The sequence below is a fragment of the Camelus bactrianus genome, chromosome 12 (genome assembly GCF_048773025.1).
Source record: "Camelus bactrianus isolate YW-2024 breed Bactrian camel chromosome 12, ASM4877302v1, whole genome shotgun sequence".
Classification (NCBI taxonomy): Eukaryota; Metazoa; Chordata; class Mammalia; order Artiodactyla; family Camelidae; genus Camelus; species Camelus bactrianus.
The window spans coordinates 56353242-56475137 of NC_133550.1; the positions used below are offsets into that span (position 1 = coordinate 56353242).

The following is a 121896-nucleotide window of genomic DNA, read 5'->3' on the forward strand; positions in this document are numbered from 1 at the left end:
ACTCATGATAGAATCCAGTCTCATCAGCTTTGTCATCAGAATTGTGATAGTATCATTGAAGGTTTGAAATTTCAAATGATTATCTTTCCGACCTCCACGTATATGGTTTCATAATCCTGTGAACTGTGAACACTGTGGAAAGGGAACTTTTTGCATTTAACATAGTTTAGATAGAGTTCAGGCATGTTGATGAGAAATACAAAATACTTGAAATGATTGTGCACTTAAGAGCTTACCAACTTAACAGACACACATTATATAATATAGATAAACAATAGGGACCTACTATATAGCACAGGGAACTATATTCAATTTCTCATAGTGAGCCATAATGGAAAAGAAACTGAAAAAAAAATGTAAGTATATGTGTAACTGAATCGTTTTGTTGTACACCTGAAACTAACATTGTAAATTGACTACACTTCAATAAAAAATAAGAATTTATAAATAAGAGCTTACCAACCAAAGATAGGCAAGACAAAAATCCTTTTCTTCAATGAATGTTAACCAGAATTCTGGATCCCAAGAGAAGGGATCTTTGGGTTATGTGAAGAAGGATGAAAAAGGTTTTTTTCCTATTTTTGGATTAGCAAAACAAAATTTTGAAACATATAATATTTAATTTTGGCATTGCCTCACCTTACTTTCTATAGTTCTTTCCTTCCATCAAACCTCAGTCCTTAGAACTTCTAAGTTACCATCAGTGCCCCACTGCAACATGCTATTAATATCTAACCCCTTGCCTCCAACCAATGACTCCATATGCCATGGTTATCTGCCTTCCTTAATCCATTCAAAACTCCCAGTCCTGAGTGCAGTTCACTCAACACATCATTAAGTGGAAAGCAATTGGGTCAAGCAAATCATTCTTAAAACGTAATAGGGAAATAGTCACATAACTTTCCAAATGCTATTTACATTTTAAAGAGAAGATGCTTTTCTAACCTAGATGAATCTAGGATTAATGTTGTTCTGACGAGGAAAACAGTTAGGGTCAGCTCCCCTAAGCTGGTTGTATTTAGTTTTTTCTCTTCCTTTTTCCTGTAAAGTGTTTAGAAGACACAATTTTTTTTTTCATAATGGCTGCCAAAGTAATAGGAGAGGGGGAATCTGGTTCAAAAGGTAGGATATGTGTGGGACAGTCATTTCTATGCATGGGTGGAGTATATGGTATGTGTTTGTAAGTATGAAGACTATCTGATCATAACAGAGTAACGAGGAAAGCTGTTTACCAAATCTGAAACCCCTACAAAGAGGTTTAAGTTTAACAGATTTTTTATGTAAGTTCTTTATGTACTACAGCATGCTTATAGAGTAATAAAACATGCTGCATTTGATTAAAGCTCAACATAAAAGCTGGCTCTTTAAAATTGTGTGTGCGATTCGTCCATCCGGTTTCAGTGGGGGAGAGGGTGCCAAGATTCTTTCTTCTACCCCTGTTTCTTCTCCACTGAAAACTGGATCATATTTATTTAATCATCTTTCAGTTACTTTGAATGACCCAAATGTAATGTCACGCCACATCCCAAGAACCCCCAAGTCAGTAAATACTACCTTAAGATCAAAGAATTAGTTTAACAACAAGGAAACACACTGACCCTGACACCAGCTTCAGTTGTGCATGGGAGCAATACAGCAAACTCAACCTTGTGGGTATAAATTAGGAGAAAGTTTCTCCAAGGAGAAAGACTGGAAATCAAGAGCTGTGATGGATAGTTATAGAAGAATTGGCTAGAAACTACATTTCTCTCTATAAAAATTCCCATAATATGCAGGTTTTTCTTGGCTGGAAGAAAGAGACTTTGCAAGCAGTAGCACCCAATGCTTTTCAGTAACGATAATGGGAAAATCATAAGATTCAAATTCATTTTAAAAGCTTTTCTGGGAGTGTTTAAGATTGCTAACATTTTTTTTCTCCTATGAAAAAAATAAAGTGAATGTATATTGAGTTCCCTATATAACAGCCTTATTCATAGGTAATGTAGGAAGTTAAATGTTTCCCACCAAAAACGTTTTTCCTCTGGCTTCCCCAGAGCTGGAAAATCCACTATTAAAGATTTATAGTTTTGGCTTAAGCTTCCTGGTTATTCCTGTTGTCTTCTTTCAAAGACAAAATGTATCCAAGTAGGAAAATTTGTGAAGGGTCATGGTTTTAAGGAGCACATCTAAATTCATTTATTTATTAAGTCAGCAACAAGCTATTAAATGACTCTTGTGTGTCAGGGACACCACTAGCACTGAGGATGAAAGAAAAAGGTAAGGTTCCTGCCCTCAAGGTGCAAATAGTCTTTTTTTTTTTCTTTTCAAATTTTTTATTATATCGGTGCGAATAATCTTTTAATCCTTAGCTTTAGCTGCACTAGAATCATGCATTTTAGCAGCACATAGAATCAACCAGTGTCATTGGTATGAACTTTTGGTCCATCAGTCTCTCTAGCTCAATATATTGGTGATGAAACTTACCTTTTCTTACAAATTGGCCACACTTTTCACCTTTTCTTAATTTCACTGATGTACCACCTTTCCCAGGCAATGGAACTTTTCCTGACAACTCAACTCCACATTAATCTTTCCCTTCTCAAAACTTCACTGCATTAAACTCAAAATCACACAGATTAATACTCAACTGTTCTCTAATTATTCAATGCATGATCCATTTGCTTCCCAGCTATGTTATAAAATGCTTAAAGGCAAAGATCACTTTTATATCCTCTAAACCAGAGGTTCTTCAAATGTAGATCCTATAACAAACCGCTCAGATAATGTGATTAAGCCAAAATTTGAGAACCACTGCTCTAGACCATTGTGTCTCAAATTCTAATGTGTTTACAAGTCACTTGGGGATTATGTTAAAATGCAGATTCCAATTTAGTTGGTCTGAGATTCTTCATTTCTAATAGCTCACAGATAATGCTGATGCTTTGGGGATAGTCTGGAGAGCAAAGAAAGACAGCTTTTGGTTCCAGGAAAAGAGTTTGGGCCATGGGGAGATGTTCAACAAATATTTAGTGATTTCAATCAAAACTACCTTAATGTGAACTAGTCTATACAACTGATTGAATAAATGCATCTACAACTGAGAGAAAGAGCATTAAGAAAGATGAGGGGAGCAAAGGAAGATAAAATTTACCTATGTAACAATTTTACCCAAAGATTACCTGAACGCCCAATCTGACACATTTAAAAAGTCTAATTTTGTTTTCTAATCTCTTGTATATATTTGTTTCTAAATATCCGTGTACTCACATGCAAATATGCTAATCTTATCCTTGGAAAAAAGCATATCTATAGGATTTGTCACAGTGCCAGCCACTTAATTTGACATAAACTCATTAAACTGAGTTCCCCTAAGCAGACCCTTCCTTTTAGGTACAGAAAAAAAAGTTATCTTTCTCTGATAATTTTTAAAGCATAGCACTGAGATTATACAATATCTGAAACAGCTGATGGGTATTCTAAATACTGCCCTTAAAGGAATGTAGTAGTTCAATGGCAAATGGAAGAGAAGAAAGTACATACTGTAAAAGAACCAGCTGGTGCAGAGACGTACATGATTAATCATTAAGCCTTTTCAGGGATACATGAATGAAATAATGAACATCAGTGTTCTGGCCCCGATGAGTTTTGTATTAAATATGACAACAGTAGCATTGTTTTTCTGCTATTTCAGAACTACACTTTCTTAACACAAAACACTGTCATGCCTGGTACATGGTGCACTCACCAAGCAGTCAAAAGCAATTAAGTGAATGGTTTGGACCAAGTCAATTTTTATACATTCCATGCACATTGAAAACACAAGTTCAAATAAACCTCAAACAAGACTTAAATTTAATAATGAATGGGTTTTATATTTCGTGAGACTCAAGTACAGGCAAGTAACACCTACAGCACGTTACTCTACATCTGTGGCAAAGTTGGAATAAATAGTTAGTTACTTAAATGATCCACTTCTGCCAAGATCCATCAATGTTATGAACTTCTTTGAAATTATGGCAAAAACAGTGCTTTTATTACAATATTTTTTAATCACGAAGAGGAAGAAAGGACAAAAGTAACACGATTTCCCTTTGGTGACTCAGATTTGTGGAAGCCTGTCCAATATTTTCACCTCTGACTATGGTGGAACTTGTTCACAAGGGCATGATGAGCATTCAGTTCAGGAACCAGCTGTATGATTCAGAGCAAAAAATAAGTGGACCAACTCACACCCCACATCAAACCAGAACTGAAAGCTTTCCAGGGTTTTAAAGCATCTGGAAAAAACCTTTTTAATATTGTCCCTTCATTTGGTCCTATCTTTTTACTTATTTCTATCCAAGATGGGAAGCGGGGGTAGGCTGAAATGTCATGAGAAAGTTACATTCAGCTGAAGTTTATGTAAGAAGAACCAATGCTTTTTCCTACTTGACTTCCATTCCAATGTCGCATACTTAAGGGCTGGTCTTCTAAGGGTGCCAGCATTCCCCTGAACCAAAATAAGCAAACATCCAAGTACTCTGAATTCTCTTCCTCAAAATTATGTTTCATTATCCTGGGATCTTGACAGAATAAAAGAACACTGCTGAATTCTAAAAGGTTTTCACAATTATCTGGATATGCTGTAATATGGAGGAATTTATGCACTGGATTTACCTTTTCCCATTTGAATCCTACCCTGCAAAATTTTTGACAAAATCTGAATTATCTTCTGTAAAAAGAAGCAGCAATCATAGGAAATGTTTCTTCTATTCTTCCAGAATCCCCCCACCCATAGCCTAGTCCAGAAGCTTATTGAGGCTTAGTTGATGGAGTTCAGCTACAAGACATTGTCCCTGCTGACATGGTCATGTTGTTAGAAATCACTTTGAATGAAGGCATTGAAGGCCCCTGTGAAAACAAGTTGTACTGCTTTTGTGTGTAAGAGACCCCAAACAGCTTGAGACTGGAGAACTTTCCACTATGGCCTTTACAAATCTTTGTATCTCCACTCTCACCCCACAGCTGTCCCTTCCCATCCCCTCTTGCATGTGACTTTAACCCCTAAATCTTCCTCTTCACCTCACTCAATAAAATCCAGACTGCCCAAACAATGACTTATTCCACAGGAGCAATCCCTCTATTCCCATTTCTGAAACTATCTGGACTTCAGCCAACCTCTATCCTGCTAAATCTAGCTGAACTTCTGCCAACCCCCTCCTGCTAAAGCCATGCAAAATTTTCCGCTGTCCTTCTCCAAGTAGAATGCTCCTTTGGAGCCTTCCTTCAGAGCCTTATGCTGATGGCTCTCTAGGTGATTTTCTTCCACAGTTTTGCTGCTGAGATTCATGCAGGATTGGCCTCTTTGCTGCTCAACCAAGACGAGAGGAACCAGTCCCTCTATGGACCAGACCAGTGTCCAGCTGTCTTGGTCTCAAAGTACTGCCTAAGCCTTTATTCTTCCTCTTTATTATCTTTGGTACATGTCTCTTGGTTTGATTTACTCTACTAACAGAGGTTCTCATAGTCATGGTGGGACCATAGTGCCAAGGAGATTTTGTTAGTTCTTTCAGACCACCTGAATATAGGTTGAACATTATAAAGACAACAGCACTAAACATTTGAAGCTTTGGGAGTATTTTAGAACTTCAGTGGCCCTGGGGAACTTGGGATATGAGTAAGACAATGACTTTGCCTGGCACCTTAGCATCAAAAGATTCAAAGATTTCGAATATTCAGTGGTCAACAACTTTTTAACTTGTATGAAGAGGCCTCTTAAAGACAAAAACCCTCTAAAAGACAGCAAAATTATAAAATCACTTCTCTTAAGGACTCCTTAGGAAAAGCCAATAAAAATGTGGAGGATCTAAAAATCCAGCCTTGAGCTCTCTTTGTCCACTTCTGCTCCATCTTTGGATTGGCTGTCCTCCTGGTCCCCTGTATCGCCACTTCCTCCTTTCCCCCCATGCTCCTTCTTCTCCCCCTCCTCCTCCCACAACTCCTCACAACCCCCTTCCCTATCCTCCAATGCCCATTCCTAAATATAGCCCTCTTATTAGAAACTAGCCCCTCATAATATCTTCTGGTGTAGATGGGAATGATTCTACAGCTTTCAACCATGGTGAAGAGCAAATTTTCATAACATAGCAAAGGACTTTCTGATCCCTCCCAGAGGAAAACAGAAGTTAGTCAAAAGATTTTAAGCATCGTCTTAGGAAGTGATAGCCTGGCCCTGCCTGATCTCTATCATTTAGTTCATTTCTTTGTGGGAACCAGTTATGTTAGAACTTGGTTTGAAAGGCAGGATGAATTGTTTACCAAAATGATCTAAAAACTAGGACAAAATTTAACTATAGGTGGATATAAAAACATAAAAGTAGGATAAGATCTCTTAGCAGCTATTCCTGAGGTCTTTCCTGTCAAAATTCATTGGTCAAAAATCCAATCCTGTAAGGAAGGGAAAAGAATTGTTCCGTCCTTGATTTCAGGAACAGCGTAATGACCACCTTCCAGGATATTCTTTTCTCAGTCGGAATGAAGATACCACAAGTGCCCTAACTACCTTCCTTCTTGATGGTTTTAAGCCTGACGTGACAGGTTTATCAGAAAACCGAACATAGGACGGTAGACTGCTTTCTCTCTAAATTACAAGAGACTGATGAGCACTTTGAAGATTCTTTGGCTCAGAAAAACAAGATTACAGATTAAATTGATAACTTTTCAAATTCAGCAGTTAGATAAACCCAGGAACAAAACACCCTATGGCTAGTCTAGACAAAGTTAGCTGTGAACATTAGAAAGAAAAAGGACAGTGGAAAATCCTTGCTCTGCCTTAACTTGGAAGACAGAATCTAAAATGATAAAGGACCAACTTTGTCTGACAGAATGACTCCCCTTTGAATAAGCAGATCCTCTGGTTTTCCAAAATTGCCCTTAAAACAAAAAGGAGAAATTTCCAAGCAGTTGCAAAAAAAAATCTAGGGTCTTCCTTTTTTGATACCAGACCTATACATTCTACCAAAAGCCCAGCTGTCCATCATTCCCTGGCATAACCCAAACATCTCAATGGCAGGAATCTCAGATACTCCTCTCACTAATCAACATGCTCTTCTGAGTAATAATTCCACTTTGGTGAATCTGTTGCAGTGAGGGCTACTTTGCAAATGAGGCACCACTCTTAAATGTGGCTGGGACTGGAACTTTATGGAAGAGAAGGATTATTTGATGTTGGTACACATTGATTTTTCCAGTACCACCTGAGCCCCTGCCCGGGACAGACTCATCTAGAATCTTGTGTAACTCTAAAAATGCCTTTCAATGTCTGTGAGTCTGTCTCTGTTTTGTAAATAAATTCATTTGTGTCCCCTCCTTTTTTTTTACAGACTCACAGACATGGAAAACAAACTTATGGTTACCCAGGGGAAAAGAGGGGTGGGGGGGGACAAATTGGGAGTTTGGGATTTGCAGATACTAACTACCATATATAAAATAAATAAATAGCAAGGTCCTACTGTATAGCACAGCAAACTATACTCAAAGACTTGTAATGGCCTATAATGAAAAAGAATATGAAAAGGAATATATACATATACATGAATCACTATATTGTACACCAGAAATTAACACATTATAAATCAACTGTATGTCAGTGAAAAAAATTCGAAAATAAAATAAAAAATATTAAACATTAAAAAATGCCTTTCAAAATCTCCTATGCCTCCAATTGCCGTAGACCTTTCTTTCTGTTTGTATACTAAAGATCCAAGGACAGACTTTGAGTGTTCTGACTCAACAGTCCGATGGGCTTCAGACACCTGGCACTTTTAACAGCCTCTCACTTTACCCTACAGCAGAAGCCTACCATATTTGTTGTGTTCAGTGGCAACAGCAGCGAAGTTAATGGAGGCTTCTGCTGTCTTAGTCTTACGATCTCCACTTAACCTCATGTCATTCAGATTTTACTCTTCACTGAAAACACTCATTGCTTTTCTGCTTCTCGACTGACCTTCTAGGAAGTCCTTCTCTTCTCACTCACACATATTTCTATCCATTGCTGCAGTCCCCAAAGCCCTCCAACTTCCTTCCTCTCCCAAAGGAAGGAAAACCTTCTGATTGTAAGGGACTGATTCAGGAGTTTTCCTTGCTCCACTCTGATGTCCTCAAAACTCTTTTAGACAACTCAGATTTAGAACTGTTTATGGAAAGAGCCTACTTGAGAACTGAACAAGGAAGGTATCAAGCTTAGCATGTGATTGCAAGTCACTCAGACTTACTTGAATGTTATCTTTTCCCAGAGGCAAAATCTATACAAGTTGCTGAAATTGGAGCATTTACTATAGCCTGCCAGTTACATAGAGATAAGAGAGCAAATATCTATATGTATAACAAATATGCTTTTGGGGTAATTCATAATTTTGATATGCTGGGGAAGCAATGTGGCTTCTTAACTGCATCTGGTTTTCCAATTAAACGTAACAGTCACATAAAAGTCTTATTATGTGCCTTGTTTTTTTCCAAAGGAATTGGCTATATTATGGTTGAGCCCCACAGTAAAAAGCAGACTCAAGGAGCAAAGGGTAATACTTTAGCAGATTACTATGCTAAATGAGCTGCTTTAACACTTCCAGATTGTCCAATAAGTCCAAGAGTCAAAGCCAAAACTAACTTCTAACTATTGGCATCAGATCTTGAGTTAATTCCAGTATCAAGCATTTGATTCTGAAGAAGTGTTTTGGAAAAGAAAATCAAGTTGTTCTCTTCTCCCAGAAACCTCTGGTAGCACCAAGATGATCTCTTGGTCTGTCCCAAGATGGATCTTCTCAAAAAGTGTTACTTGCTATGACCCACTATGGAAAGGAAAATTTTAAAACCATCAGAAATAGGTATTGGTGGGAACACTTCAATAAGATTTCAGAGGATATCTCTGGTGTACTTCCCATCTGTCAAAACTGCCATCTTGAGAAAATTGTAAAGCTGGGGCATAACCACAAGCCAAAACCTTTAGGACCTTTTGAACATCTATCTACAAGTGGTACAAATGGATTTCATTCAATTACTTATTTCATGTGGTTATGAATATGTCCTTACAAATGTGTTTGTTTCCTGGTCTTCTGAAAGCCTTTCATTGCCATAAAGTGACCCCTTTTGTAGTAGCAAAGAAACTTTCAGACGTTGCGGTTTCCACTTGGCAATACCCACCTATCTGTCTAGTTACAGAGGTACTGACTGAGACTTGTAAAACTATCTGAAGAACTTTATTTGCCAAGGCCAAAGGCTTTGCCTTTAGTTCTGGCCATGAGGGCCAGTCCAACAGGAACTCATTGACTATACCCATATGAACGTGTCACTGGATGCCCTTTTGCATGTAGGGGTCTTACTCTTGACTGCTTTTTTACAGTTCAACATGGCAAAATACTGTAGGGGATGAATCCAGCATAATCAAGTTCATAATCAACAGGTCCGAGCAGCTCCTCCCAATAATAAAGCACAGGAACTCCCGCATGACGTTCAGCCTCAAGTCTTGGGTTAAGGAAAGAATAACATAAGGCTCTTCTCAAACTTCACTGGAAAGGACCACATCAGACATGGTTAACCATAACCACTATAGTAAAACTCCAGGGAATCAGCCCTGGGGTCATGCATTTATATCCTGTACTTCTATATCAACAGGAGATCCAAAACTGAGAATCCCTTGGAATCTTCCAGAAGATGACAACATGAAGGTGATGCGTTTCCAAGATCTTTGGACCAAGTAGCAGGCCAGGATGCTAGATGTGGATAGCCTATCCAAGACCTTTAGTTCAAGACTGCCTGTACCCTCAGACTAACTGGCTACTACATCCTTTTCATCTCTTCCTTCTCTTTTTCAGAGCCATCTTTGAGATTCTTAAGGTTGTTCCTTTCCATAGTTGAACAAGAATTATACAAATCTACTGAGGTCAAATCTTCCTTCTTTATAGACTCAGAATGGGGATGGAATTTGTTTTCTGGGATAATCCCAGATAGGGCAGGATCTTGGTTAAGAGGCATTGTCCAAGGCCTTCTGATCATTCTTATGTAAGTACTTGCCATATTCTCTCTAGAATCTTAAATGTTTCAGTCGCTCACTTGACAAATGATTAAAATTCAATTAGAAAGGCAAAACTGACCAGGAGGGTAGGAAAAGAAGAACAATTTTAAGAAAAGCCCCAATGTCATCATCATCATAAATGAGTCTGTGACTATAAATGCTTCAAGTGATGTAGACCTAGAGAACCAAACAAATCAAGATTTGGGTAAATAAGAGTAGGTCTCCCCACTGACCTAGAAGGACTGTGAGAATTTTCCACTGTGGGCTTCTCATGTCCTTGTCTCCTTTAACTGTCCCTCCATACCTTTCTTGCGCATGACTTTAACTCCTAACTTTTATCTTCATCCTTCTTGAGAACATCCAGATTGCCCAAAGAATAGCTTCTAATCCACAGGAATAATCTCTTCTTTTCCCTTCTGAACTCTGGACGGCGAAGTGAGAAGGATGAATCAGTGCTCGGAAAAGGGAGACAATCCTGGGAAAATGAAAGTGACAAGTAAACAAGGCAGCAAAAATTCAACCACTGACTTTGGGGAGCCTGGGAAAATATCACAAATCAACCCAGGCCCAACTTTGCATGAGGTAGTCACCAACCTGGAGAATCATATTTGCATCAGAAGCTATATGAGGTTGTAACATAGTAGTTAATAGAACAAAGAAGTCCTTATCTCTTTCTCGTAACAGTCTTGGACTTAACAGTCCAGATCTGGCCATGTCTCTATCCATGAAAACATTTAGAGATATGCCATCTTGTTGGTCCATTACCCTCTAGAACATAGCGGAAGCTGGTCACAGGCTTTAGCCTGTAGAAAGGGGGAGAAGCTGCATAGGAACACATGTCCTATGCCTCAAGGCCTAGACACAAGGGGCAGACACCTCTTCTGCTCACCTTCATTTGGTGAGAAGATGGTCAAACATTCATATCTAGTTGCAAGAACATCTAAGAAATGTGTATTAGCTGACCATTCATGTGCTCAACTTTATATCTATATTTTCTTTCTTTCTTTCTTTCTTTCTTTCTTTCTTTCTTTCTTTCTTTCTTTCTTTCTTTCTTTCTTTCTTTCTTCCTTTCTTTCTTTCTTTCTTTCTTTCTTTCTTTCTTTCTTTCTTTCTTTCTTTCTTTCTTTCTTTCTTTCTTTCTTTCTTTCTTTCTTTCTTCCTATCTATCTATCTATCTATCTATCTATCTTTGTTTTTTTCACCTAGACTTGGGAGAGGAGAGAAGAGAGGAGGAGTGATGAAAGCATAGATATCAGCAAGCCTATGATGGATATTTTCCTTTTACCCTACAGATCCATTTCCCACCCTTTATCCCGCCTGGTGCCTTGGGTGGCTCTGCACATGGACTGCATCAACAGTTTCCTCTCCCTCCATTCTTCCATTGGGTTTGGCTAGTAGAAGGCATTGGCAGGAGATCTGGAGATCAGGAGGAAAGTAAGGTCAGGATATTTATTCCCTTGCCCTCCCAGCTGTGCTTCTCAACCAAAGACCTCAGCTCCTCTCAGATGGCCCTCTCTGCACAGCTCAGTTTCTTGGTTCCTATAACCACTTCCTTTTCCTATCCATTCAGGCTGAGGTGTAGGGTGGTGGTGGATCCATGCCCCATCCTTTATTGCTTTTCTTAAACTCTGCCCACATTTTTGTAAACAGTTCTTTTATAAGATCTCCTTAAATTATTCAATTTCAAAGTGCTGTTTGATTTCTGCCCAGAGCCTGGCGGATCCATTTCTGGAGAGTGGAATTAGAGCCCTGCTTCCAGGATTAGAGTCATATGGAAGCAGCAAGTCCTAGAGGTAGAGACAGCCTCATAGAATGTCCCACGCACCAAAGCAGCTCAGTTATGTCATGTAGTGGTAGGATGAGAAGGACCAGGAAGACAGGGGAGAGGTATAATGCAGCAGTTAGAGCACAGAATCTGTAGCCAGATGGCCTGGGTCAGAATCCTGGCTCTACTCTGTCCAGCAGCAGGCAGATGCCATTACCCCTGTGCTTTACTTTCCTCATCTGTAAGATGGGATATTAATAGTACCTGTCTCATGAGAGTGCGGTCAGAATTAAATGAAATATGCAGTTCCTGGGAGTTTTACATTAACCAATAAATATAACTGTAATAATAATTATTCTTAAATATCAAGGATCAGACAAAGTGCTGTTTGCTTCAGAGGATTTCTGTGTGGACAAATGAAATCAAAGACAAATGCCCTTCAAATGAAGAATCTGACTTCATATTTTGCTGTTTGACTGCTGACAGCATCTAAGCCTCACTTCTTCATCTTCCCCTTTTGCTCCACATCTGAACAAGCTGACAGGAAAGCCTGGGTGCTCACCATTTTGATGCCCCCAAACCATAAGTCCTTGCTGTGGGGGACTGTCATGCCCAACGCCAACCCCTAACCACAACAAAACCCCAGGCTAGTCTCTTCTCCTTGGTTTTTCATCTCAGACTTGCTTGAGAAGCCTGCTCTGCTATCCCCAGATGCCTCAGTTATGTAAGTAATATAATGAGCCTTTTTGTACCATTTGGTGGGTGGCTCGGTACCAATATCATAACCAAACTTTGAGTGGGGATCTGTCTGCCTCTACAGGAAACCTAATAACCTTCCATTTGAAACACATTGGCACTAAAGCCACCACTCCACCACCCTACTCCAGACCCACCTTGGGACAAGAGAAGGAAAATCTTGAACGGACTAACCTTATTTTTCCTTCCTACAGTGAATGGGCATCTCAAAAATAGAAAATAAGTTGAATCACAGAAAAATAAAGTTCTTTTTCTTTCCCACCTTGGGTTGTAGACTGAGATTCATAACTGCTCAATCAGTTTACCTGACAACTTAGTCACCAAGCAGGGCACCACCTTGCCCAACCTTACAAGTATCTCCCAACCAGCAAAGTAGAGCAAAGGTCACACAAAAGAAAAGACCCCATAGTGCCTAAGGTTTGAGAACGTAGATTCTAAACAGGGAAGCTTCACTTCCACTGCCTTCTCTTGATCTCGAATTGATGACCACTGCCTGCTCAATTCTTCCGTCTTTCCCAGGCCCTTCCTGTTGGCACACCTATCTACTTTTTCTTGGCCACCAGCAGTTTCCTTTTTTCCTTAATAGCCTATTTCTCTTTTTGGGTAAGTTCAAGTTATAAAAGTATTCTTTGCCCCTGAGTGGGCAGCCCCCTTCGGGATATAGCTTAGCCCAGAAGATTCCTATGGATAGACATAAGACTTACTAGACGGACTTTAAAAAACTTAGCAGGTGCTGGGAGCCTATCTCAGATCTATGAAGTGAGAGTTTCCTGACCTGGGACAGATAGGGATGGAAGAGGTAGATTAGGAAACTGTATTTAAAAGAAGTTCAGCTGGTTTCAAAGGTGAATCAGGTGTAGAACACGTGGAACAGATTAATTTTGTGATGCTGGATTTTTTTTTTTTTAGCTCCTAGAATATCTTGATTCAGGGCCATTTGACAGGATATTATAATCCCACCATTTGCTCATTGCTCTGCTATCAGCATGAGTGGTTAGTACCTAATACACAACTTGACTAGAAATATGTTAAGGAATTAGGTCAACAGTACAGATAAATTCCAGACAGCAGAACAACTTTGACAAAGCTAAGGGAAGCTTCTTATAGTTTTTTTTATGAATTAGCTAAAAAATAAAATATATTCTAACTATCAATCCTTTATCCAATTCATACCAAATATAATTGGTAGAAATGATCAGTGCAAAAGAAAATGACAGCAGTTGAAGCTACACATGATAAAAGTTGTTAGAGATGAAAATTTTACTGAAGAATCATGCCTTGATGCTCACATTGAAACATGCAAATGTTAAACAGGGAAATATTAGACTTGGCAGAAGTCATCAACACTGAATAAAACTGCCAACGACTACATTGGCCCATGTTAGAATTTATGATTGCCTAAAAACTGACAGAAGAATTTAATTTTTTGACTAAGTTTAGGTATGAATAATTTGATGTGAGACAATTGGGTTTGGTACAAATAACGTTCATAAAAGAAAACTTGCAATTGCAGAAACTATAATGAGTAAAAATTTGATATGAGCAACAAGAAAAAAAAAGCATCCTGAATGACATTTTCATTTAAACCTTCTGTGGAAAATAATTGCTTCCAATGAAAAGAATTTCAGTAAATTAAAAATCAAAGTGGAAAAAAATCAGAAATATCTTAATGCCTTGGGACAAAAAGTTTTATCAAGGAATTAAAGTAGCTTAATAGAAATTAGCTCTGAAAATAGTTTCCTAATGAGTATTTTTATCCATGTAAGCATAATTTTGATGTAAAGATTTTTACTCCCAAGCACAGGGGTCAAAAGATTCTCGGACCAGAAAGTCCATAGGATCAAAATGGATAGGTCAAAACAAAAGGCTCAAAATTTTCTGCACCCAGTTATTTATGGTGGGGTGTCAAGAAGGGAATGGCCAGAAAAAGTCTGGAACATGGGGTAAACCCAAGAAGGGCAAGTGTTCATGGAGTCCCACCACCTCAGGTTCCTGGCACCCAGCTGGCTGAATTAGGTAGTGTGTTCCTAGGAGAAAGAGCTCAGAAGACACATCCTTCAAACTTTTCCCTGATCCTCTCTCTCCTTATCTAGCTTCTTACTGGGGGAACTGAACCATCTTCTAAGCCCTGAGGTTGACAGAGATAGTCATCTTTCAAAATGCAAATCCCACCATAAAAAAAGAGAAATATTGACAGCTGTTGGGGAGGACGTGGAGACATCAGAACCATCTACACTGCTACACATCAAGAGAGTGTCTATCACTTGACGAATGGACAAACACATTTGCGGTAGGTCCATACAGTGAAATATTGTTGGGCAATAGAAAGAGATAAAGTGCTGACCCAGGCTACGACACAGATGAACCTTGAAAACATTAAGCCAAGTGAAAGAAGCCAGTCACAGAAGGCCACGTATTGTGTGATTCCATTTACATTAAATGTCCAGAACGTGTAAATCTACGGAGAAGGGAAGTAGATGAGTGGTTGCCTATGGCTAGACGGGGCTGAGGAGGAAATGGGAAGGAGATGCCAAGGAGCGCACAGTTTTAAAGGCAGTGTGAGGGAGGGGGCTTCAGGGTGTGTGATCAGCTAGTGCACAGTTCTCAGGTTAGTCAGCGTCAAGGTGACGTTTCAACCATCACCAACCTTCTGGTTGCATCTGGTCTAGGGTCCATGAGCTTGTGGTCAGAAGTTTGCATCTTGTGGAGTTCTGCATCCTATAAAAACAACATAGGAGTATGTGTCAGGCCTTTATATCTTTCAGGAAACTGAGAGCTTGGTGACCCTCCTATGTGGCTGGTTTATAGTCTAAATTGTTACCAGTTTTCCAGCCCAGCAGCTCTTCTTTGTTTCTATGTCGTCACGTTTCCTAATCATTAACTCTTGAGCCAACCTTTTGAGACTCAGGAGAAGGCTGGGTGACTAAAGCAAAAGCCTTTTGCTTCAAAGGACAGGGACCCAGGGGCTTGTATATGGTTTCAATTCCCCCTTTTCTTTGATACTCTTCAGTCTTGAGAGGAACAGTTTCAGGGAAAAAAGGGAGTTAAGTTTTGAATAGAAAGGTTGCTCATAAACTTGGCAGAGGAACTCGGTTTTAGGGGACTCAATTTCAGTTGCTTAAACGTCTTTGCCTTGGAGATCTGCCATTAGGTCTTTACAGGGAGAGTTCCTGTTGATTTATTTTTTTCCTTTATATGAGCCTCACTTTCCTATTTCTTTGTATGCCTTGCGCTTTTTTGTTGCATCCCTGGCATTCGAATCAAATCATGTGGAAACTGTAGAAATCACATTCTCCCTCTTCCCCAGGGTTTGCTGGGTTTTGTTATTATTTTTTGGTTTTTTCGATTGTGTAAGGTATATCTATGCTGAGGATCAGCCTGAAATGTAAATTTAAAGTCTTCTCAGGTCTTTTCTGAGACTTTCTTTGTTTCTGAATATCCTCATCTTTAATCCCTGGCTTCTGAAAGACGTAAACAGCAAAACATGAAGGGGGAGCAGATGCTGCCACTTTAAATCCCCTGGAATTTACTGTAGCTGGAGGGACTTGCCACAGTGTCGGGAGATGCAACAACAATGGCTGCCTGTCTTTTTGTCCGCACCTCTGTGATCAGAAACAGCCAGTAGGGAGCAGTGCACAGATTCCCACTAGTTAGAGGACAGGGTCATTTTGCCTACCCTGGCTCCTGCCAGCTGTGTGCAGGCTGCTCCAGCAGCACCAGCGCAGCTGCCTGCCGTGGGGCTGGCGGTGGGGGATGGAGAGCCGCTGCCATGCTAAGAGCTGAAATTGGCCAAAATTAACAGCAGTTTACCATCCCAGGCTTCCCCTGGAAACTGCAAGCCTTCAACAGACTCCAGAGTTCCCAAATCATTACATTTGGGAGATTCTGCTGGTGCAGTTGTTGTTTGGGTGGGGAGACAGATTCCAGATGCTTCCTTCTCCACCGTTGTCCCAGAATCCTCTTTGTCAGTGGATGGAATCTAATGTGTTGAATAACATGCTGAATCTTATGTGTTGCATTAGTCAGTGTTCTTTTTTTTTTTTTTTTTTGAGAATATAGAAGGAGTTTATTAGATTATGTTGCCATAGACAACAGTGGGCCACACAGACGTGAGGTGCCTGTGTGAGCCCAGTGTTCTTAAGAGAAGGAAAACCAATAGGATGTGTCTGTAAGGAGACAGGGATTTACTGTAAGGAATTGGCTCATGCAATTATGGAGGCTGGCAAGTGTCAAGATCTACAGGGTGAGCTGGTGAAGCTGGAGACCCAGTAGAGCTAATGGTGTAGTTCCAGTCTGAGGCCAGTAGGCTCAAGACTCAGAAAGGGCCAATGCTTCAGTTGAAGTTCGAAGGCAGGAAAAAAGCCGATATACTGGTACAAAGGCCATCTGGCAGGAAGAATCCTCACTCAGACTTTTTAATTTTATTCAGGCCTTTGACTGATTGGATGAGGCCCACCCACATTATGGAGGGCAGTCTGCTTGACTCAGTTTACCAATGTAAACGTTAATCTCATTCAAAATCACCCTTGTAGAAACATTGGATAACGTTTGACCAAATATCTGAGCATTTCATGCTTCAGTCAAGTTGACACATAAAATTAACCATCATACTTCAAATACAGAAATTATATCTAGAGAGAACTGGATGTGATGGTCCCTTTAGAAAAGTTGATAAAAACCCAGTGGCTGCATCTTCTCAGTGTGTTACTGAAATATCTGTGGAGCATGCCGAGTACACTGTGATCCCAGCCCAGGACAACAAAGGCACTTTATGATTTTGGTGATGATGATGATGAGGTGCAAGTCACTAAAGTACTTGACAGTTATATTTATGGAGCGAGACATTTCCTTTAATGCTGTTTTATAGGCAAGAGGGAAATGCTGCAAACATATTTTGGAAAACATACAAGTTTGTCAGGGTCTTGAGTTACCCTGTGCTCAGACTGCAGGAGTACCTTATGTTAACATGGAACATTCACACTTTATATAAACAGGGCTTGGGGAAGTTTCAGAATATCTGGAAAACAGACTTTGTATTATTATAAAGGTGTTCATCCTGGAATGATGAGCCTATCACAGTTTCCCCAGGGAACAGTTGAGTGGATGAGGCCAATTCAGAGGCAGCCTTTGACATAGTGAGAAGTCTTTAAATTTTGAAGTCTACTGTTGCAGGAGTAGAGGACAGTAAAGTCAGAGTGGACTACATCTCATGTTCCTACCACCTTGTTTCAAGTTCAAGCACTTCTTTCAGTATTGGACCAGGGAACAAAGCCTGAACCTGAGAGGAGAGCCATGGATAGAAACATTAATCAAATTTGCTTTGAGGCAAGTTACTCACTGGAGCACAAAACATCTGGGAACTTTGCCATGGGCCATCCATAGTCGAGAAGTCAAGGGCCAGGTGCTGGTGGCATTAGTCCTTTGTCAATTACTCTCTCTCCCTTTCGTCTTAGTCCAAGTTGTAGAATAGTATCTTAGAGTTGAAATCGTATTTAGAGATTGGCTGGTTGATTTCATCCAATTCAAAACCTGGGGGCTCATTAGGTCTGGCTGGGCCACATGCCTCACCAAGGTACAGCCAGTTTCAGAATGCTGTGAGTGCGTGCCTTTAGAGACGTTTCTAATTGATTCTTAGCATAGAGCAAGCCTTCTCTTCTCAGTCACGCACATGCTGTTGGCAGAAGTGATTTCATTGTTTCTTCTACAACCACGGTTGAAAAATGTAGATGATCCACTCGGTTCATTGACTTCTTCATGTAACAAATATTTATTGGTGTTTAGGCACTGTGGCAGGCGTCAGATATACAAAGTGATCAAAAACAGGGAAGTACCAGGTCCTTCTGGGGCATATAGCTCAGTGATTTTATTAGTAATTTTTATAATAACTTAATTACTATTCAGATCTTTTATATTAGATCATTTATCAGTGTAAAGAGAAAAATAAAAGAAATGAAATTAAAAATTCCCTCTCTGGTGTCCTCTTTTGAATTCCTCTGTTAAAAAAAATTCCTTTCACATTGTTTTCCTATGTCTGTCTTTTACCTCAGTTTTAATCATGGTGTATGTACATTTTGCATTCAACTTTTCACTTGTGAATCATCTTAGCAGATTCTGCTCCATGAATGTTATATCACAAGCATTTTCCCCCTCCCTGTCTTCAAAATGATATTTCAAACAATGCGTAGATCTTGCCATATAATTTGTTTAATTATTCTTTTATTTCGAGCATGCAGTTGCATATAATTCAGTAGTACATAACGTTGTGTAGTAGCTTTTTTTTTCTTCTCTTAAACTGTGCCTTTCAGAAACTAAACAGCTGAAATTCTATAAATTGAAGGGCTGAGATGCTTTTCTTCTATGTTGAGCAAGATGAGAAATAGACTGGCATATTCTTGGGTCACTCAGTTTATCCCAGAATCCCAGCTAGCTAGGAGAACCTGTGTGAAGCACAAAACCAAACTCAACCTTCAGTTACCCGATGCAGGTTACAAAAATGTTTTCCTCTTCTTTTTATTAAAGATAAAAAAGAAAGGAGAGGGAAATATTTTTATGTGGACTCATTCATAGGATTATACATGCACGCAAAAAGGAACATTGAAACCACTGACAGCGTTTTAAAATATATTTTTCAAAGTTTAAATGAAACCGAAGTTAGCACGTTTTGATGTTAGCCTACTGAATTTTTAAAACATGGGATCATCACCAAAATGACCATACTCTCTTGTAATATAGAAAGAGTTCTTTTAGCTCCATCTTGTGAGATAGATTCATCGCTGGCCGATATTCCTTTCCTTGCCATCCAAAGACTGTTTTCTTCTTGTAAAAATAGGTATGGATTTACTGGAAGAAAATGTCTGTGCCGTTTTAACTCTCTTGCTCATGGTTGGTGAGCTGCTGTTCCTGCTGGGAGTCCTCACGTGGCTCTCGTGGGAATGTCTCTAACGAAGGACAAGTAGGATCTAATGAAGAGCAGGATGCAGGGAAGCAGTTGAGTTGGGTCTTGCATGCTTCTTCTGGATCTCAGTTATTCTGGGCAGCCTAGGAGACTCTGAATTACCAGCAGCTGCTCCCTTGCTCACTTTCTTGTCTGCCATAGCTGCTAGCAGCTGCTCTCTCTTTACTACCCCCCTGTCCAGATGCAAACAGCCGTTCTCTCTTCCCTTACAATTGTCAGCAGTGGCTCATTTTGCCCCAGACACATGGACACCTGCAACAGGATGAATTTTATTTTTCAGTTGCGGTGAAATCCTGGACAGCTTCAGGAAGGTTGAGTGGACGGAGGGAAGGAGGGAATGAGAACTGGTTAGAAGTAGAAGGAGCCTGTGTTGGCAAGCTGGAAGTGGATGGGAGATTTCTAGTGGTTTTCAGGGGCTGCGTAAGTCAGTGACAATAGGTAACTCATACTCTTTTTTTTTTCCAAAGCAGGGCGTCATCCCTAACAATCAAACCCCAGGAAACTGAGCACCTAGGAAGAAATTATGATTTAAGGGCTTAGTCTTCATTCATTTAAAAAGGTATTTATGGGTCTTTACCAATATGCCAAGCCCAGTTCTAGACGCACATTAGGTGCTAAATAAATGAGTATGCATTTTATAAATGAGTATGTATACACATATATACATACACACCCATACTTCTCAATCTAGTCTCTGTTAATGATATCAAAAGCTAACCATCCTAAAGGAATTTTCTAGTTGAAGTCAGCCTTCCCCTGCCTCCCGAAAATCAGGATTGGGGACTTTTGGATTATCTCCTTGACCAAGAAATATTCCTGGTTCTCATGTCTCTTTTTTTGCAGGAACTAGAGAGGGAAGGTGGAAATGCCGAGGAAAGAATAACATTTATTGAATGTTTACTATATTCCCGGCACTGTGCATTGTCCTTTTTTTTATAGGTTATTTCTCTTCATCTTCCTCAGAAATGTAGGAAATCGGCATTACTATCCTCATCCAGCTGATGAGGAAACTGAAGTTGGAAGCAGGAGGCTGTTCACCTAAAGCATCCGAGCCCGGGGCTGACAGTGCTGGGACGAGACCCAGACTCTCCCGCGAGTTCATTTCCTTACAACCTGCTTCCATGGATGCTTTTTCTTCCTGCTCTTCAGAGAATATTCATGTCAGTATTAGGGATTACTCATCGTGATAATTGGGCTTAATACTGTGATGGTAGAAGAAGATGTATAATTGGTCCAAAGGCTTTATCTTCAGTTGGAAATTGGTCCAAACTTCACTTCACCATTTTAAGCTGTGGGACACTGTCCTAAAGAGTGCAATAAAAGATGAGGTACTGAGGGCTCATGGATAAAGCTGTTGTTCCAAAAATAATCCCTGAACCCCCAGGATGGTCTCCGTTAATAGTGGGTTTTGAAAGAGTATTTGACCAAAGTACGGGAGGACTTGGTATCTTCATTTCACACCTTGCCTCCATCCATCAGCATCCAAACAATGTTAGTGATTACCCTCCGGGATGCTAAGTGGGAAAGAACTGGCTGAGGCTCTAAAGAAACTTCCTATGGCTCAGGGAGCCATTAGGAAAGACTCCTTATTCTCGTAAAAATTTTCTGAACCTTCAGGGCCGGGTTTCTGTGGCTGGCAAGAGTCAGCCTCAGTTAGGGTCCTGCCAAATTGAACCTCAGCAGCTCATTTGGCTTGGAAGAAAAAGAAATGAAAAACAACTGACGTTTGTATACTTGAAATTATGAGCTGTTTCTCTAACAAAGAGACCAAACACTTTCGGCTTGTTTTACAGTAAACATACACATCGAACAATCTGGTGGGTTAGCAGCTGGCTGTGCATATGTAGGGCATATGTGAACACATATGGATGCATGAAACTCACACACGTTCACTTAAAAGGACACTGTCAAGTCATTTTATGCCTTTTTTTGTTCTCTTGGATCCATTGTTTATAAAATCTTTTTAGAAGCTTAAAAATACAATTTTTCCCCTACTGATTTTTGTTCTTTTTTTTTTAAACAAATATTTTGAGTGACACTCAAATAAATGGGACCGGTTCTATTTAATAACAAATCCTACTTCAACATATATGGCAATACATCGTCCAATCAGAAATGAAGCTAAGAACTAAGAGAGAGATACTCCCTTATGGAAAAAAAAATTTCTGCCCTCACAGTAGACATTCTAGAATTAAATAGTACTCACAAGATTATTTTCTGGAATCCTAGTGCTTTTAGTTAGTTTTAGACATCATCTATAGATATTGGTGACTATGATAAATCCTATTTTTCTATTTTCTAAAATATTTTAGCAATATTTCTCTAGCTTCTTCACTAACAAAGATCCTTTTATAAAATATCCTTGCTTTGGGCAGAAGCTGTGAAGGATCAAATCAAAATGGCCAAAACAGTGGGAAAGATGCTCAAAATCACAATCTGTCAGGAAAACAAACAGTAAAATAATGATGGGTCATCCATTTTTATCCATCAGGCTGGCAACAAGCAAAAATATACATTGCTAATGGAGATGTGAAGAAAGGACACTTTTAATATTGCTGATGGAAATGGGAATTTTAAACACCTTTTTGGGGGGGGTGGGCAAGTAAATCTGGCAACAGTTCTTAAACTCATTTATTGTAACAAAACAGACAAAAAAAAAAGGTGAAACCAAATGAACACCCTTCAATAAGGGACAGTTGTTGAATAAATTAAGGTATGTCTATACAATGGAAAATTGTGTAACCTCTCAAAAAATTGAATTGGAGCAATACTATTTGGTTAGAAGGTATACCATCAGATATTGCTAAGGGAGAAAAGCAAGATGTATAGAGGAGTATATTACATGAACCCATTTTATAAATCATTGATCAAACAATGTTTATAGGTATACATTTAATCTCTCTATAATTTTCCTATACACGCATTTGTACAAGGTTATATGGTGATGGAAACGGATATGGAAGCATGCATGTTAGGTTAAGATGGGTTTTCTGGAAGCCAGTGGGAGAAATTGCACTGGTGGCATGTGAGAAAGATAAAGGAAGAGGCTAACATAAGAAAAAATTGATGTGAAAGATATGGTTACATTTATGCAAAGTTATATGTATAATGCAGACAAAAGAATTTTTGAAATCATAAAAGACCATTAAAATAAGCTATTCTCATCGTCTAGTTGTCAGGATCTCCACAGATTGAGATGAAGGAGGATGTGAAAGTTCGGGAAGAAGTCAAATCGTCACAAAAAAAAATTTGACCTTGAGGATTCGCCTGAAGACCTATATGACTGTACAGTTTGCAATGTAAGATCAAGAGTCACAGGTTGCATTCAGTCATTTCGGGGTACTGGTGCCACCAAGTGGTGTCTGAAGCAACTGTTGGTGGCATTTTATTACCCTACCAGGGAGAGAAACTCTTGGCTTACCTATGCCTTGCATAGTAGCAAGAGGTCGTGGAGGGCTCCAGTTCTCCGTGGGATAAAGCAAACACCTGTGACCCTGGCACTGCCATGAACAGGAAGTATGGAAACGGATAGGGAGCAAACAGCTTTGGCCCTGGAATCTGAGCTCCTACTGGATTCTCCTGTTGGCAGGTGCTCTGCTATGCCTGACCTTCACCTGTCAGTCCCTTGAGGTGTGAACAATATTTTCTAAGTACTTGGACTGGTTTTACAACCTGTCTGACTTCTTTAACTGGCTGATTTCTTTACACAGGTTTTCTTTTTTTATTGCCACCATCCCAGCTTGACCTCTCGCGGTCCGTTTCTTTCCAAACCATAAGAACGTCTTCATGGGCTTTCCTATCCTCTGTCTCTCTCTGCTTCAATCCAGCCATAACCCACTTTTATACTAACCTTCCTGAAGTCCAGGTCAGTTAACAACACTACTCAAAAGCCTTCAGCTGTTTCTCCCTGCCCACGAGCACTCTCTGACCTCAGAGCACAAGCTTTTAATAGGGTGACTGTATGTCTCAGTTTGCCTGGGATGGTCCCAGGTTACTTCTGTTGTCCCAGTGTAATAATTGTGCCTTTATCCACTCTCACAGTTGCTCTGGTTTAGATACTGTATTATTTGAATCTTGGTTCTCCTGCCCCTAATACATGTAGTAACTAAACTAACAGCAGAATATAAAGTTCGTGGTGGACGGAGGGGTTGGGTGCAGGTAGAGAGTATATCTTTTTCCTTGAACATTCAGAAACTAAATATAAATTACTTGGGATTTATTACCCTATTTAAAATTTGTTTTCTTCTGCTACTTAAATGATAAGTGAAGTTTTTTGTTCTAACTCTAGTAAGAAAATCTACCTTTACATATTTACTTGGCTCTATTTCTTTCTTTTTTTTTTTTTTTTTTTTACAGATGAGGATAGCCCTATCTGGGACCTGATGAATATCACATTCATAATTTCTTAGTGTGAAGTATCTTCAGCTAAGTAATAATGTAGAAATTTAAAGAACTTCGAGGAGGTAGAAACATTTATATACTATGAGCTCCTTCAGCACAAAAGGTCATATCTTTTTTTATCCGGCAGTTAATTTAGTGCTTGTGCGTAACTGCTGTCAAGTAGAAGTTAGCACGGTCTCTGCCAAGTTAATGAACCGAAGTTTGGATACTGCATTTGGGTTTAACTATTTTTCCTTCCCGTTTTATTGAAATATAATTGACACGCAGCACTATATAAATTTAGGGTGTACAGCGTAATGATCTGACTTACATACGTCACAATAAGCTTAGTGAACATCCATCGTCTCATATAGATATGTAAATAAAGAAATAAATTTTTTTCTTGTGATGAAAACTCAGAGTTTACTCTTAATTTTCACATATAACATACAGCAGTGTTAATATATTTATCATGTTGTACATTACATCCCTACTACTTATGTTTCTTATAATGAGAAAATTGTATCTTTTGACCACCTTCATCCAATTCCCCCTCTCCTTACTTCCCACATCTCATGATCACAAATCTGATCTCCTTTTCTATGAGTTTTTTTTTTGTTCATTTTTGAAGTATAATTGATTTACAGCATTTTGTTAGTTCCTGTTACACAACATAGTGATTTCTTATTTCTGTACATTTCAAACTGATCACCACAGTAAGTCTAATTATGGTATGTCACCATTCCAGGATATCTTTGACTGTTCCCCACACTGTACATTTTGTACTAATGACTCATTTATTTTGAAACTCAGAGTTTGTACTTCTCAATCTCCCTGTTTGGGTTGATTCTGTTGTGGACTCTCTGTGCTTCCTGGACCTGGATGTCTTTTTCCTTTCCCAGGCTAGGGAAGTTTTCAGCTATTATGTCTTCAAATATGTTTTCTGCCCCTTCCTCTCTCCTCCTTCCAGGACCTCTATAATGTGAATGTTAGTATGCTTGATGTTGTCCCAGAGGTTTCTTAAACTGTCCTTAAACTTCCCTTTTTTTCTTTTGTCTTTTTTCTGTTCAGCTTCCATGATTTCCACTACTCTTGCAGCTCACTGATCTGTTCCTCTGTATTATCTAATCTACTGTTGATTCCTTCTACTGTATTTTTCATTCCAGTTATTGTATTCATTTCTGTCTGTTTTTCTTTATATTTTCTAACTCTTTGTTAAACAATTCTAATTTCTCACTCTGTTCATACAGCCGTCTCCCGATTTCTTTGAGTATCTTTACAATCACTACCTGGAACTCTTTATTGGGTAGATTACCCGTCTCCCCTTTACTGAGTTCTTCTGGGGTTTTATCTTGTTCCTTCTTTTTGGACAAGTTCCTCTGTTATCTCATTTTTATTTCTATGTATTTGGTAGGTTGGTTACATTTCCCAGCCTTGGAGAAGTGGCCTTTTGTGGGAGATGTCCTGTGTCCTAGGAGGACACTCTCTTCTGGTCACCAGAGCTATGCGCTCTAGGAGTGTGCTCTGTGTGGGCTGACTGGGTCCTTCTGTTGCGGCAGGCTGACGACTGTGGATGGTCTGATAGGTGTGGCTGGCCCCAGTCTGGTTGGTCATCAGACCCTGTTTCATGTGGAGGCTGCTGGCTGCTGGTTGGTGGGGCTGGGTCATGAGGTTGCCGGTTGTGAAGCCCTGGCAGGGGGCACCCCTGGGCTGGTGCTAGCCCTGGGTCTGGGGTGGGTGGTTGCTGAGCTGAGGTTCCCAGATCTAGTGTTGGTCTGCTGGTGGGTGGGGCCACTTCTTGACACAGCTGGCTGTAGCATCTGGGGTGATCCAAAGCTGGTACTGGCCCACTGATGAGTGGGGCTGGATCTGGGGGCTGCTGGCTGAGGGGTCCAAGGCATCTTAGAGCCAATGTTGGCCTGCTGGTGGGTGGGGCTGGAGCCGAGGGTTCCCAGGACTAGTGGCAGTTCACTGCTCGGCAGAAACGGGTCCCGGAGTCGCTGGCTACAGGGTCCTGAGAGTCCCAAAGCTGGTGTAAGCCTGCTGGTGGGTGAGCTGGGTCCTGACATGGCGGCTTGCAGGGCTGTGGTGGTCCTGGAGCTGGTGTCTGCCCACTAGTGGGCGGAACTGGGTCCTGTAATCTCTGGCTGCAGGATCTGAGGAGCCTGATGTCCAGCTGATGTCCACTGGCTGGTGTGCAGGGCTGGGACCCAGGGGATCCCCGGGCTGGTGCCTGCTCACTGGTATTTGTTACAGTTTCCAGAGTGTCTCGTGTTCCTGCAGAGAACAGAAGTGTGGCTCATCCTCATCTTACGCCTCCACCGGCTTTCCTCTGCCTAGAGACAAAGTCCAAACTCCTTGGCAGAGCATGCAAGCCTCCCATGGGTCTCCTTTTGCCTGTGGAATAACCATCCTCAGTTCTCCTGGGGGCTGTACTGATGTTACTTTGGGGAACTCCGCAGATTCCAATGCTTGCAGGCTCGTGGGGCTGTGATTCAAGAAGCCCTCTGCTCCCCTGCCTAAATTAGGCCAATTCTCTCCTGAAAATTTTTAATTTTGAGTAAAGAGCAGAAAAGATCAAAAGTAGTTGGAAGAGCCAATATAAGAAAGAGCTCAATTGCCATGTTTCGGCAATAGGGGGTAAAAATACGATCCTCGTATTTCCTTGATTCCATGGGTTGTGAGAGGTACCACTTTCATAATCTTTTTCGAGATGGTTGAGTGGCAAAGAGCCGCCCTATTAAATATGTACATTGTTTGTAAGATATTTCCTACTTTTAGAAACAGTTTTTAAAACAATCACCTCAGAATGAGGAAATGAAAGTAATTGCATGCATCAAATAAGTGATTCAGTACTGGTGCCAAAGGGGAATTTGTCCACTGGTTCTTTCTCTCATTGACTGAGTCTTCCTCTGTGCTAGGCACATGCTGAGACCTGGAATGACAAAACTGAACAAAGCAAAATTCTTGCCCTCAACAGAATCTCTGCCTAGAGGTAGAGACAAATATGCCAGCATGTTTGAAAGGACCATTGTATAAATACTGGAGTAGGTGTGGAGAAAAGGGAACCCTCCTGAACTGTTTGTGAAAATGTAGTTTGGTGCAGCCACTGTGGAAAACAGTTCAGAGGTTCCGTAAAAAACTGAAAATAGACTTACCGTGTGATCCAGCAATCCCACTCCTGGGCATGTATCTGGAGGCAACTCTAATTCAAAAAGATACCTGCACCCCAGTGTTCACAGCAGCACTATTTACAGTAGCCAAAACATGGAAACAACCTAAATGTCCATTGACAGATGACTGAATAAAGACACATATGCATAATGGAATACTACACAGCCATAACAAAGAAGCATCACTTCCATCTGTCTGTCTGACTCACTCTTACTGAATTGGGTTGTTCCTATTCATTTCAGAGACCCTCACAAGTTCCCCCCGCCACCAGACCAGGGCTATGACCATAGATGGATAGTTGTTTGTTTCTATAGTAAATTAATAGAGTCTTGAAAAGAGCCGAGGCAGGCTCAGATATCAGTGGAGATCAGTTTGGAAAAAGTGTTAAGCTGGGGCAGGTCCTGGGCATTTACTGGTGCATAAAAGGGGGCCATGCTTTGATTACCTTCTCTTCCTGACTCAAGGTGTGATCTCAGAATGTTTCAGCAACATCACGTATCTTTCTCTCTTTTCATCACAGCTTACCTGCCCTTGCCTATGAGCTACTTTTGGAGAATATACTCAGGAAGGCCAGTCATTTTCCTCCTTTCCAAGTTCTAGGTCTGAATAATGGGGTCAATGTGTTTTTCATCACCTGCCTCTCCCCTTCCTCTCAGTCATGGCCTGTAATCAACTGACAGATGCATACTGTAGGTATATCTCTTAGAATTGCTCTGATTTTTTTTTTTCTTCCCAGAAGAATAGCCTGTAAATTGCTGGCCCTTCTCACTGCCTCCTTCTGCTCTCTCTAGCCCTTCCTCTCTGCTAGTTTTGACTAGTTATTGGAGTAAAACCAATCCAATCTACTCACTCACTTCTCCATTACTTTCCAAATGGAGACCCTTGCACATAAGTGGGCAGCCACAACCTGGTTTCTGTTGGGACTTGATGGAAAGATTCTATACCATATTTTTTCAGTATAAAGATGTCAGGGATATTGAGTTACCCTATCAATTTAATGCAACATTTTCAAGGAGAAGTAATAAACAAAAAAGCAGGCCTTTTTTTGGTTTTGTTTTCAAATAAGTGCATTAAAATGCATTCTGAGGCCTCAGGAGCTAGAATGTGGTTAGTAATTTTCCAAAATCCAATTCTTCCAAGTCAGCTGGGGCCCTCTTTGAATTGTTGTGAGTGAATGTGTAACCAGAGATCTGCAGAGATGACTTTTTTTTTTTCCCCTCAGAGAGTTTGATTGTTATTTGCAGGAGAGAAAAATGAAGCAGATCTTCCTGAAAAGCACTGAATTGGTTTATGTCTATTACATAAGCGTGAGAAGGTGTGAATCATTTTCCTGACGGACGGGCATCGCTAGCTCTTTTATATTTTGACCTGTTTAAACCAAAATCCAGGAGAGCATCTTTCAGTCCAGGGGAGGAGGCGGCGTGCGGAAAGGAAGGCCCAGAGCTCTGGGCAGTGGCCTCACAGGTCATCAGACAGCAAACATCTGTGATGTAGCCGAGCTGGGGACCTCTGCTCCAGCTGCTGTCACAGAGCAGGTGAGGGCGAAGTGCCCTTCACCAGTGGGACTCTTGCAGTCCCAGAGCCTCCCATCCAAACAAGCCCAACTCCACGGCATTTTAATATCAAGGAAAGCAATAACTATCTTGACCCCGGAACATTTGTTTTCGTATTTCGCTTTTTATCAGTCATCTGGCGAAATATCTGAAGTCTTGAGCACTGACTGGAGTCACACATACCATAAAGACCCTCCTCGCTGCGTCTCCCCGTGCCTGAAAAGCAGTAAGCCAAGTGACAGCTTCTTTAAAGACTTAGTCTGTTTCTGTTACTGAGTATCAGCTGGAGTTCATACCCTCAGCGTTATGAGTCTGTTGTTGTAAGTTTTGTAAGGATTGGGTTTTAAGAACTATTTCAGTGTCTTCTTGCCTTAAAGACAATGTTCATAGAAGGTACATGTAAGTGCAGCTTCCCAGTGCATGGGTCCCTTTTATGGGCTGCACCTCGTGTGACTGAGCAAGGATGGTGCACCCTCCACTTGGAATCTCTGCTGAGGGGTGAGAGAACTCCTCCAGAACTAACCAAAGGAACAAATCCATGATGGGACCAGAACTGCGGAAAAAAATATCAGTGGACTGAATTGTTTTTCTCTCCCTTCAGATTTTAGGAGAGAACGGGCAAATGGCAGTAGCATAACTTTTCAACAGAGATTTACTTAAACTTTTTAAAACTAGCAAATAACTTTGAATGCATGTCTTACATGTCTCCCCTCACCTGTAAGGAGGGTTAAAAAAAGGAGAACAGTGCCTGGCACATTATAGTCGTCTATAATGATTTCTTAAATGAATGAATCTTGCTCTTTGTACATTTAACTGACTGGCTGTACCTTTTCAATCTTTTAACTTCACTAGTTTTTCTATATATACTTACCTTCAATGTCCAGAAGGTTGATGTTAATGGTTGATACTTACAAACTTACACAGAATTACTGTTACTGAGTAACTGAGTTGTGTGTGTGTGTGTGTGTGTCTGTATATGTATCACAATAACACACAATACCCTAATAGCCTAAGAATAATGTATTACTACTATTCTAATTTTAAAGACACAGGTCTGAGGCATAGAAAGGATTAAAAAAGCTTGCAAGGTCGCAGAGTTAATAGGTGTCTGGATTCAAATCTACACCGAGTCACTGCTAAATCCTCAGTGACCAAAAAACCCTCTGAATCTGTTCCTCCAGGCTTGCTTGCCTGAAGCACAAAGTGAATCCAGGAGACTGTGGTATAACCTCAGTTTACCAAAAAGCCAGTGACTCAGCTTATTCCCGCTTCGCAGGGAGGCTTGTTTTTTAATTAAAAAAATTTTTTAATTGAAGTATAGTCAATTTACAATGTTGTGTCAATTTCTGACATACACTATAATAGTTCAGTCATGCACGTACATACATATATTTGTTTTCATATTCTCTTTCATTATAGGTTATTACAAGATATTGAATATAGTTCCTTGTGCTCGACAGAAGAAACTTGTTTTAAATTGAGACTAGCATAATCTGGTCTCTTAAGAGAGATGGACACTAATAGGACCTGATGCCCTCCTGAGTCCTCCTCTAGACAGCATGTTGTGGAATTCTCATAACGAGCCTGTGGGTAAGAATTCCTACCTGTGTTTGACAGATGAGGACATTGAGTCTTGGAAAGTGGACGTCACTTTCCTGAGGTCTCATTGTCGTTAGATGGCTGAGCTGGAACTCAAATCTGGACCCATCCGACTCTAGAGTTTATTTCATCCCTGGTGTTACTCCCTGTATTTTAGGCATGTCCAGTGAATCTGTCTTTCCAATATTGTTTGTGACAATATGGTAACTGATGTCTATTTTAATGAACTGAATGTTCCACAGAGAATTTCTTGAGCTTTGTTCCTACCGCAAAATATTAGTGAAGCAAGTGGTAGGAATTCTTGCCAAACTCAAATTGGGATTACTCCTTTTATATATTTTTCTTGCACATGGTTGATTAACCATTACAACCATTACATTAATGTTGAGTAACCAAAGTATCCTGGTTACAAATGTGGGGAAAAAAATTCTCGAGAAAAGAATCTGGTAGGCAGTCAGCTAGCTCAGAGTATCATTATACTGCAGATTCCATCATGGGCTATTTTGAATGAAAACGGATACTTCCAAAATTCCCAGTTAACCTTGGCTTTCTTACCAGAGTACCACTGACCTTTTGGTTTAACGTTAGCTATTATTAACACAGGAGGAGTGCTCAGTGATACTGCTGTGTTTGTAAGCATCGTGGAGATATAGGTCCTGGTTGCCAGCTTTGAATTGAGCAAGATCCCAATAAATGCTATGGAACGAATGGCAGGAATCCACTGAGTCTAAACTATGAAACTGGCACAGTTTGGGTGCTTCCTTCTTCTTGTCGACCTTCTTTCTGCTCCTTGACTGCTTGATCACCCCTGGCCTCTACCTGCTATTCCTGTTTGCCTCAAGCCCTGAGTGAAATAATCTAATCAACACGAGCATAGGTGACTTACTGAGTTATTTTTTTGAGAGGTGTTTGCAATTTCCAAAGCGGGTTAGAGATAAGACTGAGTGAACCGTGGTAGAAATTTTCTCTCCACAGGGGGCCGGGGGCCTTCAAGACTGGTCAAACCAGTTCACACTAGATAAGCTTTGCTAGATGGGAGAATGCTTCGTTTCCTGTGCACACCTCCACGTGGCATTCATTGCCTGGATCGTTTGGGGGCTCCTGCCTTCATCTTTCAGTGGGTCTCATGGTGATTCCGTGGCCAGCGCAGATCAGAAATCAGAGCACCCGCCAGCATTTCAAAGCTGTGTGTGAGCTGTTTCATTTTCTTTCTCTCTCTCTCTCTCTCTCTCTCTCTCTATTCACTTAGTGCCATGTCCCTAAGCCATTGGACTCACCCCTCAAGCATCGCCAAGGGTTATCGGTGCTGAGAACAATGAATAATCACACAACGTAACCCGAATAGATGTTACAACAGAGCCAAGATGAAAAACCTCTGTAATTTCCTAACATTCATCTAGAGACAGGCAAATGAAGGCCCTTGGGCCAAATTCTGGTGAACACTTGCTCTTGTACACCAAAGAGCTAAGAATGATTTTCACATTTTTAAACAGTTGGGGTAAAAAAGAAGAATATTTGTGATATGTGAAAATTATATGAAATTTAAGTGTCAGTGACTGGAAAGTTTCATTGGAACACAGTCCCACTCTCCACATATATCTGTCTACGACTCCTTTTAAACAATAATGGCAGAGTTCAGTAGCTTTGATGAAGGCCCGCAAAGCCTGAAATACGTATTATCTGGCCTTTTACAGGGAAAGTTTGCTGGATCCTGATTTAGTCACTCATGTGGTATCCGGGAGGAGAGCTGCCTGGAAGCCACTGTGAGCAGAGCCATGCCATTTCCCCCTGGTAGGCATTTCTCTTCCCAGGAAGTTCTGCCAGCTTGATGAATTGCATCGGTGCATATTAATGCTGGACAGGGAAGCTCGTATTTGCCTGTGTTGCCAAGCTGTTTAGGTTCCCTAGTAATCGTGTGTTACCCGTGCCCTTCATGGGGATAATGAAATAGAAACAGAAGGAGCGACACCTGCAAGTTATCGTGATTGGTTTTATCATGTAATTTTTCCTGTTCTCTATACGTTTCAGTAACTGAGTTGAAAAACCATTATGGATACAGAACAAAGCAAGACAAACAAACACGGTTCCTTATCCATTTGGAAAATATGAACCAATGAAGGCCCGGGGAAATTAAACTGCCTTCCTAACGTCAGACAGCTACTGAATGGGGAAGCTGGACCAGAAACCAGGTACCTGGCACCTCACGGCATTACGCTGCCTTCTCGTTAATGAACCTACCATACGGACAACACTGCGAAGAACATCCTTATAGATTTCAGCCTGGGGTTCTCCTTTTTACTCGTTTCCCTGGAAAAGCAATGTATGGGCAGTTAGCTAATTAAATTAGGCCCAGTCTTCCCACTGACTTCATTAGAAGGTAATTAAATTAAAAGATTCTTGCGGAATTTTTTCCCAACTCTTTCACTTGAGGGGATGGGATTGTTATTAGAGGAAGCTTGGAACCAATATTGAAACATCTATGGCCCCAAGATTCTCATCCCCAGTCTGTGGATCAATATGGATACACTTCTGTTCTACACAGATTTTTTTCCCTCAGAGACAAGACCCTCTTATGCGTACCTGGTGATAGACCTGTGATTAGGGGCGCCATCTACATATACTTTGCTACCAGTGGTTTGGCAATGTGAGTTAGAATTGATGGCTTTTGACACTACTTTTTGCACTGCTAGGTTTTTATAACTATAATCCTACCCCCTGGAGATGATGAGTTTTTACTCTTCTGAATATGCTGTCCCCATCACTAGGCATGTTTGCAAAGTTGCATCGTAGGTAAGTCAAGGGAACAATGCTAAGCTTCTGACCTTAGCTAGTATTTCTTTATGTATGAAAATCCATAGGAAAAAAAGAGGACCAGATCTGTGAAATTAAAAAGAATTAAAGGATTGAGGATATACCTCTAAAATGTGTGTAAATTTAGTGCCAGCAGTTCATTTAATTGACGTCCAGGATTCAGTCTTGGCAGTTGGGCAGTTCTGCTTTATTGATGGTGATTCTACGTGTAACGTATGGATGAACGTTTGATTAGTTTCTTAAAGCAAAGTGTATTTATGTTCTTAATAGCTAAAATGTTTTCTTTAATTTGTTCTTTGACTTTTGTCTGTATGTCTTCGTTGCTTGCAGAAAATAGTTTATTGGATTGTAACTAGTTTGAAACATAGCGTAGTGACGTATTATTCAAATAATGGTGGGGCGGGGCAGGGCGGGGCCGCAGAGGGGTGGGGGTGGGGCACGCGGTGGCGCTTTCCTGATTCCAACTGGGAGGGTATCTGCTCATTGGCCAAATGATGTCACAATAGATAATGTGTGTAAGATATATCACTATATTGCATATACTGAAGCCAGCAGAGCAAATGGATACTTCCTGTCTCTGCACTGACTCCTGTCCCAGGGTAACTGATTTATGCTAACGATAATACAGCTATTAGGTTGATTAGTCATGCCAAAAAAAAAAAAAAAAGGCAATCAGGGCAAACACATAGAAAATCTTCCCTCCCCTCCTTCCTCCCTCCCTCTTTCTCTTCTTCCTTCCTTCCTTCCTTGGTGTTAATAGCTTGTTTGTTCTCCCAATAGAAAGCACGCTAATGTTGTTCATCTACCCTTATACTCAACTGGGAGAAACAACAATTAACTCTGAACATGGAGACAGGTGGCTGGGCAGACTTCACTGCAAATCTGTTTAATCAAGTCTAGTCTGGAAACAAAACAAAAAGGAATACTCAGAGGTATTAATGCGAGAGCAGAGACCTGCATTGCAGCTGTTGTCAGTGGGCTCATTGAAGATATTTTAAATGAAACAAACTGTTTGCTTTGATGAAACTGTAACACATGATGTCGTCTGAAATGGGAGAAGAGTGCAAGTCTCTGAAAGTCACACCAGGGATGAGATTTTTTTAATCTGAGTGTTTCCCTTGGGTGTGACAGCCTCATATTTGGGATGCTTTGCATAATTACGGATGTGGAACTGTTTTGTATTTGAAAGGCTGTTGTGGGTTTAGCTGGCATCTGTGTGCAAATTCATTCTTCTTTTTTTCTAACAAGATAAGCTTGGGAAGTTTCTAGAATCTTCTTTGTGGAAAGAAAAAGGTCTGTTAAAGGAGGCAGAGCTTTCTGAAGATGGTGCGTACATGCTCTGTTTTTTGATGTCCTTAATATATCTGGATTTGGAGTATACCGCAAGATAACCTTAGAAGGAAAATATAGTTTTATATGATTTTAAAAAGAAATGAATTACCCTTTTCTAGTTCCTGAGGGTATGACATTAGTAAAATGACCTCGTGCTGTGCTAGTCCTCTGTCTGCTCCAACTGAAATAAACAAACAAGGGGTCTATCAACAGCCAAAGAATAAGATGTGAGGAAAGTAAAAACCATGATGAAACAGTTCAGGTGATGGAAATTTTTCACAGAACTTTTTTTTGTTTTTGGAAAGGGGGTGCCTGAGGACAGCTTTCACATTGATTCTACTTCAAAAAATCTCAAGGGCAGGATAATTTTGTAAGGCACATTTTCCATAAAAAAAAAAAAACCAGAATATTATTTCCTGGCTCTTTGTGAGAAAATATTGTCCTTTGAATTTTTGCAAGGCAGGGAAACTCATGATTAGCATGACGGCTTTAGCAGGAAAGAAATGAGGTTGTTCAGGGAAATGCTTTTGTCTTTTCAAAGGACCAGGTACATCTGTTTGCAGCATCCACTTGGGATTGTTAAACTTTGTGCTGTACAACGTGAGACCAATGAAGGAGTCACTGTTGTATGATCCGATATTTATGTGCAATGAGCATCCCTGTTCTGTTCTTATCGTAAAAAATAATGAGCTGAGTTTAACCCATCATTTCCTGCGTTTAAATCACACGGGAATTAGGAAGCACTTTGTGTGTCTCCGTATAATATTATACATATATAATTTCCTAAGTAGGTGTCATCAAGGGTCTTTTAAAAAATTAATAAGAAATATTTGCATATCACCATCACCTTTGAGACGTGTAGAGAGCGGCAACAGATAAGGGAGATCCGGCTCTACATAGTGTTATATTTGCAGCTGTAGCGTTCGGAGCTTGGCCCCCAAAATGGTTCTGCTATTGCACTTTCGCCCAAATTCTCAGGCCTGGTAATCTCAAGCTGTCTAATGCAGGTCATGTCACTTAGCCACTCTGAACCCTAATTTTCTTTTCCATAAAACATCTATAATAAAATATGAACTCATAATGTTATTGTTAAATTAAATAAAATGGCATGTAGTTTCTAGGATATGAGCACACATGTACACACACACACACACACACATACATATACACACACAGAGTCAGCTCCAAACCCTGAAGAATTCAGGAGGGATGTGAGTGATAGGAGGGAGGGCTTAGATGAGCTTTGCAGTGGCTGTCAGCTCTGCGAAAGGCCTGCGTCAAACATGCCGTGGAGGGAAAAGGAGAAGGCTTCCCTGTGTCTTTGCCCGTGTCCAGGCTTAAGCCCTCATTCTTTTGTCCCCAGACCTTGGCAGCAGGAGAGGCAGTAGCACGTGCTCTTCTAGCACTCTGGCTGGAGAAACACCCGGGCGTGATTCCTGGCTCGGACACTTCACATTCCTTAAAGTGGGGCCAGTACGTATTGTCCTTCTGCTCCAGGGTGGCCGTTAGGGGAATAACGTAAGTTAATGAATGTAAAACACTTACACGAATATAAAAAGCATAGACAGCGTCAGGGCACAGGATACATTCTCTATAATATAACTAACTTACAATGCAAGGATCATTCATGTGAGAAAATTGAAATTGAAAATTCAGCACCATCAGAGAGGGCAGAGGCAACGGTTCACGTATTGCCCCAGGGCTATGAGTGATCATTTGGAAGATGTGACCTTACAGGACACTGTTGGTGGCATGCCAGATCAGTGTGGCCCTAGAAACGCATAGAAAATGTAGCTGACGAACCTGTGGTTGAAATGCCACCCCTAGATTAAGTGCAGGGTCTCTAAGAGCCAAGCTGGTAGCTTCCACGAGATATTGCTGCTGCCTGTCTCTTTGAGAGACAAAAGGCAAAGACTTCTTTTAATTATAAGAGAAACCAAAGCCTTCTTTGCTGGGCTATCAACACAGTTTCTCTCAGGAAGCGGGTGCCTACCAGTGAGTAAAACATGCGTGTGTGTGTGTGTGAGCACAAGCCTACATTTGCTGTTGCAGGAGTGACTTGAAAAGGTCAGGGATCAGTGTGTGAGTTGACTTCACAACATAGAAATGAAGAGTGGAGACTGATTTTGGAAACTGGGAAGAGTATCTCAAATGTCTTGTGAAGATTCAAACTCCATCGTTCATTGGGTTTGGAGAATTCAGCGTTAGAATGTTGGCTATTCCCTGCTCCTCCCTTCCAAGATCACTTCATTTTTGTCTGCAGCCACATCCACTTTCCCTCCCCTCTTCAAGTTTCAGAAGAAGTGTCCCTTCTTCTATGCAAAGAGGTGCTGACCAGGTCAGTTGTCCCCACCTTCATCAAGGCGGGGACCCTGTTCCTTTATGATTTCCTCTCTCATCATCTACATTTTCAACCTCTCTTGATTTTCGGACTCTGGCATCTCAATGTGTACAAAGCTCAAGCATCTCATCTACGTATTTAAAAACTTCCCTTGTCTTTCTTTACCTATGTGCCTACCCCTTCCCTTCCCTTCCCTTCCCTTCCCCACCAGGTTCACCCAAAACTCATGTGAGCTTAGCTCAGCATCCTAGACTCCCACTCACTTAAAATAAAATAGTTTACATTTTGGTAAAATATACCAAATATACCAAAATTTATATTTTGATAAAAACGTCAGCTTAAGGGGTCAGATAGTTTTCCAAAGCTGCTAACAGAAACCCAAACTTTGCGTCTCTAGCAGCCCATAGGCAATACACTTTTATTTCCTTTATTTTTCATTCTCCGTATGTCAGCATAACATACTTCTACTTGATTTTTACGTGGTAGACAGTATCACCTGGCCATTTCTGTTCTGTAAAAGCTGAGGATTCCTCTCTTGCTAGCATCATCCCTCACACATGTGCTTCCAAGAACTCCCTTTCCGATATACTTGTTCATTGCCTTTGGTGTCACGTGACTATGACTTTTAAATGTCGTTCACGAGTGAATCACGTGGGTATGTTTCCTTTCCTGCACACCTATCTGTAGTCCCTGGAGTTAACAATTCATCTTTCTCTCACTTGCTTAGTTTTCCCATGTACTGTTTTAACCCCTCCTCAGTTGTCTACATCTGCTCTCATCGTGTTCAAACACACCAGGGATTCTGTCCGTTTCACCTTTTGCAGGTTCCTTGCCTAGAGCCTTCTGACCCCCTCCAGGTTGGGCTGGTCGTTACCTGCACCTGCCCTTCCATAATCTTTCCTCATCACTCAGAATTTACTCGGCCTCACCCTTGAGGTAGGTTTTTCTGTTTTCATACCCTCATTTTGGTAGAATACTCTCAGTAATTTCTGGAGAAAGGGTGTATGGGGGAATCACACTTAATCGGTACTGTGTCTCTATATAGAATTCTGAGTCAGAAATCACTTTCCATCAGAATTTTGAAGCCATTCTGCCAGTGTTCCTGTGTTGCTAAGAAATCCAAAGCCATTCTGATTCCTGATCTTTTGTATGTGACTTAATTTTACATATTTAAGTTTGTTAAAGTATAATTGACTTATAATTTGAGTTTCTGGTGTGCAACACAGTATTTCAACGTTTTTACAGGTTTTACCCCATTTAAAGTTATTATAAAGTTTTGGCTATATTCCCTGTGCTGTACATCACATCCTTGTATCTTATTTATTTTATACAGAGTAGTGTGTATCTCTGAATCTCCTACCCCTATCTTGCCCCTCTTCGTAGTCCCTCTCCTCACTGGTAACCACTAGTTTTTTCTCTATCTGTGAGTCTGTTTCTATTTTGTTGTATTCATTTGTTTTATTTTTTCAATTCCACATACATGTGAAAACATACAGTATTTGTTTTTCTCTGTCTGACATTTCACTAAGTCCAATATCCTCCAGGTTCATTCATCTTGCTGCAAATGGCAAAATTTCATTCTTTTTGTGGCTGAGTAATATTCCAACACATACGTATGTATGTATATATGTGTATATATATATTCCATTCATCTGTTTGTGGACACTTAGGTTGCTTCCATATCTTAGATGTGGTAAATAATACTGCTATGAACATTGGGATGCATGAATCTTTTCAAATTAATGTTTTTGTTTTCTTTGGATAAGCACCCAGCAGTGGAATTCCTAGATCATATGATAGTTCTATTTATAGTTTGTTTTTTTTTTTTGAGAGGCCTCCATGCTGCTTTCCACAGTGGTTGCATCAGTTTACATTCCCACCAAAGGTACTAGGGTTCCCTTTTCAACACATTCTTGCCAATATTTGTTGTTTGTAGTTTTTTTTGACATTAGCCATTCTGACAGGTGTGAGGTGATATTGCTGGTTTTGATTTTCATACTCCTGATGATTGAATGTTGAGCAATGTTGAGCAATTTTGAGCATCTTTTCATGTATCTGTTGGCCATTTGTGTGTCTTCTTTGGAAAAATGTGTATTCAGGTCTTCTGCCCATTTTTTAACTGAGTTGTTTGTTTTTTTGATATTGAGTTGTATGAACTGCTTACGTATTTTGGTTATTAACCCCTTATGGAATATATCATTTGCAAATATTTTCTCCCCCTCAGTAGGCTGTCTTTTTGTTATGTCAGTGGTTTCCTTTTCTATGCAAAAGCTTTTAAGCTTAATTAGGTCCAGTTGGTTTGTATCTGCTTTTGTTTCCTTTGCCTTAAGAGACAGATCCAAAAAAATATTGCTAAGTCTATGTTAGAGAGTGCCCTGCCTATGTGGTATACCTTATTTATGGCAAACTTTGACAAGAAATATAAGTTTATGAGGGTCAAGGTGTTACAGAGTAAGATCTTAACTTGTTTTGCTTTCTTGAGAAAATCCAAGTCATTTGTAAACAACACATTCATTGTATGCAAATATATGTGGTTAAAAATGCTCAGAAATAACAGATTTCCTTAATTAAATTAAGCATTCTGCCTCCTTACATTTTGATTGCATTATTCATTTGCTTCACAGAACAAAAATAAAATCCCTAATTATCAGCATGTGAATTCGTGAAATTTTATCATGATACGGAAATCCAGAGGACTCATCAAAGAAAGAAGAGAGAAAGGGCACTGAATTTCTCATGAGATTTTCTCTATGTTTTGTAAAATTTTCTGTATATTTCTGTCTTGATTAAAGATATAACTACTAATACTTATTATTTGAGTATCTGGTAAGGTTTAGAAGATGACTCAGTGTTCTGTAGGCTTTTATAGACTGGCTACCAAGTGATTAAGGTCAACAGTCATAGTAATTACCAGAATGATCACTTGTTGAGAATTTACAAGATGCAGTCCTGTGCCAAGCACTTTATATGTAAACTCTCACAAGAATATCCATCTTGTGAATGAAGTAAAACACCTTTCCTCTTCCTGATTATTTCCCCTATACTCTTTGTATGACTGTCTCCTTATTTTTCACATCAGCTAAAACATTACCACCCAAGAGGTACCTTCAAAATAGTTTCTTACTATCAACGGCATTCTCAGCACCATGCCCTTTTCTTCATAGCACTCGTCAGCACTTGTAAGTGCAGACTGATCTGTTGGTGTATTTGCGTTGTGTCTACGCCCTGCTAGATCATGAACTCTACCAGCGGTGAGACTCTGTTTGCACTGTTGACTATCAGATACCCAGAATCTAGCACTTTAGAGGCACTTAAAACATCTTTGTTGAATAGGCAAAAGAACAAAGTTCTTGGAGTTGGTAAGAAGCAGATTCTTACTTTCAAACTCAGGACTCTGTGAGAACAAAGCCCATGCTTTTGCCAAGAGCATGTGGCTTACACCTCCCTCTCCCTGGGTGGCTCATGGTCTCCCTTCTTTTGCCCCTTTACCTCACAGTCTCTCTGATGGAGACATCTTGTCTTCTCTGCAAGCTGAGTTTCCTTGGATGTTACTGTTTCTGGGAAAAGAAGTTGTGAACCTTTCATTCTTGAAAACCTTGTGTTATTCTGATGTCAGTGGACACTGTTTTCAACCTGCCATCCGTTAGGTTAATTGGAACCAGCCCTCCTCCTGGGAGGGCTGGGTCATGCAAGGTGACGTCCTGATGAACAGTGCTAATGTGAAAGCACTCTAAGTGTGTTGGATAGTTAGGAAAGTGGGAGAGGATTCTAGTTGAGAGAAAAGGAGGCATGTTGACAAGGCAGAATGCAGTTTTTGATTTTGCTTTGCTACTCTCACATTAGGTTAAAATATTGCAGCAGGTTTAATAGAAAGAAGCACTGAGTTTTGTGACAAAACAACCAGAAGGTCTAAAAAGTATCTCTAATTATGATGAGGATGAGAAAAAGTTGGTAAGCTGGGAAACAGTTGTTTCCTTGATAAAAGATGATAGTTTTCAAAATCATATCCTCTTCTCTCTCTAGAAATTCCCTAGGGAAAAACAAAAATCACATTTCTTTGTGCTTTCATTCGCTCAATAGTCATTAGATACGGTTCACAGTATAAGAAACACAAAGATGAAGAATTATAGACCCTGGGTGCGTGCATGCTGGTAGAAAGAAAATTCAAATAGATAACTAACTCTAAAAGAGAGAGCTTAAATTGAGTTATAGGGAATAATGCTATAAGAGATGGGAAGGAAGAGATCTATTTAAAAACCATGTCATGTGAGAGGTATCATTTGAGTTAAGAGTTGAATGGATCTCATTGTATCAGTGAAGTTGTTGCTATGGGGAGAATGTTTGAGATGGGAAGAATGGAAGGGATAAAGGGGTAGAGCTGGTACAGGCAAAAAAGTCCATGTTGGTTGGCATGGGTGGTACACGTCGGGAAGTCTTAGGAATTCAGATTAAATGGGGAGGTTGGGAGACTGGTGTTGAAGGGCCTTGCATGCTCTGCTAAGGAGTTTATATTTTGTTTAGGAAACAGAGAACTATTAAAGTATTTCTGCTAAATACAGGAGTTTTTAATTGAATACTTGTTCTGACTGTCCACAATGAATAGGAGAGATGGAAGATGATTTGGGGGGAAATTTTCCCCTGGGTCTCTCACACTTCTGTGTATCTTCTGAGCAGACATTGACAACTTGTTTCAGATATCTTTTCAAGAATATCCTTGGAAGACAGAGGGAAGATTTTAAAGGGGGAAAGGAGCTCCTTTAGCAGATTGGAGTTTCCTAGCCTCAGAGTTTCTCAGTGTGATACAAACTTACTGTGTACTCGGCATCCACAAAAAGAACTAATACAAATGGACTCATAGAGCTTGCTGTGCTGTGAGTTATAAAGACATTAGTCTCTGATCCAGGAGTTTAACGTCTTCTGACAGCAGCCGTTAAACTGTGGTGGGCCAGCTTGTTAGTTTGGAAGTAGGGTAAAATCTCAGAGCCTTCACAGTTCTTGACAGGCTGAAATCTTGAAGTCCCAGGAGACAGTTAATGCGGTAATTTGATAATGTACGATAAGGGATTGACAGTGGACATGAGGCCAGAATTTTCCAGAGGAGAAATCAACAAAATGTGACTGAAAATTGGAAAAAGAATTAGTCAAGAATAATGGACTTTGAGCCTCAGTTTCCCATGGAATGATGCTTGTCTCATTAAAAACAGATGGGATTAAGAGAATGAAAAGACAAGCCACAGAATGGGAGAAAATATTTGCAAAACACATTAACTGATAATAGACTATCTCCAAAAACTTAGCAATAAGGAACCACACAAATCCAATTGAAAACTGGGCAAAGGATCTGAAAAATATCTCACAAAAGAAGATACACAGATGGTAAATAATCATGTGAAAAAAGACTCAAATCGTATGTTATTAAAGAATTGCACATTAAAACACAGTGAGATACCACTACACACCTATTAGAATGGCCAAAATCCAGAATACTGACAACACCAAACACTGACAAGGATGTGGAGAATCAGCAACTCCCATTCATGCTAGTGAGAACATAAAGTGGTCTGGAGACCATTGCTGGACCTTGTAATCCAGCAGGCATGCTCCTTGATACCCACCTAAATGAGCTGAAGACTTATGTCCATGGAAAAACTTGTACATGAGTGTTTATAGCAGCTCTATTCATGTTGCCAAAACTTGGAATCAATCAAAATGTCCTTCCACAGGTGAATGGATGAATAAACTGGCGCATCCATACAAGGCAATATTATTTAGTGTCGGAGTTACTGAGCCATGGAAATACATGGAAGAAACTAAATACACATTACTAAGTGAACGAGGCCATTCTGAAAAGAGTTCTCTGCACTTTTTACTCACAGCACTTCTGATACCAAATGTGTGGGTTCCCCCCCCACACACACACCAACCAACTCTCCAACTTTCCAGACACCAGCTAGATGTCCTACAGTCAATTCAATTCTGACACTAACTACTCGAAATTAGCACATACCCCACAGGTTAAGGGCTCAGTCCCACGAGTGTGTGCCTCTCTCCACTTCAGATGCCAGCCACAAGTCCCAGGTTGTCACCTGTACTTCTGGTGGACTGGCTATAAATTCAGGGGGTCCCATACTCCCTCCTAAGGTCTGTAATTTGCAAGAGTGGCTCACAGAACTCGGGAAAGCACTTTATTTACAATTACTGGTTTATTATAAAGTATACAACTCAAGAACAGCCAAATGGAAGAGATGCATAGGAGAAGGTGTTGGAGGTGGTGGCGCTGTTCACGGAGGTCCCACGCCTTTCTGGGCACGCCACCCTCCCAGCACCTTGGCGTATTCACCAGCTCAGAGGCCATCTGAATACCATCATTTAGGGATTTTTATGGAGGTTTCATTAGATAGGCACACTTGATTAAATCCCTAGCTATTGGTGGTTAACTCAATGTCCAGCCTGTCTTCCCTCGCAAAGGTTAAAGGGTGGGGCTGAAAGTTGCAATCATGCTTTGGTCTTTATGGCAACCAGCTGCCACCCTGAAATTATTTAGGGCCTCCCAACCACCAGTCAATTCATTACCACACAAAAGACGCTACTATCCTTCTGCAGGTTCTAGAGTTTTGGAAGCTGTCTGCCAGGCACTGGGGACAGAGACTAAATATGTATTTTTTATTATGCCACCGGTAAAACCGTACATTTCCAACTCTACAGCATTCTGAAATAAAGGTAAAACTATAGAGACAGTAAAAAACAAAAATCAGTGGTTGTCAGGAGTCGGAGGGGGAGAAGGATGAGTCAGTGGAGACAGGATTTTAGGACAATGAAACTATTCAGCGTGACACTTTAATGGTGAATATATGTCATTATACCCATAGAATGTACGACACAAAGAGTGAACCCTAAAGTGAACTATGGACTATAGTTATTAATAATGTATTACTATTAACATACCAATTATAATAAACATACCACACTAAAACAAGATGCTATTAATAGAGGAAACTGGCGGGGTCAGGGGTTTTCTCCCATTTTTCTCCATCTTGTTGAAAATGTGTCCACCAAGTTATTCGCATTAAAATCTGAGTGGCATCCATGATCCTCTCTTTCTCTCTCCCTCAACCTTGATTGCACCTCTAAAGCTTATCTGACTCTAATTTCTTTTTTTCCTCTATGCTGCTCTCATCCTAGACTAGCCACTGTCATCTTCTGCCTGGATCACCGCATCATGTCATTTTAATTGCTTAAAACCCCTGTATTAATTTACTAGGGCTGCTCTACCAAAGCACAACAGACCGGGTGACTTACAACAGGAATTAATCCTGCAATTCTGGAGTTTAGAAGTCTAAGATCAAGGTGCCTCTTGCATATTAATTTCTGTATTTGTTTATTTGCTGCCACATGTCGGTGGATTACAAGGTCCACAAGAGCAGCTTCATTTTTCTTCTGCAGCACTGGATCCCAGCACATAGGGAGCTAGTAATCTGCCAGTCACTGTGCTAGGCAGTAGGAATGTAATGGTGAACACAACAGATGATCTTTGTTATTATTAAAAAATAAATTTGTATAGGCAGGTAACTTGCCTAGTCATTCATTCAATGAGTATTTACTGAACACCTACTGTAGTCTGAGCCCCGGGGATATGGCAGTGAACAATACAGAAAATGCACCTGATCTTCTGAAGTTTGCATGCCAGAAAGGAAACTGACAAGAAAACAAACAAACAAAGAAATACTTACGGAATACAGTGAGTGGAGAGGATGAGCTGAATAGCTCTGCAGATGAAGAAGATGCCAGAGAGGGAGGAGGAAATGGGACGGCCCTGAGTTGGGAGTACACTTAGCAAGTCCGAGGACCAGTGGAGTCCGCTGTGGCTGGAGCAGCAGGAGTGAGGGAGAAAGAAGGACGAAATGAGGTCGGTGAGGAGCCCAAGGGCCCATCATGTGTGGCTTTGGGTTTCATTCGAATTGTGAAGGGAATCCATTATGAGGGTTCAAAGCCTGGGAGGGACGTAATCTTTTACTGCACAGAGAATTGCTTTATGAACTGTTTCCTCCTCAGGAAGCTCTTTAGGGGATTGGCTGAGACTCAGTGATTCTCCAGAAACTTGATATTTCTGGCTGATACTTCTTATACATCGGGGCCCTGTATTGGTAGCTACAAATCCCGGAGTATGTTCCCAGATTTGCACATTCTTTTTGGAGGGGCCTTGGCCAGGCCAGTCTTTCTGGCTTAACAATACCTCTTCATACACTCATGTATTCAAGAAAGCATGAAAAGGGAGAGGGAAGAGCGCAGAGAACTTACGGGAAATCTCTGGCTCTCTGAAGCCTCAATTATAGACATGACATAAATAAATTAGGATGCAGAAAAAGTTTGGGTCCTTTCCACAGTTAAAAAAATGTCAGTAAGTTTTCTTCCGAAATATTTTCTGAGAAGGTTTCATGAGTAATGTAGGCAAAATTAGAGGCAGGATGACTCTGTGGAAAGTCAAACAACTCCTTGGTTCTGTTTCACCCGTAGGCACTTGAATGGCCCCAAGAGTAGCTTATCTGACTGACAAGGTTTTGACCTCCTCACATGGTTGGACTATGGATGAAGCATCTCCTGAATCAATCAGGTTGTTAATAAGTAACAAAATTACTGGGACTATCAGGGAAGGACACATTCATGCTTGAGTATAATTGAGGAAAGGAAGCAGAAGAAATTTCTAGGAGGAATGATGTATTGCATGCCTGGTTTCTTGAAAGATCGCATTTGGATAGTGAATCCTTAAAGACGTGTACTTTTATTTGCTATGGATTGAAATTAGGGTGATCCATTCATATGGGATGACTGAGGAAAATGCAGCCTCTTGCTTCAGGAATGATGGTCTAGGTGTTGGGCCACGGGCTTCCTGGGATATCTGTTTCTTTTGCCTTCTCACGTTAAGAGAGACTCAGGTCTTCCAAGTGCTTGAGGAAAATCTAAATAGGACTCTCTGTGGTTAAAAAAAAAAATTCAAACCAGAGTCTGAGTTCTTTTCCATCTGAGCTTATATGGGACACATTTTGTTGCTTCTTGTAAAGGTGTGAAATGGAAGTTTGGATTTTCCTGGTAAATGACCTTTTAGAGTGGACTTCCTGTTATTTTGTTTTCTCCTGGGAACCAGAAGAGCCATGTCATTTATTCCCACTGTGTGAGGTTGAATAATTTAGAATTAGTCACCCGTCAGATCCTAATTAGTGTTATGAGTAAAATGTCAGTTTACTTTGAACCAGTCATGGGCTAAGCTTATGTTAAATTGTGTGTCACATTTTCTTGGCTCCTTCAGGTTGAGAATCTGGTGTCTGATACAAGCATTAAACATCCCCACCCTATTTTTTTTTTTTAATTCTATGTTGGTGGCCTCCATTCACTTCCCTGCTTCTTAATCACTCTTAGCCCAGAGCCTAACAATGCCTGGCAGCCAGTGTGTACCTTGTAAACTGAACAAAGACCAATTCAGAAAAAACTCACGGAAAAGCAGGTTGGCATTTAAACTTTAAACTTAAAAAGCAAACAACCAGGCGAATATTCAGCACAAAAATGGAGTATCCAGTGCTCCTGGGCTGGTGATTACAAAGCTCTGTTTTGTAATGTATTCTTCATTCTCTTGTTGAGTATCGTAGTCTGTACGTGGGCACACATCCCAGTTTGGAGAGAAAGAAAATAAAGTCGATCTCTGAGAAATGAGTGAGTAAAATCTATGGGAATGGACCAAGAAGGCAATCACGTTTAAGTGAAGAATTTTAGAAATGTCTAAAATGCACTGAAAATGCGATCTTGGAAGCAGGGCTGAATTGTAATTATAGTTTGGTAAATGGATACCTAGTCAGTTTTGATGTCCCCTTACTGGGGCATAGACTGATCACAAGAGGGGCATGGACTGCGGAGGGTAGAGAGAAACTAACCTGGAGGGGGAAGAATTTGGCGGCGTGTCGCAGCACTCGCTACTGAGGAACAGTGAGGGTGGGTGTCTTCTGCAGGGTTTTGATGTTGGATCCCTGGGCTGGTTCTAGACTCGCTGTCGGTCTATCAGATCTTGACAGCGCATCCACTGACTCCTCTACTGAATTTACCCTCAGCTTCCCCCAGGAAACCGTCTGTGTATGCTCTGACTTTCGTGCTGCCTTATTATTGTATTGTTTAATTATTTTATTTTGGCAGGGGTGGGGGTAATTAGGTAATCATTTATTGTTAGAGGAGATACTGGGGATTGAACCCAGGACCTCGTGCATGCTAAGCATGCGCTCTACCACTCTGAACTATACCCTCCCCACTCTGTTCTACTTTCTTATAGAGAGAGAATTTCCTTCCTTCCTTCCTTTTTATTATTTAAAAAAAAATTTTTTTTTTTACTGAGGTAGTGTTGATGTACAATATAATAAGTTTCAGGCGTACAACAGAGATTCACAATTTGCAAAGATACATTCCATTTATAGTTACTATAAAATGCTGGCTATATTCCCTGTGTTGTGCCGTATATCCCTGTAGCTTGTGTCTCTTAATCCCCTACCCCTACCTTGCTCCTCCGCTTCCTGCTCCCCACTGGTAACCACTAGTTTGTTCTCTAGATCTGTGTATCTGCGTCTTTATGGGAGCGGATTTTCTGATCAGCCTCTGTCTTACGCCGGATGGCTTGATGGGTGCACTTCTCATGATAAAGTAAGAAACTGACATGCTGGTTCCTGTGAGGTCACTTAAGGTGAATGTGTCCTAAGAAGCAGAGCACTTGAGGAAAGGCTGGCAAAGCTGAGTTTAGGGGCTGCCAAGCCAAGGACTGGACCCTGGACCCCACCCAGCAGCTGGCCTCTTTCTCATCTCGCTGAAATTGTTGCAAATATAAAAAGGGTACAAACACCGCAGCGAGGCCTAATAAGAATTTACGGACATCTCTAATTCGTCGTGGTCAGAAAACACGTTTTTAATCACTGCACCATTTTGCTTCAATCTTTGCTCATAAATACTTAACAATAGATGTTGGTGATCCGAAGTCTATTTTCTTAAACATACTTTCGTATTTTTTCTTATGTGACCTGTATGGTTATTAACTTTTCTGTCCAGGTGCAAATCATGACTATTTTGGATAAAAATATCTACAAAAGAGGAAGAATGTTGGGTACCCATTCTTCACAAACATCATATTGCTACTTCACAATGACAGTTCCAAGCCACATTTTTTTTTTTGAACTGGAATTAATACCACAAGTAGATATTATTGTTTCAAAATGTCCTGCTAAGGAAGGAGAGGGATCATGCTCATCCCGGATGCTTCCCGTTCCCAGTGGGAATATGCAAAGGTTTTTTTTTTTATGAGCCGGGCCCCGTAAGCACACAGGATAGGAAGCTTAGAGGATCGTGTTCAATGAAAGCGTAAGAAGAATGTTGGTGTCACAACTCCAGGAGTTGGACCGGAGGACAAGAGCCAAGTTTCTGGTCCTGAAGAAGGGATCATAAAACCCGTCAGCGAGCAGCCTCAATTTTCCAAAAAAAAGGAAAAGGGTTTTTCAAAATGAGAAATGCTAGAGTCCCAGAATTTTCTCTTCCCTCTGTTTAGGATGCATGACCTCATGACCTCCCGCACTTACACACCCACACCTAAGTCTAGACGCAAGGAAGAGAAACTTCAGCATCGCTTTTCTTGCTGCTGCTACCAGCCTTTGAGAAAAGGAATCGAACATTCACAATGCCATAAAAAAGCCCACAGGGTGCAGCGTGGAAGTGACAATGGGAGAATTGATAAGATGAAAGGGAATGTCATCTTTTCTCTAAAATACGTGATTTGGTTTTTCAGTACCTACTCCACTGACAAATATATTGGGTAGCTGGATTTTTGAAGCAAAAATACAAAGAGGAAGTTACCTTCCTTCCCTGAATGTAGACTTCAAAACACCAGGAACACTTCTGTGTTGTTCACCGCCGCGTCCCCAGGGCTTAGAATACAGTAGGGGCCCAATAAATACTTGTTGGAAAAACGACCAAGTAGCCAGTTATCTGAATATGCTAATTTAGTTTTTAAATAGTAACAGAGGATCTGTTTGTGTTCACATTATAGTGAAAAGATATATATAAAAAGCTTCCTTTTTATATTTTTGTTTCCAAAATCTACTTACTCAATATATTTGTGTGTGTGTGTATGTGTGTATATATGTATATATACACACACATATATATATATGTATATAAAATAAAATATATATAAAATAAAATCCCCCATGAAGGCAGGGATCTTTTATCTTGTTTTGTAAACTTCAGTATTTCTAGCACCTTGTGTCATGCATGGAGTATAGTAGGTGTTCAAAACATTTGTTGAATGAGTTATTGGGCATATCTTGAAGAGGGAAGCATGACATCATGAAAAAAAAATGAACCTCCTATTAACACCTGCCTCCTGGTTCAAATCCCAAACATAATAAGCCTGATTTGTCTGATGACCTAGAGAAAATGCCATATTTTGCGTAAGGTTTCTGATGGTTCTGCTCACGCGCTCTCCTCTACTCTGAGCACGGGGACTCTCTCTCTCTTTTTTTTTTCCCTGTGCAGCGTCGCCATACTGTTACCAAGACCTAGTTTAATACGACCGCTTCGTGGAGAGTTTTCACGATTAATCAGATTTGAACCCTCATCCTGCTCTACTCTGTGCTCTCACGTGCGTGGTAATAACCGACCTGATCGCAGCATTAGGGAAGCTTTATCTAAGTGTATGGAGCCTTTCCTTCTGCCCTCGCCTTCAGCTGTCATTTCTCATGATATCCTGCCCTCCTTGGCCTCTCCTTCCTGACCTGCTTTTTCTCTGGGTCTAAGATTTATTACTGATTCTCCCACCCCACGCCACCACCCAAGCTTCTCCTGTTAAATATGTTATATGACAATTTCTCAAGATGTAAGGCGGTAAGTGCTTCATAACCATACTACATAATTCAAGGGATAGTTGGTGCAAGTGGACAGACTACGGACCTGGTCATGCTGAGACCTCATTTCTAGAAAGAGCTCTGCCACTAACCAGTTTTGTGAGTTAGAGATTCTAGGTCTCTCTGGGATTCCCTTTTCTCCCGTGTGTGTAACCTGTGGGGGTTTGTCTAGAGCAGTTTTCTATGAATAACACTAATCCATGTATGTCTTTCAAAAAATATGTTCTGGGATCATATTCATTTGGGAATTGCTATGTGTTATGTCACCTTCTTGAATATTGGCAGGTTAAGGTGTCGCCAAGTCCTGAAACAAAGGAACTATTTTTCTTTACCTGACAATTGACTTTTATTGAGGGGAGAGGAAACACGTTGCGAGTTCCCTAGAAATCCACGAGGGAAGCCCTAGTTGAACTTTATAGGAATTTTGGCTCTAATTGCACGTCCCTGGATCTCCAGTGCCAGCTGCGGTGGTTATAGAGAAACGTAAGACAGGATGTTGGCCTTGCAGGCATAAAACATCCAACAGGGAAGAAGTAAAAGATCAATGTTGTAAAGGATGGCAATTTGAGACGAAAGCTTTGTTCAAATTATAACGGGCATAAGATTTGAGAAGCAAGTAGGTCTGCCCAGAGTTGGCGCAGTGGGTGAAGAAGGGAAAGGTTCCACAGGGGAAATGTCATTTGAGCTGAGCACCGAGGGCTGTTGGCAATAATTCGCCAAGTAGAGTAGGTGGGGAAGGATATTCCAGGCAGAAGGAACAACATGGCACAGAGGCATAAAATCCCAAGGTATGTTCCAGGCCTGCGAAATAATTTTGTGGTTATGGAGTCTAAGAGCAGAGACTATGTATGGAGAGAGGAGCCAGAGGAAATTCTGGGAGATGAGTAGAGGCTTGCTTGCCCCGTGCTGTAAGTGTCATTCTATGGAGTCTGAAATTATTCCTGTAGGTAACAGGAAACCATCCTCAGGTTGGTTTTTACTCCAGGGAATTACATGATCAATGAGTATTTTATAAAGAGAATTATGAAAGAAAAATGAAAATTCTGGAGTGTTAAGACAGGTGGGAGGGGCAAGAGACCAGCAGGAAAACTAATGCTGACTCTATTGAAATGGCTCAAGTAAGAGATGATAAAAAGCTGAATGATGACCTTTGCCAAAGGATGGAATGGAAAAAGCAAGTTTGAAGGAAATTTGGGAGCTCAGCAGACTACCAGGAGTGGTTGCATATGAGGCAAGAAAGAAAGAGGAATAGAAAAAGTCTCTATGGCATGTAGCTTGAGCAAATGTTGTGTGACTATAAAGTTTACTGAGATGGAAGCTCAGAGGATTGAATTGTTTCGTACAGATTTTGAGTTGGACTGGAGATTCTATTCCATAGAGGAATTTTCCTGTAAAAACGTATCCACTGATTTTTTATGTTTCAGGATCCAAAAATGATTTAACTGAAGACTATATTCTTAGTAAGGAGATTCAATATCTACCAAAAAAAAAATTCATTTCACACTGAAATTTGGTAAGTATTCGATACATTCTTGTCAACAAAACAGCATTTAAACCTATATATTTCTTTTGACTTTACCTCTGAATGATAATAATTTCTAGGACCTTAAATCCACTTGCTATTTCATTCAATCAAAAACTCATCTTTTAGCCATGGATAATCCGATATACACTAATATCTCAGTAGAAGATTGTGAAATTATTTCCGTTTTATAGGAGGGAACAGCATAGAACACCAGCAGTATAAGTGACTATTTAAATAGGAAGCCATTATATTGGAACTAATCCTAAATTTGGTCTTAACACTAAATATTATTGCCACTGTTACATTAAAATGTATTGTTTTTAATAGTCAGGGAATGGGGTTGTTTCAAAGGCATCAAAGAAAGTTAGAAAAGTATTCTTTTACTTAATCAGAATTTTAAGAAGTCCATACGTGCTTATTGTATAGACCTTCACAAAGATTTTAAAGAATTATTTTCCCCAACAATCTTTGGAAGTATGGAGTCCTTTTATTTGGGGAAGAAAGAACTCCCTTGTAGAGGCAGGATGTGGAAATTAACATGATCCAGATTATTTACATAAAAGCAGTCTATGCCTCCCTGATTAGGTCAGAGAATTTTGCCTTTACCTGTGACATCTGCCTTCTATTAGCACTAGTAACAAATTGTACAATCTGTGGTCACTGAACTATGACTGCCTCCTCACTTTGAATTTTTTTTTTTTGTCCAAGAAGGCCAGGGAAATCCAGAAACCTCATTGGTGGGGAGGATTAAACCTAATTTATCAGAGGAAAGAAGTGTAGTGTTCACCTTAAACACTTGAGCTATCAAAATGGCTACATGTTAGAAAACGAATACAATAGGGACAGTCAGAAAGTAACTCCAGAGAATTTTTTTCCTTTTACATCATAAAGAAATAAAGATAAAAGCTGAATGGTCTTATGATGGACACGGCAGCCTCTCCCTCCCCATTTTCCCCAGGTGCACTGTATTTAAGGCCACTCCATGGAATTGTCTTGAAATTTAGAAACTTTGGAAGTCATGTACATGTAATGGTTGTTCCCACTATTCTGGAGTTAAGGATAAAAAGTTGCTGTGTCTAAGCCTTCAGATTCTGCAGATTTCTAAATGCATTTTGTTGCGTGTAGAAGAAATTTTGCATTCTTGAGAAAATGCAGGGCAAAAGTGAATTGAGACACAATGACCCTTTATCTCAGGGCCAAACAACCTATTTCCCTGCAGTTGAAACAGAGGGTAGGAAAGTCGGGTTATGATATCTGAAATCCATCGACGTAGAATGGTTTAGCATTCTCTCCCCGATCCAGCGCCATTCCCTTCACTTGACATCAGTTTGCTTTAGAGGTGGCCGTTTCGGAGAAAGTGATGCAGGAAAAACGGATGTGGGGCGTGAGGAGGGCCGTGTCCCGGGCTTCAGCTGAGCCCCTGGGACGTGCCCCGCCAAGTGTGGGTCCTTGGCTTTGCGCAGGAAAGAATTCAAGAGCGAGCCACAGTTGAGTAAAGGTAGATTTATTTAGGGAGATACATAGAAAGGCAACAGAAAGTCCACGAGGTATGGGGCTTGGGTGCTCAGATTGGAGTAAAAGTAGGTACACGCTCCACAGACAGAATGCGGGCCCGTCTCCAAGTGGGGTGGGGGTGGGGCGGAGAGAGGTTGTGAGGCATAGTGTTGCCAGTTTTTATGGGCTCAGTGGCTTCATGTGCTAATAAGTGTAAGAACAAGTCTAGCTAGCCTGGGGGAGGGGCTGGGATTCCCAGGAAGTTGGCCATTTCCCACTCTTTGACCTTTTGTGGCTCGCCTGGGGACAGCCATGGTGACTGTGGGCGTGTTATTCACCATGTTAATGTATTACAGTGGGCGTATAATGAAGCTCAAGGTCTACTAGAAGTTTGATCTCCCACCATCTTGAGCTTCAAGGCCTACTGGGGGTTGAATCTTTCACCATTTTGATGTTAATTGCTGCAGCATTCCTTGAATGGCTGTGCCTGCCCCCCTCCTGTCTCAAAAGGATCATAAATATTCCGTCCCAGTACCCCAGGAGCCATGACAAGCAAAAGGACACACCTGCCTAGAGATAGCTCTTGTGGTTCTTAAATGTGTGGGGTACTTTCGTTTTGTTAGTCCACTGTAATGACTGGATTTACCCCCACCCCACAAACTTCTTCCTTTTCTATTTCTGCTCTGAAGCTGTGAGGGGAGAAATCTCGGCAGGCAAATTACTCCAGAGTATTCGCGGGACGGTCCTGTAAGGAACAGTGAAACTCTCAGCATCTGGATTCCTGATCCTTTTCCGACATGGCAGGTGTGAATGCCTGTGTAAAATGTTCTATATTTATCTTCAACTTTATGTTCTGGGTAAGTGTTTTTTCTTGTAATTATCAATTTTATGCCAGAAAGGGGATCTTGATATAAATATCGTAAATGAGAACAGACTCTGCACGGGAGAAATAGGAGGAGGAGGCGAATGTATTTTCCATTCACTTGTTTGGATGCGTTTGTTCTTTCCTTGGTTGTCTCAGTAACTGAAAATGAGCCAGTGACTCGAAAAAAGTGCATTTCAGGATCTGTGGGGATAAACGTTTCATAAACGTTTTGATACTGTTGCAAACCAATCACAGACGTAAAATTGCCCCTTAATTAAAGGACAGTTATTCTTAGTTGTAGATCATGCAGTCCTCCCTAGTTTAAGGACCTTGAGGAAAAAATCTGATCTGATCCTACTTGGAGCACAACCCCTAAATTCTAACCTTTACATCTGGGCTTGAAACAGGTGAACGCTGGGGTGTCATGAGAAAGACATGCGAAAAGGATCGTTTTCAGAGACCCAAAGAAGAAACAAGGAGTTATAATCAACTTGGGAGAGAAACAAATCATTTAACCACGGAAAGATTAAACTAAGCCACTCGTTTTGTGTCAGCAATTTAAAGTTAGTATTTTGATGTGTCATCACCCCACCTTTTAATTAACAGGGTTTGTGTTTCAGCAAGTTCTTCTGTTTCTCTTGAAAGTCTGCTAATATAAGAAACAGCAAGTAAATGGGGAAGTAGCATCTAATGTTGAAAAAATGGAAAGGTGAGAGATGGAAAGGCCAAAAAGTAAAGGACACACTGGGTCATTGGAAAATTGATGTTATTTTTAGTGCAATGAAAGATTGGTCAAAAGTAAATCAATAGAAATAGCCCCAAGTACTTAAATGAAAGAATTATTTCGTCTACTGGATTAGAAGGTGGCTTATGCAGTGTAAGCAGGAGAGAGTCCAGTTTCATTTTCTACCTGGTTATCTTTGGTAAATAGACAACTGGTATCTCTATGTTGGTAAACTTCTGTCCTATTAAAATCGTGATGTATCTAATTAAGCTTAAGTAGATGAATACAGTCTGATTTCCTAGAATGACTTTCCATTCAGTGTCAGTAACCCCACTGAGTACAAGTGATATATTGGTGAAGTAAATTAAGTAGGTGAGAATATAAATGAATGAAGTAAAGTAAAGGTTTGTTCTTTGTACCTCCTTTTTTCCTTAGAAAAATGGGCTGCTTTGGCAAAAACTAAATGAAGCTGATGAATAGGCCAGATTTTAAAAATTTGTTCTGATAAATTTCTTCCCTTGAAACATTTAAAATTGGTTAAACATTGAGAGTAGGATATAAACAAAGAAATGCCTATGTACTTTGCTTGGTTTTGCTTTTAGCTTTTTATTATGGAGAACTTCAAACATTCACGAAACAGAAAAAGGTAATCAACCCCCTCGTCCAGCCCCAGGAGCCATGACACCAGGGCCCATGGAACCACGGCCAGTCTCTCCTTGTCCATGTTCTCATCCACTTTCCCCAACCCCTATTATTTTGATGCAAATTCTGGATTTAACATCTCACCTGTGAATATTTTAGTATAGATCTCTGAAAGACAAATAATTCTTTAAAAAAAGAAAACACACGTAACCACAATGTCTTTATCACACTAAAAACTTAAGAAGAGTTTTAAAATCAGTTATCAGACCTCCATCCAGGGTGCATTTTTCCAATTGCCCTTTGAATTCGAATGCATGTAAGGTCCACCCAGCATGAGCAGTGGATGGTATCTTTTATGTCAACTTTCATCTTTAGGTTCTCCCTCCATCTTCTTCTTTCCCCACCCTGGAAATTTTATGTACTGGTGTGTTTTAGTTTGTCTTATCACATTTCCCACAATCTGGATTTTGCTATTTGCATACCCATGGTATAGTTTAATATGTTCCCCTGTCTTCTGTATGATCTCCAATTTTGTAGTTGCATTTGGCCGCTTGATAAGATTCGGGTTATTATTTTGAGGTTGGGGCACAACCAGTTTATAAGAGATATTTTGTTCTTTCATCAAAAGTCATATACTATCTGACTGTCTCTCTTTTTGTGATGTTAGTAGCTACTGATGCTGAAGAACTTAAACCCGTCAGTTTACTAAGAGTTTCAAATTGGTGATATTCTATTTCTATTATTTTGTTTTTCATCTATTAGCTGGAATTCTTTGAAGAGAAATTTAGCATTTGCTAATTGATAACCGTTAGTTCCTAGTTTTTATTTTTTTTTAAAAATGCAGCGTAATTGTTTCTCACTCTTTTCTTAACAAATTTCAAAATGATGAGTTAGTTTTCTAGTATCATACAATAGTGATAAGTATTTCTTCAAGTATCCCTATGAAATAATAGATTTAAATGCCGTCACAGTTCTTATCTTTGCTGATGTGCATTTTAATTCCATTTTTGGCCAATGGGAGCATCTTCAGGTTGGTTCCTGAGTCCTTTTGACATGATTCTAATAACTTTGATAACTTCTTCACTTTTGGGGATGATAAAATGTTCCAGGCTCACTTCCCTATTTCTTGACCCCAGATGTGGAATCAGCTATTTCTCCAAGTCCTGATACCTATTTTTAAAAAGCTACAACCATTGTCTTTCTGTGACACACAATATATATGGGCCATTTTAATAAACCAAAATATAAATATGCCAATAAATGCATGGCTTCCTTTATAATAATGTATCTCAAAGTGTTCAAACTAGTAGCAATCCTCAAATGATGAAATAGTCCAATATATCTCTGTTGTATAAAAACAGCATATAAAGTGTTAATGGCTACTGTAAATACATTAGAGGTCAGTGTTTCACTGAGTAGCTAATCAGGAATTTGAAATAGATCAGAATTTAAAACAAATGAAAAAGCCACTGGTTATAGGTTCAGGATTATATATTTAAGATCAGAGAACAAGATGAACTGTAGAGATCTGTACCATGCTGTCCTCAGACATTGTCCCTGCTTTCCTGGAGAGTTCTGATTATTTTATGGTTACCATTATCTCTGTTTTTCTGATAATGAAGTCTTTCTGATGCTACGGGTTTCAGTGAGATATTTCTAACTTCCCTTAAAAGGCTTTGCTCTTCCCATCAGCATCGTGGTGGGACCTACAGACTTTATATGAGATATCTTAAGGTGGAGTTGTCAAGAGCAACAGTTGTAAAGACCAATGATAACATCTCAGCCAACAGGTAGAGCATCAATACTTTTATCAAAAGTTAGAAAACAGGAGTCGTCTCTCAGGTTCAGGAACCACTCCTATCTCCACTCTCCTCTCTTCTCCCGAACCAGAGTTCGCGGTTGGAATTTTACAGTCCTTCATAGGAAATTTGCAATTTGTCACATTCCTAATGTTTACTTAAGCAAGTATTTTACGGTCCCACTGATGTGGTTTTCTTGTAGATATCCATGACTTTATGTTTTCAAATGCATTCTTTCTGGTGTAACTTGTGAGAAAACAAGCTTTTGCAAAGTAGAGCCAGATGTTGGAATATCTCTAAGACATGCATATGGTTATTTAAGCTAAACACAGCAATTTCTTTTGTGAGAGAATTTGAGATATGCCACATACATATGCAGTGATTTCCATCTGTTAGAATTAGTAATTGAAGAAAAACATGGGAAAGTAAAAATCATTGCTAATCACTCATGCTAGAGTTTGATGCAAGTTAGTGTGATCTGGAGGTACAGTAGTTAATAGGTATATCATAGGTTCAAAGTAATCACGATGGTTGAAATTAGGAAAATAGGTGAAAATGGCCATTATCAAAAAGTCTACAAATAACATGCTGGAGAGGGTATGGAGGAAAGGGAACCCTCCTTCACTGTTGGTGGGAATGTAGTTTGGTGCAACCATTTATGGAAAACAGTATGAAGATTCCTTAAAACACTAAAAATAGACTCACCGTGTGATCCAGCAATCCCACTCCTGGGCATATAACTGGAGGAAACTAATTCAAAAGTATACAGCCACCCCAATGTTCATAGCAGCACTATTTACAATAGCCAAGACATTGAAGTAACTTAAATTCCATTGACAGGTGACTAGATAAAGATGATAGAGACAGAGAACAGAGAATGGAAATTCAAAAATTCATACTCCTGAAGAAGAGAACAAAATAAATGGGACAAAAAATAATTAAATTAATATAAAAAATTCTCACATGTGACTATACAGTCTCCATTCTCTTAGCACAATGCAATTAAACTAGACTTTTAAATAGATGTTTTATAAAAGAAGAAACTTGAAGATTAATTAACAACAACAGTGACAGCAGCAGCACTGACCTAAAATGTCAGGGCTGTCAGGATCCTTGCTTCCAGTCGTGATGGCCTCCAGTGTTCTGGGGTCACTGTAAAAGCAAATCTTGTAGTTATCCAGGTTTTCTATCTGGAGTGGCACAGGAAGGCTTCCCTTAAGCTACTCTGAAGAGTGCTCATTTTGGACCAATAATGGTAGAGCCCACAAACCATGCCTCCTCCTAGCAGGGCACCATGTGCCTTCCTCCATTTTCAACACTCCTCAAACACATTTTCATAAACGCCCAAATCAAAAGATAGAATTGAGAGGGAAGGAGTACGGAGGATTGGGGTACACACCGTCAGAGAAGAGGCAAAGTCACCTTGTTCTTTACCATTTATCTTCGTCCTGGAGGGTGCTTCCCATTTTCTTCCTGGCATTTTATAGTTTTCAGCTTCTGCAACCTAAATGTCCATCGACAAGTGATTGGTTAAAGAAGTTGTGATCTATAAATGCACAATAGAATACTGCTCACCCAAAAAAGAATGAAATAGTGCCATTTGCAGCAACATGGATGGACATACGAGTGAAGTTAAGTCAGGGAAAGACAAGTACCAAATGGTGCCACTTATATGTGGAATCTAAAAAATGATACAAATGAACTTATTTACAAAACAGAAATAGACTCACAGACATAGAGAACAAACTTATGGTTACCAGTGGGGAGGGATAACTTAGGAGTGTGGGATTAGCAGATACAAACTACTATATAGAAAATAGATAAACAACGAGGTCCTGCTGTATAGCACAGGGGACTATATTCAATATCTTGTATCTGAAAAAAACACATACACATGTGTATAACTGAATCACTATGCTATGCACCAGAAACTAACACAACATTATAAATCAATTATACTTCAATGAAAAAGCTCAATGTAGTTTCAGCTTCTGCCCTGTTCAGTCTGCTCGGGCTGCCATCGTGAAGTACCGTAGACTGGTTGGTTGAAACAACGGGAATTTATTTTCTCACAGTGCTGGGGGCTGGAAACCCAAGATCAAAGTGCCAGCCAGTTTGGCTCCTGGTGAGGGCTCTCATCCTTGGCTTGCAGACGGCTGCCTTCTTGCTGTGTCCTCTTGTGGCCCCGCCCCAATGACTGCAAGTATGGAGAGACAGATCTCCCTTCCTCTTCTTATGAGGCCACCAGTCACATCATATTAGAACTCCATCTTTATGATCTCGTTTAACCTTAATTACACCCTGAAAGTTCTATCTCAAATACAGTCGCATTGAGGATTTGGGCTTCAACAGATGAATTTAGGGGGCACATAATTTGGTCCATCGCAGACATCAGTTACCTAATTACTTAGACTGCTGGCTCAGACCAACAGCATCCTAGTTTCATAAAAAGAAAGATGTTCCATGAGAGCTGAGTGGCAACGGCAATGACTCTCTTCAAAGAGAACCAGAAATGGGTGAGGGGGGAGTAGGCCTGGGCAGTTCTGCAGGGTCCACTGCCGGCTGACCTGGGAGCCCAACATGTCAGCCCATTTCCTTTTACAACCTTATTATCAGGAAGTAGGGCAGAGAGAGACACATTGCGCAACTCACACTCCAAACTGTTTAAAACACTATAAAAAGATTCGCAACAAACCCTTAGCCAACCTAGAGAAAGGGCTCCAGGAACCATTATGATGGTCAGTCTTGTAACAGTTGGGATAAAATAGGTTAGTATCAATCATGGCTCTCGAATGGATTGTTCTTGATAGAAAATCAAGTACTTTTAATTAATTTAATGAGTCAATTAAGAAGCAGTCCTTAAAGTTTTCTCATTAATAGTTTCATAAGAAAAGTCAGATAAGGGTGACAATCGTAATAGCTATTCAGATAATTAATGTTATTTTCAGTTACAGCTAAAAGCCAGAGTGACTGTTAAGACAATGAATGTAAATCTACTTGTGAAAGGAGAAGAAAAAGAAAGGAAAAAATCTCAGTGAGCAAATCAGAATAACAAAACTCCAACTGCTGTAAAATTACTGAAAATCCCAGAGGGTCTCATTATCATTGGACATAAATTCTCGCAGGTTTATTTATTAACAAAGACCCACTGACATGAGCGTGTATCTCCATCTGCAAATGAAATTAGGATTTAGAGGAAGGAGGAAAAGAGATGAGGGTCTTCAGGCTCTAAAGCTGTTTTTTCAATGGTTTGTGTTTTATTGTATGCGTGTGTGAACACTTAGAAGATAATGAAATTATGTAGGTTATTTGGTGATTGGCTAAAAAGCTTTGGTTTTCCATTGCATCTGTCATCTTGTAGGAGTTGGAGAAAGCAGTGAGGGCGGGGCTGGGTTGGGAGTGGGGCTGGATTTACACCACGTGACTGTTGGTATCTTTCAGGGGTCCGGTTTCTTTATCTGAAATGAAGGGTTTGAACCTAGATGATGTGGGGCATCTTTAAGGCAGCCTAGATTCGCTGGTTATTCAGCTCCCTATTCCTCTCACAAAGCCCTTGACTCTTCTTCCACCATAGACCTAATGGAAACCATTAAGGGAAACTGTTATTTTGGGGTTTCAGGCATATGGCCCAACCATGAATGAAAGCAATGGTGCTACAAGGTCATGGGGTTTTGGAAGACTCGGACATTTCTCTGTCAGATCACCTTAAGGCCAGAATAGTCTAGAAGGGCCTCCAAGGCCTGCTGTGTCTGGTATGTTACCAAGTTTGTCGTCAACATCTCTAACAAATAATAGATCTTTGATTTTTTTTTTTTTTTGAGGCCACAACATCTATACCTTAAAAAAAAAGAAAAAGAAAAGAAAAGAAAAGAAAAGAAAAGAAAAGAAAAGAAAAGAAAAGAAAAGAAAAGAAAACCCTGAAAGACGAAGAGTTTTCTTTATATTAGAGTAAAGGGTGTTTCACATTTTACGTGTTGGCCTGGGTCCAAATTAAATAATCTGGTAAAGTCATTAAAGGAATTTAAGACTTTAAATACTGTTCCTCATTGTTCCTCTTCTCTGGGAGAACTTTACTACCTAAAAGAGCTAACTTTTACAAGAGTTTATTTGGGTACAAAAAGCATCATAAACCCTTGCTGCTTAACTGCAAATTTTGTCAAGTGTTCTGCCGTTTTCTGTACATCCTAACTTCTTGTTTTCTTGAATCGTGAAGGAATGTTTGGTGATTAATTAGTTATTCCTTTCCTTTTTTTGGTCTAAGACAACTTCTCAGAGACAAACCCAGGGGCCTATGAAGGGTACTTTTGTCTTTAAACTGTTGTGACTTATCTTTTGTATTTTAAAATCCAGCAAAAACACAGGCAGAGTAAGAGTTAAAATAGGGAAAATCATCTTTTCTCTCCCCTCTTTTGTAGAGACGACTTCTTATCCTAGGCCTGTGAATGGCCTGTGGGTGGGAAACAGATGATTCTTGTCGAGTTTACCAATAGACCATTTTAGTCCTTCTCTGCACATGAATGTGCGTCATTTATGTCTTTTAGGTCGCAGTGGTATAACTAATGCCAAGCCATTGTAATCAGATGGCTAGGGGGTGTGGAATTAGAGCTGCAGTTTATCCCAGGTCCACTCCAGCATTTTTTCTTTTTTCTTCAGCTGTGTGGTGTCGTCATCCTGGCAACGGCAATTTGGCTACGAGAAAGCAAAGATGGTCGAGAGGTAAATGAGTAAATACAAGTTTCTCTGCTCCCAAAGTAGTCTATGTCTCTTATAATGATGAAGTAATTAATGACAATAATAATAATATTTCTATAGCTGTTTCCTTAACTGCCTCATGTAATCATTTGTGCTGCTATGTGATTTTCTAATTTAATTCAATTTAAGTAATCAAAATTACTCATGATGTGCCTGGCATTGTGCTAGGCATCGATTGGTTCTTCTGGAAGATGGAGAAGGTGTCATTCTCAAAAACGGGAAGATTGCAGTGAAAATGGAGATGGGAAGGGGCCAAAGCAGAAATCAGCCTCCTTCGCTATTTGCCTAAGTGCAGCCTGAAGTGTGTGTAGATGCTATAGCCCACCTTGCCTCCCCACCGAGAGCAATTTTTGTAGTGCAAGGTATTGACAATAATTTGGCTGATTCCCAAGGTGGGGTGGTGCTCCAGAAGGGAGAGAAGTGAGACGTTCTCTTAGAGAAGAATTTGAATCCGTGTTTAAAGGACAACAAGGGATGAAGATAGTTGGTAATTACTTGGGGTAACAAGTACTGAGGGTGACCCCTTGTAACAGTAGGAGGCTGGTGGTGTCACTCAGCAGTGGACCTGCAGTGTCCTGCTTTGTGCTGTCAAGGTCAGATGAGCACGAGCGCCTCTCCCCCAGTGCACACCGTTCCACGCGCGGCAAAGCTCTCACCCAGATTTCTGCAGGACTGGAGCAAGTTCAGCTTACCTACTTAGTTCTGGCTTCAGTCTTTGGATTCCACACACGCTGTTTCTGTTCGCAGTGTCACAAATGTGGAAAGAGCGTGTGGTGGGTGAAAGGGTGAGGGTGTGGGAGGGTTGTTCTGTTACTTTTACTCAGCCCGGTGCCTGGCACCATTTCCTGGCTCCCTTCTTCTTGGGGCAGTGCTCCACCCCCCTCCCCCCAGGTTCTTATTTTTCCCTCACGCAGGGCAGTTACCTTGTTCTTTGGTGTCTGGGCTCTTGCCACTATTCAGATCCCACCTTCTATTGCTAGGGCTTTTTCAGGGTGTTTGCCCAAATAAGGTTTCCCTCTCAAAGAGGAATGTCAATTCCTATTTAATAATTATTAAGATACTATTAAACCAGAAATTAAGTTAATGCATTTTCTATTAAAACTTACTCTATGACGGCGCAGTTAAATGGCGCTGGACATAGCCTAGTTGAAACAATGACTAAAAACTAACTGACATCTGTTCTGGTTCCTTTCCTAAAATGGGTGGCTTTTCTGAACCTTCCTTCTCTCTCTCTCTCTCTCTCTCTCTCTTTCTTTTCCTCCATCCTCCATCCTTCCTGCTTTGCTTCCCTCCTTCCTCCCTCTTTCCTCTCTTTCTTTTCCTTTTCTCTTCTCTTCTTTTAAACTTTGCTTTCTACTGTGGAAGAATCTAAGAGAATCACACTGGTGAATGAGCTGCTTCTTTGTGCTGAATGGGGGACGGATGTGGCAACTAGCTGGTAACAACCTAGTCCGTCAGGATTACATTTATTGTTTTATACTAATCAATGTAACTTCTCGAAGTCCTCCAGCTCTGCAATTGAGCCTGAGTATTTGAAGATGTACAGAATCATTTAGAAGCTGACGTCTGACTTTGGGACTTATCATTAAGCACAGAGATTAGCAGCCACTGATTTACAGGGTGTTTTGGCCTTTTTAAGATGTGTATGCACAGATGTCTGTGTTTTATTTTATTTTTTTATTTAAAAATTTTATTTCTGGTTGATAGGGGAACACTTTTTCTTTTCCCCTAGTGCTTCTGGTAAACAAATTTGGTGTTTGGTCTAAGAAATCACACAAATTGAACGTATTAAAGAACTGTTGTCCTTGAGAGGGTGTTACTCCAAATTCGGGGGCAAGAATGAATTAATAGAGCTAGACAGCATCTTTAGTTACATTGTGACTCTGGTGATCTGTCAGCCTCTAACCCTGAACAAAAGTTAACATCTGCCAGGACAACTTTAACCAGCTTGACTTACGTGAAATTGACTTGATTTATATTTAGTCGAAGTCAGTGACAAAGAATCAAGACTGTGCAGAGAACTGAGTTTTACTAGTAGAAAAACAGAGGGAGAAGTTTTAGGAGAAACCTGAGCACAAACACAGAAAAGAAGGCTGTCAGGGATGTCTTTGTGCACATCTTTTAGCAAAGCTCTTTGTGCAAAAGTGCCTCCTAGGGACGCCTCGTTCTCCCTCAGGATGAACGCGGCACCACGTGACACTAAGCACATGGGCAGCCATCCTGGGCCAGGCGATCCTTTAGAATCCAGAGGACCCTGAGCCCCCTTCCTCAGCTTCAGCCATTTCCCTTCCTGCAGAAATTCTCCCCTTGTCCTAAGACACACACAAGACAGCGTTCATCCAAGACAGCTTCTTAAACTCCGCTCTCTCCTGAAATAAACACCTGGATTCAGATTTCCTCTTCTGTTCTGAGTGACAATAGCCACTTGTTGGGCTGGACTTGAAACAGTGATCCTCAGGTGGCCAACACACAGCTTTCTGGCCCCTCTGGCCGTGGGTCACTCTGCCCAGACCAGCCTCATAGAAGTGCTTCATTTTCTGCCTGCATATGCGGGCTGTATTACCCAGGTCTCAGCGGTAGATGCATGACCTGCTATTTCTATATGGGGGCTGTCTAAGCAAAGTCCTGATAACTCAGCTAGTGAGTCATTAATAGTCTCGGATACTTTCGGGTTTTCCTACACTGGCTACCGTGTCCTAGTGAAGCAGCGTTTAACTGTGAATGGATGGAACGGATTTCCTATTGCTGCTTTTTTTGTCATTATCTATTTTGACTCAGATGCCCAGCCTATTTATCAACAAACCTGATTTCTTAGCTCCAATCTTATTAAGCAAACAAACAAACACCGAACAAGACCCCTGAAAAAACAGACAAAAAATCTTTAGGACATGAGCAAGCCTTCTAAATATGTAGACTGAAGCATGATTTGTAAGCATGGACTCTTAGAGACAAGGGAAACCTTAGGTATAAGAGAGGCTGACCTCATTTCCTGTATAAGTGGGAAACTGGAGCCCGGTAGGGTTCGTTAACAGTTCTCGGGTTAGAAACTTAGTTATTTATAAAGACCCTGACTGCAATATAGATTTTGCTTTTTTAGTGCTCTTACAACTTCAGCATATTCCTTACTATTTACTGTCAAAAATAAAGGTTTCCTCCAGGCTAAGGGGTTGGTTTAAAAAGTCTTTTAAGAAGTAAAGAGCTTTAGTAGTAGGGTTTTTTGTTTGTTTGTTTGTTTGTTTGTTGTTTTTATTTGGGTATTTCTTGTTCAAGGAGCTGACTGCACACTGCAGTTGATTCTTGCACTGAGTTAGTGTAAGAACTAGTGGTCTATCTGGTCTACCTAGAAATGGTCCAGTAGCTCGAGATCTTAAAGAGATAGATGGGCTACATGTAGCTCTCATACATAACACAGGCCCTGGGTCTCACTTTGTAATTGTGATTTATTTCTGGACATATCTGGAGGGCAAGCAGTAGATTGAAGCTAGGTGTTATGAGAGTGATAAAGAGTACATGCTTGTGGGGGAGAAGGACTGAATTATTCAGAGTGAGTAGCCCAACCCATCATAAAGGGCCCTAGAATACTTTCCTCAATATCCCAGGCGAAATAGAGAATTTCTGGAAGACTCTACAGGCTATGCTTCCTGGGAACAAGGAGTTAGACTTGATATGGAATATCAGGAACTAGACATTTTATTTTCTGAGTTTAAATTTCTGTTGTTTATTTTGGCAAATGTAATGACCTGTGTAATCACTATTGCAATCAAAGTGCAAAGCATTTTTGTTAACTCATGAAAGTTCTCTCATACCCCTTTGCAGTCATTTCCTTCTTTCCTTCCTACTCTGCTTAAAGTCCAAAACTACTCTGACTTCCATCACTGTAGCTTAAATTTACCTATTCTTGAGGGCCATAGAAATGGAATCATACAGCGGCAATCACTCTTTTGAATATGGCTTATTTATCTCAACAAACTGTTTTCGAGATTCACTCATATTGTGGAGTCTATCAGTAGTTTGAGGAGCTTTGGCTTAAACCACCATTAAAACATGCTTTTTGATGCTACTCTTAGGTATAAAACCCAAAATATGCAAACCGAAGATCATATCATGGGTGAAACTACAGGTCCCTCTAAGCTTTTTTTTTTTTAAATTGGTGTTTTAAAGTCCCATTGCATTTCTTCCACCCAACACCCAATGTATCATCTTAGAAAAATACAAAATTGGAAACACTATCTAGACAGCAATGGAATGAATGTAAGCTCCTTGAAAGCAGGAATTTTTGCTTATTTAGATTACTGAGGTATCTCAAGGTCCTAGAGCAGGGCCTGGCACATAGTAGGTACTCAATGGTTATTTGTTGAATAACAAACATCAACAAAAGGGATTTTCTGTCATTAATCTCTTTTTTATTTTCAGATTCTCAGTCCTGAGGGCTTAGGCACTAACCCCAATATTGCTGCAAATATCTTGATCGCTGTGGGTAGCATCATCATGATGCTGGGTTTCCTGGGATGCTGTGGTGCCATGAAAGAAAACCGCTTCATACTTGTTTTGGTGAGTCTTCCCAACAAATCCCAGTACCCATCCTTCAGACTTCTGAGGCTTATCTCCCATCCCCGTTGTCTATCTAAAAGACTTGCCAAGATTGATGAAACGCTCTCCCTTTTGTTTAGAGGGTTGGTTGTGGAAGCTAATATATTTAGCTCAGATTAGAAGAAAAATTTTAGCCTTTCATTCATTCAATTACAGAGTAGCTGCTCCATGCCAGATACTGTAAGATACGTGGATACGAAGACAATTAGAATCCATAAGGGGAGACTGATGAGTAAACTATTAGCTGCAGTGGAAGTGGCCCCAGAAGAGAAGGTGAAGGGTAGAGGAGGGAACTTTCAAACTAGAAGCAGAAGTGAATAAGGTGTTTACTGGGGGGTGGGGGTGATGAGATTTCCAGGGAGAAAGCCTGGAGGTACAGTGTTTAGGGAACTGCAAGGCCTTGGATACGGCTGGAGGATGTCAGAGGTTTTTCAGTAAATGATGGAGGATGGGTCTGAGTGTGGACTACGGTCAAATCACAGTCCATGCTAGGAAAACTGTATGGGCACGAGGTAATCAGATCTGTCGCTTAGAAAACTTCATGGAGAATAGATTGGGTTAGGATCTCATCTAAATATGTTTCTCTAATAAAATGAGTATTGTGTCAGCCCCAGAACAAATATATTTTAACTGATGGTTTGTTATGAGGGAAGGTAGAGACAGAAGTTTTTGTTTTGTTTTATTTTGTTTTTATGAAGGTACTGGGGATTGAACCTGAAACCATGTGCATGCTAAGAACACAGTCTACTGCTGGGCTGTACCTCCCCCCAGAGACAGAGTTTGAACAGAACTCTAATAGCACCCTGGTAGTTGCTTTTTGATTAATATGCCTCATTTGCAATTTGGAGAATTTAATTACATGAGGAGCTTCTTTTAAAAAATAATTTGTGGGATCCTCCAAATTTAGGATTCAGTAGATCTGGGGCAGATTTCAGGACTCGACATTTATAACAAGACCCCGGGTGATTCTGATAGTGGTAGAAATGTAGTTTTTGTTTCTTTTTAATTTTAATTTTTTACTGAAGTATAGTTGATTTACAACGTTTCAGGTGTACAGCAAAGTGATTGGGTTATGCATATATATTCTTTTCCAGATTCTTTTCCATTTATAGGTTATTCCAAGGTATTGAATATAGTTCCCTGTGCTACACAGTAAGTCCAGTAGAAATGTTCTGAAGTCAGTTCTGAAATTTGTTTTGAAGTTTGAGTTGTGTTTGATGAAGAAAGAGGAAGATAATATTCAAATAACTTCATCTAAGTTTTCAAACTTCCCTCGATTCAATGTCATACCATTGCCTGTAATCCTATTAATCAATTTTGATGTAGACTATTTTCCTTGGTCAGCCTTTGGAGAATATGGCCCCAAATTTGATTCTTGAGGCAAAGGGTGAAATAAGTGAAGAGCATGGTTATTACTCCAAATAGAATATGATCCTGGATGCAGAAAGACGCACCGTCCCAAAATGTCCCCAGGTGTTCCTGAATGTACTGGGGATAACATATATATTACTTTTCTTTCTTTTTTTTTTTTTTTTCCCAGTTTCTTATAGGATTGCTTCTGGTCCTACTGCTGCAGGTGTCGGCAGGTATCCTAGCATTTACTCTCAAAACTAAGGTGTGTCCACATACGATACTTGGAAATTTTGGAAAACTTTAAAAAATTAACATGCCGCCTTCTGGCATGAATAATTTCACAATGCTTTTCAATTTTCAGACTGACCATGTTCTGAATGACGGTTCCCATGCTAACATGTCTCTTTTGAGCTTAAAAAATGAAGATAGAAAAATGTTCCAGAAAGCCTTTTCTGAAATTCAAGAAAAGGTAATTAGAATTTGTAGGTTTGGGGGGAGTTGGACATAGTTATAGATTTACTTAATTTTTAATAGGTGTATTCCTTAAAGATTGAAAGATCACTCCCTTTTGCAGATTTTGGCTGATTTTTCTGTCACCACGCAATAAGAAAAATCCAGGAATGTTTCTAATTTTTCTCCAGCTTCTTACGAAGTTCTGAAACAGTTTAGAAGGACAGAGATGAAGAAGATATGTTTATGACAGATTAAGCCTTGACTGAGCCAAATCAATCATTGTTTTAATATTTACTGCTTAGAAGGACAGTGTGTTTGGGATGCTTGGAGAATCTCTCTTTTTCTGCCTCCCTGCCCTCCTTTCTCTTGTAAAAGATAATTATAGCTATCATTTATTGCTACTTAGTATGTTCCAGGATTTACATTCAGTAGCTCCTTTAACTCTCACAACTCTGTAAGATGAATAATACCATTATCCTCACTATCTTGTTAGACAGATGAAAGGATTATGACTGAGAGAGATCTGACAGCTAACAAGTGATGGGGTTGGAATTTGAATGCAGATCTGTCTGACTCATTAATTCTTTTTAATCAGTATGCTAGCCCCTCTCTTATGTTCTTACTTATTTACTTTGGCCACCTCACTGTCTTTAGGGTAAAAAGTCAAAATTTGGGCAGGTAATGAAGATATTCTACTATCTGGTTCCTGCCTAATAATTTAACATTACTAAACACTACCCCATGAAGAAAGCACTCCAGTCCAGCCAGGTCTGTGTGCTCAGGATCTCTTACACAGTTCTGCCTTCCTGCCTCTGCATGATTCCTCATCCTCGGAGTGGACTTTCTCCTTTTCTTTCTTTACAAATACTACATGTACTTTGAAGCTTGACTAAAATATTGGTCTGTCAAACTCCCAACCACACCTTTTTTTTGTTGTTTTATTTTCTTTTAATTTTTTGGGGGGAAGAGGTAATTATGTGTATGTGTATACATATATATGTGTGTGTGTGTGTGTGTGTATGTGTATGTGTATGTGTGTGTATATATATATATATATATATATTTTTTTTTTTTTTTAAATGGAGGTATTGGGGATTGAACCCAGGACTTCATGCATGCTAAGCATGCACTCTACCACTGAGCTATTATACCCTGCCCCCTACAACCACATCTTCTTAACTCAGAATTCCCATCATATTAACTACAAGTAGCATTTCTTTTGCATATGTCATAGAAATTCTCAGAATGTTAGAGGAGAGCTGGATGTACAGAACATTTAACCTGACTTCTCATTAATTGAAGTATTTTATATTTCTGTTCATCCACCCTCTAATTAAATACTGAAGAGCTGAAGGTTTCCCTTTTTTGCCCATCCCGTCCCCCTTACATCCAAGTCTAATGAGTAATGTTTTCTTTCTTAATTTGAAACAAAATTCCTCCCTAGAATTCGTATCATTTAGTCCCAGTTCTTCCTTCTGGAGTTTCCGAGGAAAAAGAAAATCTACTTTTAAATATTGCAAATTTTTCTTTGAAAATGACTTCTCATATGACTTCTAAAAGATTTCATTTTCAAGTTGAAACATCCTTGGTTTTTTGAGCTCTTTATCAGGTTGAATTTTTTTTTTTTTCCAGAGCATTCCCCAGTTCCTATCTGGATAGACTCCAGCTTGTAAAAATTCTGCTTAAGGCATCATTTCCAGGAGCTGAAACCTGATATGGCAGTCCCTGTTTAACTTCCTCTGTTCTGTGCTTTTCCCAGCTCCCCCTGAACTGCTTTCCCCAATCCTCTCTCCTCCGGATCATTCCCACTCTAGAGTCCAGATTAACCCAGGTTTGAAGCAGGGAGAATTTAGGCAGCTCAGTTTCTCCGCTGGGTGGGGCTGAGTATCTTTCATCTTCCCTGTTTGTTGATCTAAGACAAAATGTACTACAGGTAACCCCCAGGTCTCTGGGTCAGGTAATGAGTCACTTGTGCACGTTGTCCCTGGTATCCAAGGTCTTAGTGACTACCAGGGGGCTGTTTATCAACTCTGTTCTGTTTATCATTATTTGTAATTACTTCTGTTCTTGTGCATAATTCCTGTACCTGAAGCTCCTTGTGTTTATAGAGCCATGATTCTCTCTTAATGTCTATTCTGAGTTGCTTTTTTTCAGCCTACCAGGGTTTTCTTTCCCTTTTTTTTAAAAAACCTTTTTAAAAAGTTATTTTAGAAATTTTATTTATTTATTTATTTATTTATTTATTTATTTATTTGAGGGGCAGGTAATTAGGTTTGTTTATTCCTTTATTAATGGAGGTACTGGGGATTGAACCCAGGGCCTTGTGCGTGCTAAGCATGCGCTCTACCACTGAGTTATAGCCTCCCCGACTTTACCTTTTTAAAGTAATGCTTCCTTGGAAAAAGAATCTTACCCCAAACTCTAGCTGGGTGGCCTGAGGCTCCACCATACGTAGATAATTTGTAGATACGAAGTGGTTTTCTTTTTGATTTTCAGGGAATTCCCACCCAAATTCTCTGGTAACATGCTAGTGAAACATGCCCCTCTTGGATTCTTAGAGATGACTATTTTTCTAGAGATTGTTGTGTCATTTACTGCACATCCTTGTTTATCTAACCATTGTAATGCTTTCGACACATCCTGACCAGCTTGTACCTCAGCCACTCCCACATCTGATCTGATGACTAGATATTCTGCTAAGTTTGGCCTTTCCACCTCCTGCCCTGTCTCCTGCGTGTCTCTGTGCCTCCCTAAGGAATATCGTATTCCAAAAGTGGACTGATCTGTGAATGTATCTGGTGGGGCTTACCTTCTTTTTGATCTGGAGTGGCTGTGTCAATTAATATTATTCGAGATTATTAAATCAGAAAGAGTCAGCCATTAATCATCTACTGTGGAAACCAGAAAGGAGGTTGTTTGAAGATCGCCCTCTTTGCTAGCTGGATTGACCTTGGGACCAACTGAAATCTCCAGCTCTTTGTCATATAAATATCTACTGAGTCATATATTTGTGCAATTAACTCTTCGAGCCAAAGCCCAAGATTTCATAACCGCCTCAGTTGAACTTGTTGGCTTAAGCCCATTGTTTGAACTGTCTTTGGCACTTGGGCTCTGTTCTCCAATGTAGTAACCATCACTCCCAGCTCTATATCAACTACAGATATAGGATACTTTCCTATGGAAGGATACTTTCCATATCTTTATCTAAATTATTGATACCAGTATTGAACAGATCACGTTCACGTGAGAGCATAATGGAAACAGCAACAACCACGAAACAAAAACAGTAAACACATGTTGAATACTTTCTATAAGCCAGACATTGGGCTAAACACTTCATATCTTCACGTGGGTCTTCTATTTTTATCTTTACAACAAATCTATGAATTAGAGACGATTATTAGCAACTATTATCTGTATTTTACAGATGAAGGAACTGTGGCACAGAGAGGTTTAAGTAACATGGGTAACGCGGTCACCCAGCCAGTAAGTGAAAATTCTTTCAATATCCTGGCATCACAAAGCATTCGAGCCTAGAAAACCAGCTAGTCTTTGTTCTATTTCCTTCAGCATTTTTTTTAACTTTTCTGCATGAAAATTTTTCCTCCTAATTAGAGCAAATAAGACAAGGAGAGATGAGTACTTTCTTTCATCTGATAATGTTATGTGCCATTAGCCTGAGTCATTGGGCTTACCGCTTCCTTGTTTTCCTTCGCCCAAACTTGACCACAACTTTCCTTAGTGTCTCCCCATGTTTTGGTTTATTCTGAGTCTTAACCTTCTTGACATCATTCTAAGACTTTCACTCTTCATTTGTACCCCTTTCCTGTTTTACAGATGTCCATGTAAAATTCAATCCCTTGGAAGGCCCACTAAACATTTTCTTTGGCCTTTGAGATGCCTCTCACCTGTTCCCCCATCTCCTCCAAAAGTGAGCAAAGATCATGAGATAGAAATTTCATTTTTAAGACCGCTCATCTTTTTTAAGCAGAAGTTCTTTAAAGAGACATTGACTCTTCCATGAACTCTCTGGAAGCTTCTTTCCTAAGATCTAGGAAGCGTAAATCTGATTCTGCCCCTCTCTTTGGCTATTAAAAACTAGAAGGTGAGTTTTTTATCTTCTTTCCAAGTTCCTCAGACTTTTGCATCTGGAACCCTGTTTTTCCTTCATTAATATTAAGGCCAACATGGAAGATTCCTTCATTTTTGCTTCCACATTCAGAGAGGTAAGTGAAGTGAGTTACACGGTATTTTAGTATAAGAAACATCTTAATAGTGGTTTCAGAAGAATGTGATTCAGTGTTTTGACATTGTTTTTATCCTCTCTAGTGACTTTCATATCTACTTTTCATCAAACAGTATAAATGCTGTGGTTTGGTCAATGGAGCTTCTGATTGGGGAAATAATTTTCAGTACTATTACAAGTCATGTGAATGTCCAGATGCATCAGACTCTTCTTGTACAAGTTATAGTGGAAAAACTATTTACAAACAGGTGAGAACAAATCAACTTTGGCACAGTAAGTGGTTCTCTTAATTTTCTCACAACGAAAGTCTCTACAAAAAATTAAATTGCAGCATTTTCAAAGGGAATCATGATGTCAAAGTTCCAGGGATTTCCTAAATAAGAAAGAAATCCATATTTAAAGATAAAAGCAGATATAAAAACTAAAAGTATTTTATTTCTTCTAGGAGTCTGGCATCATTTAAACTCAACTTTAATAGATCACAGAAACATTCTACTGCAAAGTACAAACTAAGAGTTTTATAGAAGTTAATTTTGTCCTCTCTTTGGTGACTTTAACCATGATTTTTCTCTATTTTTTTCTATTTTGACATAAGTTTTAGAAATCTATATTTTCACCTTAATTTTCAAAGGAAAGCTTTCTTTTTCTAATCGCAGTTTCCTTTTCTCAAATAATTGTATTTGGTATAAAGGAGTGGCTTGGTCTTTAGAAGTTTCAGCTCTGGAAGTTAAGTGTACCTGTCAGTTTGCCTAATGATTGCTCCAACTGAGAAGCTGTCTCATATATTTGAGGTCCATTGGAAAAGCTGAGTTTATCTTTTACGTGTTGTAGATGACATGTTTATGTCAGTTGCAGCTGTCAACATGCGGGTGTCGTATTTGCTATGATTGCTTAACCCATCAAATATTCATTGACCACTTCCTCTGTGCTGGCCTTTTATCAGCTGCTGGAGAGCCACTCCTGAATAGGGCATGATGTCTGCGCTTGTGGCGTGAATGCCGTAGTAAGGAAGAGAGAAAGATAATTAGGCAACTTCAGTCCAATGAACTATCGCTATTTCTTGGGTAAGGGAAGGAACACTATGTGATAGGACCCCCATCTAACTCAGTCTTTGGGTTTCAAGATACAGCTTCCTAAAGGACATATCTGTCTCTTACCACAGGGCTTTACATAATTTGCTCCTTTGGCCTGGAAGGAATGTGTACAAAACCGACAATGGATATTAATATTTATTTGCTATTATTCTTCAGTGCTTACTACGTGTCAGACAGACACTTCCTGGAATCACACATGCTTCTGGACTCTCTAGGAGATGATAGTCTAGTTGAGAGAGAGACATGAAAGCTTTTACAGTTCAAGGAATTAATTTCTGTTACATCAGAAAGATTTTTTTCGATCTAGCATTGGCTTAGTAACAGCTACTGAAGTTAAATATGTATTAGGAAATAGAAAGTATCTCGAGGGAAACTTCTTACCTGTGACCACATCTCTTTTACTAATTTTATCAAAATTAAGAAGACTCTGTTCTGAAGGGAAATTGCTGATACTAGTATATAAAGTAACATACTGGGGAGAAGTTATCTACCAGGTTATAGGACTACCTGTGTCTTTTACGCATCAAAATAATATCACTAAATTTTATTCTTACTTTTTATGTTCCTCCTTCCTACATAATTTTAGTGACACAGTATCCACAAAGAAGAGGGGAAATACATATGGTGTAAACAAGGTTTTCCGTTTATGATAACGAGGAAATTAGTAAATTCAATTGCACTTACTGTGTCTGCTGTCCAAGATTCAACCCCAAGATTTTTTTCTCAGGATAGATTTTAAAAAGCTCTAGCATTATCCTGAAAAATAATAGATATTCGCTCCAAATTCACACATAATTCAGCCGAAGATAGGCTGATAGCTGCACCAGTTTCTCAAAAGGAAGATCATAAATTCATAAAATGCTTCCATCTGTCCAGTGTCGTTTGCAAGAAGTCCGGAAAAATAAGAAATCTGGAATGGCCATAATTCACATTTGTTTCCCCCCTTGCCTTTTGCCAAGGTAACCTGGTTATCTAAAGAGGAAGGGGGCAGAAAACCCCTCAAATATAATGAACGTGACTCACAGATCTCATTCATCTCATCATTAATCTTAAATGATGTAATAATTTCCTCTAATGTTTACCACTTTGGATCAGATGAGAATGGAGAAACCCATTACATTCAGGAATGAAGGGGGAAAGACTGTCTTACTCAACCTCGTGGAGAACTTTGATTTAACAAATAGCAATATTTTCTTAGCCCTTTGCACATATAAGACTATCATAGGATGACATATTTTCTGGCAATATAGATGATACCACTATATTATTTTTCCATCTTCAAAATTATCCATGTAATTAACAATTGTTGAAATTTTTAGGTCTGGTCTAAACTATTTTAAGCTTGGAATTCCATGCTGGTTTGAATAAATGTTTAAAAATGTGGCAGAGAGACAACTTTCTAAATTCTCTGTTTTGTCTAAAGTTAAGGGCACAATGGTGGATGTAACGATTTTTTTCCTTTTTAAGGTAAAACAACCCTGGCACATATTATTAAGGGATTTTTGGGAAAAAAAAAACCTAAAACCTTGTTTTAAAAATGAAAATCTGCACAATAATTAGCTGAAACCTCAACGAGGGAACTCTCTGCTGCAGATCACAAACCTAAAAAATAACACAGTCAAGGTGAAAACAGCTTATAAAATGAACAACCAGAAGTTAGGATAAAATGACTATTTCTAGCTAAATAATCCCTAGATTCAGCAATTAGGTATTTGAAGCAAAACTTTGTTCCTCCAATGTTTCCTGATGTATGAACGAACCACAACAGTTACCTTTCAGAAAGGGGAGGAGCTTGGAGTGGCAAGAATAATTCAGTTCCTTTTTGTCAAGTATGTTCCTTGATAGCAAAGTAAAAAGTCAACCCAAGGAATAAAAATCTTAACTAAAGTAAGGTCAAAATTTGATTAAAGGTAACTTTTTATGCTTTTTTTTTTTTTAACAGACATGCCTTCCTTTGGTAAGAGGCCTTGTTTCTAGACATTTTTCCTTAGTTACTGGACTAGCGTTTGGACTGGCAGCTGTTGAGGTACAGTACAATCTTGCATTATTAACTCTTCATTTCTTCCCTTGTTTGTTCATTAATTTTTCTAACAATTATTTATGATGAGCCAAATGAAAACTGGGTACTTCAGAAAAGCACTGGGTTCCCAGTGCCCGCGTCCCAAAATCGGCTTCTGTGGGACTTGGGTCTGGGGTGGGGACTAGAGTCTCAAGAATTCAGCAGGGCTGAAGCTATTACTTCTGAATGATCTCCCTCTTAGGAGAAAAATATTGAATTAATATCTACATAGTTCTTAGTCCCACTGGAAACTAGCACAAGGGTTAATGTTTCCTGAAGTTAGAAGGAAAAGCACTAAACCAAACAAAAACACAAGCATTACCAACATGACAATTTCTTATCTCTCTTCCTAGTTTTGAAACAGAAAATAAAAACTGAGCTCAAGTGTGTGAGGAGCTCTCTTCTTGCTACTTCATTCTAGAGAAATCTAGCAAGTTCCAGAAACTAGACAATTGATTTTCTCATTGTAAGGACTGTGGACTCACTTGGAGACGTTTTAAAGCTCTGCTTGAGGTTTCCTTAGTTATTCTCATCAATTTGATTATTGATGTTGCAAAAAAAAAAAAAAAATCCTGTATGGGATTTTTATCTTGAGAGACTCTCCTGGCATGATTTTTTTTTTCAGAACCTGAAGGATATTTTTTTACGTGGCCTGGAATTCTTTGCAAAAATAAAGAATAAATAATAAAACTGTTTCCAAAAACAAAACAAAATGAAACAAAATCTGTTTCAAAGAAGTGTTTTTGGAATCATCCCAGATCTTGGTTAATTTAGATATCATGTGAGTCAAATTCACATGTAACCCTATTGGGGCATTGGCAAGAATCCTAAAGACATGAGGTGGCTCCGTAGATAATGCCTCTGAGGGCTGGTTTGCTCAGTTGAGTGACTTCTGATTCTCTCTCAGGAAGTATTGACAATGTTCTCCTTGGGTTTTCCGGTAGCTTTTACCTCTTACTTGTGCCACATCACTGTCAGAGAGGAATTTGACCTAAAATTAAAGCAATTTAGTATTCTACGTGGTCATTTAGGTTTCTAGTGGAATTTCCCAGCCAATCATAAGTGAAAGCGTAGGGACTATGAACAGCAAATTGGGCTGTTAAGCATGACTTCCTTGTAGTCTAAATGAATAGGTCCAAATATGAAGCATTCTCTATTGGTACATAGGGCTGTCTTTTTTATGTCTGATATCTGATCTAAGTTAAACGGTGCTGTGCTACAGGTCCATTTCTCTCCATTCTGCCTGTTGTAAAATGTCCTTTGTTTCTCTGCTTTGCATTTGGGGTTTATGCTAATTTAGAAATATGAGTTAATGGTGGTGGAGGTGAGTGAGCAATCACCATATATACTCATATATCTATAAACATAAAACACACATATGTTGGTAGAGTAGATTGTAAATGGGCAAGCTTTCAATGAGGCATTCAATGTAAGTGTCCATATAAGTGTTGGATTCCATCTTAGACTGAAATTCAGACAACTGACTTTGGCTACAACCCACAGATGCTTTTAAGAAGCTTTTCAAAAGCAAAGCCAGAGAAAATAAGGACCTAATCAACTGGGAAGACTGATGTCTCTCATATCGTAGCCAAAGGCATTGCCAGGAATGTAAAGACACCTAATGGAAAATAAGATTACAAGAGGAATAGTATTTCAGTATTTTATGAAATTGGCATAACCTATCTGTTTGTTACATATCAGATATTCTCTTGGTTGTTCTAAAGATATACATAGGGAAATATCTAACTAAAAACCTTTCATAGAGCAGTTTATAGGTATAGAATGAACATGGCAATATCACAAAAAATATAACCAGTTTTGAGTTATGCCAGTTAAATTAAGTGTGATTTCTAGACTATATGTAGATATGGTAAATAGTTGATTCAAAGAACTGTTTGAATTTTTTTTTTTTTTTTTTTTTTTTTGCTCACTCCCTCAATCTAGAACTTGCCTTCCTGGATTTGAAGAAAAAAAAAATATTTTACTTCCCTTTTTTATTCAAAAAAGAGCTTTGAAAATAGTCTTGATAGTCAGTTTATAAAAATGTTTCCCAAAAGATGTACATTAGTTTGTCTTACCGTCTTAATAACACTAGTTGCCTCACGCAAAGGCCCATCTACTGTTTCCCAAGTTCAAATTCAAGAAAACACAAAGATATGTAAACAGAAAAATCCTAATACATACTTTTAAGAAGGAAACAGAAGTAAATATCTCCCTGCAGAAAACACATTCAAACTAGTTCCATAGAAAAAAATCATATGAAGAAACCTACCATTTGACATTTACATCTTTGGTGTTAGTCTGTTTAGGCAAAGGCTCTGATGGACAGGGCCCATAGTTAATTTCATGGCTCTTTTAAAGACATATACCTGAGGGATTCTGCTGAGATAGGATGCTAGAAATCTACATGCAAAATGCTTTGTTTTGTAAGAAACTTTTATCTCTAGACATTGAAATTCTCAATATTTTAAGTTAAATAACCAGATTATCATCTCCCTCCTTATCTGACTATAGCAACTACCTTACAAGCACAAAAAGTGATCAGCACTTTCTCTCCTCACTTTAATTAAGGAAAAAAAAACCCATTGACATTGATAGCCACCACTTTGTAGGATAATAAATTGTCCTGGCAGCAGGTCCTAGGAATGGAACAATTAAAAGAGAGAAAAAAATGATAATTTTACACTTTTTTAGGTGGCTTCAGAATATGAGAACTTGTGCACATTACTCAGCAAGCTTATCCTGAGTCTTTGCATATATTACTATGTGATGAATCTTGTTTAATTATTCCCAATTTGTCTGAAGAGTGGTATATTTTCTTTTCAGAGGCAGTGAAATACGAGAAAGTGTGCTATTCACTGTCTAGTCTGCTGGTGAAGGGTGGGGCTTCTGTTTCAAGTCTGGGACAGGGAAGGACCAGAGCTGCCTCATCTACCGTTTTGATCATTTTCTTCCTTCTTTCCTGATACTCGTCTCCCAGACTCGAGGCTTGGGACCAAGGCAAAAGACTAAATTTTAAGGATTTTTTCTAAGTCATGCTCAGAGAATGACGTTTAGAACGTTCTGAATAAAAATCATTATTTTTGCAGAAAATTGGTCTTTTTTTTTTGAAGGAAAAACATTGGGCAGCAGTTCTCATTTGAGATGCATTCCCAGGAAAGGATTCTGAAGTTGGATGTCTCTGTCCAGTAGGAGCACTTGAGGTGACTCAGCATAAATGGCACCTCACTCTCTCCCCGGCACCCCCTCAGAGGGGTGGAGAGGCAACTTTCAATCTGGAATACACGCAGGTCCTTTCTGTCATTTCTACATCAAAGCCACAGCATGCCACTCACCAACTTCAGAACCAGTTAGGGCAGGTTTGGGGGTCACTTGTTCTTGGGAGAGCCACTTAATGAGATGGAAATCATGCCCCAGATTTTCAGCTGTATATTTTCACTTCAAAGGAAGTTCCTGAATTAAGCCATCCCCCTTGGATTTAGAAGCTTTTTTAGAAAAATAAAGTTACCTTGTTTTTCATTCCTCTTGGCTATGCCTAAAAATATGGCAAGAGAAATTCTACACTCCTTGATTTTTATGCAGATGATCTAAACCAGATGATCATAAGCCTTTAAAGACACAGTAGGTACCTTTGGCCCCAGAGACCCGAGTTCCCCAGAGTTCCAGGGCCATGCCCTACAGAAGGACGTGTGTGTTCATGGAAGGTGAGATGCTTTGGTGACAGCCGCTGTTGCACAACCAAAGAGGGCTGGTTAGAAGCGGATTGACTAGAAAACCCTGATTAATTCACAAAAATACTCAGAGAACTTGCTCAAAGTTCTTTTGTCCCATCAAAGTCTCTAATTTCCCAGTAGCAGAGGTAACTTAGATAAATAACATTAGAACTGTCAGTCGCCAGAATGTTTCACATGCAACATTTTCTATTTATGATGTCTCCAGAGCTTTCCTTTAGATTCCACATTAACCTTCTTATTTTATTTTCTAGATACTTGCTGTGATATTTTCTATTGTCCTATATGGCAACACAAGGAAGAAATAAATCTGTGGATGTATCAAGCCATCATCGTTTAAACCCCTTTAAAACCTTACTTTGGCTTTGTAACTTTAGATATCTGAGCGCTGCATGTGTTAGGAGCAGCTGTCCTCTGAAAAAGTCTCATTTAGCAAGATCACAGATACCTCCCAGACAGACTGAACGTATTGAAGATTTGGGGGACACAAAATTATATGCATGTGCCTTTTTTTCTGCAAAATAACATTGTTTACATTGGTGCTTTTCCATGTCTGATCATTGTGTTCAGGTGGTGCTGTGCTTAAAACGTTCATCTGGAGCCACCTGGTGGAATGATGATCTTCATCTCTAACGTGGCTGTGGTTAGCTAAGGTGGCACACCTCAGCTTTGCAGAAGCCGTATTCTCTGTTGTGTGATGCCTCAGCCATTGGTGATGAGGTTGAATTACGCCTCATGTTGGAAGATTGAGAGTGACCCAACTAAAAGAGTCGCCACCTCGTGTCTGTTTATGCCAATGTCTACTAATGGCATCTCATTTTTCTCCTTAATGTGGGGACAAGAAGATCTGATTACTGTCTGTCCAGCCATTGAATCTCTGGTATCTCTCTGGGTCTTCCTCTGGAAACTCTTCTAAGTGCCTCTATCTGTCTAGTTCTCACAGACATTTTGACATTTCACTCTTTATTGAGGTATAATATACACGTAATAGAGTGAACAAATCGTAAGTATTCACCTGCGTGAACACTGTGTGAACCAGATCAAGATACAGAACATTTCCGGCACATCGGAACACCCCTTCATGTTACCTGTCAGCGGCTAGAGCTGCCTCTCCCCGACTTGCCAGAGCAGACTGCATACAGGTAAAACCCCACCCAACTTTGTGCTCAGTGACGTTACGTTGGTAACTTGAAATCCACCATGGTGGGAGTGTTTAAGTATTTACATCATAGAAACTGGCAAATGCTGTAAAATCAAGGCCCTTCCTTCCTTCCTTCCTTCCTTCCTTCCTTCCTTCCTTCCTTCCTTCCTTCCTTCTTCCTTCCTTGTCCCTCCTTCCCTCCCTTCTTTTCCTTCCTCCCTCCTTTCTTTCTTTCTTTCTTTCTCTTTCTTTCCTTCCTCCCTCCCTTCTTCCTTCCTTCCTTCCTCTCTCCCTCCCTCCTTCTTTCTTTCTTTTCTTTTCTTTTCTCTTTTCTTTTCTTTTCTTTTCTTTTTTCTTCCTTCCTTCCTTCCTTCCTTCCTTCCTTCCTTCCTTCCTTCCTTCCTTCCTTCCCTTCCTTCCTTCCTTTCTTCCACTGGTGGTTAAACATTTACCAGTATACCAGTAACCTTTTCAGCAATACCTCCCCAAAGAAAGGTAACCATTTTTCTGATTTCTATGACCATAAATTAATTTTGCTCCTTCCTGAACTTTCTATAAATAGAAAGTAAAGTATGTACTCTAGCTTCTTTTACTAGCGTTTTCTGTGAGAGTCATCTGTATTGCTGCATGTCACCTTATTGTTATTGCTTAGCATGCAGAAGGCCCTGGGTTCAATCCCCAGTACCTCTTCTAAAATTAAATAAACCTTATTACCTACCCCCACCCACTAAAATCAAATAATTAAATAATACAATAATAAATAAAATGCATTTTTAAAAAAGAAACAGGAAAAACATCTTTTGGCACATGTACGTACTCATTTCTGGGTAGACATTCACCAGTAGAATTGCTTTGTCTACATAAACTGACATTAGATTTCATAGAGTCTGTTGGGAAATTTTATGAGTGGTTATACTAATCTATACTCATGGTAGAAAAGTATGATAGATTCAATTTCCTCTTCTGAGGAGGAGTACGAGGAGGCAGATCGAGTGGATCAGAGTAACCAGCAAGGAGTAGGCACTTGGGGGCCCCTGGGCTAGGTCGGGCGACCAACCCAGATCTGTGCTCCCCCATTGATGATGTGGATAACTGTCCTTCTCTGAGCACGTGTCATCTCCTTGGAACTATTACCAGAAACTACCTCATCATTTCTCTTTTTTCTTCTCACCACATCCGTATGAGGTAGATACTATTATTATCCTCATTTTGCAGGTAAGAAAATAGAAGTTTAGAGGTTTGGTAATTTGCCCAGAGGCAGACCATTGGTATTCGGCAGAACTGGGATTCAAACCTTGACAGTTGCCTCTCAAACCCTGGCTGTGGATCTTGCTTTATTTGGCTTTCCTGTGGTATGTCTATTAATACACGTACCATATTTTGTTCATGTGTTTGCCTCTGTGAATGTACTGCAGCTCCTTAAAGGCATTGATTGTTTCTTACTGCCTTTATGTCCCCAGTGCCTGTCACAGTGTTTGGTACATAATAGGCACTCACTAAACTGTAACTAAAAATAATACTCAGATTTATCAAGAGCTTACTATATGCCTAAAAATATTCTAAATACTTTGTATAGAGTAACTCATTTAATCCAGAACAACCCTCTTAGGTTAGTACTATTATTAGACCCATTTTTATAGAGGAAGAAATCAGGGTCTAATGAAATTAACTACCTCTTCTCAGGTCAAGTAGCTGGTAAGTGGAGACAGATTTAGGCTTAAGTGACTCAAAACCTGTGTCCCTTATGTCATATCATCTTGCTCTACCCTAGAATGTTGTTGGGAGAAATCGATTAGGAAATGAACATGTATGTGCCTTTTGCATAGTCAGGCACATATTAGGATGTTTTATGGTAAATATTTTATGGTATCAATTGTGCAAAGAACTGTGTCAGTCAAGAAAGGCAGGACAACAAAAACTCTTTTAAAGCTATTTCAAACAATGGAAATACAATACAAAGAATTGCTGTATTAGTTCATTCAGGCTGCCATAACAAACTACCATACACTGGATGTGTTAAACAACAGAAATTAATTTTCTCACGCTTCTGAAGGCTGGAAATCCAAGATCAAGGTGCCAGCAGATTCAGTTCCTGGTGAGGGCTCTCTTCTTAGCTTGCAGACGGCCACCTGCTTGCTGTGTTCTCACATGACAGAGAGCTCTCTAGTGTCTCCTCTTATGAGGACACAAATCCTATCAGACCTGCGCTCCACCCTTATGACCTCCTTTAACCTTAATTACTTCCTTATTCCAAATACAGCCACCCTGAGGGTTAAGGCCCAAATATATGAATTTGGGGTCGGAGGCAGAGGGGAGACACAATTCAGTTCACAGCAACTGCTTGCACAGATGATGGAAAAGGTAAAAAGACAAATGGGATGGCAGGGTAAGCCAGGGATTAGCAACAGTAGGATGTTGCTACCACCCTTAGGAGGATGGGTGGGACAAAGAAAATGTCCCAGGATCCAGGGGCCACCTGGTGAAAGATGGAACCATGGTGGGGACCCAGAAGAAGGACTCTCTTCCAGGAGTAGGAGACAGGAAGGGGACTCAGTGGCTACTGTCAAAACAGACAAAAGGAGAAGTGTCCTGACTTCTTCACTCTCACCCTCTCCAATCTTTTGCCAGTGCCTCCCATTGACTGACCTCACCTAGAAGCCGGAAATCAAGAGAGCCTGGGAAATGTAGTTTCCTCTGATGCAAAGCAAGGCTGAGAAAAGCAAGGATTGAACTAAGCAGACTGTGAAGACTGCCACAGAACGGCAAATTAAGAGAGCCAGCACACAGTGGCTGAACATTTTGATTAAAAGGTATGAAAATTATAGAAAATAGAACAAATTTAAAATTTTCAAGGGAAGTTTTGCAGTTTCCTGGATGCTTTCAGTTTTGATAAAAATACAAAACATTCCAGAGATACAGAGGACTTTAGAGCAATTGCTCTTAACTGGGGGCCATTGGCCCCTCAGGGGCTATTTGACAACGTCTGGAAGACATTTTTGGTTGTCACAACAGGGAAAAGGGGAGTGTTACTGGCATCCAGTGGGCAGAAGCCAGGGATGTTGCTAAACATCTACAGAGCGTCTCTTTTTCTACCACGTCTAACTGGTCTCCGTCTTCTTGAGACTTCCATTGTATCTTCTCTCTTCCTCCTCCCTGTCGCAACCCTGATTCAGGTCCTCGTCATTTCTCTCTTAAGATCAATGCAAAAATCTCTTGATGGGTTTTTCTACCTTTGTTTGTACTGTTTTCAAGTCCATTTCTCATTGGGCCACAGGAACGATATTTCTAAAATGCAGATGTTATGATGTAACTTTACTCTCCCCCAAGTTCAGAACTGACTACAAGGCTCTTAGTAAGAACTAATTTCCATCTCCTCTGCTCATCTGCAGACACTGCCCCGTTAGCTGCCCCATGAGCCTTCAACTCTTCTGTTATCCCTTCACGTCTTTGCTGTGCCCACTCCCTAGGCTGCAGATGACCTTGGTACTGATTTGGTTGGATTCCTTCAAGGTCTGGCTCAAATGTCAGTGAAGTTTTTCTGGATCCATCAGGACTGAATTAATTTTCCCATTCATCTGCATTTTCCCCTCGCACATTGTATCTAAATATCACTTATTCTAATGTATTTTGCCTAGTTTTTTGTCGCCTCCATGTTATCAGCTTCTTGAGTATTCCTGAGCTCCTGAGTTGCTTTTGTTCCCCAGACCCTGGCGAAGTACCTAGAATATGTCAGAGGCTCCGTGAAGTACATATTGTCATTAATATCCGTTTGAAGAAAATGATCCATTCTTACTTTATAAAGATCTTTCATAGATTGTCAATATTTTTATTTATAATTATAATAAAAGTAATGTATATAGTGCTTATTAGATGTTAGGTACTGCTCTAAGGAATTCACATATATGAATTCATTTAATTCTCAGAAGTCCATTGTTAAAAATTACTATCTTCCTTTTATAGATAAGGAAACTGAGTCACAGGGAGGTTGAGTTCCCCAAAATTATTGGAGCCAGGATTCAAATCCAGCTACCCTGGGTCCATAGCCTATATCCTTAAGCCACAACACCATTGTATATATCTCTTGGGGAAAAGCTGATTTGTTTAAGAAACAGGGTTTTAGGTTCTTCCCAGAGTAGCAAAATTGCAGAGGGTAATACCAGAACATCAGAGTAGGCTGATGTATTGCCGTGAACCCAAATGGAGTGGTGCCCTTCCCATCAGCCTTATGCTTTTTGCACACCCCCATCGTAACGTTTATCTCTCTCTCTGTCTCCAGACTTTGTTTCCATGCCTCCTGGCTTTATCTGATCAGGAACAATTAAGGCAAGAAATGTGTCTTTTTTAACTTTATGTCCTACCCACACATAGCATGATACCTCCTGACAAATGCTTACCCAGCCCATGTTTAGTAAATGAAAGAATAAGAAATAGTGCTTGCATTTTAAAAGACATTAGCATGGCCACATCTGTAAATGGAAGTTGACAAGTCCTGTGACTTACAATCAGTTAGCTTGACTCCAAAAATACCTGGAGGTTAGAATAGCCTGTCCTTTTTCCTGAGAAAAGAGTTTGTCTAGTTACCACTTTGACCTCCTCTTTTATTACAAGGAGCAATGATTAAGAGCTACAGAGCCTGGAGTCAGATTTGTCCCAGTTCCCTTCATGGATTCACTGTCTAGTAGTTGAGTGACCTTCGGCGTGTTACTTCCACTCTCTGTGCTTCAGCTGAAAAACAAGGATAGAAAGAAATCTCTGTAGGGCTGTTGTGAGATTAAATGAGCTGACCAATGCATGTAAAACATTTGGAACATATAGAACAGTTAGTACTCAATAAGTTTTAGTAGCTATAATATCATTATTATTATAAGAATAAATAGACCTGACATTAGCATTTAATTACTCACGTATCAAGTTTTAGTTCCGATTATGAAGCTTCTTTACACATTGAATAAAGTTTGGGGCCATCAGGGAATTCATCTTCAAAGATCTGAATTTCTGAAATGGACTTTGACACCAGTTCCTTCACGGAATGATAAATCTGCTCAGAATCTCTTTCCAAGACTGCTCTCCAGCGATCATGTTAAGCAATGGAACCAAAAAGACAGGGAGGGATAATGGGCCAGGAACTGAACCCCAAGGAATGACAGACAGTAAATGAAAAGGAGTGTAATCCGGGAATCATTGTGATGCTAAACAGTATGTGTTAAAGGGAGAGACAGCTCAGTCAGCTTTCCCGGTAAGGTGAGGTGAGACCTGAATAAGTCATGTCTATTTAATGCAATCTGAGCATCAGTTGTGGCAAAGCCAAGAGCAATAACTAACGGAGGCGAAGATGACATTGCACCTGGCTCACGAAATCTCCAAGAGTAATTTGTGACACTATTTCAAGTGATTCCAATAGAACAACTTGTTCTCTGCAGAAATTGTGATTTGGGGAAACAGGTTAGGGGCCATGGCAAAATTTGAGATGGAAGTGGTTAGGAATGTTATAAACATGCAAGAAGTCATTAAGAAGTTTGTAACTGGAAGCCGTAATAACTGGCAATTGGACCTCCTTTTTTTTTTTTTTTTTTTGTAATAAGCCAAAAAAAAAAAAAAAAAAGCTTAGTCTAGAGACAGGAAAGTCGAGAAAACTAAACCCAATAAATACTTAGAAATAAAATGAGTATCAAATGTGTATCATGAGCATTGGGATGTGGTGAGTACTTGTTGACCTGGAAAAAGCAGAATCTCATGGGTCTGGAAGCTGCTCTGTGCAACGCTGGCTAAACCCCCAAAACCTTTTTCATCCTTGTTAATTATCCCTCGGTGGTTTAAAATCCTGGACTTTGGGAAGTACTTTGCAAAGATCTAAAGATCTGAAAATCCTTAGATAGAAAGCAAATTTCTGATGGAAGAACCAACTTTCCTGTGAAGCATCCAGCCAAAAAGTCTAAAAATATCTTGGAAACAACATATATTTGAGAAATATAAAATAAATTCTTTTTTCCCTACTGCCCAGAATACTCTTATGTATAATTATCCTTTATCTTTAATGGTTAAATGGTAGTAACGTATGTCCTGGTTAAAGAATAACAACATCAAAAAAAAGCTTGTATGTTTTTAGTTCCAGGAAAGGGAACACGGAAGGAACACTGTTGGGATTAGGAGACCTACTAAGTCTCCAAAGAAAAATGGCTGTTCGAATAAGCTTGTCTGAGATGGCTGGATTAAATTGCAATGTTGCATTACCTGTGGTTAAAAAAAAAATCTTGGCAAGATAATTAAAATTCCTTAGGCTCCTTACCCAGTCATCCTAGGAATAGGAAAGACCATATCATGCAGAGGAGGAAACTGGGGGAGGCACCAACATTTATTTAGTAGATGCCAGCTATTTGTCAAGTTCAAGGCTAGGCTCTTTACATACCTTATAAGTTGATCTCAGTAGCAATGCTTGGATCCTATCCCTAGAGATTTTGAATTACCTTTTGTGTGTGTGTGTGTGTGTGTGTGTGTGTGTGCTGTTGAATTCCATAAAATTCCTCAGGCGCGTCCCTCAGAGCACCTGTGTGCCACCTACAATAACAGGATCAAGCAAGAAACTCACCCAGTAATTCTGAAAGATTTTCCGCTCTTGAGCCGGTGGACAAACCTCATAAATTTAACAGTAGGCCTTCCATGGGTTCCATCTCAGCTCTTAATTCAGAGTGGAATTTGGGCTGGCTGATCAGTTCTGCCTTCCTAGAGACTGGCTCTAGTAATTCATAGATCATCTCCCCCATGTCTGGTAGCAGAGACTCTAACAGTCTTGCATCGAAAGCAGGGAACATTCTATCTTCTGCTGTTCCATGTGGAATGGGTGTCTTTTTTTTTTTTAAAGACTTGAATCTTGGCCTCAGGATGCCCGTGGAGTAAGATGCTGCAGCCTGTGTTATAAAGCCTCCAGCGTTTGGCTTAGGATGGGCTAATGGCCCACGTCTTTCCTGAGATTTGAACCATACTGCCTCACCCCAGCCCAGGTCCTCCCATCCCCATGCCTCTGATGAGGCTTCCATGGTCCAAAGATTTGTGTGAAGTTGCCACATGCACAGCCACTAGCCTGTGGACAAAATGACCAGAAGCAGCCACCACCTGCCAAGGTCAGGCTGCAGCAGTTAAAATGCAGTCACACCATGGTTATAAACCCTCTTGGCATTCTATGCATAAGGCTTTTATGAGTTGCCAAAGAAGCATTCCCTCCCCACACATTCAAGTCCACCGTCCATGAATCCAGGGCCTGCAAGAATCCTCTTGACATGTTATTTGGGTTTATAAATTCTACTCCCAGTTTTATTTCTCTGCACTGAAAGCACATACACCAGAAGCTGGGTTTGAGAACATATTCTCCAAACCGTAAAATCCAGCCCTGGGGTGAGGTATCCAAGACACATGCTGGCTTCCAAAGTGGGGAAAGGAGGAATGAAGCCAAGCAGGCCCAGTTTATTCATCTCCAGTGTACTGTCAGATGAATCACTCTACCCTCCGCGGGGAGGGGAGGCCACGGGACAGCTTGGTGTTGAGGAGGGGCCGGGGAGGGCATGCTGAGGGCCTTTAAGAGTTAAATCAACAGCTCCCTGAATAAGGAAGAAATATCAGAAATGAGGAAGAAGCACTTTTCTCTAACAAGGCTCATTTGAAAGAATATATTTTTAAAATTTTATTTATTTTTTGGCTTAGATTCTTTTCTTGCAGTGTTACCGAGATAAAATTGACAAACGGCAGTGTAGACGTCGAAAAAATATTTATTTTAAAACTGTATTGTTTTAAGCTCCTACTTGAAGAATGGTATATATTTAAAAAAAAAAAGAAAATAACCTACAAGTGTGAGGTTTTTAAAATGTGTCCACAGATTCTCTGCTACTCCTTCCTCCAAAGGGAAAGCCCAGTTCTGCTCCCCCTGGTTGTGGGGACTCAGTGACTCACTTCTAATGAATAGGAAGTGATGGAAATGACCGTGTGTGACTTGTGAGCGGAGGTTGTAAAAAGCATTGTGTCTTCCTCCTTGCCCTTGAACGGCTCTCTGGGGGAAGCCAGATACCAGGTGGTGAGGACACTCAGGCAGGCCTATGGGGAGATCTAAGTGGTGAGGAACTAAGGCCTCCGGCCAACAGCCTGTGAGTGAACCATCTTCAGTCTTCTGGGGAAGCAAATGCCCCAGCTCCAGTCAGGCCTCCAGGTGACTGCAGTCTCCTTCAACAGCCTGACTCTCTTGATGAGAGACCCTGAGCCAGAGCTCCCCAGCTAAGCCTTTCTCCAATTCCTGGCTCCAAATTTTTAATTTTAATTTCACCTTTTTCCTGAGACTAACCTGGTCCTCCTGCAGTCCCAGTTCATGACTACTTTATTTTTCCACTTGCTCAGGCCAAATGTCTTGGAGTTATCTTTGCCTTCTCTTTTTCTCTCGCACCCATGATTGACTCCACCAGCAAACCACACTGGTTCTGTCTACAAAGTATATCCAGTGGTCACACTCCCTGGTTCGCGGCAACATTACCACTCACCTACATGGTTACAAGAGCCTCCCACCTGGTTTCCCTGCCCTTCTGTAGAGCAGTCCTTCTGAAACACTCACACGGGGCGTGTCCCTCCTCTGATGGAGTCCCTCCAAGGGTTCTTGTCCAGGAAGGCTGAAGGCTGAAGGCTGTTATGGTTTCAGGACACTACATGGCTTAGCTCTCTGACCTTCTCTCCCCTCACTCACCCGCCCCCAGTCATATGGGCCTCCTTTCAGTTGGCCAAGAGCCTAGAAACAGCACACAGTGAGCACAATGTCAGCTGAATCAGCCAGAGTCTGAGCTATACTGTTGCTTACTTAAGCACATACAACAAAGACATTGTGAGAGCTCGAATTTGAATTCTGAACTGCTTGGCCCCAGACCTATGTACCCTATAATCCCTGTGCAACTTTTCTTTGACAGTAGTTTTGTTTTTTCTTTAAAATTGTAATTCCTTTTCTTGTATCTTTAACCATTAGTAATAAATTTTTTTCATTTTTTCTTCTGTTTTAAATTGAAGTACAGTCAGTGACAGTGTGTCAATTTCTGGTGTATTGCACAATGTCCCAGTCATGCATATACGTACATATGTTTGTTTTCATATTCTTTTTCATTAAAGGTTATTACAAGCTATTGAACATAGTTTGGTGTAATATATTTTTCATTATCTTTCAGATAGTTCTCGCCATTTCTTGGGCCTCTGTTTGTGTGTTGGCCCTTACTCAACTCTTTCCTCATTGTTTGTTTGTTTGTTTGTTTTTTCCCTGTGAACATCTCTTTGGGCTTTGGCTTGTGGGAGCTTTTCAGGGAGCGCATCCATCTGAGACAAATTGCTATATTAATCTTGGGGCTTGGGTGTTTTTAGATGATTTTGGTGGCATACATTTCAAATTTTAACATTCCCTAATAAATGCAGTTCCAAATTCTCAAGGGACACTTTGGACTCCCAGATCCTAAAAGGGGACAACCAGCTCCCCAGCCATATCTCTCTGGGTGAATTTGGACCAGCCCTTCTCTGTCTTTCTTCCTTTCTACTCAGAGTGCAGCACGTGGAGGGTCACGGTTTCATGCGGGAGTTTCAGCTTCACCCTCCCACTCCATCGGTCCCTGGCATCACCTTTAATCCCATGTCCCAAGTGCCAAAAAACCAGTAACACCTTCAGGGCATTAGCAGAATCAGACCAAACACTTGCTTTCTGGTTTTATGGGTAAAATTCAACTCCAAAGAGGCCTCTTTTATGAATCCTTCGTGAGCTCTTTCCTCATCCCTTGTTCATTTTTGTAGATCTTACCTTTCCTGTCCTAGGTAGACCTGTATTTGTATTTACCTCATTCTAATGTAAAATGTAAAAAAAAAATTATTTGTTTAAATGTCTGTGTCTCTGACTAGTGAGATGTTCAGGACTGTGGGGTCAGGAATTGTATCTTATTTATCCTAGTATTTAAACCATCTGGTGTAATACATAACAAATTATTAGTAGTCAATAAATTCAATAAATATTTTGGAACACATGAATAAAAAAGAGACGATAAGAAGCCTATCTCACGGGAAAGTAAAAATAAAACCCTCTGTCCCTATAGTGTATTGTGTCTTTCATTCCTTCCCTTTGCTGCCATACAGCAAAGTATTATTCAGTCACTTTGGGACTGTAGTACATGTATCTTTTTCCCTTACAGTTTGTTTCCCTGAGTTACATTAATTGTGGCTTCTCCAACTCCGCCTCCTCCCTATGCCTTCTCCCTATGTTGTCTCATAAGAAATAAAATTAAAAACTCGTAGAACACTAAGGATATTTCTTCCTTGGAAATATGTAAAACAGGCACTTCCTAAAATATAAAGTTATATAATTACCCATGTAAACAAAAAATGATAGCTAGAAACCGTAATTTTCAATGAAAGTCTTTTTGGGGGGGGATATCATAGTCTTGCTGAATTGCATGGAAAGAGTGTATTTGCTACCTCAATGAGCAATTACCTTTCAAGCATACTCATTTTATGACTGTTCAGAATTATTTAGAAAGCTAAGTTACAGGTCAAGTAGAAATTTCCACGAACTGCTCCACTATGGTTCATTTATTACCATCCTCTTGGAACTTGACCCTTTGAGAGGGGATAAAAGGTTCAGGAAATAGGAATAATTCCATTTATTCCCTTAGTAATCTTATCAATGGGTGGTGTCAGATGAAAAGAAGAGCTAATATTTTTGAGAATTGAAACATTATGCTCTGACTCCCAACGGAAATCCAGGACTACAGGGATCACCTTGGACATGATTGTGAAGTCCGAAATAGCTTCCTACATCCTTATTCATAAGTTCATAGTCAATAGCTTCCTACTTACTTATTCATAAGTTAAATCGTAAGTTGATGGCTAGTAAACATAGTGAATAAATGTAAGTAAATGTATAGTCACTGGGCAGCCAGTTAAAATTTATTTGCCTGGACATCTTGCTTGATTATCATTCGAAAGTATAGTTAGGATAAAAATAGAATCAAGCTAGCCTGGTTACTCTTTTTGTGACCACAATAATATATATTTTAAATGTTTATTTTAAATAAATAAAGTGCTTTTTAGGATATAATGGAGTAAATATTCAACTCCTCTGGCAAAGATTAGGAAGATGATAGTGTTGTGATATCATTAAATGAACATACAATCTGAACAATATTTGGCAAAGAGAAGAGGTTTGGCTATGAGCATTTAATAGACATGCAATACACTTGTTGATGGTGTTAATGTGAGCAAAATCAGTTTCTCCGTATTTAATATAGAGCAGGCATAGACAAACTATAACTTTCAGGTCAGACCCCACCCTCATATTACTCTTTTTTGTATAGCCTATGAGCTAAGAATGGTTTTTATCTTCTAAATGGTTGGTAAAAAACAAAGACTAATAATATGTTTTGACACGTGACATTATATGACATTTAAATTTCAGTGTCCGTAATAAAGTTTTATTGGAACACAACCCACCCAGTTGTTATGAATTGTCCATGACTGCTTTTGTGCTAAACGGTAGATTTAAGTAGCTGCAGCAGAGACCATCTGGCTCGTAAAGGCTAAACTAATTACTCCCTGATCTTTTACAGAAAAATTTTGCCAAGTCCTGGTGTGGAGAGTAAAATGAAGAAGCTAAACCAGAGCAAGAGCTACCAAATTTCAGCACTCCTTCTAGAGCAAAGGCAAACTTTTCAATCCAGCAAAATATGTTTCTGTAAGGCTTAGGTTCAGAACATTTTAATGTCTGGAAACTAATCCAAGATTAATATTCTTATGGTTTTATGTTTTTTGTTTTTTGTCAAAGGCATAGAATTTGCAGAAATATCTTCTCCCTTCAGATTTGATTTATATGGAAAACAGTCATTTCATTGAAAAGTAACTTTCCTTTTAATTAGTTTCATTAAGGGTCTACAGTCACAGACGAGAGCTATAAGCTATAAAGGTGAACACAAAGTTGGCCCTGCCCTTGAGCTGACAGTCCAGTGGGGAAAGCGTATACACAATGGCTTAACAGTTCCATGGAATAGTGCCCTAATATATAGAGATTTTCCCTCTTCCAATTCATCTTTCTCCTGGCTTTCAGGATGATCTAACTAATGCTGCATGTCTGACCACACTAGTCCTTACCTTAATCCTTCCATTGCTGCCCTCCAGATTTCAGGATGAACTGAAAACTCCTGAGGGTGACATTCAAGGTCCTTCATCGCCCAGTCCTTGCCTAACTCTGTTACCTTGTCTCTTGACATTTTCTCCCTTTCCAATGTTTTTCTGAATGTTATGCTTTGTAATTCCCTCAATGCTCCACACTCCTTGGATTGGAAGCCTTGTCCTTCCTCCCTGTTATTTTCTCAGCCTGAAAGCTAATCTCCCACCTGGTTAACTGAGAGAGGATCCTCTCTGACCAATTAGAGCATGACATGTCTCGTCTCAGCGATGGGATCAGAGATGGACCCAGTACCTAAGCCAGCCCTGTGAAAGGGAAATCTAGGGTTCCTGATGGAATTGACAAGAAAGAGAAACACTTTTTCTGCTGCCTATCGGCTAAGTCAAAACTCTTTCTGACCTCTTAATTAGACGAGCCACTTTTTTTCCTTAAGCCAGTTTGAGTTGGATTTCTTTCCCTTGAAGCCAAAAGAACTGTAGTACAATATGTCTCACAAAAAGTTGACACTGAAACTAGACAGAGAAAAACAAGTATGAATGTTCATGGGAGAATAGGTGGAAAAGTGGTTTCTACATAGGTCGACACATATATAATGTATTTCCTTTGCAGAGTGAAAAAACGTAGAAATATTTTCATTAGACTTCCGAATCTCTGTTAGAAAGGGGAATTATTATATGCTTGACTTTTTAAATTCCTATGGATATTTATCTCTGCAAAAAAGTAAAAGTTTGGTTAGATTGGTGATTTTATAACAATCTATATTTATGGGAGCATGTCTATTTCTTTTGCCTCCTGGGATACTTCTGGCTGTTTGGCTTCCAAACCAAACTATACCAAAACTTAATACCTACCCCCAAGCCAAAAAAAAAAAAAAAAAAAAAAAAACAAAATGGAAAATATCCAGCCCTGAAAATCTAACGAAACTAAAATTTCATAAGAAATATAAGAACAATAAGTATATTTCTATATTGTATCTTAATTCCCTATCATAAATTTATTTCACAGGGAATATATATAGAAATAGAGATAACTACTGCCTAACTGAACTCCTAAATGTGAGCACAATCTTCCTATTGTTGTTTTAATAGGGTTTAATAGGGTCATTTTTAATAGGGTTAGAGTCTTCTGCTGAAGGATATTGGCACATAGGATGCTATCATTATTTGCAGAGGTAAATATTTGTTAGCAAATAATTTTTGGCAAGTAAATGTGCTTTTGTGTGAATCAAAAGATATAAATATGGAATGCTAAAGCTAAAGACATGTCAGCAAAGGATAATAATTAGTCTAGTGGCTGATTAGTGACCCAGGTGTGCCAATTTTCTCACAATTACTCAGGCTTTGAGCATCCAATATCACTTTCACATCAAGTCACATGCCCTCAATAGCTCCCTATTACTCTGAGTTAAAGTCTGAACTTAGTCAGCCTGAATGGTTTTCTATAATCTAGCTCCAAAACTGCCTTTGGAGAAGGTCCCCCACTACTTCCTCTGCACAGCATCTCAAGACCAGCAGAAGGAATTTTCTGGAAATCAGTTCCACTGTTTCTTTGCCATTGAAACTCTCCCTACCTAGTAGGTCCTTTTTGCACTCATATTCCACTAAAAAAATTCTACTTGGGTGTTGAAAAATGACTTTTAATGGCTATGTAAGTGGTTACATGTCCTGAACAGAATATTTGAAAAATAGAGAAAAGTGAAAGGAAAAAGGCAGAAGTTATCACAATCTCATCATCCAGAATTAACGTGCTCTAAACGTGTTCATGCATTTTCCTCTAGTCTTTGTTTCTACTTCTATCTTTCAGTAAATTTTCTCATGCTATGTATATGATTTCGTATCCTGGGGTTTTTTTCCTTCTAAAAATAATGCTACCAGCAATTTCCAGCATCATTTAAGGTAACTTTACAACTTTTATTGGTTTTCTCACTCTACTGAATAGGCACGCCTTCTGTGGAATTTCATGTAGGCTGTTCCTAATGCGGAGGTACCATAATGAAAGAATTCGTGAGTATTACGGAGGAGGGTAAGAGAAGACTGTGAGATCTGGAGTCGGGCAGCTGTGGGCTTGAGTTTGAGTGCTGCCATTTATAAATTATATGATCTTGAGTTCATTCATTGATTCATTCATTTATTCAGCAGATATTTATGGAAAGCCAGCTATGAACCAGGGGCTGACTTGGAGATGGTGGAACAGCATTAAATAAGTCAGTTTCTCTACGAGTCTGTTAGAGGTGCGTGACAATAAACAAAAGGCATAGTACTGGGTGGTGACAAGAGCCACGAAACGGAGTGAGGCGACAGAGATCAAGGCAGGCCCTCCGCACTCAACAAGCTGTAGGTGATCAGAAATACTTCTGTCTTATCTATTGTAGGCATTAAATAAAATAGGTGCCTAACGAATCTTTGTTGCATAATTGATTGATTGACGTTATCAACTGGAATTATTGTTTCACATGTAAGTAAATTTCTAACCAAAGTTCTTATTGTCCATCAGTAGATGGCAATGTATGAATTTTCTAGAAAAAATATGCTTAAATGTAGTAGAACTTTGCAAGAGTTTGCCTCATCTCAAGTGGTTTTTTCATTTTCTTTATATTTTGCTCTAAGAGAAAATTAATTGCCTTCCCAAGAAAATTTGTCACCAAACAGTGCTTTAGAAAAACAATGATTTCGAAAACAAAACAAAACAGTGATTACAGTGGAAAAGGGGGCTTGGCAGTTAGTGTGTTTCTAATTCTAATAAAATAAATTATTTCTGTGCATGTATCCCAGTGACATCAGCTGACAAAAATCTCTTTGCCTGTTTTATAGCTACTGGCTAAAATGTATGTATTGGTGGATTGAAATAGCAAAAACCAAACCTAACCGCTGTATGACTTGTCTCTCTGCCCATAAGTGCAGGAGCCTCGTGGAGTCTATCATCACTCTTGGCCTCGATTTCGCAATTTAGCTCGCAGCCCACTTCAGAACAGTCTCAACTAAAGGAACAGTAGTGCAGTGGTACGTAAAAGATGTTAAGGGTGCAGGCCGTGTTTCTTAGATTTTATTGTCTCTGATTTTTCCCTAGGTGATGCTCCTGACTCTGTTGTGATCTGCTTACAAACACAACACAAACTGAGTGCCTTCATTCATCAGTCGTGGCTTATCCTACTGTGTTATGACTCACTCATGAACCCACACTTCAGGGAGAAAGACATAGCACCCAAATAGGACCTTAGTTAGAGACCATGGCTGGTTGTGAATACCAGCGCTGTTTTGACAGCCAATAGCGGAGTTAGGATTTACACAAGGTGCATGCGTGTCTCAGCTGGGAAGAGTCCTCGCTTAGATTTTTTTTTTAATCCTCTGATTACTAAGTGACTGCCTAGGCTGGGAAGCAGTAATCCATGCACCATCTAGCTGAGAAATAAGCCCTGGGCCCTGAAAGTGAGTCCTGTCTGGTAGCTGAGGAAGTCACACGCCGTCTCCCCTGAACACTGGAAGCTCACTAAGTAGGCTGGTGCCGTAGTAATTCATCCAAGCATCGCCCGGAGGAATGATGACTCTGAAACAGCAGGTGTACCACTCTGTTGGTCTGAGACAAAGGCAATAATAAAAGCAAGTGTCCAGTAGTTTCCATTGTCTTGATCCCCAAATCTTGTGGTTTGCTCTGTCCTTGAACTTGATTTCATTTTAATGATATTCTCCAAAGGGCAGCCAAAATGTTCTTTTAAAAATAGAAATCAGATCATGTCACTCCTCTGTTTAACCCCCTCCCCTCCCACCCATTGGCTTTCCATTGCTCCTGAAATAAAATCCGAAGTCCTTCAAGGTTCTATGTGGCCAGACTATTGCACTCTGTCCAACATCAGCTGTGACCTCTGCTGACTGTCACCTCTCCAGCCACTCTGGACAATTTTTCTCTGAATCCCCACTGCCTAACATAGTCCCAGAACACAGCTGGTACTCAGTGTATGCTCCTTGAATAACTGAAAGCATGCATGGCTCAGAGAAGCTCTTATCAAACCTGGCTGTATGTTTGAATCTCCTAGAAAACTTTGAAACATAAAACATCTGAAACTGACACCTAGAATTTCTGCTTTAATTCCTGCTATGGTGGGGTGGACATTGGTAGTTTTAAAGAGCTTCTTGGATGATTCTAATGTGCTGAGAGGGTTGAGAAACAGAGCTGGAGGAAAGGCTAATCGTTAGTAAAATACTAACGTGGCTTGCTCAGAACCCTGAACTATCACCATCGTATCCTGTCACTGTCATCCAATCCTATATAGTCTCAAAAAATAAATGTTTCTCTATTTATTGTTACGAGATCCTGTTAGATTTCAAATTACTAGTAGACACTGGCTGTTAAGCCACAATAAAGCTTGGTTTAATTTTGTTTGTGCTAGAATCACTAGGTTAGTTTCCCGGAAATTTCTGACATGGGAAAGGAAGGGCCATTTGAATCTGTTTCATACACTACAGTTTTGCTGATTAAACATATCTGGGTCTCAGCCAAAGGTGTCGTCATGTTGGCTACATGACTGTTGCAAGCAAACCCCAGCACCCAGGCAGAGCTGAAGTTCAAAGCTTCTTTAGACTGGGAACACTTATTAAAGAAAGTGTCATTTGTGCTCAGAATAATGGCTTGTAACTCTTCCAGCATTATTTTTCACCTAATCGGATTTGTCTTCTACAGAGCAAACTCAAAGGAGGAAATCTGGAACTTTTGGCCTGGTGTATGCACGGAGACCAGATGGCCGACAGGTACGGAGCTGGTTTTTGTAGTGGGGTACGCTGAATGAAAAAGACAAGTCTCTTTAAGATGACAATAAATTTCCCAAATGGCCTGTGTGAAATCTGTAAAGATTGAAGATAAAGGTTTTGGGTTACGTTGTCCTTAACATGAAAGGGGGATAAATGGAGCCAGGTGGGTGCTCCTTCAGGCTTGTGTGAACATCACCAAGGAAGCCGGATGGAGTGTGGGAGCAGTAAATGGCGGTAGAGTCTATTGGAAGCACATACACGTACTATCTGCTTGCAAGGACGCTTTTGAAGGTGGGACGCTGAGGTCTCAATTAGGGAGGATCAGCCCTCAGAAGCATCTTTTAACTATTGAAAATGGAGAAACCATCTCTTTTCGAGACAGGAAGGCATTCAAATGACATGAATTTTCTTTCCCTGTTCCCTTCTCACACTCAAATACCAGTTCCACCATAGGTCCACAGCTCATTAGCCTCAGTTTCCAAATCCAAAATGTTCTTGAAAGTGAGTTTTTGTTTTTATAATTCATTTGAGGACAAAACTTGTCCTGAATTGATGTGAAGTTATTAATAATCTTTATGTATTCTACTGAGTGTGAGTATTCATGCTTCCCTGAAGTCGTAATCATATGACTAATTGGCTCTTTCCTCAGACTTCCCTGGGGATGCTTCCCTGTATGCAGTCTATGAGCCTTATTACCTTCCCAGAATCTGGAAATTACGAATCCCAAAGTAGATCTGGCTTACATTAGGAATATGCCCAAACTTGTGAATTTGTGTGAATTAAAAGGCTCATTAGAAACAAACTTATGGTTACCAGGGGGAAGAGGAGGGTGGGGAGGGGTAAATGGGAAGTTTGGGATTTGCAGATACTAACTACTATGTATAAAATAGACAACAAGATCCTACTGTATAGCACAGGGAACTATATTCAATATCTTGTAATAGCCTATAATGCAAAATGATATGAAAAAGAGTGTATGTATACATATATATATATGTATATACACATATATAACTGAATCACTATGCTGTACAGCAGAAACTAGCACAACATTGTAGATTGACTATACTTCAGTTAAAAAAAAGACAGAGAAAGAAAAATAATGCTCATAAGGGTTGGTGAATCAGCGATGCCACACCAGGTGCTTTTATTTTTATCATGTCAAAATAAGGCAGTAGCTATGGCTATTTCCAGGGAAACACACCTCTGAAGCGGTCTGAGCAGAGAATAGGAAGACTCACGTGTTAAATGGTTCTTAATTCACAACGTAGGAGGCAACATCTAGTAATGTAACCTGAAGGTTCTTTTTAGCACTCGAGGGCTGGTGAAGGTGGCGTCTAACATGAAGTTTTTACCTTTAGAAATAAAATTACCCCTTTGGCAGCCTTCAAGCCAAACCCCAAGTGATGATTGTGATAAGATTTATGTAAACATCACAGAGATAAAAGAATTAGTCAGTTGAACTGGGTTTGAGCTGGGCTTGGGTAATTATTCTGGACTGATGTGTAACAGATTTGTTTGGACTAGATTTATAAGTTCCTTTCCTATGAAGTGATCAAAGTTGGGGGAAAAAAACGAGTTGATTGCTTTGATTTTGCCTATTTGGAGTAAGTTAGGCAATTTTATATGCCTGAAAACAATTAATGAGTTTTATTTTCACCTTAATTCAGAGGCCACAATATGAAGAAAACACCCCCACCCACTCAATTACATGAACGGAAATTTTGAACTTTCTGAGTTCAGTTACAATTATCTGAGACAGGAACAAACGCAGTGACATTTTTTTTACGATGGCTCATTGGTTGGTTAGATGATTGACAGTTGGTGTTTGACCGTTGTGGACGATAGATCCCAAAGAATCTGAGCAGGAAACTGCAATTTATGAGAAGATTGTTGGGCTCAGGGTCTCCTCAGGGTGTGTTCATTGTTAGGATGTCCACTACAAAGACTTTTTTTTTCATGTAACGTGTTGAAAACTACAGTAAGCTTACAGATGGTATAGATTTCTTTTCCTCTCTCTCAGCGGCCATCCTGGAAAGCGTTGCCTTGAATTATCGCTGCTTTGGAAGAATATAGGCATCCTAAAAACTTTAGAACTGGAAAGATTTTTGGCGATCACCTCCCAGTCTCTACATTTTACAGGCAAGGAAGCGAAGAGTGTTCACCATTTTGCCTGTTACATCTTGAAATAATGAAGTCCCAGGAAAGAAAGTGAATTTACTTGTAACTGTGTGTTCTTCTAGTCTACTTAAAATCCACTGTAGAAAGCTCTGTTTTCAGGCATCATGGAGGAGGAAGACTTTGTAGTTAATTAAATACCTTTATTACGAGAAAGTTTCCCATATCCCATAGTATGCCAGTCATTGGAATATGTTAAATATTAAAAGTATGCAGCTTATAATTTCATCTTTTTTAGAGAATGCAGAAAGCCCTGTAGGACCACATTTGGTGTATTTTGCCAAGTCCTTTGACTCACCTGATCTCTTTTAAGTCTCCCCAAACCTTGAGAAGTGGATAAGTTGGATATTACTGTTATCTACGTTTTGCAGATGAAGAAACTACACTTCCGTGAGGCTACTGACTTAACTAACTAGTTTGCTGAGAGTTAGGATCTGAGCCCAATTTTTCTATTTCTAAATCATGTGATTTTTTCACTTTGCCGTTCTTTTGAATGACAAATGAGCTAAGTAAGAGAATATTCTAGTTTTAGATCAACTAGAGGTTGATTTCGCGTATAATAAGGATTTAGTAGGCTCATGACGCACTCCCTAACCTGTCCTAGCCTTTGTGCAAAGCGGTGATCAACTAACTATTTGGCAGCAAGAAGCCTTGAATCCATCTTGCTTTCTCAACCTCAGTTCTCCAATGTTAGAGTTGAGTCTGTTTAACTTACTTTTTTCTACGTGAATGATTTTTATTTTTTATCCTGGCTCATGGCATTTATTCTTATTCTTTTTTGGTATTATGCATACACACATTTAATTTTGGAATACTTTTAGGTTTAAGGAAAGGTGTAAATAGTAGAAAGAGTTCTTATATATCCTCTACCTGGCTTCCTCTAAAGTCAACATCTTATGTAACCATGATCCACGAATCAAAACTGAAAAACTAACATTGGTATTAAACTATTCACTAAACCTTCGACTTTATTGGGATTTCACCAGTTTTTCCACTAATGTCCTCTTTCTGTTCTGGGATCCAACCAGGATATCACATCGCCCTTACTATTCATGCCTCCCTTATCTCTTCTAATCTGTGTCAATTGCTCAGTCTTTGCTTGCTTTTTATGACTTTGACACTTTTGAAGAATATTCTATAAATAAATATTCTGTAAATTTTAAAAAATCCCTCAGTTTGGATCTGACCGATGTTTTCTCATGATCAGACTGGGTAATGCATTTTGGGGACGAATACCAGGGATGAAGCGCCCTTCCCACAGCAGGGGGTGCATGAGAACAACGTGGCGCGTCACCGGGGAAGTTCACCTCGTCTACGCATCGTGAAAATTACATCTGCCAATTTTCTCCACTGTGAAGTTTCTATTCCCCCCTCTCCCCTTTCCATACTGTATTCTTTGGAAACAAGTCGCTAAGTTCAGCCCACACTCAAGGGGAGAGAAATTAAGCTTCACATCTGGAGAGAGGAGTATCAAAGAATTTGTGGACATATGTTAAAACCACCACAGTAATTAATACATAGTTTGGGGGAGTGACATTGAGGCGATTCAAGCATCCTGTTTTTCCTAAAAGTTTCACCCACTAATTTTAGCATTCATCCTTGGATCTTGCCTGCAGCACACTGTGGTGTTCTAATGGTGGTTTTCTCTTTCTCTCATTCCTTTTACACTATTATTTTGAATTCTTCTTTAACAAATATTTGTCTCCTTTTATTTATCGAAACACTCCCTCATTTATATCAGTATGGGCTTAATGGGTATCTGGCTTATTAACCAATACCATCTGTTGCTCAGATTGTTCTAGCTTTGGCCACGGGGAGCTCCTAGAATACAATTTTTTTTATATACAGTTTCTTTTTGTCTTTACTATCAGAGTTTCCTGACAATATTTTAAGTTGACTGTTCTTTTCTCTTCCTCTCATCATTCCTGGATCCACTGATTCTGATTGTTAAGCATGTTTTTTCTTTTTTTTTACCCCTGGGAACTTCATTCTAGGTCTCTCTGGCCTGAATATGCTTAATTGTGGTCTGATGCTCAGGTCTGGTGCTGGACCCCTGTTCATCCTGAATCAAGAGGCACCATCCCCAACGTGAATGAGGCAGAAAACTGATTCTGTAGTTGCTCCATTGTCCACAGTTGAGATAATTACAGAAGATAGTTTCCCAGATAACAGACACCTAGCCTCATTATCTTTACATTTTAGATACTTTTGATGAAAATTGTTCCAAAACTGATCATGGATTTTCCAAAGCAAAATGAACACAATACATTTTTTTATATACCTCAAGGTAGTATCAAGAACTTTTTTTTTAATTCCATTTTTATGAAGTAATGGCCTCAAGAACTTTTTATATGCATAGGCTGTTTACACTCATAACCAGAAAGCACCCCAGGTCCCACAAGTTAGTGAATCTTAAATAAGATCATCTTAACCATATATGCCAAGTCTGCTGAAGCCATAGCCCCCACTTGTCAAGTGACAGGATGTCAGCTCTTTCCCTCAAGGGGTGGGGGGGGTTGCCTTACACATCATTCACACCCCTCCCAGCTTCTCATCCCTCTGCACAAGCTGCTCACTGTCTCTTCCAGTGACTGTCTGCTGTGGATCTACTCATTGCCAGTGCTTTCTCCATAGGTCTGTTGATCGATTCATTCATTTATTAAACACCTACTATTTGCCAGGTACTCTTCTATAGACGCGGGCTTGATCAGTAAATAAAACAGAAAAAAAATCCCTGCTCTCCCGGAGTATTCAAGTCAGGGGAGACAGACAATAAGCAATATAAATCTCCTTGGGGTGCTCTCTCTGCTGCTACTGCTATAAGCACCTTGCAGGTCCGTGGACCTCTGCATCTCAGGCTCTTAACTTTCTTTGACTAGCATCTGCCTTGGTGTTCCTATAGCAGAGCTGTTAGGTCTCCTGAACGTATAACCTTTCAGGAACGGAGTGGGAGGAGTTAGGTGCAGCCCCCGTGCTCCACCCCAGAACAACTGCTTCTTATCGACACATTGTGTCCTGTTTCTAAACCTCCTTTTAAAATAATGGTGATTTTTATCATGCCAGGGTCCCAAGCAACTTGAATCCTGTGGCCATCCCTCTCGTTCTGTCTCATGTGGCTGTACATAATTGGAGATTATGTACAGAGCCCTGTTCTCCGTGAAATATTTTTGCACAATTAAAATCTTGGAATTCTGTTGGATACCAGTGATGACATCACCTAAATTCATATGAGGCATACCTGAGCCTCGGTTTTGCCCCAGCCGTCAATAACATGCATCCAACAGTGAACGTCTTGTGTCTAGCAGTTCCCTTTTTCTTTTCTAGTTTATTCCGTATTATTAATATTGTTAGACTTCTGAGTAAAGTAAGAGTAAATAGTCTTAAAGAAATCGTAAGGGGTTCTCTTTTAAGAAATGAGCATGAGATTAGATTCGTGGTTTCAAATTGTTTAGAAACTTGGGTTTTGGTTTTCCTTTCCTTGCCTTCCTTCTGGTTCTGATTCTGTTCTTGAGAGGCAGATTTTCTGGTAAGTGAAGTATATGGAGTAACTATTTCATGCAACCCATTTCAGAATATTGGCAGCAGGCATCGAGTGAAAGCACAGAATCAGAACTTCAAAAGTTTGGGGGCTTTTGTCCAGGGCTTCCAGGGACTGTTATTCTAGAGCAAATCCTTGAGACCTGCTCTTCCTTCTCGTCACATTTGAAGTTGGCATGACAGCGTTCTTTAGAACTTTCAGGTGTGACTATTTCTACTTCCTTATCTTCAAGGGCATCAGATGGTTAATATTCTTCCAAAGCTCCTGAAGGGAACACTCTGCTCTAAAGAGATGAAGTGGGAATCTGGGATTCAGGGAGACCTACTGATTCCACACCTTCTGTCCTTTGTGTTACTCTTAGCGGGGAACACAAATATGTATTTTTACATATGTTATTGTAGAATCAGAAAAAAATAAACAAATCAGAATTTGCAAAATTTGAAAGAAAGGTATTAAGTCAGAGATGGTGACATGTATCCTCAACATCTACTAAATATCCTTGGCAGACAATCGGGGCTTTTCCGGCATGTTGGTTCCCCATCGTATGGCATGAGGAGAAACGGGTTTAATATGAGGAAAAAGTGGCTGAATGAAAACTGAATCCCACTTTAGCCTAACAAACAGAACCTTATTTGTAAACTTTGTAATGTTTGTTTTCATATTTGTGTAGTCCTTGAGGTTTGCATTCCAGATTATGTACAGAGAAGCAAAGAAAGACAAGAAAAGGAGAAGGAGAGAGAGAGGCAGAGAGAGAACGCTGTGAGGAAACACTGCTCAAGGAAAAAAAAATTTTAGCTCAATTATGTAGGCTCACGACGTTTATATCATTTCGACATGCTTTGAGTATCTAAATTGAAATAGAGCTAGAAATCGTTTGATGTTCATCCATCATTAAATTTAACCTGTTTTTGTTTTGTTTTGTTTTTTTGCATGATGCACGTAGCCATGTTGCTTTACCGGTACATTGCGTCCTTGGGGACCATTTCTCATCTTTAGGAAAACAAGTTCCGCTATTGTGGGAAGAGTTTTGTGGGGTTGAAAGCCCGTGAAAGTGACAGGCCAGGGCGTGAGTGCCTTCGAAAGAGCTTCTGACTCTTCTCCTCTGCACTACAGACACATTTCACTTCATTTCATTCCTTCATTTCAAAGGAGACTATTTCAAAAATCCATTTCTCAACATATGACAAATTCATATTGTGTTCAGTATGGTGGTGGGTAGAGAATAAACACAGAAATGCGTGTTTACAGGGAAAAGAAGAATTGTCCCCTGACTCCTATTATTTTGGTGAAGTTTACTAACAAGTAGATCCTCTACATCTTCAGCAGAAGCTGCATTGCTCCAGCCATCCTCAAAACATTTCTTGTTCGGGAGGGATCTGAACGTGGATTTGAAGGCAGGAACCAGTGGGATATGTTCCTGTAACCTCCCCAAATCTGACCTCAGGCAGATGTTCCATCCTGTCCTCAGGAATTCTCTGCCCTCTGTGGTTTGACCTAGGACCTTGACCTTCAGGTGATGCTTTGAGATCTTTTTTCCATCTGACTTCTTCTCCCTGTGCAGGTGTAATGATGGAGGAAGGGTGGGCATGGTTTTAAATAATTCAGTCTTGCTTCATGTGGTTAGTTATTATTGTCCTGTTTCTTCTAATGCATTTCCATTAACATTTTATTGCAGCCTGAGGCTATTAAAGTCCAAGAGACACTCTTATAAACCCACACTCCTCCTCTTCCAGTTCCCATCTGTACTTACTAACTAGTTCACTGTGGGTCACTTGCAGAACCTGCGAGTGATAAAGATTTTGGGACAGTTGACTTTATTTTTAGTGGAATAGGAGCTAAACTTTGATCAATAAAACAACCATGAAAGAAGAAAAGCCACATAAGATTCTTTCGTTTCTCAGCTTTTTCAGTGAGGAAATACAAGCAAAATCATGTTGAAATTCTCCTCCCCATTTTTTTTAACGTACGAGAGTGCAAGGATTGTGACCTTGAGCCGTGGAAATCAGAAAAGCTTTCTCTCTCTTTTAGATTTCCACCAGCGGTCAGGTTCATATGACACGAGCAAATTGATAGCTCTTGGTGGTAAAGAAATGTAGGAAACTTAAAAGAAGCAGAAAAGGTAGGAAAGATACTGGAAGGTGGTTGCATTTAAGGCCCAGATGTAATAGGGAAGAACAGACCTGACTCCATATTAGATCTGTTCCTTTGGCTCTAACCCTGTGCTCTGTTTCCGGGGCTTAGTCCTGCTGGTTCTGCACCTTTTGTAAAAAAAATGCTGCCTACAGCCTGAAACATACAGGACGGCCCATTTTCAAGGCTCTGACCTTTATGGGTATAATGTTTTTCCATTCATGTAGAGCTAAAACAGAACAGAGAATAACATTTGTCTTGCTGGAGGTTTACAGGGACACCAGGGCCTGACCTGTGTGGGCAAGAACAAAGGATTCAGGTACCAATGAGTTTGAGATGACCAACCACACCCCTTCCCCTTTCTAGTATAACAGGAGCCTGAATTCTGACTTGGGGAAGATGGCTCTCCAGGACATTAGTCTGCCATCTTCTTAGTCTGCTGGCTTTCTGATAAAGTCGTTATTCCTTGCCCCAACACCTCATCTCCTGATTTATTGGCCTATCATGGGGCGAGCAGAATGAGTTTGGACTCGATAACACAGGGACTCTCTGATCTGGTGGTCCAGACTCATGTTGGTCCCCTTTACAATCTCCCCACACCTTTCTTACCTCTGTCCCATCCTCTCTTCCCCTAGAGCCCAATTTCAGCCTTGAAACTTGAAGTGTTGCTTCCACTGTGTATGCGATTGTTTTGACTAGTGCACACCTGACTTTGTTTGTTTTCCTGAAATGCCTCCCCTGAAATTCACTTTCCCAAGGGAACTCTCCTCATGGTTCTGATCTTGTTTCCTGCCTCTGCTAACCATAATGTCCAGAGGTTTTAATAGAACTAACTTCACTGAGACTTCAATTCCTCAATACGTGTTCTGCTTAATAGTTTAGCTTTGGTCTTCTTTAGGACTAACCCTCCATGACAATCTGGTTGGAGTGGCTCAGAAAGAAGAGCTGCCATCCAGTTGCTATGGGTGACGCTCTCCATCTGAAGTCACTCTCTTCACCTCTGCCACCTGCAGGCTGAGTGGTGGCACTTGCGGCTGCATGGGCTGCCTGGACAGTCCCAGAAGCCTCGCAAGACCCTGCCACAGTATTTGGCCCTTCTTGCCCACGGGAAGGACTGGACTCTCTTTGAAATGATTTAATTTAATGGATGACCTCTGCTCTTGGTCCTGCTATGTTTAAATAGTCACTTTTTTAACAGTGTTGAGAACTGATCCTGATCATCTTCTTGCATCCTTTCCTTCCTACTGAGTTTACAGCTCCCCTCCTTACCAATGTGGTGCTAATGGAAGCCTTCACTAAGATTCACCAATCAACTACACACTGAGCACTAACAAATATTTTGTTTGTAATGCAAAGCGTTATGGCAGGTGCAGTGGGGGAGGGAAGAAGTTATTCAGAAGTCGAAATGTCCCTTGGCCCTCCTTGCTCTCAGAAAGCTTAACATCCAATTGGGAAGACAGCTTGGGTGGAATTTGCTAAGAACTGAACGACTTGTAGTGATTAAAAAATGGAACTGGAGTTTGGAGAAGGGAGAGCAGATCATTTGGTTTGGCATGGTCCAGAAGGTCTTCATGAAGGAATTTGGAGCTTAAACTGGCCATTGAAGAATTTGGAGAACTCCAGCAACAGGGGAGAGTTTTGTAAAATTGTATTTTTAGGCATGGTTATTACATCCATTGTCCATTTTCCTCTATGTTTCTACTTTATATCCATATATCCATTGCCTTATTGTAGGTTGAGTTTGATCATAGGTTCCAAGCGGCAAAATACGAATTTTCTTTCACTCTTTTTGATAAGCAGCAATGAGTACAGTTGGTGAAAATCATACATAATAGATTGTAGTTTCTAGCTGTCTTGTACAGAAACTGAAGTAAGTGTTCTGGGATTTGTACTGTTTTAACTTTAAAATTTTACAAAAATTATACAGTTTTTACAGGTTACTTTCCATTTGCAGTTATTACAAAATATTGGCTCTATTTCCTGTGTTGTACAACGCATCCTTGAGCCCACGTTACACCCAATAGTTCGTACCTCCCACTCTTCCTCCCCCATGTGGCCCCTCCCGCCCTCGCTACTTCTTTTTAAAAAAAGAAGCAATGTAAATAGACTTTTGGAAAGTACAGAAAATTTACAGAGGAGAAGATAAAAATGCCTATAATCTCTCCAGAGAGATGTAAAAAAATTTTATTGAAGTATATAGTTGATTTACAATATTATATTAGTTTCAGATGTACAACATAGTGATTCATTTTTATACATTGCACTCCATCTAAAGTTATAAAATATTGGTTACAGTCCCCGCACTGTACCATCTATCCTTGTAGTTTATTTATTTTATACGTAGTTGTTTGCACGTCTTAATCTCCTTTTCCTATCATGCCCCTCCCCCACCCCTTTCCCAACTGGTCTCCACTAGTTTGTTCTCTACAAGTGTGAGTCTGTTTCTGTTTTTCAATAAAATGTTTTGGTAGATGCCTGGAAGGATGGTCATGCACAGTTAGGCTGGTTGTGTACTTCATAGCTTCAGGGATTGCCTTTCACATGGAATACAGTTGTCAATAGTACCCCTGGAGCACGGAAAGCAGTGGCCCTGACACTCATACTTGGGACATATCCTCCTAATATAATTTCTTTTCATTTATTAATATTTTTAAATATTTTTATGTGTAATATTTATCTGAAATATACTTGGAAATAGCTAACTATTTGATTTTTTAATGTATCACAATTTGAAACACATTTCCTACTATTTGACACTTGGAATTTTTTTCAACTTTTCAATTTAAATTAATGTTATAATGAACATCCACATAGGATAGAAGGATATGCATTTGAACTTTACTGTAATTTTTTTTTCCTGCAGGTTAAATTTCTAGAGTGAGACTTGGTAGAAAAAACAGAGCACTTAAACAAAATTTTTATTGGAGTAGAAGCTATTCAGAGGAAGTGCACAAATCATAAACTGCACAGCTTATTAAAGTAGCACCTAGAACAAGAAACAGTATATTACTGGAATCCCACAAGCCCTCCTTGTGTTCCTCTGCATGATCCTCCAAGGGTAATCACTGTGCTGACTTCTGGTACCGTAGACTATTTTGCCAACATTTGTACTTTATGCAAATGAAATCACATAGTGTTCATTGTTTGTGAGGTTCATCCACATCATGGCATATAGTTGAGGACTGTTTGTTCCAGTACTGCTAGAATTCCATTGTAGGATGACACCACAATTGATTGATCCATTCTACTATTGAAAAACATTTGGAAATACATGCACCCCAGTGTTCATAGCAGCACTATTTACCATAGCCAAGACATGGAAGCAACCTAAGTGTCCATCGACAGATGACTGGATAAAGTAGTTGTGGTATATTTATACAACGAAATACTACTCAACCATAAAAAAGAATAAAATAATGCCATCTGCAGCAACATGGATGGACCTAAGATGGTCATTCTAAGTGAAGTAAGCCAGAAACAGAAAGAAAAATACCATGATATCACTCAATTGTGGAATCTAAAATAAAAAAAAAAAATGGACACTATGAACTCATCTACAAAACAGAAACAGACTCGCAGATATAGTAAACAATCTTATAGTTACTGGGGTAAGGATAAATTGGGGAGTTTGAGATTTGTAAATGTTAGCCACTATATATAAAAATAGATTTTAAAAAGTTTCTTCTGTATAGCACAGGGAACTATATTCAATATCTTGTAATAACCTTTAATGAAAAAGAATATGAAAACAGATATATATGTATACACACACACACAAACACACATATATATGCATGACTGGGACATTGTGCTGTACACCAGAAATTGACACATTGTAACTGACTGTACTTCAATTAAAAAACATTTTTTAAAAAATGATCAGAATAACTGTTGCTGCCTAAGTGAAAAAAAAAAAAAAAGAAAACGAACCATTTAGCTAGCTTGCAGTTTTGGACTGCTGCACACGGTGCTGCTAAGAACCCCTCAGTACCTGTCTTTTGGTGAACATATGTAGGAGTTTCCATCAGGCATATGCCTAGTTAGGAAGTTGTGGGAGATGCAAATATATTCAGCTTTAGGAAACTGCCAGACTGTGCTTATCTTCCCACCAGCAATGTCAGAGTTCTGGCTCCTCCACATCATTGCCTGTGTTGTCTGTCTTAGCTATACTGGTGAGTGCACACTGGTATTTCATTGTAGGTTTAATTCACATTTTTTTTTCTGATGGCTAATGTAAGCACTTTCTCATATGCTCACAGTTATTGGCCATTTGGAAATCCTCTTTTGTAATACATCTGTTCAAGTCTTTTGCCCATTGTTCTAATGAGTTTTTTTTCCCCTACAGGTTATAGGAGGGACCTACACATTTTGTTTAAAGATCCTCTTCAAAACTTAAGTGGCATGCACAAATATTTAATTTATCGTGCACTAGGGAGAAGAGATAATCCTTGGAATTCACACGAGCCAAAGGAAAATCTGTTGTGTGAAGAGAAGCAAAGGGATTTACTTTAGATCTTCAAGCATATTTTAATTCTAATATGGAATTTTTAAAATAGTGCTTTCCATAAAATCCCTGATGTCTCACAGTGCATGAAACAAAGTGCAAAAATATAGGTGTTTATCCTGACATTTAATTTAGAACTATTGAAAAAAAATCGAATTGTGTGAATGTTCCAGTCTGGCGATCTGAAAGTAAAATGATAAGGAAACAATTTTAAATTTTCTAAAGAAAAAACGAAGAAAAGAACTATTCTAAAAATGTTCAAGTTTCAAAATGTATCTCTATTTAGATGGTGTTGATATATCCAGGGACATGTAGCAGATGTGCTGGCCTGTTTCCAAGCCCTGCTTAGAGGTTTCGAATCAAGGAAGACTGTTACATTATGTGTGAAATGCCACTTCAGTTCAGAGTCTTCCAGTAAATTGGTAGTACCCACTACATAGTCTTTTCGGGCTGATTAGTGGGAAAAGCACTCCCAGCTGCAAATATCCACAAGTTTAAATAATTTTTAAGGAAAAAAGGGCAGGAAACATCATTCGATCCATCCCTGGGCTCTTCTAGGCACTGTAGGATGTATGATTTTGAATGTCTAAAATTAGGTGGAATTAAGGGCCATACTATTCCTCCTTCAAGGAAAATAATAATTCTGTATGATTTTTAACATTTACTGCATAAATTATGTGGGTAAAAAAGGTTGAAGTTAAGAATTAAGTCGAGTGAAGTCTCACTAGTCCGTTGGGCAGTCTTCCAAAGAAATCTTAACAAATTGGACCAGTTTCATCAATTTTGAACTGGACAAGCTACAGGTGGAAGACTCTGTGTTACTTTCTTAGCTGTGAAAGGATCATCCTCATCAAATATTGAACATAACGTATGTGAGAGCTTGTACGATGCGGTCTTTGAAATATTAGGAAAACGGTATTCTGTAGAAAAAAGACCAAAGATAGCTTCAGGAGTGTGTGCTCAGTCTTTTGCATCTGGCTTTACTCTCGATCTCTTTTTCTTTTCTTGTGGAGCAGAGTGGTTTTTACTGGTTTGTGGAAAGGTCAAAAAAAAGATATTTTAACTTGATAATAAAAGGCAAATAAGAGAATATATAAACAAGTAATGAAGGAACAAAGGTTTTTTTGTTGTTGTTTTTTTCCAGTCCATCAAGAATTTCCTAAAGAAATCACAGATTTCACCCAGGTAATCAGCATCTAACTAAGTTCATTTCTCTGAAATCGTTCCTAAGTTCACATAGGAAACTTTCCAAATAAACAAAATGTGGGTCACCATCAACCCCACAAGATAAAAAATCGAGGGTAACTCTTAGGGAAATTTTGGTTGACTTGACTAGAAGAACAGCTGCTCTTCATGGATTTCATCAACTCATGTGATTTCATCAGCAAATGTTGCCTTTCTTTCTTCTCTGGACTTTTGACCCACGATGATCATCAATTTAAGATCAAGGCACATGACCCAGCATTATTGTTCTGGGACTTATTATAGAAAGAAAATAAATCAAGAAAAAAGGAGCAAGTTCCAAATTAACAAAGAGCATCATACAGAAGAGGTCAGTGGGGACTCCTTTTTTTGATTTAACTAGGGCTAAAATGACTTCTGCATGATACGAGTAAATCAAGTATTTTAGGCTCTCGCGTTGGAATTGAAGTACCATCTCTTTTAAGTTTTTTGAACAAAGAGGCCAAATATTATAGTATTATATATGACTTTTCTTTGCTAAATGAACATAAATATTTTCCAGATATATTTTTTCATAGCATCTTATAAGAGAATACCTTAAGGCATGAGATTCTTGAGTGGCTTGTGGAAACAGTATCATGACTTCTAATCATGCCTCATGTCTTTCTAGGGTATGGATTTCTATCCTCACACACAAAAGCTGTGTGAACAAGATGGATCAAAAAAGATCATGACGGACTATACTTGAAAAAGAACTCTCCAAATTAGAAAAAAAGGTAAAAAGAAGAAATACAAAATTATGATAGGATGGTTTACTTGAAACTTACCATTTTAATCATGTCTTCTGCCTACAGGATTCACAGCATGGAGATCTAGTCAGACAATTTTAAAGTTAGGTTTTAGGCACTTTATAAAGGTCAGCTTTAAGGCAACCACTGAGTTAGAGAAGCTAGATCTGATCATAAATCTGAGAAGATACTAACTTTAGATTTTCTCTTTGTGCTGAGAAAGTTTCAGACAATATTGTCTCTGAAGCACAGAGGTACCAGAATTACCTTGTGTAAAAATGAATGCCATTTTCCTGCTCAAAAATGTTTAGTTGATTTCTCTTTATCTTCTGGATTAAGCTCAGACTCCTTAATCTGACATTCAGGAGTCTGTGATCTAGATTTCCATTCTTACTGCCTATTATTATTACTCGTTCTTAAAGTATGGTCTTTGTATTTTGTGTACCAAAATAAAACCGAATGCTTATTAAAGTTGAAACTCAAGCTCTTCAGATAATTCTTATGCATATTATTTGCTGAGATCCCCTACCTACATGAGCCCTCAGCACCAACAAGTGCGACCTGATGTCCCCAACGGGCTTCCTAGGGTTTTATCTTTGGGCTCTGGTTCATAACACTCTAGGCAAGTCTTTTCTTTCTATCTCATTCATCAGTCAAAACTCAACTCAGTTCAAGCCTCCTTCATGAAACCATTTTGGGGTGGTTTCTTCTGAGCTTTATTTTTTTTTTTCCATCTGTGAAAGGGTAAAATAATGAACTAAAAATAAAAGGATTATTGTGAGATAATACTATTGCTACAACTAAAACTTGAGTCCCAGAGCTCAGAGATGGTTCTACCAGTGTGATGTAGGATTAGGATTCAGGTTTGAGTAATTTCAAGGAAATTCATGCTCTTGCTCACTGTTGCCCCTGGCAACGTAAGCATGTTGAACGGCTGAGTTGGTTAATGGTGCCCTTTCCATCCATTTTACTCAGTTAGAGCAGCTACAAACATTTGGACTTGAAGACAATCAGTGAACTCATTTTGCAAGATAGGAATCAAACTGGGAGTTTTAAATAAAATTTTCCCAGAAGGTCAGTCAATTAAAAAACACAGCAGAAAATATTGGTCTTTCAGAATTTTCAGGGGTACGCCCATTTAATTGCATTTTTTTTCCATTTTTGTGTATATAAATCTTTATTGAAGTATAGCCAGTTTACAATGCTGTGTCCATTTCTGGTGTACAGCATAATACTTCAGTCCTACATGAACATATGTATATTCATTTTCATAGTCTTTTCACCATCGATTACTACAAGATAATTCTAGGAAAACTCTGGACCCCTGAGTATGCTGGGATCTTGGTGAGTTTATGTAGATCCTAGAGTCATGTAAACCTGGATCAGCATCTGGTCCAGGGGAGGGAGGGACAGGTGGAATTCAGACTCTCCTCAAATGTTTCTGGATCTGACTAGACCACCATAAGCAGAAGGAAGTAGGAGAAAAGATTTGAAATAAAACTTGCTCTAGAGGGTGTCAATAATAAATCAAGGTTCGTTACCAGAAAGCAACTAACAAGAACTAACAAGCATGCTTGTGTCTGTTCAAGACGGACTGACGACACTTAGCTGGCAGTGGGCTTGTTTAGGCTGGGAGACTCCCTAATCCCAAGTTTCTAAACCATTTTATATACTCCCACAATAGCTTTTTGCTAATAGATGTTTAGTTCTGCACTGTTATCTCTGCATCATCTCTTAGCTCCCCCCCCCCCCCTTTTCAGACAAAGAGACATTTCTGAAGAGCTTTCGCGTTTCCTTCAACGGGTTTCTTTCAGTGTGCTTCCTTAATAGCCTCACTTCTCTGTCCCTTTAATTTGAAAATGTAAATACGAAATAAAACCCTTTGGATGAGGAAATTTACAAGAAAAGTATTAGAGTGAAACTGTCAATAGACAGAGAGAGGTATTTCCTGGCTTGCAAATTCAGTTTAAAATGTGGGAAAAGGCTTTTTAAAGTAGTCATTGCAGAGAAAGCACCTGAGATCAACCTGCTAGAGTCTGAGGGGACCCTAGAAGGTAAGTGAATGTTGGGAAATAATAGTCTTGCCAGGGAAAACGTTACACTCACTCTTTCAAGGAGAACAGAGCTTTCCTGACAAATGGTCAAAGGACTCAACCACTGCACACTTAGAGGCATTACCAGTTTTCAAAGGATTTTCCCAAGAAGAGAAGGGGTAGCCAAGGGAATGAGCCAAGACTGAATTAAATAAGAGATACAGGTTTGTCTGGACCTTGGATTTCACTGTTATAAAATAGAGAGGGACACTCAGATTTGGAAGAGCCTTCAAGCTTTTCTGAATCATTCCACCTCTCCCTCCTTTTCCATCTTAAAATCTCTCATCTAGTGTGTTGTATTTTTTAATTTCAAGAATTTCTACGTAGTTGTTTTTTCAGTTCATCTCCTCTCCTTCAGTTTTGGAATCTGATAGATTTGGGTTTAATCTTTGTTATGAGTTGAATGCTTGTATCCCCCCAAATTCATATGTTAAAGTGCTAACCGCACGGTAGATGTATTTAGAAATGGGACTTCCAAGGAAATAATTAAAGTTAACTGAGGTCATGAGGGTGGGCCCTGATCCAATAAGATTTGTGTCCTTAAGAGGAGACACCGGAGATCTAGTGCTCTCTCTCCATTTCTCTCTCTGTCTCTCTCCACCCCCTAGTTCCGTCTACTATGTGTACACACTGAGGAAATACCATGTGAGGATATAATGAAAAGGCATCTGCAAGCTAGGAAGAAAGCTTTCACCAGAAACCAAATCAGCTGGAACCTTAACCTTGGACTTCAAGCCTCCAAACTGTGAGAAAATTAATTTCTGTTATTTAAACCACTCAGCCTGGTATTTTTGTTAGGCAGCCAGAGCTGACTGATACAATCTTGTTTCTCTTATCATCTGTGGGATCTAAAGACTCAAACTCCCTGAGCCACAGTTTTATCAACTGTGAAACAGTCTAATGACATCCAACTCCAAGGGCAGTGTAAGGATTAAATGTGAAAAATGCATGTAAAAGCTGCTTGTATATAACAGACATAATACATTTTACCTTACCCTTCCCTTCTCTATGGTTGGACATCTTCAGAAATAAGGCGTACTACACTCTCAGGCAGCTAATTTCAGTTTTGAACATCTCTGATTTTTAAAAATCCCTCCTTTTGATTATGTAATTTGTGTTCTTCTATCTATTGGTGCTATGGGAGGGAGGGTTTGGGGGCCAAAAACCAAACCCTCTCTGATCTGCCATATTTTTGAACCAACTGAAAAATAAAGCACAGGTGTCAGACAGCATCAAAACATCAGCCACATTGATATACCTGGATTGGCAAAAGCAGCTTGAGATCACACCTACGTGGATTTCCAATGCTCAGTTGGACCTACTAAGCTCTAGGTCACATGTGCAGTAGGAACCCTCTCCCCACACAGAGGGCAGAGGCTGCCCCAGGAGCAGACCCAAGGAACCCCCCTGCAAGGAAATCCAGAAGAAGGACAGAAAGGCAGGGCTGAGCATGCTCAGTTCTCTCTCCCAGATTTGCTAGTCGGATAAATCATTGCTTCTCCTCGGTGAGGAGGGAGGGAGGGTAGATATGTTACTTCAATATCATTCACACTTGGGAGTAGAGGTTCCCATGTGGAAGCATTAGGAGAGGGGAAAAAGGATTTCCCTAACCATAACTTCAGTTTCCAAAAATAAAATGTGACTTAAATGTTGAAGAAGAAGCTGAGGCCCAGCAGGTGCTGACATGTCTTAGTGTAAGTCCTGAAGGGAAATCTGAAACTGTACGGGAGCACACAGAGGTCCTCCCGCCATGTGTATCTGTATCAGTATCGGCACCTGTTGTCGGACCTCAGTAAACACAGGTAGCTGGGAGGGAAAGTGCAGAGCAGGGATGAATTAAAAGCAGAACAAGAGGACAGACAGGTAAGATTTGTATTCAAAGCTATGAGGAGGGGAGATGTGTACTCAGGGAAGTCTAGAAGAAGTTACCAACACTTAACAGAAGTGATGGAGGGAAGAGAAAAAAAGTGGGGTTGGAGAATTTTTTTTAAGGTAAACTATAAGATGAAAGGGAAATTTTTAAAGATAAAACACAAAAATGTAAGGAAAGACAATCTTCTGACTAGAGCAGCTGTTTATATATGTAGATGCGATAATGTAGGCATTTCAAGGAAAAGTTAAATAGTTAAATTGAGGGAAATCTAGCACAAGCTAGAAAGAAGTACGTCAAAAACGAGAAGAGGCTAGGTTAAAGGAAGTAAAAAAATTTGTAAAAATTTGAAACATTCCCCTTTCATCCCACCCATGATATGCATTTTCATTGTCAAGGTTATTTGACACACCTTAGCTGTTTAGTGTTGGAAATATTCAAAGTATTCATTTGTCATGTGATCATGGATGTCTAAATTGGTTCCGCAAAGGTGCTTGTGTCTCCCACATTTTGTAACATTTTCACTGAGTCTAAGTTCTCATCAGTTGTAAAATGTGATGCATTTACCTACCACAAAGAAAGAAAAAAATGCTGCCTATTAAACTCAGACATACTTTCAGGTTGCAAGATGCTTCCAGATCTCAGAAATGTTGAAATGGGAAAAACGTATTTTAAAATTTGGTGAAATATAGTATTTTATTTTCTTGGTAGCATTTATCAGAAGTTGAAATGATGCCGTTTATGGATCACATCAATTTTCTGTCTCTTTCCTTGAGAATTTAAGCTCCTTGAAGGTAGGAACTTTTCCTCCCTTATTCATGGCTATATGTCTGTCTTGTATTTACACATAACGGAGAATATTGTTTGATGACTGGCTATTCTTGCACAAGGGAGTGAGGGAAGAAGAGAATAAGGAGAAGCTGGGATGCATTTGGCCCTTTCAGTCACTCACTCAAGAAGGGTATTTTTCATTAATTAATCCTCTCATTCAAAAATATTTTAGGTGTCCACCCCTCTTCGCAGTACAGAGTACCCACATCACCACCACCAGCACCACACACATTCTCTTCCAGTACTTGGCTCATCCCTCCATTTTATCTGGGGTTGCAGACTAGCTCTAAAGAGTAGTATGACCACTGTGTATAGCTGAGTTACCCTGGGGATCCCCTCAGAAGGTTCCATATTGAAGAACAAGAACATCTCTCAGAAATTCAAACAATAGCCAAGTTTTCCTCTAGGGTAGAAACAGCTCATGGTTTCTTTTGATGGGCAGCAGATCAAAGAATTGATACATAGGAGCCATGCATATGAGAAATATATATCCCTAAATCTTAAAGTCACACACGGTGTGGAGAGATGCTTTCACTAGTGGTAAGGGTGATGCAGAAGCAGCTGGTCCAGGCCTCCCATTACAAAGGCACGTGCTCTTTCCGTGCAAGGCAAGTAAATTACGGGCAGTATTTAGATCTTTGACTCTTTTTATTTTCCTTTTGGTACGCAGATAGTGGAAGTAGAGTAGGTTCTAAGTGCATAGGGTGCCATCCCATAGATCATCTTTATCTAACTTTGCATCCTGGTAAGATGTTCTCTTGCAAGATGAATATGGAATTGATTTATATTTATACCATTATGAATTATTTTTATTTATGACACCATCTGTTATTTCTAATAAGAATGCTTTATATTTCCAGAGCCATTTAAATATGTGTCACATTTCTACGTTGCTTCACTTTACCATGCTCCTGGGTCAGATGAGATACCGTAGAGTGGCCTCTATATTCCAAGGGCCCAGCTTCAATAACTGGTCTACCACCTACTAGCTGTGAAATGTTGGAAAAATTACCTGTCTTCTCTGTGCTTCAGTTTCTTCCTCTCCAAAGTGGGGATGAAACAATAACCCATTTCTAGGGCTGCTGTAAGGATTAAATTCAATAATTCATATAAACTTTTTACCAACAGTGTGTGGCTATACCAATAGAATGACCATGCAGTAAGATATGAGCAGCTAGCTACTGAGCGTCCACCATGGTTATCTTATTTGATTCTCATCCAGCGCTATCAATGAGGAGTAATAGGTAACTCTCATTTCATAGGAAAGAAACAGGTTTTGAAAAGTCAGGAATATTCCCCAAGTCCACAGGTCCTGCCTGGTAAATGTCAGAACCTGTATTTTGTAGTAGAGTATCCCTGAGATCATCTGGCATCTAAGAACGTTCTTTAAATTCCTTAAGAACTTTCCTGAAATAAGATTCCTTTCAGTTGTTTTGTTATATGTTTTTACTGTAGTTCCTGGGACCCTGAAGAGCCATGTGCTACTACTAACAGTTGGGGGAAGCCACTGAGATACAGCATGAGAGACACCTTCAGACCAAAATCCATCTCAACCAGATGAGTTCAGTCCCTGGACCAAGGGCTAGGTCCAACAGTCACTCAGTCTTTATGTATAATTTCTGGAGTGTATGTTCGTGGTATTGTTATCATCACAATGTATTATTTATTGAGTGCCATCCCTTTATGTGGAGCTGTGTGGAACACACACCAGACAGGGTTTTCCCCCCAAGGAAATGGAAATGAAATTCAGATGGTCACGATTCATGAGATAACAAGAAAGCTACTCAGGGTGTGCAAACGAGGTTTGCAATGGGATCAGCCTTGGAAGGCTCAGCGAAAGGAAGTGTTTGATAGGACAGGAAGAGGGGGAAGTTGCTTGGCACTGGAGGAATGAGACCCGTTTCCAGGTACAGGAAGCATCGTGAAGGTCAGCGACAAAACGATAAAAAATAAAAGTGGGAGGTGGAAGAGAGAACACCAGGATGACTGAGCCATCAGAAAGGAGCATGGTGGGGAGGAGCAGAATGAGGACAAATGAGCCAGTCCAGAGTTGTGTATTTGTGGCTGGGGCTTGGTGCCATGTGCTGTTCGCCCTGGGGCGAACTGAAGGAACACGCCCTGCCTTGTTAAGGGAGGTGGCTGCATATGGCTGCCTAGACCAGGCTAGGAGTGGAAAGTCATATCACATCTGTACTGGTTTTTCATCTCTGTTCGGTTTTGTTTGTTCAAGTTAATGAAAATGATGTGCTATTGTTTTGTAGTGATGCCAGAAAAAGTTTCACCAGAGACTTCAAAAATGTTTTTGGTGCTGTGCCCATTTCATGTGGTTTCACTTTCCCTGCCTTTTCTCCTCCCTCCCCTTTCTCTCTCCCCTCCCCTGAAGCCCTTCTCAGATACCGATGGATTAATATCAAGCGACTGGAAGGACATTTGGAGAGAATTCAGCTAAACAGGTCAAGCCAGCCCCCAAAAGATAAAGTGATGGAAAAATCTAAGGGTGAATGGAGTTAGTATCATTTATGGAAGACATATTTGTAGAACCATCCGATAGAAACACATAATTAATAGTACCTCAAATTCATAGCTGGAGCTAATGAATTAGGGTGAATACACCTCCATCTGGGAATAATTAATAGTAATTTATAAACTCCTTAAGGAAAGGAGCTATGTCTTCACCTTCCTCAGCCAGTCTCCAGTGTGCCATAGAATCTGCTTTATCCATCTAGTCTTTCAAAATTTATTAAGTACTAGGTCGTACGCAAAGGCATTGGGAGATACCAAAGAAAAACAAGGCACCCTTACCTTCATGGAACTTAAAACTTCGGGGAAGAGGGCAAAACAAGAGGGAATGTAATAATCTGCTCTCAGTAAGGGAAAATTAAAGAGATACGGGGCTCATTAGTAGTGGGGTAGGTCACGCTGGCTTCCCAATACCAAACGCAGAAACTCTGCTCAGAACTGGTTTAAACTACAAGTGGGAATTTATTGGTTTAGTCAACTGCAAAGTGAAGAGTGTTACTCGATTTAGGCTGATCAGATGCTCAAATGACCTATCAAGAATGTGTTTCTCCACCATGTTGGCTCTGCCTTCCTCTGAGTGATGGAGAGTCTTAAGACAGGCTCTACCCATGTTATGGCAAAGATACCCACTGGCAGCTTCATATTTACACTATGTCACTTGAGTAACAGCAGCAGCAAAAGAGTACTTCTTCCCAAGAATTCCAGCAAAACTCTTGGAACGTCCTCTTGTTGGTATAACTTTGGTAAAGTGCCTATCCATGAGTTATGGTTGCCAGACAGATGAAGTAGGCTCACTGGTGGGCTTAAGTCATTTTTCAAAATGAAAATCAAGGTTGTTAGAATAAGAGGGCATGAATTCTGGGCACGTAAAAGCAGTAGGGCTTCGAAGATACCGCAAACAGTTGATGGCAATCTGTGAAGGAATAACTGTGACCCACTCCCCACCAAAGGATGGGTTGGGTTTGAGGGGTGCTTCAGTTTGCATATGCAAAATCTTAGTCACATGGCCATACCTAACTGCAACAGGAAGCTGGGCAAAGTATTTCCTGTCTATGCCATCACAATGCCACTAGAGAGAATAGATTCTGAAGAACAGCTATCAGTTCCCCGTACAAAGAGGAATTTACTTAGTCAGAAAGGTCTTGAAGGGGTGCACAGAGGAGGTGATGATTGGGGTAATATCCGAAGGAAGAGTAGCAGTTTAAACTAGGAGGCAAAAGGTGGGGAGGTGTCTGTGTGTTTCAGCTCTGGGCTGGAGAGGCCAGTGTTCCGGAGAGAAGTCAGCACGTAAATGCTGGTGAATGTGGGAGGACGTATGCCACGGTATTAGCACTGACGTCTCGGGGGTTAGGACAGGAAGAAGAGAAGAGGGAGATTACTACTTTTTCTTCATGTAACTGCCAGCCACACCTGAAGGTTACTCTCAAATATTACAAAATATCATTTAACTTGACACAACAAACTTGTATTAATTTCGTAATATTTTAGTCCCACAAAATAAAGTAAGAGATTGGCAGAAAATGGCATTTAATTGTAGATCTAGAAGACAACGTCACCGTCCTTCCTGGAAGCTGAGTGAGACAAAGTAATTTTCTTAAATCTTATCCAAAATAAGCACTGGGATTAGAATCCAAGTTATTTGGTTAAAACAAGTATGAGGTTTTAGAATTGTCTCCAACCATCATTTGTATATTCTCTACCTTTTCTTTGTGTGAATAATGACTCTTTATGGACTGAAAGCCAGGCACTGTGTTAGGCCTTGAAAATACTGCAATGAACTTGGCATTTGTGGGCCCCCCTGGGCTCGTAGTTTCAGTCTCGCTTAAATTCATTCATTAATGTCTGTTAATCATTGAAGGCAACGTAAACAATATGTAAACTATCTATGGTTTCAGATCCATGATTACTAGAAAAAGTGAAATTCGAAGCCATGCAGTTATGGTTATGCGGTTGTTTAGGATCTGGGTGTTGTTTCATTCACTTGGATGCAAAAATTTATGTAAAAATTATTTTTACTTGAGATGATTGCATCATCACACTTAGCGGCATTTTCACCTTAAGTTATCCGTCTTTCAGCCACTTTAGGTGACCAATGCTGAGAATAGTGTGAGCTCAGCTCTGCATTAGAAAGAGAGGAGCAGGAAGTTTAAGATTCTCAAGTTAAGTCCTTCTGGAGACATCCTCTCCAAGAGACAAGTGTCTGCAGTAGTCTTCCCTCGGGGTGTTTTGGTGTTTTAACTATTTGTTATAACAAGTCAAACACTACAGGAGAGATATAAATTCAAACTTTATCGTGACCCATGACTTTGTAAAATACTTTCAGATTTACCCAGGGTTTTATTTGAAATTCCAAGGAAATAAAAAGCTTATTCGGGTTAAAAAGTTGGGGAGGTGAAGCAGGGAATGACAGGGAAATTTATTCAATTACTCCCACGTGAAATGGGCTTCTATCTGAGTTGGGTGGATATGGTTGGTGTTTTCCTGGATCCATTTCTGATTTGATGCTAGAAAAAGATAGATTTCTGAACAGATTTTTTAAAAAAGCCAGTTTTACTTTAAAATGCCTTAGTTCTCCAGTTGAACAGTCCTACCCCAACATGAGCTAAGTAAGGCAAGGTAGTAAATTACACATTACTTGATAGGTCTTTGAACTTCCTAGCTGTGATTTATTGTGATGAAGCAGAGAAACACAGATCTATGCTTCATTGGTCAGAGAGCTCTGGTATGGTTATCGGTCCAATTTCATAATTTACTTTTATGGTACAAAAGACACATCAAGATAATCTTGTCTCTCTAGTTTTTGGCATCAGTGAAGGCTTTTGTTTTCTCAAAAACAATCCTATCAGTCATTTCAAAAAATTTGGCCTTAAGTGCAATTCTGGACCTAAAAGCAATTCTGCACATCTGGCTTCTCTTCTCCCAGTGAGTTACATCTTCGTAGGATTTAAAAAATATGTATGTTTAAGAGTAGCCTTCAGGTGTGGTTGGGCAGTAAGCACGTATGTCTCCATATGCTGGAGAAATCAGGGAAGATGGAGGGGCAATGAAGTGGTAATGAAGAGCTAGGTCTCCCTGGAACCCATGAATGAATGTATTAATTTCACAAACATTTATTGAATGCTGGCTACAGTGCAGACTCTGCAGTAGGTGCTGGTGAGTTAAAAGTGAATAAGGTAAATATTCCTGCTGTAAATAAGGGATCTCTGAGACTCAACTGAGACTCAGAGAAGACAATTATTAGTCTCAAAAATACCTGTC

The 121896-nt window shown here is 39.8% G+C and overlaps 1 protein-coding gene and 1 long non-coding RNA gene across 7 annotated transcripts; both read left to right on the forward strand.

Moving 5' to 3' along the window:
- Window positions 1-53071: 53071 nt before the first annotated feature.
- TSPAN8 (tetraspanin 8) lies at window positions 53072-79412 on the forward strand. The gene is made up of 8 exons (XM_010958882.3): window positions 53072-53492; window positions 61319-61381; window positions 65831-65968; window positions 67548-67622; window positions 67722-67829; window positions 72173-72307; window positions 75096-75179; window positions 79198-79412. The coding sequence occupies exons 1-8, from the start codon at window positions 53433-53435 to the stop codon at window positions 79249-79251; spliced, it is 717 nt and encodes a 238-aa protein (XP_010957184.3). The 5' UTR covers window positions 53072-53432; the 3' UTR covers window positions 79252-79412.
- A 114-nt stretch (window positions 79413-79526) lies between these two features.
- LOC141579437 (uncharacterized) lies at window positions 79527-114963 on the forward strand. 6 transcript variants are annotated; one of them, XR_012510841.1, is made up of 9 exons: window positions 80105-81436; window positions 82713-82894; window positions 91688-94599; window positions 95163-95261; window positions 96937-97004; window positions 109196-110539; window positions 110798-110906; window positions 111207-111312; window positions 114026-114963. It is a non-coding gene; the product is annotated as an uncharacterized LOC141579437 (long non-coding RNA). The 6 variants fall into 6 exon arrangements; XR_012510839.1 differs by lacking the exon at window positions 80105-81436 and adding an exon at window positions 79527-80085 and having other exon boundaries at window positions 109196-110906; XR_012510838.1 differs by having other exon boundaries at window positions 109196-110906.
- The last annotated feature ends 6933 nt before the right edge of the window (window positions 114964-121896 follow it).

Excerpts from the sequence above, each read along its gene's own strand:
- TSPAN8 (XM_010958882.3), top strand. The coding sequence starts at position 53,433 with ATGGCAGGTGTGAATGCCTGTGTAAAATGTTCTATATTTATCTTCAAC. Across the intron at positions 53,493-61,318 it reads TCTTCAACTTTATGTTCTGG|CTGTGTGGTGTCGTCATCCT; the intron begins GTAAGTGTTTTT and ends TTTTTTCTTCAG. Across the intron at positions 65,969-67,547 it reads ACCGCTTCATACTTGTTTTG|TTTCTTATAGGATTGCTTCT; the intron begins GTGAGTCTTCCC and ends TTTTTTTCCCAG.